Raw genomic sequence first — 144,179 nt, 5'->3', positions numbered from 1 at the left:
AATGCTGCTGAATTGGAGCTGGCTCAGTAACCCCTCAGAGAGATGTGCTCTGTACTGGGTGAGCAGCACAGCTCACCTGGAGCCAGGTGTGTGCCTGGGCAGGTGCAGTCTCCTGCTCTGCAGAGTGCAGCTTGTCGGGGGATGCTGAGGAGGAGAGACCCTCAGCAGGTGATGTCCAATGGGAAAGCCTGGGGAGATGCTGGCTTTGCAGGGGTGTCAGAGACCTGCTACCGCCTCCCTCATGCACCTGGAACTCTGATGGACTCTGCAGAAAAGGCCACAGCAGCTCCAAGGAGATGAGGTTTGTGAGGTGTCACAGCCTGAGCTGGAGGGATCATCCAAGCAGAAGAGGACAAGAGCTGGCAAGAGCAGCACCGATAATCCTGACTGCTTCATGATTTCCTTCACTGTCTGATTTGCTCAGTCTGCCCCAATTATGTGATCATGAGATCTGCTGATTGAAACTCCCTAGAAAAATCTCATGTTATCTAATGCAAAACCTTTGTGGTTAATGTAAAATAATTTCACCAATTCTGTGGCAGGTGGGTTCTCTAGTGTTGCCACTACTTCCAAATGCAGTAATTGTTCTTTTAAATTAAGAAAGTACAAAAAAACCATCCCAAAAACCAAAACAAAAACCTTTAAACAACAATGAAAGTTCTGCTTTTGTTTATCAAGAAAAGAGTTTAATTTTTAAAGATCACTCTGTTATAAATTATTAGAAGCAAATTCAAAATAAAAATAATTTATTTAGCAAATTTCCAAAACCAAATTAAAAAGCCACAATAAAATTGGACAACATTGATCGAATGCTGGGTGACAGTAACAACGGTACCGTCCAACCTCAACCACACACCACTGGGTCTCAGTGTACGGTTTTTAGACAGTTTATTTATCCTGAGGCTAAGTCCATTTAAAGTCCAAATATTCATGTATTTCTTTATTTCTAAGTGAGGTCTTGAAAGGGGTCCCCATAAGTATGAAAAGACGATTCAGGAGTCTTCCCGGATCTCGTCTTTGGGGTGCTGATTTGATCATCCTCCGGATCCCCTATCAAGATTGATATCAGATGTCGAGGAGCTGTGAAGTAGAGGCCCATCCTTGATGAATGGGCCATCTCCAGTCCGGCTATGTCATTTCTGTTGCAAATGTTGTGGTTTCACAGCTTGCACCACAGGTCTTGGAATCTCAGAGATGCCCTGGAGTAGCTTTTTAATAGACCAAATCTTTGATACATGAATTTATACATTACATTTAACACAACTCTATATTATTAACTTACTTTCAGAAGGGATGGTTGGATGAGCAGACAATTAAAACAAGGAGAAACTCAGAAGGAAAAGTTCATCAGTATATTAGAGAGACAATGGGGGAAAGTAAAACTGTTTTAAGTACCATTTGAAGGAAACCATTTGGGAAAAAAATAGGAATTATTAGGTTTTGAATCAGTTGATTTTGTTATCTAAAAATATTTCCTAGATTAACACTGTTACATACTTATGCATCAGGTAATGTCTAAGGTTCTTTAGTAGCAGAGTGAAATATTGGTTTAGATAAAGGCTCTTCAAATCAGCAGGGAACTCCAGACCTAGCAGAGTCTGTGGTGTATACTGAGACTGGGCTCAGGCCCTGAGACACTTCAGCAGAGGCATCTGAACTGTGCCTGTTTTCCTGTCCTGTCCTGCTCGGGGGTAGCTCAGTCCTGCTGAACTCAGTGAGAGGCATTGCTGCTGTTGCTTTCCATGCAGAATGTGCCCCACTCCCCAGTCCTTGGGCTCCAGCTTCTCTTTGGCTTCCCTTCATTGGCCTTGTCCTTTTCATCATCAGGAAAGTGAAACTTTTTCTTCATTGCTCTAAACACGTGTGATGGCCCTCGGTGGCATGGGGACCTGTGACCCTGTCCTCTGCCAGGAGACAAGCTCAGAAAAGGAGTGTGACAACATGCAGTGCTGAGAAACCCCTGGGACATGAGAGCATTCATTCTGCCCCTCCAGCTGTTGAATTGAGGTGAGACATACCAAACATATCTAGGGAAAAAAATTAGGCCTACGAGTACTTGAAAGTAATTTTCCATATATGGTATTTAAGACTCTTAAATTTCAAATCATTTATAATGACCTTTGAAGGGAACCCTGTAAGTTGTCTTCTAATTCTTGATGAGATAAAATAATTTATTACATCAATTTCTCTGATTTATGTAAAATGTGTTTCAAATTTGGGTTTTCCTTTAATATTTAAACTTCTCCTTGAGAGGAGCTGCAGAAGGTGACTGAGTGCCCCCAAACTGATGTGGTATGTCCTCAAAGCAGGGTGAGATCTGCTACTGGAGCTGGTCAGCAATAAAACCATTGTACAGCAGCAAACCCAGCTTATTTCAGGACCTGCTATTCAAAAGGCACAAACCAGGGCCTCACATCTCTGCTCACTCATGCCAGGGGAGAGTCTTAAAAACTGTGAATTGGAAATTTTTTGTTGTCAAGGACATGTCCCCAAAAATTGCTGAAAAAAGGCCAGAGCTGGAGTTACTCAGGATACATTGCATGGCAGGTCTTTTCCCTAAGAAATGAATTTATTTTAAATAGGCTTTCCACTGTACTTATATGTCATTTTTGCAGAGCCAAAGTCAGACAAAATCATGGTGATTTTTGTCTTGGTCTTACATCAAGGAGGAAACTGAGCTCCAGCATTTAGAGCAGCCATTCTCTGAGCTGGTAAAATGCATAACACTTTGTGTTCTTCATCCACCATGCTGAGGCTACGGAAAACTGAAAGATCCATCTTTGTTGGTCTTGGGCTGACCACTCAAGTTGCCCCTCTCTGGTTCAAGAAGACAGGAAAAGGATAATTTTCATCCAGAAGGGTCTGCATCCCAGGGAAAGCTAAGCCATGGTGTGGCACTGCTGCTGGAGCAGAGAGCCCTTATAACATCTGCAGTGATAAAAAAAAACAGAGCTCAGACAGGAGAGAGTTTGTTTAAGAGAGAATTATTTATTAGAAGACAGGAGGTTGTTACATACAGATTCTGTCCTGCAAAAGTGTCCTGGTCAAGGATATGTCAGGGAGACCTTTAAAGCCATTGAGCTGGCCCTGCTCTCCACATAGAGATACTCAAGACACAGCAGAGCTCTGCCAGGCCTGGCTACACTCTGGGGCTCAGCTGGGGAGAGCCTGGGTACCACAGCATCCCTGAGCTTGTCACACCACCTGCATCTGATGGGAAAGGTGCTGGGGACAGCAGGAGGGGCACTGCTCTTCCTGGGCTCACCTGGGGATAATTCCTCTGGCTGGCTCTGCGCTGCTCCATGCTGGCTCCACAGCAGCACACGGCCTGGGCCCAAGTGCCGCAGATGCTGCTCAGAGGAGATGGTGCGTTCTAGAGAGCTCGGCAGAGCGAGCAGAAACCCTGCAGCAGGAGCCAAATGCACCCCTCACCCCGGGGACTGTGGGAGAGCAGTCAGGAAAAGTCATCCTGCTCTCAGCCTTCAGCGGAGGCAAACAGCCCCAGCTGCTGCCCCTTCACCAAAGTGGGAGCACGGAACATTCACCCTTCCCTCTCCCTACCTGTTACACAAGCTGCCGGCACCTCGATCACAGCGACTGTGAGCAGCTGAGCCTCGGGCAGGCACAGGGGCTCGGGGGTACCTGTGAGCATCGGGCATGGCATTGTGCCCTCCTGCACCCCATCCTGCCCCGTGGCTCTGGGGGTTCAGAAATGGAAGGTAAGGTTTCTTTTCACTAATACATTATATATTTTAAACCAAGATTTTTCATCAGCAAGTTCTGCCCCCTTTGCTGCAAGGGCAACATCCCCTTACATCTCTCTGAGGGTGCTAAATCCCCAAAACAGCCACATTGCTGCTGACTCTGGCAAAAACATCTGCATCTTTGGTGCCTGATTGGGCGATGTGTGCCTGGTGTCACACCTGGGTTGTGCCGGGGGCCTGAGATGTGAGGGAACCTGCAGCTGCCTTTGACAAGGAGCCATCAGCCTGGCCAGGAGCAATCTGAGGGCTGAGCCCTTGGTAGCCACTGGGCTGGGCTGGGCTGGAATCACAGCGGGATGGCACCACCAGGGCACAATCCCCAGTCCTGCCATGGAGGGATGCAGCCCCAGTCATGTTTGTCTCTGCAGGTGAACACGATGCCAGGAGCAATGACCACATGGAGCAGCAGCGTAAGGTGGTGAGACTGCTCCCCCACCCCACGTACAATGCCTCCATCAATGAGTACCACAACGACATTGCCCTCCTGGAGCTGGACTAGCCCCTCACCTTCAACAGCTACGTCACCCCCATCTGCCCGGGCAGCCACGAGTTCACCAATGCTCTGCTGAAGCAAGGCATCAGCACAGCAGCTGGGGCAAGTAGCTCTTCCACGGCTGCAAGGCCACCACCCTCCAGGTCCTTAAGGTGCCCTTTGTTGACCAGCCCACCTGCCTCAAGAGCACCTCCACCACCATCCTGAAGAACATGTTCTGTGCAGGCTTCCCATCCAAGGGCACGGACACCTGCAAAGGGGACAGTGGGGGGCCCTACATCACAGAGATTGAGGGCACCTGGTTTCTCACAGGCATCACCAGCTGGGGAGAGGAATGTGCCCTGCCAGGCAAATATGGCATCTACACCAGGGTCTCAAAGTACGTGAAGTGGATAAAGCAGACCACAAGGCTCCCCTGACCCCAGGGAGCACTGTGCCATGCTGGGGAGGCTGCACTGTGCCAGAGAATGGACTGGGGAGTTGGAGAGGGGCCACAGCAATCTCTGTGGTTTTGAGATACCATTGCATTTCAACAAATATTTCTAAATGAAACAATTTTTGCTCTTAGAAGGCAGAAGTTGAGAGAATGCAATGAAAATGTGGTAATAAGGAAATAAAAAGCTCTTTTAATGACTTATGGCTGCATTTCTGAATGCACTGTTGCTGCTGTGGTGGTGTAAGTCCCCAAATCCTGAATGCAGAGGTTGGTGGCTCAGCAGGGGAATGGTTTACACATATCCCAGGCCAATATGCCACCAGCACTGCCCACAGCTGGCACACACCAGTGTGGACAAGGGAAGCCCAGCAGGCAGTGGTGCCTCAGCAGCATCCCAGGAGCAGGAGCCCACGAGGGAGGTGAACACACACAGCAGTGCACCCACAATGCTCCCAAACAGATGTTTTCACATCAGTCAGGCTGAGGTACATCATGGGCAGCAGCCATGGCCCTTGTTATAAGTATTGGAGAATTAATTCGTGTTTTATAGAAATATATGGTATTAAATAATTTTAATTCCACCAAATAAAAGGATTTAAGAAACTGCAAGCCGCTGCCGGGAACAGGGGAAGCAGCGCATTTGCAACATAAAGAAGGGTGTCTCCACCAGGAGATGGGTCCTTTCCGAAGATGGGGTTGCCAATGACCCAGTGATCAACACCTGATGGAAATCTTATCTGCATCGGCCTGGGTGTGCATCCCAATGCAGAGTTCCCATAAATGCAATCAGATGTCCAGCCCTGCCTGGAAAGCTATTCATCGGACTGGCAGATGGAGAGAAAAGAAATATGAATATGGAACGACGACTGAGTGGACAAAAGGATGAGGCAACCTTCTTTCTGGCCGGAAAAACTGTATATAAGCCAGCCCTGCAAAAGTGGACTGTGAACAAGGGAGGATACAGCGTGCTGCCGATTCTAAGGTTCACCCGACATCAATTCCAGGCTCGATGCTGTCCATTGCTTGTGGCTTTTTCGAATTTCTATTTTGCAATATTTCTTAATAAAATGGCATATTGATGAAATTGGGCTGATTACTTATTACAGTCCTCAGCCCAGAGGTGGCTCCTGGCAGCACTGCCCAGTGCTGGAAGTAAAGGGAGGTGGGGACACTGTCCTGGTTTGGAATAAATTAGGGGAGAACCTCTAAAAGGAGTCCCCTAAAAACGAACCTCCACCACCCCTTCCCCCTCCCAGCCCTGGGTTCGGGAAGGAAAATGCCTTGGAGGAAAAGTGAAAAAAACTGTTTTATTGACAAATGAAAAAGAACACTCCCCAACACCAAGGGAAGGAAAACTACTTTCTGTGAGGGGAGGGTGCAGCGCTTCTTTCCGCGGGCCCCGGAAATTCTCTGACTTCTCAGGTCAGGTCAGGTCCGGAGCCGGTCCAAAATCTTTGGGGGGGGGGGGGGGAGGGGAAAAGAAAAGGAAGGAAATAAAAAAAAAAAAAGAAGCGGCGAAAGACAGTGGCAGGAGCAGGCAGCAGGCAGGCAGAGAGAGAGAGAAGCAGCAGCAAGCAGCAGCAGGCCAAGCGACCAGCCGAGCGAGAGAGCGAGAGAGAGAGAGCAAGTAGCAAAAGCAGCAGGCCCCGCCAAAGAGGGAGGGGGCAGCTGCCAGACACAACAATGTAGTCCAAGCTATGGGATAGGGGACAGCGTCAACCCAGAACATTCCACCCCTTATCCCATATCATGGACACACAATTAAAACTTTCATCTCACTTACTCAGACCTTTGACACTTACACATTTCCATCCATCTTACTTGCTCATACCTTTGACACTTATACGTTTCCTTCTGTTTTATGTCTAACTGATCTAACGCGCAGACCATGGTAGTAACATTCAGCACATATCAATCTTACCCCATATTCAGATCTCCCTGAGGTACACATCGTATTGTTCCATCTTTCTGCATTATCCACCAGGTACAACCCAGTCCTTGAGCAGAGAGAATTCCTCAGATGGGTTTGCCTGTACTAGAGGCAGGGTTGATCCATACTGTCTTTCCCAACAAACCTCTAACATGGGCCACTGGGACTTTATCTCCATCTACTATATGAAGGTGCTGGGACTGAGCAGGACCTGCTCGGTTGGTGGAACCTTGGGTGTTAACTAACCAGGTGGCTTTTGCTAAATGCTGCTCCCAGTTTTTTAAGGACTCTCCACCCAATGCTTTCAGGGTGGTTTTTAAGAGCCCGTTGTACCTCTCCACTTTACCCGCGGCTGGTGCATGGTAGGGGATATGATATACCCATTCAATACCATGTTCCCTAGCCCAGGTTTTAATAAGATTATTTTTAAAATGAGTCCCCTTGTCTGACTCAATTCTCTCGGGAGTACTGTGCCTCCAAAGGACCTGCTTTTCAAGGCCCAGGATGGTGTTGTGGGCTGTAGCATGAGACACAGGGTAGGTTTCCAACCATCCCATAGTGGCTTCTACCATGGTCAGCACATGGCACTTGCCTTGGTGGGTTTCAGGCAGTGTGATGTAATCAATCTACCAGGCCTCCCCATACTTGTACTTAGACCACCACCCTCCATACCAGAGAGGCTTCATCCGCTGGGCTTGCTTAATGGCAGTGCACGTCTCACAGTCACTGATAACTTGAGAAATGCTGTCCATGGTTAAATCCACCCCTCGGTCTCATGCCCACTTATAGGTGGCATCTCTACCTTGGTGACCTGAGGAATCATGGGCCCATCGTGCTAGGAACAACTCTCCCTTATGCTCCCAGTCAAGATCTATCTTCAACTCCCCTATCTTTGCAGCTTGATCTACCCGCTGATTATTTTGCTGCTCCTCATTAGCTCTACTCTTGGGGACATGGGACATGGCGGATCTTCACAGGTAGGGTTTCTAACTGGGCAGCGATATCTTTCCACTCTTCAGCAGCCCAAATTGGTTTTCCTCTACGCCGCCAGTTTGCCTCTTTCCATTTCTTCAGCCATCCCCACAGAGCATTGGCTACCATCCAAGAATCAGTGTATAGATAGAGCCTTGGCCACTTCTCTCCCTTTGCAATATCTAGGGCCAGTTGAATGGCTTTGAGTTCAGCAAATTGACTGGATCCACCCTCTCCTTCAGCGACCCCTACGACCTGTCGTGTGGGGCTCCATACAGCTGCTTTCCACTTCTGACCCATCCCTATGACACGGCAGGAACCATCGGTGAATAAAGCGTAACATATTTCCTCTGCTGGCAACTGGTCGTATGGCGGAGCTTCCTCAACCCGGGTCACTGGTTCTTGTTCTTCATCTGCAACACTGAAACTTTCACCTTTGGGCCAGTTTGTAATTACTTCCAAAATTCCAGGGCGATTCAATTTCCCAACTTGAGCGCGTTGTACAATGAGGGCAATCCACTTGCTCCAGGTAGCACTGGTGGCGTGGTGGGTGGAGGGAACCTTTCCTCTAAACATCCACCCCAGCACCGGTAGTCGGAGTACCAGGAGGAGTTGCGCTTCTGTACCTATAACCTCTGAGGCAGCCCAGACCCCCTCATAGGCTGCTAAAATTTCCTTCTCTGTTGGAGTGTAGCTGGCTTCCGACCCTCGGTAACTTCAACTCCAGAATCCCAGTGGTCGGCCTCGAGTCTCCCCAGGCACCTTCTGCCAAAGGCTCCAGGACAGACCATGGCTCCTGGCTGCAGAACAGAGCACGTTCTTCACGTCCAGTCCCATCCTGACTGGGCCAAGGGCTACTGCGTGAGCAATCTCCTGTTTGATCTGGGTAAAGGCGTATTGCTGCTCAGGGCCCCACTGGAAAGTGTTTGTCTTGCGGGTTACCACATAGAAAGGGCTCACAATCTGGCTATACTCTGGAATATGCATTCTCCAAAAGCCTATGGCGCCTAGGAAAGCTTGTGTCTCCTTCTTGTTGGTTGGTGGAGACATTGCTGTGATCTTGTTGATGACATCAGTGGGAATCTGACGCCGTCCATCTTCCCACTTAATTCCCAGGAACTGAATTTCTCGAGCAGGTCCCTTAACTTTGCTGTTCTTGATAGCAAAACCAAAAACCAGCTTTCAGGAGAATCTGGATGATCTTCTCTCCTTTTTCAAGCACTTCAACTGCAGTGTTCCCCCACACAATGTCATCAATGTACTGCAGATGTTCTGGAGCCTCACCCTTTTCCAGTATGGTTTGAATCAGTCCATGGCAAACAGTAGGACTGTGCTTCCACCCCTGGGGCAGTCGATTCCAAGTGTACTGCACACCTCTCCAGGTGAAAGCAAACTGAGGCCTGCATTCTGCAACCAGAGGAATGGAGAAAAAGGCATTGGTGATGTCAATATTGGCATACCACCTTGCTGCCTTGGACTCCAGCTCATACTGGAGTTCCAGCATGTCCGGCACGGCAGCACTCAGCGGTGGAGTCACTTCATTCAATGCCCTGTACTCCACAGTCAACCTCCATTCTCCGTCCGACTTGCGCACAGGCCAGATGGGGCTGTTAAAGGGTGAGTGGGTTTTACAGACCACCTGTTGGCTCTCGAAGTCATGAATCATTTTGTGGATGGGAATCACTGCATCTCGAACTGTTCTATACTGCTGTCGATGCACTATAGAAGTGGCGACTGGCACCTGTTGATCTTCCACCTTCAACAATCCCACAGCAGATGGGTCATCTGATAGTCCAGACAGGGTGTTCAGTTGCTTAACATCCTCTGTTTCTACAGATGCTATTTCAAATGCCCATCTGAATCCCTTTGGGTCTTTGAAATACCCATTCCGAAGGAAATCTATGCCCAGAATACACGGGGCCTCTGGGCCGGTCACAATCAGGTGTCTCTGCCAGTCCTTTCCAGTCAGGCTCACCTCAACCTCCAACAAAGTCAACTCTTGTACTCCCCCTGTCACCCCGGCAATGGAAATTGGTTCTTCCCCGACATGTTCCAATGGCACCAAAGTACATTGTGATCCAGTGTCAACCAAAGCCTCATGTCTCTGTGGCGTCGATGTGCCAGGCCATCAAATCCACACAGTCCAAAACACACGATTCTCCCCAACCTCTACCTGGCTAGAGGCAGGGCCCCTCTAAGCCTGATTATCTTTCTTTCCTTGGACATATGTCCTAGAGGTTCCCTCCAGGGGATCAGACATATCATCATCGTCCCGGCTGCAGACAACTGGAGCTGCTCTCTGTTTAGTAGGACTTCCTCTTTGAATCCTACCTTCTTTCAATTTACGCACCCGTTGTGCCAGAGCAGCAGTGGGTTTTCCGTCCCACCTCCTCATGTCCTCCCCAGCTTCACGCAAGAAGACCCACAACTTGGTTCACGGAGTGCGCCTTCTCTCCCCAACAGAGGTACGCCCACGTTGAACACCAGGGTCTCTTATTTGAACGGCTGAAATTTGGAGGAAGTCCTCCCTAATCTCTTCCCTGAGTTTTTTGTGATTTTCCTCTAATTTATCTTCCAATTTCTGCAGTCGTGTTTCCACAGCTGCAATCCTGGCGTGAGTTGGGCCATGTACTGCATCAGCATATGCTCGAAGCTTCCTTGCCATATCGAGCACGATTTCATGTGTCTCCTCCCGCTTCATTATTGCTAGAGCAGAAGCGTATTCAGATGGTCCAAGTCGTATAAGTTTTAGCCACATCACGAGTGTACATGGTACCAAGTCTGGGTTCTTAGTGTTTAGGTCATCTGAGAAGATAATCTCCGCCACTGCCATTTCTCTCAAGCGTTGAATCCCTTGTTCTATGGTCTTCCACTGGGTCTGCTGCATGTAGAGATCGTCTGCACACAGGTATCTTTGTGCCACACTTCCCAGGACTCGTTCCCAGAGACTGCAAGGGGTAGCCTCCCTCATCATTCCTTGGTCAATAACTGGATCATGTGACAGGGAGCCCAAATGCCTTGCTTCAGTGCCATCCAGAATTGTAGCTTCGCCTGCAGCATCCCAAAGACGGACTAACCAACTAATTATAGATTCATCTGGTCATCGAGTGTAATCCTTTTTTAAACCTCGAAGGTTCTTCAGGGAAAAAGAATCAATAGTGGGTCCTGATCTTGTCCCAGCTGGTTGGACATTTGATCTTAGGCCAGTTGGTCCGGCTCCCAATCAGGTGTCAGTTGGTTCAGCTTCTGATTTTATGTCAGTTTGTCCAGCTTCTGATTGGGTGTCCTCGGGAGGCCTTGAGGGCCCTTCACCTTCATCATCATCATCCTCTACTGGTCAATCAGTCTTTCGTGCTCTCTTTGCCTCGGCGACTGCCAGTGTCTTAGACTCCCTGTCTGGTTTTGCTGTTGGCCTGGAGCCCGGGATATTAGCTGCAGCCTGAGTAACTGGGGTGGTAACTAGCTTATCTCCCTGTTCCCTTTCTTCTATCTGCTGTCCTTCAGTGTCTAGCAGAGTACGATAAACATATGCCAGGGCCCAGCTCACTGCAATAATTCTTTTCTCCTTAGTATTACCACGGCACTTCTCTTTCAAATACTTTGCCACCTCAGCTGGGTTCCGAATTTGTTCAGATGGGAAGTCCCAGACTATAGGATCAGAAAATTCCTTTAAAATTTGGCCTATATCTTCCCATTTCCCACTCTACTCAAGATTCCTCTTTGTGGGCTTTACCCCTAAATCAGGAGTCTCATTAGCCCTTTTGGAAATCTCAGCTTTCATTTTATATAAACTGCAGACAGTATAGAGAAAACTTACTAAATTAAATGCCAGAAAGATGGTCTCTTTAACACTCAGGGGAAACTGAACATTTTCTAATAGAGATGTAAAAAATTCAAAGGAGAAGAGGGAAGAGAGAGGCTGAGAAAACTCTCCCCCTGCTTCTCCCCTAACAAACTGAATGCACCACCATAACAACGAACTATACACTCCTGGAACAGATTTAAGCATCTTAACAGCCCTTCTATAAAGCATCACAAGCAAGCCCAGCCCAATGAATATTCTGGTTAGTGCCCCACCGCCCCAAAAACTACGTATTAGTAGCAATACCAGAGCTTTTTCTAAGTAAGGGAATAACCCTAGGTACCACAGAGGTATTAAGACCTCAAAAACCGCTGGGGAGTAGAAATATTGGCAGGCTTTCACCCCGAATGACATTATGAATCCAGAAAAAACCATCCCAATACACCCACAAAACAACTAGAACCAGCATTATTATTATTATTAAGGTTTTTCCACTTTCTCTGGCCTGTTTCCCGGCCAACGCACCAATAAATGTCCTGGTTTGGAATAAATTAGGGAAGAACCTCCAAAAGGAGTCCCCTAAACCAAAACCTCCACCACCCCTTCCCCCCCCAGCCCTGGGTTCGGGAAGGAAAATACCTTTGAGGAAAAGTGGAAAAACCAGTTTATTGACAAAAAATACACTCCCCAACACCAAATAGTGGGAAAACGGGTTACTGTGATGAGGAGGGTGCGATGCGTCTGTTGCAAGCCCCGGGACTTCTCCAACTTCTCAGGTCAGGTCAGGTCCGGAGCCGGTTCAAACCTTGGGAGAGGGGGTGGGGGGGGGCGGAAGAAGGAAGGAGGGAAGAGGAAAAAAAGAACCAAACAGAAGCAGCGGAGGGGAGGGGGGGGGAAAAACCAGCGGTAGGGGCAGCCGGAGAGCAAAGCAAAGCGAAGCGAAGCGAAGCCAAGCCAAAGGCAGCCAAGCTAGCAAAGAAAGAGCCGAAACAGGAAAGAAAGAAAGAAAAAAAAAACTGCACGCACCGCCCAAGAGGGAGGGGGCAGCTCCGAGACATAACAATGTATCCAAGATATGGGATGGATATATGGGATAGGAGGCAGGTCAACCCAGAACAGCCCTAAACCCCCACCCCCCTCCGAGCTTCAGCCATCCCTTTGTTTTGCTAAATAGTCTTAAGTATGCCATTTAATCTCCTTGGTAACTTATGGGGAAAAAAATCTTCAGAGTAAAAAGGAACAAAACCTAACCCCCAACACCTGCACACACACAAGGCACTGCTGTCACTTGGGGACCACCACTCCTGCCCATCACACAGATCTTTTATGGACCTCAAACTTGAGTTTGCTCTGCGTCTTGTTCTGGAGCAGGGCTTCCTTCTTACACTTATGGCTTAACACAGCTTTTATTTGGTGTATCTGACCATTGCTCTAAGCCACCCCTCATCTCCAGGTGCTTTCTTTCCTAAATACAAAGCACAGTGAGATGCTGCAGAACACGGCTGAAAGTAAAGTGATGCAGGTTTAAGCAAGGCATGAGCAGTAAACTAGAAAGAACACATACATTTTAATAAGTTATGAAGCACAGACCAATTTCACATAAATATGTACTCATGATTTTTTTTGTGTGTCTTGATCTGCCATGAGATATTGAAATATGGGGTTAGAAACTAGAGGATATTAAAACTCAAATATTAATTAAAGGATAGGCATTTAGATGGTGTGTAACAGCAGGGGGTAGAGTGCAGGTGTCTGATAAGGATAAAAGACAGGAAGGCAGGATTACCAAGGACACTGAAACTGGCAGGCGCCTCAAGCACCAAGGACTAGATAACCCTGGCTTCAAAGCTTGAAATATGACCAGAGGATTAGTGGGCATGCGCAAGACAGCAAGGTCAGAAGTTCATTTCCGAGGAAGACTATCCTTCTTCATCTCTGAGACCCCCAGGACGACCACCAGAGACACCTTCGCAGGAGTAAAGGACTGATAAGACAATTAACATACGAAGCAGAGAGAGGAGGAGCCAAGGAATGAATATGCATAGGTGTATTGTGAAATTTGATGCATATGTAACATTCTAGAGGATAAAAGAGAATGGAAGTGAGTGAGGGGCGCGGGTGCCTTTGGGGAACTACCCTGCATCCCGCCCAGCGCTGAATAAATTACATACCTACTTTAAAACTCACTTTGTCTCTGAGTTTTAGAGTTTTTCCACATATCAATATGTCAGGAATGTTCAAAATTGTGCAAAGAACAGCCATTTTAGAGTGAAAATGTAAATTTTGTGAAAATCATGCTATTTCCTAAAGGAAATCATTAATTTGTTTTCTGTGTTTGTAATAGTATCAACCTTAGATTCTATAAATGTAATTTTCTTCTCTTAATTATTCTCATTATGTCCTATAATCAAGGTGGTTTAAAAGTCTGGAAATTTTGAGCTGAGAATATAAACTCATTTCAGTTGTTATTTTAGCAACAAATACCAACATGATGTTGGTATGGAGTCTACACTTAGATGAATATGGGTAAAATTCACAGCAAAAGCTCCACTAGACATGTCTTTTGATTTTTCAGACATTAAACAAATTCCTGGCTACTCTTCACATAGAATGGTTTGGGTTGGAAGAGACCATAAGGATCATGAAGTTTCCAGTCCCTCTCCTATGGGCAGAGACACATTCCACTGTCCCAGGGTGCTACAAGCCCGGTCCAACCTGGCCTTGGACACTCCAGGGATCCAGGGGCAGCCACAGCTGCTCTGGGCACCCTTTGCCAGGGCCTCCCCACCCTCACAGGGAAGAATTTCTTCCTAATATCTAATCGAAATCTACCCTTTTTTAGTGGGAAGCCATTATCTGTGTCCTGTCCCTCCATCACTTGTCCCCAGTCCCTCCCCAGCTCTCCTGGAGCCCCTTTAGTCCCTGGAATAGCTCTGAGCTCTCCCTGGAGCCCTCTCCTCTCCAGACTGAACAGCCCCAGCTCTCCCAGCCTGGCTCCAGAGCAGAGGGGCTGAGCCCTCTTAGCCTCCTCTGGACATGCTCCAGTGGATCCATGTCCTCCTCTTGGGGACAGCAGCAGAGTGGGACAGTGTCACCCCCGAGCCAAGGTGCATAGGCAGCCTCTGAACACACACAACAGCTCTGCACAGCCAGCTCTGTACTGGTAACTTGAGCAGGAAATCCTCCTGACTGAACCAAAATCCAATGTCAGTGAAGGTGCACTGGAAAAACCCCATAGGACGGAGAACCATCACCAAGTGCAGATTCCCTGGGAAGAATGCCTGCAAGAAAACATAGATGACACTCACCCTGGGCACGTGGCAGGTCCAACAACCGCTTTCAATGCACTGAAAAGAGGGGGAATCATTCAATTTTAGGGTTTTTTTTTCCTCATTGCTCCTGATAGCCTTTTCTTATTTTTAAAACAGGAGGTTTAGAGATGTAGGACGTAACTGCAGCAGGATTGTGCAGCTCCACTTCCCTTTGGAGCAGGCAGGAGTTCAGCCATGCCCCTTGGAGGCACACTTATTATAAACTTTAATAATATAGATACTGTTCATCATTATAACTTAGGGAGTGAAATTACCACTTAGCAGGGAACAGAGGGCTAGAACACAGAGAGGAATGACAGATTGAGGAAGCAAAATTTACTGCCAAACTTGCTAATCATCCCATAACTGCATCAAGCACACTTGTCCTTTGTAATTATCAGGCAACATTTAATTTATGGCAAGAATTTGGAATTTCCTGTCTAGACTGCTGGAGCCTTTTTTCAAGCATATGGTTGGCAGGTGCATTTTTAAACAGATCTTTGGAAAGGATTATTGAGAATGAAAAATAATTTTTATGAAAGTAGGAATTGCATCATTAAATTATGGATAAGCACTTGATGCAAAAACTTGAGTTAATTAAGACATCATTTACTCTGAGATCTTGCCAGGCCAGGTTACATTTCTCTCCTCCTTATATTATCCTCCTCCATGAAACATGATAATAAACCTCTGTAACAAGGGTGAGAATAATGAACATATTTAGGTACTTTGCACTGCAAGGCACTTCATGTGTGCTTTCAAAACAAAGATCACTCCCACAAACATGCATTAGTGTTGTTTAAAACAGGCCTGATTTACACTTGAGATCTGGCATCCATGAACTGCACTGTCACTCATTTGCTGTTTTCTTGGCTGGGAAGGGGCAGGTTGTGGCTTCCACTGCCCACAACTTCCCTTAGAAATGGACAGTGACTTTTAGGATCATATAAGCCATATAAATGCAATATATTGATCTGATGTTATTTTAAGTACAAGCTGTTGCCTCAAGTTTGCCTGCTTTTCACTGTTGGCATTTTGTTCTCACGCAGCTTCAAGTAAACTATGTATGTTTTTAGAATTGTTTAAATTCTTCTCCTCTGGGAGGAGAAAGATGATTGATGGTGATGTTCACCAATGAGGTCGAAGAGGTGGCTATCTGTGTAGCCAATCTTGGCCTGTCTGTAAAATTGTATAAATTTTGGAGTCAGAAAAATAAAGTAGAAGCTTTCCTGCTTGACCTCCTGGTGGCCTGCCTCGTCCTTTCGTGCTCCTAACAGCAGCCGCAAGTGTGACCCTCCGTCACAAGTGGTGACCCCTCCGTGGAAAAGGAATTCAGCCTTCTGTGTGTCTGAGGTCACAACAAGCAGAAAAAATAAGATTGTGAATGAAATTACAAACTCATACCCTTTGGAAGTCAACAAGAGTGGTGTCAGGGACAGACTTGGCATTGGAAACAACAGCAAACCATTAAATAACAGGAGACATTGGTGCTGGCTCCAAGCCCCAGGTGCTGTGCTCCTGCTCCAGCACCTGGGCAGCACATAATGCCTCCTCTGTGAACTTTAGGCTCCTACCTTGACCCTCTCTTGAAAAATGCATCAGGTATATCTTTGAGAACAATCAGTCAGAAATTCATCCTCCCTCAGTCTGATATCATTATTCCCCTTCATCCCGTCCCCTGTAATCCTGTTTGGCACTTGGAGTTTTGGCCTCTTACTCCTTCAAGTCCTTTATAACAGGCACCCTTTGGGTGCAGAGGTAACTCCCTGGAGGAAGAGTCTGGGTCTCCAAACCCTGTTCTCCCATGGGAAAACCTGCAGGCTTTGAATGTCTGCTCGTATGAGCCCTTGGGTAGGAAAGCCACAGCTCCAGGAAGAGGGAGCAGCAGGCAGGAGACAAGCACAGCTTCCTGCCCAAACTGCACAGGGAGGAAGTGTGAGATGCCTGTCTGAGAGCAGGGGTGCCCCTGGACACCTCTGGGTGCAGGATGCCAACATGTTCCACTCAACACACACAAAGAGACCATAGCACTCACATCCTTCCACCACAGGGACAACCTTATGGCCATACACACGCAATCCCTTTTGCTCTTTGATATTTAACCTCAAAATAGTTGAGTTTCCAGAGCAGATGATTTGATTTCCATTCAGCTTAGAAAGCATTTGGGGATTTTTCAGCTGATCTTATACACATAGGATCAAGGTCAGCACTTATGAGTAGCTACAAAACAAGAAATACAGCTTTGCAAATGATATCTAATGTATTCCAAGCATGGGGAAAAAATGAACAAGACAAGAAATAAGCTTGTAGATAGACACCAACAAGCCATGTCCTGTGCCCTCTTAGAGACTTAAGGAAAAGGATGAAATATTAGAAAAAACCTACATAGACCAGTAAATTTTCAACATAACATTCCTGTAGGGACTGTATCTTTTTTAATCATTGTAACAATTTTAGTTTTTCTCAGGGCTGAAGTGTAGAAAAGTTTCCTGAAAACTGAACTCTAATGATACTGAAGGTACTGCTGCAAAAAAGTCTTTCCCACAATATATTAAAGAAAGAAAGCAAAGACAAAAGGATCTTTAATCTTTCCCTATGCTTTATCTTCTAATTTGTAAGACTAAACAGAATCCTGTGCACTTGATAAACCTGGGGTTATGTAACAAAACACCTAAAAGAATCCTCTAAAGCCTTTGTGCTCTGCAGCACACCAGGAAAGACACAAAACTACCAACACAATTCCACTAAATCAAGCAGTTGGCAACATTTCACTACTGTTAACTGTCTCACTGACCACAGCCCATGTTCACAACCTCCCTCCCCTTCTGAGGACACAGACATGGATACCTTAAGGCCAGTTCAGCAACTTTTTAAATGCGCATTTAACTATAACCACACAGAGAGCCCCGATTTAATCAATACAGATGAACTGGGCTAATAAAGCACGAGAAAGGACATGCACTGAAAGCAGCACAGTTACTGCCTCATTGCTGAGTATCTTATTCTGACACATTTAGTGTTATTTTAACATTTCTCCCGATTTTAGGAACTCAGTTTTCAGAGACTATTCTTCCTTGCAGTTCACTGGGGCATCCATGAGGTTGGTAATCAATAAACAATTAAAAAAAAAAATAGTATCTGCCGGTAAGTTTCTTTCTGAGCACTGCAGACTAAGGGCAGGAGTCCTTATACAGGTGCTGAACTTAATGACTTTCTGCTGCCCCTTTAAGGAAAAGTCATGCAACAAAATGCCAGGTACTGCTAATTTGAGCCTTTAACTTCCCTCAGAGCTAGAATGAAACTCCCAAGTGCTCTGCTACCTTTATTTCAGCCGGCTGCATGATTAACGTCCCCAAAGATGCTGTCAGTATCACTGGGGCACAGATCTGTCCAGGGCCCCCTCCCTGCCAGCGGCTTTCCCTCCCTGGAGGAGCAATGTCAAAGCCGTTCCTGCGGGTGGAGGGAGCCGGGAGCAGCACTGCGGGGCAGCGGTACCCAGTGATACCTGGCGGTACCCACCGCCCTGCCGCTCCCGCACGGAGGATGCAGCTAACCCCCCTCCCCAGCGCCGCTCGGCCCCGAGCGCTGCGGGCACTGTTCCCGCCCTCCCTCGGGCCGGAGGGGTGCCGGTGGCCCCGTCCCCGTGCGCTGCAGCACGGCGGCCCGGAGCCTTACCGCACCCCGAGCGGGCCGCCCGCCCCGCCGCGGGCTCGCCTCCGCCATGGCCCCGCGCCGCCAGGGATGCGATGGGATGACATGGGATGCGATGGATGGGGATGCTGCGGATACTGCGGATGGCAGGCGGCGCTGCCCCAGCTCGCCCCGCTGCCAGGGGCCGAGCAGGCAGCGGCTCGGGCAGGCAGGTAACCCTGCCGGCACCCGGCTCGCAGCCCCGCTCTCCTCCCCAGCGCCGGCTTTGCTTTTAAGGTGGAATGCAAAAAATCATTCGGCAGACGCTCTTTCCTGCGAGGACTGGGCTCTCAGCTCAGAGCTTTCACCCTTCCCTTTCCCCCGTGCCGTTATCTCCAAGGTGCCTTTTCAAGCTATTCAATGTTCTGGGGGCAAACTAAGGAAAGATGCTCCAGCCAAAACCCGAGGCTTGCCCTGGCATCACTTCCCAGCAGTAGCCTGGTTTGCCCAGGCAATTAGAGACATACATAAAGAGTTAAAAATCTGTACAGTGTGATAGAAAAATTTTCAAGATCAGATGCACAACTGCAGAGCTGCAATTGCATATACATATGCTGGGAAAAATAGGACACGCTCTGTATTTTGAATTCAGCTTCATGTCACTCCTTTACTCTAAAACTGAACAAAGATCAGAAAAAGATTTTTTTTTTTATTGCATCAGGGTTTATGATGTGTGATTGGGAAAAAAAAAAAATCACGATTTAAATTTTTGTCCTTACACCTTCTGGACACAGACACAGCCATTTAGGACCAGACTGTTTTTAAGGCAATAAGATTTAGTGGACACCGGTTTCCTGCTTCTCATCCCTCTTTTGCATAGAGCATCTCCCATTCTTTGTGTGGACAGCCCTGATACTGCAGGCAAAGTCACCTCTCCACATGGACACAGGGCACAAAAAACAGGGTGTATGCTCAAATAATTAAAATTTCTTATTAAACACAAAATGAATGACACTTTTGTAGAAGCTACAAATTAAGACAGGATTTTTTCCCATTTGCAACTTCCAGACTATGCAAAGCAAGTACATCATCCTTAAAGGATGCTCTTGGTATTAGCACCTGTTCAAATGCTGGCAGCAGAACTGAATTTTGATTATCACTTTAAAGAACTACTTTCTAAATGCTGGTTCTTCTCTAGTGGTATGGTAACCACACTTGCAAGTTCAATTTCTAACATTCAGAAAAATCAGAACCAAAAATACTTTTAGTGGGATCTCATTCACACTGCAAAAAGGGAACCCTCCCTGCCTCCTACAGGATGCTGACCAGCAAAATGCCAGCAAAACCAGGTATTTTTAACACAAAGTTCAGCTGTACAAGTATTAACAATTTAAAATACCATAAGATCTAACTTTATCAGAACCAGGTAAGCATTTTTTGTTTCAGTGCATACCCTTTACTTCATCCTTTCTCAGATGGACTGATGTCTTTAACCATTCAATGATTATGAGCAGAAACAAATACAATAATAACACCTCCATAATATTTCCATTGACCTACCCACATGGCATGGTGTGGTTAGTAAAGGATTTATCTGTTAGCTCCTACCTCCCATAAACATGACTTTTCTACAGCTGCATGCTCTGCTGTAAATCCAAGCTCTGATTCCAAGACACAATGCAATGCACAACTGCAAAACCTCACTCGTGAGCTATGTTCAGACCAGATATCCGCTAATGCTGTGTAGCACATGAATGTGTGTGATCATTTAAAACACATGAATGCATCCATACACTTTTAAAACAGATTTTTCCACCCATGCCCACATACAAATGCTTGTGAAGCCTATTTAAAGAACCTAAAATTTTCAGTCACCAACAATTAGGTAAAATAAACTAATAACCGGTCTCAAGAAAGAACATGTATGAAGCCAAATTTTCCACCCATCAAAAGCATAGAACATGGCACAAAACACATTTGAACCATGGCAAAATAGTATAAAACCCAGCAAATGGATCAAACAAGCAAATTAATACACAAACAGCTCATTTACGCACTCAGATTAATTACAGGGCCATAAAGCAAACTACTGCCTAGGGAGAAAGCAGGAGCATCATTGCTCCTGGTTTGCGAGATACATAAAGGCATGGTGACTTAGTACACTAAAAGCAATTAACATTAAAGACGACTTACTGCTATTTTTTGGAGAATTGTTTTGACTGATGTCCATGTGTCCAGTCTTCTATCCAGGATTAGGATAAATTTAGTGTCAGACTCATGTCGACTGCAAGATAAGAAAATATCAATAACCAGATAATGTTCCAAGGAAAGTGACTCTGTTCCCCAAAAAACCCCAAATCCAAGAATTCAGAATGCAATCCACATTTTAGTATTTCTACAGTTACTGAAATTCCCTTTGAAAAAATTTTCCTGAACACCCAAACTCTTTTGAGTGATGCTTAGCAACAGGACAAGGGGCAACAGGCACAAACTGAAACACAGGGGATTCCATCTGAATATGAGGAAAAATGTCTTTCTCCTGAGGGTGACAGCACACTGGAACAGGCTGTGAAGAGAGATTGTGAAATCTCCTTCTCTGGATATTTTAAAAACCCACCTGGGGCTTTTAATATCTCCAAATATTCCAGCACAACCTGCTCCAGGTGAAGCTGCTCTGGCTAGTGGGGTTGGACTAGATGATCTTTAAGATCCCTTCCAACCCAAGCCATTCCCTATGATCTCCACAGCTCCCTTCCCAGCCCAATCTTTCTGTGATTCTGTGACTGTGGTAGCCCAGGGTTAAGCATCACCTGTGAATTGTGAGCAAGGTGGTGACAGCAGATTGCTGGAGACCAGATTGCTCTTGAAACCCAAACTGGTCTTGAGAAGGAGCCTGCAGAGCCAGAGGAGCTGTGCCCCTGCCCAGCAGCCTCCTCCAGCTGATGGCCCAAGACCCCCCTGCCTTCACTGCCCAGCTCTTCCTGCCAAGCTCACGTTACAGCAGCCAAGCAATGACTCCTGGCTTGTTTTGGCAGGAGACAGCAGAGGTGACACCAAGGCAAGGCAGGGCAGTGCCAACCTGGCACAGGGGAAGGGGAGCTGGTGCTCCAATAGGCTGTGGTGGCTCCCCCATCACGTCCTGCCAGGGAGGCAGTGCTTGCTGGAAGGCGTTTTCCAGCACACTCCACTTGACTTGGCAAGCACAGGCTCCTGACATCCCTTTTAACACCCAAATCCTTTGAGTTGCTTTGAAATGCCCAGTCTGACCAAGCCAGCCAGCTGTACCAGGGGTGCCTGGTCTGGCAGGGGCCCCAACGCCTGGCTGCCCTGTCTGTAATTCAAATATTCCTCCCCAGGCTGGCGGGGAACAGCCCAGCCAGGCTCCAGCTGTGACAGCACACACTCCAGGCAGCTGAGTTACAAACTGCACTCATGTTTGCACACAGCTATGGGCAGGCCAGCTTGTAATCAAGTCCTCCAACATGAGTGTATTTACAGGATACTTAGGTAATATTTGAAATATTTATTTTGTGGATGCTGAAACAGGATAGCCATGTCCCACACCACCCTATCCAGGTGCCTCAGTGCTGGGGAGAGGCTCCCGGGATGCGTGCTGGCTCCCCAGAGGGGGGTCAGGTGTCTGCACTGAGCACAGCCTTGTGCAAGCAGCTTCTTGTCAACATCATTTCCACTGATTCCTGTGTTTGGCAAGGCAAACACATGGTGGATTACTCAGAAGTATCACATGGCAGACAATACTTGGCAACTCACTATGGAAAAAAAAAAGCCAAGACACTTAAAGCCAGTGCAGGAGCTTTCATTCAGTGCACATCTTGCTACTCTGGTCTGTGACAGCTACAACTCTGACAAATATATTTAAGAGGAATTAGCAGTTGTGCTCAGAGGGATAAAACAAAATTCCCTTTGACTCATAACAATAACTAACTGAAGATATGTAGAGGCACACAACTCCCGAGCTATCCTTGGACAGATCTCATGGAGCTGTAACATCACACTCAAAGTGCAAAGGTTTCATTTGAATTTATTCAATGGCCTTGAAGTGTAGAAGAAAAGAGCAGAGTAAATGAATATCAAATTTTACATATGGATCATACACAGAACTTCTACATGTAATAAAGTCTGAAGTTGTGAGCATGGTGAGCGTGACTTTTCAGCCAAAACCTTTATTTGCTTAGAATAGTTTAGGCAACGTGTGACAATTCTGCAAGTTTCTGTTAGCTCTGTTCACCTCCATCATGATCCAGGTGGGTGGGAGTAGGCAAAAAAATCCTTTGGTTTGAGGCAAAAATAATACCTTTGGTTTTCCAGCACACTCTAAAATTTCAAAAGGTATGTCTCTATTAGCTATAAGAAACAATTCCCCAACTCCCCATGGTATTACCCAAGCGTCTGCAATTGAAAAAAAAAAAAAAATCCTGTTTACACTGAACTGCTGTAATCATAATAAAACATTGAAGAAAACCTCCAGAATCCAAGTAATTTAGAAAAGGCAGCCAGACTGTAGTGCAGTGCCAGTTGAGAAAAGCTGAAGTATGCCATTAACTCAGGACAAGGTTATGCTCAGAGAGCAGCCTCCGAGCATGCTAATTTACTTTTATCAGTTCCTTTACAGAAACAAAGAGGAAAGGTCCCTGCAGTCTGACAGCCTTGACACCTACTGTGGGAAATTTGTCATTTATTCTAGGGCCAGTGGAGAAAGGCTGTGACTATTTGCAACCCAGACCTTGAAGGTTTATCAGATTCCCAGGCCCATAATGTACATTTTAAACTGATAATAAAAATCAATCAATGCTTTCTACCAAGGCTCTGAGGGCTGTTTGCATTCAGCAGCAGAAAGATGGAGACAAATAACCAGGGCAAGGATTATTTCTCTCTGGGTGTTTCCGGTCACTTTTTTTTTCCTTATCCTTAACTTTGTATGTGTTGCAGGATGCACCAGACTAAAAATAAAGACCTGGGATGTTTTGCAGGACTTGAAATTGGATCCTGGAGCCTGCAGTTGTGAGATTTAGCACAGGACTGAAAGACTCCTTGTGGCTGGTGGGATCAGAGCACGCTGTCACAACCTGCCCAATATTGAAATTCAGAGGTATTTATAGCCACCAGCACCCCCCACTGTGCCACTACTCTGTGTTATCAGTCACAGCTCTAAACCACTCTGTACCTCACCTCTCAGCCTAAATGAATCAGGCAAAGCTTGTCTAAATACCAAAAAAGCTGGAGAGTCAAAGAATAGAACAGAAGAGAATAGGATATGGTATTTCAGTAGGAAGGGACCCACAGTGATAATCTGTCCAAATGTCTGACCATTTCAGGTTGACCAAAAGTTGGAAGATGTTGTTAAGGGCATTATCCAAATACCCCCTAAACACTGACAGCTTGGAGAATCAATGACATCTCTAGGGAAAGTGTTACAGTGTTTGACACCCCTTCAGCAAATAAATGCTTCTTAATGTCTGTCTTAAACCTGCCCTGGCACAGCTTTGAACCATTCCCACATGTCCTATCCTTGGATCCCAGGGAGAAGAGCTCAGCATCTTGCTCTGCACATCTCCTCAGGAAGCTGCAGAGAGCAATGGGATCCCCCCTCAGCCTCTTCCTCTCCACTCCAGACAAGCCCAGAGACCTCAACTGCTCCTCACAGCACATTCCTTCAAGCCCTTTCACCAGACTTGCTCCCTCTGGACACATTCAAGGACCTCCACATCCTTTTTAAATCTGGCATCCAGAACTGCACACAGTATTGAAGGTAATACCACACCAATGCTACACACAGAGGGATTTTTTTTACTTTACAAATTTTACTTTTATAGTAATTAAGTCAGTTTTTTGTAATAACAGTCTTACAGATACCATAACTGACTTCAATTGATTTTTATTTTTTTCTTTAAGCTTCTACTGGAATTCTGGCTTAACTTGGGAGAGATAAATTCTTTCAGCCTAGAGAAAAGATCTGTATTTGCTGTAAAGACCACTGTCACAGTCCTCAATACAAGCCAGGATAAAGTGCTGCTTTATCACTCCTTGGGTCTCTTCTGCAAACACCGGGATCTGCCACACTTCCCTGTGCCTCTGCTTCAAGTACACCACTGCAGGTGCTGCTCAGCACAGCCAGCCTGAAGGCAGGATAGGCAGCATTTTGAGTTGGATGTGCATGGAATAGAAAGTGAGCACCTACTACTTATTTTCCCTTCCAGCTCATGCACACAAGTACTTTCTGCAGCTGCCTCCTGCCTGCAGCACAGTTCTCATGAATACCAAAAATTAACTTGCCTACAGGACTCACCTTCCTCCTGGCTCTGCTATTAGTGCAGTCACCTTGAGGACTCAGGAGTAGCTTTCAGCATCCAACTCATTCATCTAACAATTATTTCCAGGAGAAAAATTCCTCATGAAATTTGGCTTCCCAAAATACTTCAAACCATTCAACTTCCCCAAATACTACAAACTTGACACCCATGAGGTTTTTTCAGACTGGTATAGGTAGGACACTGCAGTTCCTTTGCACGGGAAAGGCATGGGGTGTGTGTTTTTGATCTGCCCCTGCACATCCACAGGTAAGGAGATGTTGGTGCACCCACACCTAACCCTGATATGTGAGGAAATAAAATACCTCTGGCAGGTAAATACTGACCTCTTTTAGGGACTTTCTGGGCCAAAGTCTGAGCTCTAATCCCACGATGTGATGCTGCTGAGGCATGTGTACACAGGAGCACCAGAGCTGACACAGACCTGCCAACCTCACCTTGGTGATGCTTTGCCTGGAGCCTTTCAGCTCCAAAGCGTTGGGGAGCACGTTTTTGAGGTGATCAGACATTGGGGCAGGCTGTTATGCTGGCAGGAGGAGCAGAGCAGGATGATGAAAGTGGTTTTACTAAAAACATGCTGAACGTGTTTGAATCACCAGCAAGCTCACAGCTCTCAGTTTCTTGATTGAGCTGTCCCTATTACAGGGACAGCAAGGCTGCTCATCATGCTAATGCCAGGGTGTTTACAGTCAGATGGAATAAGAAGCCTTGGAGGAACCAGACAGAGCTGGAAAGTGCAGATGCACAGACCAGGGCTGCCTGCACAGGATGGAGAAACCTCTCTGGCCAACACTTGGCAGGGTCCTGATCCTGCTGGGCCAGTGCTCTGTGGCCCAGGAGCTCTTGAAACCTCAGAGTCCATCAAAAAGAGGACAGAATAACTAGAGGCTCCTTTTTTTTTAACAGAGGCACCTAAACACTCCACATTTCTTCCAAAGCAGAGGCTAATGGAAAGCTCCCATCTAGCTGCTGCCAGCCTGCTCTTCCTGCAGGAAGAAATTTGCCAAAACAGGCATTATTCAAGAAAATTAAGCATTCCAGGTAACTGTCACCAGGCTCAGCAGCAAGAACTAGGATGGCCATTAATCTAAATATACAGCCGTGTATGAGACACAGGCAGACTGTCAGCAGCTTAACCCTGACACACAGGCAGGTAATGGGAGCTGCTGCTCTCTGCTGAGCCATCACCTGTCACAGGGACCCCAAACACTTTGTCCCTGTAATTAGTCTCTTCCTCTGGTTTCATTTCTCTTTTTCCACAGTAATGACTATTTGTACATGTCAAAATATTATTTTGCAGTGGCACGGCATATTTAAGCAGTGACACATGCCAAAGCTTGAGGAAAGCTTGTTGTTAATTAGAAACTTAATCAACTAAATGTGTGATACATTCCAGCTGACAGGTCACAGGGATGATGTCCACTTCTTACTCTGCAGTTCCTGGCACATAAAATACCTCACCTGGACACTGTAAGGGCTTGCATCCCTTGGTCGTGCTCTGAGAGCTGAAGAAGCCCCTCACCCCCCCACATGGCTGTACCCTGAAGATCCCTGCCTAACCCAGGCAGGTCCCACACCTCTGCCCATCACAGACAAGAGCTAACAGGGAGACTCATATTTTGGGACTGATGTCAGGTACGTTAAGACTTTAGACACATTCTCCTCAAGCACCTCGTTGAAGCCAGCATTGTCAGGGAGGGTGATAATCCAAGCCCTGTCCTTTCCTCTTCCATCTGGAAAAAAGACAAGGATGCTTCCCTGGCCATGCTTCTGAGGAGGGCCAGCAGCAAAGCCCTGGTGCACCAGTCAGGTCAGAACACACACTGCTATTGGCAGAGGGGTTCTTCACATCTCCAGAATAGCAAAACAAACCCAAATCTGCCTCAGAGTCCAAGCACAACACACAAGTGCAGGTGCTAGAAACAAATGTATTAAGTACCAGGTATTTTCTTTATTTTCTGAGTGCACTTTACAGAGGACAGCAAAAGAAATCAGAAATACAAGGGCAAATAAACACACTGGTCTGGAACCTACAGAAACACATTTCACAGCAAAGTGCTTGTTAATGCATTGAGTGCTGGGAGGTAAGAATATTTTACAGTGTGGCACAAGACAGAAACCTAATCCGCTCTGCCAAACTGCCTCCATGTTTTATTAACAACATTTCTAGTGCCACTGGATACTACCTGATGGGCAATAGCCCATGTGGAGTATCACTGACAAATAGCAAAGAAGTTTGTCTCAAGTATTTAATTACCACAAGGAGAGAGAGACCCTGAAGATGTTCTTGTACTCACCAGACAGAAAAGCAAACTCTTTCATCAGATCATCACTGATGTCCTTTGCACATATGGGTATTGCAGTTTCTGGAGAAAGGGAAAAGCAGCAATCAAAATAAAGCACAAATCCAAAGCAAACACATTTATCATTGTGTTAATCCAAAAGCAGAACTTGACCCAAGTGCAGCTTCCTTAAACTATACATGAAATTATGTAATAAAGGATATATGAATCTTAGGGATGTTATTTCTAATGTTTCTCATTACTCTAACAGGGTGAAAGCCACAAGTCAGCAACAAATGTATTCCACTAAATGTACCAAGGGAGCACTGCCCCTTAGCTTGAGTGCCCTCCTCTCAACAGGCCATTTTCAATGTAAATTTTTATATTTTGGAGTTAGTAATTCTATTCCCTGTTTTACAAAGTCTCCCAGTGCTTCCCAGCCTTGGCAATGCAATAGGCTGAGGTTTCTCCTGGGAACTGCAGTGTCCAAGGCTGCTGCACCAGGAACAAGGCTGGGCTTTCAGACTGTTACAGTCTTTAATTTTGAACAAATAAGCTTCTGAAATCATGTTTTCACCTGGCATGGGGCAACAGACATTGGAGAGGCTGTTGTTCTTATGTTCAGTTGCTAGATTTCTTCCTAATCAAATAATGGGAGAGGCTGTTTCAATACCATATTTAGCACCTTGATCATTTCAGTGGCAATGAAGCGCATTAGAACAACACAGACAACTTTACCCTTCCCTGGGAGAAGGAAACAAAGACCAGACTGACTAAACACAAGAGGAGCTTAAAGCTGGTAGACATTTTTCTGGATTATCTACTGTTGACAGAGGCTCTAAATAATAGGAGGCCAGACAGAGAGCAAAATGACACGTCGAACCAATGTGGTTAGCACGATGTTCTCCGTTTATTCTCTCTCAGATGGCGAGTTATATAGATTCTTAGTATAGTTTACAATGACAGGCCATACAAAGAATGCAAACAAACACTATTTATCTTATTCTTAAGGTGGCTGGACTGTTCATGCCACAACACTACACCTAGAAACCCACTATTCTTTGGGTATACCTTAGCATGAATTTTCACCTGCGCCATAGAGGCCCACAGGCCTTGTAGGCCAAAGGGCTCAGTCTGGAGTTGCTCAGCCCTCAATCCAAATATAAATCATGTCCTCGCTCTATAAGAAACTCTGCAACAACTCCCCCTTTTTCTTTTTGAGCAATCCAGACTGAGTCAAAGGCATGATTAACCATTTTTTGCATACACTGTAAAAAACAAGGCACAAAAACTAAAATAACTAAAATACTATAATAACAATAAAAAGTATAATACCAAAACTGACCAAATCTTTGATCCAACCAGCAAAACCCCATGAACTGAGCCATCCATCAAAAGGAGTTTAACAATAACACATATAAAGTTGAATGATTGTTAACTATCAAAATACTGTCCTACCGTCCCAGATTCTGCAACAGCTGAAAGACTCCCTTCCAGTGAAGACCTGGGCAACCCCCTCAGGCAAGGCTCCCAAGTTCACCTCAAAAGTCTGTTTAGCTGTTACATTTATAAGGTCAAATTGTCAAGCTAAAGCAACTTGTATCTGGTTTTTGGTGCAGAAAACATCTGGGCTTGTTGGCCAAACATCCGTCCAGGTAGAGTCAGGGCCTGGCCAGGGCCCCAGCTCTAAGCTGGAATGATGTCCCTTTATACATTTTTAAAACAAAGCTCTTAACAATAGTAATAACAAAATGCTTAAGCAGTTAAGGAACATAAAGAAGGATCCTAAGATGACACGTGTCTTTTAGATAATAATCTCAAACTTAACTTAACTTACTTACTTCTTATCTTAAAACAAAACACAAAAACCCTACAAAATAACTTACAACCTGTAACAACCCTAAATATAAAAATGTTCTTCCCTTCCATTCACAAACAAGTGACACTTCTTAGTGTTTCATCACTGCTGTTTCTTTTGAAGTCTTCTTATATCTAAGAAAAAATCCAACTAAACTCTGTAAATTACATTAACATATTTCAACAAAACTTAAATTTAAAACCTTCATACAATAAATCTTTAAATTAATAAAATATAAATCTATCATTACTTAAACTTTATAAATCTTAAATTCAATTTATATTAATCTTATAACTATAATTATATAAACTATTTTTCTGTATTCTGTAAAGTCAATCTTTATCAGTTTCTGAGTTGTCATAGGGTGCTCCAGGTAAGTCACTGTTGTCAACATCATCATCACTGCTATCTGGTATCTTGAAACAAGCTTCAGTGGCATGGGTGTCAAGGTTACATTTATGACATCACACAGTCTTTTGACAGGCTTGTTTAAAATGGCCTGTTTTGCCACATCAGAAACAAATGTCGCCAACTTGTTTGTTGTTACATAAAGTTTTGTTGTTGTGGCTGGGGTTATTGATTTTGCCACCTGTCAAAGCAGCTGCAATGATGTGTCCCTGTTGCTGCATGGCATCCTGCACAGCTGCTGTGAATGCTGCAGTTTGGCTATTTTGTTCCGACCTGGTCGCAACAATTAACATCTCATCCACTGGACTGCCTTGAGGAAGTGTGGCCAGGATAGTTCTCTGTAGAGGAATGGTTATCTAAGAAGGGTCATATAAACACTCTGCAGCAGGATAACTTCAAGATACACAACCAACCCTTATGTTTATAGCAGCCTTATCTTTACTGCAGCCCTCTTCCTTAAAGACAGAGGCCTGGTGTCTCTGGGCTCCCAGGGAGGTAACCTCTGGCTACTGTCAAAGGTGTAGCAGAAGCCATAGGAATGCAGAGCTGGGTGTTACTTTCTCACCCCTTCACTGACCAATGCTATGCTTGCTTTTAGTTTTATGCACGAGCTTATTAGGTGTGCTATATATTCTGTAAACGCTTCTAATAAACTGAGTTTTGTCATTAAACCGTATCGGTTCATGACAATTCTCCTGCAACCGCGACAGTTCTTGTGTGTGAATTAGCATTCTCAAAAGCAAGAGAACGAAACAGGTGTTCCTGTACCTCTAGTGACACATCTGGTGTATCTTTCAAAGCAGCTGACAGTCTGTCAATAAATTGTCCATAAGGCTCTGTGGCTCCCTGCTTTATTGTAGAATAGGGTGCTGGCTTCTTCTTGTCAGGAACCAAAAGCAAGGCTTTGTGGGCCAGTGACTGAGACAGCTGGTGAATCTCGATAGGATAGGTCAACTGGACATTTGTTGTGGCGTAAGATCCTTGTCCTGTGCGCATATCTGGCTGGATCCCATATAACGGATCCCCCACTGTTTGATGACTGTTGGCTTCCTCAATTGCCAAATACCTCCATTTTCGCTCAAATATGAGAAACTGCGATGGAGATAACAAGGAAGCAATGCTAGTAGAATCAGCAGGACACAGTACATCTACAGTAAATATACATTGAATTATGTTTCTGGCTGCTTCTGATCTGATTCCATAAGTCGTGACTGTTTGCTTTGCTGACTGAAGCACTTTCCATTCGTGAGGTTCCCAACTGGCATTCCCATTATTAACGATGACAGGACAGGCTATGGAACTGGCAACTTCCCAATCTCCATCTAACACGGCATTTTTAAGAACTGAAGTCCAGTGTCTCTCAATTGGATTTTTTGGCATTGCTGGTAACGACACCTGCTGTGCTGAAGGGAAGAATTGTGAAAAACAAGATTCACTTTTTGGTAGATTTTAAGAAATAGGTTTTAATAAAAAGATAAGACAATTAGGAGATAAGGAAAAAAGTGAAGTACGGCCGGCTGGGTGACTTGGCATTTAGCCAAGTCCACAAATTGCTATTTCACAGGCTTTCTTTAAATACCCTTTCTGTTGTATCAGTCTGTTGAATATTCATATTTTTCCATAAACTAGTTTCCATATTCCAGGGACTGTTTTGCATGGCCCCTCCTTGGGTCCGCCTTTTTAGAGCATGCGCGTTTCTTGGCTGTGTCTTCATTATCGCCTCCAGATTGGGCCTCGGTCCATGCTTTCTTCAGATGGGAGATGCTGATAGCTGGTGTATCAATAGCAGAGTCTTCTATACATGTTCACTGGATGTTATCCCAGCCAAACAGACAGTTCAAGCACACCACATCACTACTACCACTATGCTCCATCCTCTCCACTAACAGCAGAAAATAAAAACCTACATCCTTACCACAAAGCCATCAATCATATAGCACACATCCTGCAAAAAGCCAACTCCACAATAGGCATTTATAACAAATTCCTCCCTCTTTGTTTTTAATAATAATTTGGCTTGAGCCATTCTCTTTGTTTACTAGCCTCCATTATTCGTTCATTTTTTTCTCAGATGAATTTTGCTTCTTCAAAGGGGTCTTTTACATTATTTTGTTTCTTTAACACCATGATCTTTTGTGCTGCTCCAGATGTAGTCAATTTTGGTTCCACAGGCATTGTTATCACTTGCATGCCTTGAACTACGTTTGTGATCAGCCGGATAAAGCAGGGGATTAAACAAGGAAGAAATATAAGTCCAGCAGTAGCACATAAGAGAAAAAAATCCTAGTTTTTTCCACCATTCTATGCCCAGTAAGTTATCCCACCAACTGCCTTTTAACATTGATTCCCACTTTTGGACTTGTACATGAGCTATTTTTCTGTTATCATTGACTATATCCAGAAGAGCATCTCCATTGTCATCTATTTTTAAACAACAATCAGACATTAAATTTTCCACACACACCCCCTTCTTCAGCCAGTAAATAATCTAAAGCTAACCTGTTCTGATATACTGCAGCCCTAGTCTGGCGTTGTTGACTTGATATTAATTCCAACGCCTGACCAGTTTTGTTTGTTATTATTTCTACAACAGCCTGGAGTCTTATGATGCGGTTCAGCAGATAAATTGGGGTCCGATATCCCCAACTCCCATCTTGTGCCCAGGTGGCTGGCCCATATGTTTCCATTATGCGTTCAGGGGGCCATTCATCATTTCCCCATTTTTGGAATCCTCCAATCACATCCCTCTTTGTTGCAGAATATCTGAAAATGAGGTGTAAGCAATTTCAGACTGGGCCCTTGGCCTGCAGAATCTGTGGGCCTCTGTGACACAGTGAAAATTAAGTTGTGGCACAGAAAAAATTTCACCCCTCTCTCTTAAGGTATTCCGGGTTCTAACAGGTGTTCATATGTAGTTTTATAGTGTTCATACGGAAGCCTCCTTAAGGCAGCAGATGTGTACATTTTTTAAGTGCCTTGTAATGTCAATAAAGTCACAAGAGAATAAATATGAAGAGACAAACAATAAACGTCAGTGTGACATGAACACAGCCTCGGTGTGAAAGTTGTGACTCAGGCCGACCTCTCAAAAGGGTCCCCAACTTTATCTGGCGCCCGAACAGGGACCCTTTTTTGCTTTAGTTACCGTAACCCTCCCCCTGAACGTAGGTGGGTACGGTCCGCTGGCCGAAAGAAGGGGCTCAGGGGGGCTCCCCTGATTTGCGGTATCGGGGAGCCGACCCAGACGTGGGTCTTGTGGAATCACTATCTCGCGCTGGCCACGGAGCATTCCACAGGATTCATCGCGGATCGTTGGATGAATCTCGCGCCGTCCCCAGAACGTTGGACGGTTTAGCGGTCTCCTGGACGCAGGAGTGCTGGCTTCGGAACCGCGTTCGGCTCAGTTCGACCGAGGAAGCGAGCAAGACAGAAAGCACGAGGGGTCAGGAACGGTGTGCGCGTAGTGATCCGTGAGGCTACAGCGACATACCCTGGTGGAAGGTAAGACTGCATTCGCTGCGGAACAAAGGAACTGCGGGAAAAAACATGGATGGAGAAATGCAGGCAGCGACGCGACTTCTTGCCAATATTATATCTAAGAGAGGAGAAACATTAAAAGAGGCGGATTTAAAGCGTCTCACCCTATGGGCCAGGAGGAGAAGGAAGCTGAACAAGCCATCGCTTGTTTTTAGCGAGACAGAGTGGCGAGAGATAGGACAATTGCTTTGGAATTCCGCGATTGGGGGTGGTGTTATAAACGGGCCAGGAGACCTGCTCCTTTGAAAAGCCTTTATTAGTCAGCTCTTTCAAGGGGGAACTCGAAGAGTCGCCTGTGCCGCCGCTGCTCCTGTCGCCGTTCTCGCTCCTGTCGCCGCTGAGGATTAGGTGTCAGGCGAATCTGCTGCTCTCGCCGCAGCAGAGTCGGGAGTTCCGGCCTCGCGCGAATCCCCAGGAACTCAACTGGGCTCGTGTGGTCTAGGGGCGTCACTTCTTCCCAGTCTCTTTGTGGTTATGGCGAGGCGGCAGAAGCAGAATTCAGTCCTTAGGTAGCTGAGGGTCTTCTCGGTGTTGTAGTGTCTCCCTTTTATCTGGATTTTGTGCTGGGTCCCGGCTTTTGGGTCCGCTTGCCGGCAACTGCACTTCGGTTTGGAGCGCTGCACCATGGAAGTCCTTGGATTTTCCTATTAGGCGGGGCCGGCAGTTCGAGGAGCTGGTGGGGAATGGGGACAGCCTAGCCCGACGGAAGGGGAAGGGAACCCGGGTTTTTAGAGGGGGTATACAACTTGGAATAAGGTTTTGAGGGTACAAATTTTGGTACAAACAGCATAACTTTCTTAACAGACAGGTTACAACAGGCATAACATTTTAAACAGCATAACTTTGTTAACAAATGACAGACTGTGTCAAAAAAGGGAATTTCTTACATTTCATTCATTTCAGTCCCCCCTCTATTTCTTTGATCGGGCCTTTGCCCGCATCAATTGGCAGTTTTTGATTTATGGGAATATCTTTTATTTAGTTTTTTTTAGTTTGAGGTTCTAACTAAAGTAAAACTATTCTCTTATAGGGCACTTTTCAGTTCGGCGCTGCTTAAATGTTGCAGCATTTTATGCAATCTAATACTGCTTTATATCAAAACGTGGGATTTACATGACTGTGAACTCTTATAAGGGACTGCAGGTTCTCCCCGTCATAGATGGGATGGTGTGTAGTTCTCCCAAGAGTCCAGTATGAACCATTGTCTCGATCTCACCTGGTCTTGCCTCTTGGGTTGGGGAAGGTATTTAATTTGCCTTATGGAGTTCCTTTCAGTGTATTCCCACTTCTTTTTCAGTTTTTGATTAGCCCTTCTGTGGTGTGCCCTATAAGAGATCTGTAATGATATTATCACAACTTTTTTTTAAAACAGCTTAACACTTCATGATATTTTAGAACAACTTACAGAGAACATTTTTAAATGACAGCTTTTGATAACAACTTGGAAAGATTTTGAACAATGGGTTTTTTGTTGGTTTTTTTTTGTTTTGTTTTGTTTTGTTTTGTTTCTAATTGGGCTTTGGTTGTCTTTTGAAGGTTATTTTAAGTGTGTCTGGGTCTCTAATGGTGGTCTATTTGGAGGGAGTCTTTGCTGGGGTATCAGAGTCACTGGGAAGTGGCAATGGTCTTTTTATTCAGGATAGTTGTGTATGGTGAAGCCCCTATGTCTGACCTTGGTCGAACTCAGATTTTCAAGAGTGCTAGGGGCAGACATTTTAGCCAATTCATTCCAGTTTTTGTTATTAATTTAGTTAATACATTTTTGGAGGTTTTATTCATTCTCTCAACTCTTCTTGAGCTTTGAGGATGTCAGGGTGTATGTAACTGCCATTTCATTTTTAAGGCTTTAACAACATTATGCAGGATTTGTGCTACAAAGTGGAGGCCTCTGTCTGAAACGATGTTATTTACTAGTCCATACCGGGGGATGATGTGTTCTAGTAGTATCTTTATTATTACTTGTGCTGTTTCCCTTTTTGTAAAGAAGGCTTCCACCCAATGCGTTAAGTGATCAACTATAACCAAAAGAGGCTTATGTCCCTGTACTGGAGGCATTTCTGTGAAGTTTGTTTGTATATTTTGAAAGGGTCTTAATGCTATTTGTCTTCCCCCTGGTGTGGGCTTTCTCATTACTTTTTGATTTATTTTTTGACAAATTAGGCATCTTTCAGTAACTGCTCTAGTCAGGTTATAGATTCCAACACATAGGTGTTCTCTCAGAAAATCATTACACAACTTTTGGGTGCCCCAGTGAGTTAAGTTGTGTATTTTTGCCAGCATTTTTCAAGCTATTGCCTTATTTAGGAATTTCTTTCTATCTGGGGTCAGCCATTCCCCTTGCTTCCTTTGGTGTAAACCTAGCTTTTTTTTTTTTTTTTGTAATTCATTTTTATTATACATTGGTTTATTAATTTTGTCAGCTGGTATATCATTCAAGGTAAGAATTTTTATTGGTTCTCCCAGCTTTTGAGCTGCTAGTTTGGCTGCTTGATCAGCTACTTGCTTGCCCCTTCCTTCAAATGTGTCTCCTTTTTCATATTCTTTGACATGTACAATTGCTATTTCTTGGGGCTTCGTAAGAGATTCTAATATTAATTTAATTAATTCTTTATGTATCAGATCTTTCCCTTTTGAATTTAGGTAGCTTCTTTTTTCCCAGATCTTTCCAAATGTGTGTACTATTTTAAATACATATTGCGAGTTTGTGTAGATTGCACCTCAGTCTTGTTCTAATAAATCAAATCTCCTTTCGAGAGCATAGACTTCACAACACTGGGCAGACCAGTTTGGGGGTAGTTTTTCTTTTTCTGTAACTTTTAAATTGTTTCTTTTTCTACCTTTGACTATTGCATAGCCTGATATCCTTTTTCCTTCAGTCAGCCTAGATGATCCATCAATAAATAGCACCCTCCCATATGGTAGAGGTATATCTTCAAGATCCTCTCTTGCTTTTGTTTGTAAATCTATGATTTCTATGCAATTGTGCTCTAAGTTTGGTGTGGGTTCCTCTGAGAGGGACTGGGCAGGATTTAGACTTTTTGATGTAGTTAGCTCAAAATCACTGGTGCCGGTTAAAATCACTTCATATTTTAAAATTCTAGAGTCAGTCAGCCATTGTTGAGCTTTTTGGCTCAACACTGTCCTGAGATCATGGGGTGTGTGTGCAATGATTTTTCTTGCAGTGTCAGCTTTTGTGCTTCCTTTACAAGAACAGCTGTGGCTGCTACAGCCTGGAGGCAAGCCGGCCACCTTCTTGCAACTGGATCCAGAAGTTTGGAAAGATATGCGACAGGCTTTTTGTGTCCTCCCCATTCTTGGGTTAATACCCCATAACCTATTCTCCCTTCGGAGTTAATGAATAGGTTAAACTTTTTCTTAAGGTCTGGGAGACTCCGGACAGGGGCTGAAGACAATTTTGTCTTTAGGTCTTTCAACTGTTCTTCATCTCTATCTGTCCATTTCACAGGTTCAGGTTGGACTAATTTCTCATATAGAAATTTAATACTTTGGGAATATTTTTTTTCCCACAGCTTGCAATAACCAAATAGTCTTAATAATTTTCTTGTATCTTTCTTTGTGGTTGGAGCTGGGACTGAGAGCATACCTGAGATTCTCTCAGGGCTTAATTTCTTATACCCTTCCCCAATGAGGTGTCCGAAGCAGGTGACCCACGATTCTACAAACTGCAGTCTGTTCTTTGACACTTTGAGGCCTTTTTCCTCTAGAAAATTCAGTAGATTAATACTGGTTCCTTTCACTTCATATCCCGCTTTTTCCCCGACATTAGGAGGTCATCTACATACTGCAGGATTTGCACACCGTTTTTAGGGATAAACTGTCTCAGTAACTCTTCTAGGGCTTGCCCGAAGAGGTTTGGGCTTTCAGTGGACCCCCGAGGAAGACGAGTCCATTTCAGTTGCTGCCCTCTCTTACTTTCAGGGCACTCCCACTCAAAAGCAAACCAATCTCGGCCCCTCTCTGCCAAAGGACAGGTCCAAAAAGCATCCCTTAGATTTATTACAGTAAACCAGGACTGCTCTCCAGGAATCCTGCTCAGGAGCGGGTAGGGGTTTTGTACCACCGGGTGCCTGGTAATTGTCTTTTTGTTCACTTCTCTTAGGTTTTGCATTGCCTTTTTTAGAGTCAGAATAGGAGTGTTGTGGGGTGACATACAAGGTTTTAATATTCCTTCTGTGAGTAGATGGGTTATAATTGGGGTTAGTCCTTTTTTCCCTTCTAGAGAAATAGGATATTGCCTGACCCTTATAGGAGGTGTCTTTTCTTGTATTTTTATTTCTATAGGTGGGATATCTAAATATCCATATTTTTTCTCCTCAGCCCAGACCTCTGGCCTGACTTCCCCTAAGTCTTTAACAGTCAGTCTCATGATTTGTAGCATCATTCTTCCTTCTCTAGGAAGAATCCTTACTCTTAACTGAACTTGCAGGTCCTTTCCTAGCAGGTTACTGTCTACTTTGGGTAGATATATTGAATTAGTGACACATCTTTTGGAATTTTCTTTAATTTCTACATTTTTTATAACTGAAGCCTTGAAAGGCTCCCCTTCTGCTCCTAGGACTTCACAAGTCTTTCTTCTAATCGCAATTCCAACTGGAAGTCGGTTAATACATGATTTATCTGCACCAGTATTCACTAAAAACTCAAACTCTTCATGTTGGGGACCTACTTCAATTTCAAAATTTACTATGGGCCCTTCTTGATGTTTCATGGGGTCTCAACGCATAGAGCCCATGACACCCCCAATCCTCTTTGACCTCTTTCCTCAATAATTTTTCTAATGCCTCTTGTTCCCTCATGACAGTCTCATCAAATTACATTTTTTTGCAATGTTTCTTAAAGTGTCCTATTTCTCTACAATAATAACAGGCTCGGGTCTCTCCTGGTCTCTGAAGAGTACCCCAAGGTGGTGGGTTCCTTCCTCTTACCTTTCCTGGTAAAGATTTTGTGTTTCCTTCACCCTTAGTATCCTTTCTGAGATCTTTTACACTTTCCCTGGCCACGGCTACCATAATCCTGGTTTTTGCCTTTTTTTTTTCTCTTCTTCTCTCCTAAGGTATACTCTTAGGGCTTCCCTTAATAATTCATTTATTTCTCGGTCTTGCCAGTCCTCCATCTTTTCAAGTTTTCTTCTGATATCTGGCCAGGATTTTGTGACAAACTGTAATTTTAATAATATCTGTCCCTCTGGGCTATCTGGATCCAAATTAGAATATTGCTGGAAATTCCGTCTGAGCCTGCTCAGCCAGGCTGCTGGGGTTTCATCTTTCTCTTGGGTCCTGTCAAAAGCTAATTTGGTGTTGCTACTTCGAGGAACTGATTCTTTAATACCTCTTATCATTAGGTTTCTATAATCTTCTATATTTCTCCTCTCTTCTCCTCTGTTTGGGTCCCACCCTGGGTCAGCTATTGGCAAATTCTGGTCACCGGGAGGGCCCATTCGGTTTTCTCTTTCCCAGATGCGCATTCCTGCTGCCCTAACCAGCCGAACCTCGCCTGGATTGAATAGTATATTTAAGATGGAGTTTAGTTCTCCCCATGTATAAATATTTGGGCCCAAAAACTGGTCAATCTGGTTGGCAATTCTCACTGGGTTTTCAACTAGATTCCCCAGCTCTTTCTTAAAACTTCTGACTTCTGACACTGTTAAAGGTGTATTGACAAATCCTATTCCTCCAACTGCCCCACCCAATGGGACCTCCCTTAGGGGAAAGAGTTTGGTTTTTGACCTGGTGTTACTGTAAGGTCTTTCTGGGTTTTTTATTGCCTGACAAGACCTAGCTCCCAGCTGTGAGGGGGTGCAGGGATTGTGGATGGTGAAGGAGAGGAGGTTAGAGCAGTGTTAGGGAATGCCCGAGGGTAAGAGGGGTTATAAATTGGAGGGGGAGAAGCTGGGGAAGGAACAGGGATTACAGTTTGGGAAGGTATGATTTTTAGGTGAGGTTGGAGGATTACTTCGGGATAAACTGTAGGAGGAGGCAAATGTTCTAAGGGGTCCCAATTATGGCTAGCTTCTTTTTGGTTCTCCTGCTTTTCATTCCTTTGTTTCCCTTGCTGTAACTTACATATTTTTGTTGTTTTATTTTTTACTACTTGTTTTTGCCAACAGATAGCATAGAGTATCTGTTCAATACTTGAATCTCCTCGAGATTTCAAGTATTGAGTTAATTGTGAACACATCCAGAGGTCTCTAGTTCCACACCATGGCCATTTTGCAGGTAAATTTAGGTTAGGCCAAGCTTCTATGCAATAATGGATCATCTTGATTCTGTCTAAGCTTTTAGTGGCCTCATCAACCTCCCATAGTTCTAACATTTGTCCTAGTGGACTGTCTGGTGGAATATTTCTTATCTTTTTCTCTCTTTTCTCCTCAACTGGCTCCACTCTACTTATGTATGCCCCCATTTTCACTGGGTTTCAAATAAAAACTACGGTGCTCTTACTCTGACAGAAACTTTATTTCAGGGCAACAAAGCAAAATTATCTGACTTTGTTTTAATTAAACTTTTTTAAGGTGCCCCTACACACACACAAGTTTAAAGGTGGGCAACTCAAATTTTAACTCTCACTCACTCTTTGAACACTCGTAAGTAGCCCCAGGGACCCTCTCTTAGGGTTTGGGCACTACCCCTGCCAGTGCTCGGAATGCCCCACAGGTAGCCTGGTGACCCTCCCTTAGGGCCTCAGCCACTACCCCTTAGCCAGCACTCCTTTTCTCTCCTGTACGTCAGGCAAATCCTCGTAAGTGGCCGGTCAACCAGGGCCCAGGGTTCCAGCCACCACCTACTGCCAGGATTTGGACATACAGCGTGCAATGTACTCACTCACCCTACCTAAAAGTCCCTCGCACTCTGGGACTCCCCTAACTCTTACTCCTCTGCACCCGGACAGCGTACCTCTTCTCTGGGTACCCCCGAACAATGCAGACTCTTTTATCCCAGCACCCCGACAGCTACCCCAGCCAGTCTCCAAAGCACCCCGAAAGCAGCTTATCTTTGCTACCCCAGCCGGTACTCAGACGCTCTGGGTCATAGCCTCAGCCAGTGCTCTCTTTCTCTCCCCACACCCCGGTAGTTACCCCAGCCAGTGCCAACTCACAAGCCCTGTAAGTAGCCTGGGCAACCCGCCCTTAGGGTTCCAGCCGCTACCCAAGCCAGCGCTAGTCTCCTGTGACTCCCAGCTATAACCTCAGTCAGTGTGGTGCATGCTTCCTACTGCTCGAGCCCTTTCGCACGCTTGAAATTGGCCCAAGCCTTTTCTGTCACCCACTTCTTTGACGTGCCACTCACTGTCTCCTCCGCACGTCCAGAGGGGGGCGCCTATGCCCCTGGAGACGCCTCAGTCTCTCTCAGTTCACTCACTTCCTGCTTTGGGGGGTCCGAGCTGCCGGCCCCCCCCCATTCACTCCACATTCGCTCGTCTCCACTCCCGCCACCGGTTGTTCTTACCGATGCTCCTCAGTGGCGTCCCACGAGGCTGGCGAGCGTCGTCCTCTGGTCCGGGATGTCCAGCTGTCCAGGAGGTCCGAGGTCGGGCTGCGCCTTCCCGTCCTGATCCTCTTCTGGGCGTGGCTTAGATCCCGGCGAGCCCCCAAATTGTTATAAACGGGCCAGGACACCTGCTCCTTTGAAAAGCCTTTATTAGTCAGCTCTTTCAAGGGGGAACTCGAGGGGTCGCCTGCGCCGCCGCTGCTCCTGTCGCCGCTCTCACTCCTGTCGCCGCTGAGGATCAGGTGTCAGGCGAGTCTGCTGCTCTCCCCGCAGCAGAGTCGGGAGTTCCTACCTCGCGAGAACCCCCAGGAACTCAACTGGGCTCATGTGGTCTAGGGGCGTCACTTCTTCCCAGTCTCTTTGTGGTTATGGTGAGGCGGCAGAAGCAGAATTCGGTCTCTAGGTAGCTGAGGGTCTTCTCGGTGTTGTAGTGTCTCCCTTTTATCTGGATTTTGTGCTGGGTCCCGGCTTTTGGGTCCGCTTGCCGGCAACTGCACTTCGGTTTGGAGCGCTGCACCATGGAAGTCCTTGGATTTTCCTATTAGGCGGGGCCGGCAGTTCGAGGAGCCGGCGGGGAATGGGGACAGCCTAGCCCGACGGAAGGGGAAGGGAACCCGGGGTTTTAGAGGGGGTATACAACTTGGAATAAGGTTTTGAGGGTACAAATTTTGGTACAAACAGCATAACTTTCTTAACAGACAGGTTACAACTGGCATAACATTTTAAACAGCATAACTTTCTTAACAAATGACAGACTGTGTCAAAAATGGGAATTTCTTACATTTCATTCATTTCAAGAACCAAAACAGAGCAGTAAGGAAAACACTTCACAAATGGAAATCAGGCACATGGACCTACATTTTTCTCAGCCAGTTCCTAAATGTCAGCTGAAACCCTGGGTTCACCTATTCCAGAAAGTTAAATCAATTTATTCACTTAATTCACAGGACTCACTTTCTTAATTAAACATTTGTTCTGAGGGATATGAGATGAGAGCACATAGGCCAGCTATGTGCAGCAGCTGATACCAGCAATTGCTAATACACTGCTGGAAAAATAAAAATGTATGAGAAGCAAGTAGTGTTTTAGGCCAATGGTGCTCCACATCAGACAACCAAGCGTGGCCTTGCTGGCACCTACCCCCCAGTGAAAATACTGATTGTCCCCCAAGTACTGCCCTGGAAAAGCCCACACAATCAACTACCCCCTAGGATTATCCAAGGAGATGAGATAGACAACAAATATATATCAATCAGAACAACATACCAAAGTTTATTGATTACTTCAAACAAAAGTTTCCATAATGAAAAAAAGAGCAAGTTGCATTCATAAAAGGTAACATTCACATTCAATTTCCTTGATATAAAGCAACATAAATGTATAAAATTGCATTTAAGTGAAAAAAATGTAAGGTTGCAGTCCTTTTTCTTTGCAAGAAGCTGAAAATATATCTGCTCATTACCTGTATATAATTTACATTTTCTATACACTACATGGTTTTTAAAAAAAAAATCATAGCTGGAAAATTGGATAAATGGTGCAGTATTAGGAATTTTTTTTTAAGTGTGCGTATACAAATTCAATTTGAAGCTTTTACGCAATTCCAAGTAATTTATAATATTCTCATAACCATTAGGATTAGTTTTTGAAAAGTTGCTATGACTACATCAAGCTTTACTGTTATCACAAAAGAGTTTTAGAGGGAATCTTAATTACTTTCCTTATCTTTCAGTGTCACTAGTCAGTGATAAAACTTCAACAAATTATTATGAGAAAACACCAGCCTTTTTTCCTTCAAGTTTCTCCACCAAAAAGCCTGTACTGACATTTTACTGTACCTAATGATAACTGTGAGTGCGGTGACATCAAGTAACATAAGCATCCCACACAGCATTGTTGTCCCACTACTGCCTCTCCAATCCTACTGCCTTACACCTTACAGCCCCCACCAGCCTTCTTCTCTCTAACCTCAAAAGGAGTCTCCTGTTTCCCCTGATTTCACAAGTCACCCACAGTAATAGGAATTTTGTTTCTACCATTTCTGAGTGATGAGGATCAGCTCTTCTGCAGGACCAGGGCAGCCTGGCTGTCCTGGCATGCAGCACTACACCAGAGCACTATCTGAAGATCCAAGCCCAAGAAAAATTGCATTTTCCCAAAAGAGCTGCTATTCAAGACATCCCACATGAATTCCACCCCACCTGTCAGCACGCACACTCTGGGTTTGAGTATATAGCTATTGCAATGGCTTGTTCCAGCTAGAGTCAGGACACTTGGAAACACCAAGAGAAAGATTTGGTTCTTAGAATATCATGGTCAAGACAGCCACGCACTCAGAGTGCTTCATTAAAAACCTCAGGGGGCTTCAAGGATCAGCACGTTGTTATCTAGAAGTCTTTCATACCTTTTCTATGTAGCAATCCTATGGGCAGCTCCACACAGCTCTGGCTCTTTCTCTCCTTCTCTTCCTTCTGCAGTTCCAGCTCACTGCTTCCAATCCCTAGCACGGCCACCTAACCCTGTCTGTCTCTCATACAGTGACTTACCTTACCTGTCTTGCACACAACCTCCTCTATTTCCTCCTCACAGCACAGCCAGCAAACTCTAACTCACTCACTCTTTTATCACACCCAGCTGTGAGGGCAAGGCTGTTCCCACTCTGGTAATTAACACAGCTGCAATATAGCAGAGGCAAGATTGCCTTTAGCACTATCTCTGTCTTCCCACATGAGAAGGCTCTGTCTTGAGACAGGCAGCAGAGATTATCCTGTTTACGTGACTATTTGAACAGTTCACACACACTTCAAGTTTCACTGTTCCCACTGATATCATCAGTGGAATTCCAGGGGAACAGACTTTGACCCTTGGAGTAGAGCATGGCACAAAACAAATTGAGAAGCAAGGTGTCAGGCTTGGGACCATTCAGGCTCAGAATGGTTTTGAATCACAGGAATTAGGCATTTTAGCGCCCATTTTTTAAAGGTCATGTAAACACAAGTCAGCAACCGTATATTTAAGGAGAATGGTTAGATTTGGCATATAGAGCATATCTTCATTGTATTCATCGTATACTTGATCTGTAGGCACCACATTTCAGCAAGAAAAGTTGAGAATGGGACAAGGTCTGCAAGTCGAATTCTAGATCTGTGAAATGAGCTAGGAAAACGGAAAAAAAAGAAGAAAATGAAAGCTTTGCCCATGGGACACATGCTGCCAGTGCAGCTTCTGACTTGCATGCAGCAAGGAGTTGAGCCGCACTTGCTGACACAGCGCAGACACTTGTGTTTAGGCCAGTGCAGAGTGTATAATACAGTGGTCCTGTCCATCTGTCCCCTCCCATGCTGGGTGACGGCAGAGCAGCCACAGGGACTGTGCACTCCCCTCTCCCACTCGGGTAAGGCCCATCCAAAGTCCTCATGATGCACAAGAGAATTTGTCAGCAGCTGATCCACACCAGTTGAAGACAAACTACAGGGATGGCAGCCAGAGAGCAAGACTTGATTCTTCCAAAAATAGTCTGCGGTTCAACAAAATTTGGTGAGGGGAACGTTCTGTCTAGTCCCAAATTGTTTTGTTGTATGTACATGACACAAAGCCTGAGTGAGCGGGAGCCAAACCCAGCAGCAGCACAGAGCTTGCTGCTTCTGAAATAAGCCTCGAAGCTTCTCACAGTAGTTCCTCCGGGGGACATCAGCATGAGAGAGGGACTGTCACACAAACCAGCAGCACATAGGCTGCTGTCACTGCTTATGACTTCACACAACAAAAAAAAGCTGCTCTTTCCACATATGAAGTATCAGAAAAAAAAAATATATTGAGAGTCAGGCATCTCACCTTTGCTGAGCAGAACCTAAAGAGGAAAGTTCCTGTGACCATGGCACAGGTAGATTTAAAAAGAACATGCCAATTTAAAAAGCAAATAAAATGTAAAATGAAATCAGGTTCATTTATTCAATTTTAAACTGCCTTTTTCTTAGTGCAAATAACTCAAGATGCAGTTTTATACACCTGCAGGTTCACAGGCACAGCCCATGTCCCTGGGATCAGCTGAGGACTACACTGTCCCTCAGGCCTTGAAAGTGTTGGAGCAACTGCACAGTGGTTGTGGCAGGATGCTCTGGCACTTCCCAGCACTGTAGGTCTTCACATGGACACCACTGCTGTGGACAGACCACAGACTGTTTCCAGCTACACCTGGAGGAGGGAGCAGCAAAGATTTCTCCTGAATTTTCAGCTGATCCTGCCGTGTGCATCTGGGAACCCACGGCTGGGAGGGGGCAGCTGCCAGCCAAGAGGGGCTCCAGGGCTGCATCCACCTTCTGTGTGAGGGAAGCAGTCTCTTCCCAGTGCCTTCAGGGGGCTGGAGGGGAATGTTACTGGGTTGAAGTCTGTGCTACTTCTTTGGTCAGGCAGAGCAGGAGCTTTCAGCAGCTCTGCTGCTCTCAGACAGATCTGCAGCTGGCAGAGGAAGCCCCCGTGTGAAATGGGGCTGGCACTGCACTCTTGCACTTCGATCCATGCTGTTTTGGGTGAATTCCTAAAGATGCTTTCTCAGCCTCCAATGATGTAGGATTTGGCAGAATTGGTTTTTCTGGGAGGGCAGGGAAGCCACAAGATCAAAGACTAACAGGTACCATGGGGCCAGTGCCCTGGCTGCTCTGTCAGCATGGCTGCTTACAGTCCTTGGTACTATCAAAGGTCACTGCCAGGTTAAAACCATGGGTTTCCTACAGCATAACAATCAATATGCAGTGTTTGTGTGGAGCACTTTAAGGTATCCTGAGAGGATATCTTTCTGCCAAATTAGTAACAGCATCTTCAGCCTTCACAGAACCATTCTCTATATGTTTGTATGACACTAATACAGGCAGATCAAAGGGGCCGGCCTGCAAAAATCAGAAGGAAAACAAACATGTATTGCAACTGTTACATTCCCAAACTCATAAAGCTTTTCCTGGGTTATTTTTTTAAAAAAATATTATATAGGAGAAGAAGAATGATTAGCCCATGATAAAAGTGCCAAATATCATTCACAACCAAGTAATCAGATGATAAATCCATTTTCACAATTTGCAAGATGCTGCATGAAGTCTAAAAGTGGCATCTGCCCCACTGTTCCCTGTGGCTCCTGTTCTGTGCTGGTCCAGCCACCTCTCACACCAGTCTGCACCAGTATATGGTGGTGGAGAGCACCACTTAATGTCAGTGGGGAAGGACTGGCTGCACAGGCCAGGTGCCAGCTGCACTGGAGGCCTGGCAAGCCTGGCTGTTGGCCCTGCCATGCCCATAAACCTGATTTCTTTAGCAGCAGGTGTGGGCACAAAGCTGCAAGAGGTTCATAGATAATCTGCAGGTTTATGCTTGCAGCAGACACCCCACATAACAACTCCCCTAAAAGCAGAATTGTTAATTCAATCAGGCACTTTTACTCTGCTGTTGACTTACAACAAAGTTTAAAATCAAGTGTCAACTCATATGAGGATGCTCTGGGTGTGTGTACAGACATACAGACACCAAGACATGCCTCTGTCCCATGTGCTGACATACACATGTGTTTAGTTTCCATCTATGCAGATGAATTAAAACATACTTATTTCTATCTGACAGAACAGCATGCACCCTAGAGAAAGGGATTTTGGTACAATTCAGATGCAATTCTGGAATCATTTTAACAACTGAGATTTCCATCCTTCACTGTAAATGTATCAGCATTAGCTTTTATAACCAGTATTAGCACAATTCAGACTGCACTCTCAAATTAAATTTTCTGCTAATATTAGACTGAAATAACTGCTAGATTGAAAGATTTGTTTACATATTGCCAAATATTTGAAAGGATCTGTACAGATGCAGGATTCTGAAGAAGTTGGATAGTATAACATCCCCAAATTAAAATGCATCCCGAGCATTGCATCTCCATTCCACAAGGACAGGTGCCCCACACCAATAGCCAAGAGTATTACATGAACCATGGTTTAATTGAATTGGAGGGGGTTACGTTTGGTTAATCAATGCCTTTAAAACCATCCCAATTCCTCCAGACAGGGTACCTGTTACAACACATTAGACTCATCTGAGAATGTTCTTAAAAGAAGAGGTCTGACAGAAGGTCTGGGCGACAATGAATCAGGTGCCTTCTCACTGCTCTGCAACAGCGAGGCAAAGAGACTTATAGCACACGTGACCCTCAGCCTGCCTGGGTCAAACAATGCAAGACACAGAACCCCTTTTACAGCTAAGTAATTTCATAAAGGATGGAGCAACACATGGTGACTAACACTGGCTGGGTTTTGCAGTGCCAGGGGCATGGGAGGTATTCAGAAACTGGCCCTGCTTCTCAAAATGTTTGGAGATTTATGCTGCAGGTGCTTTTGAAGGAGGAGGAAGACATCCCTGCTCTCCACACAACTGGAATTTTTAGAAGAGCAAGTAATGGTGGAGATCTGCAGTGAATCCAAACACTAGGGACATGTAATCGAGGTGCTTTGCTGTGGGTGACCCCACCAGTCCCATGGTCAGCAAGTCCAAGACTATCCCTTGATGTGAAGGTTGTGGGCTGTGGCTTAATCGCTCACACAAAGAACAACGGCAGCATTGATAAGTGGGATGGACTGGGCAAGGTGGGCACTGGGGAAGCTCCTCCTAGGTCAGACAAGCCTGAGCCATTTGACAAGTCATCCAGAGGACAATCAACATCAATTCCACCTTGTCCCACTCCTATCTGGTCCACTAACACAAAACTACAGCAAGGAAGGAGAGTGTAACCAGCTTTGTCTTTATCCACCTCACTTGGGCATCCTGAGCATGACCAGCTCACCCACCTGAGGTGCAACACGAGACCCAAGGGGAAGAGACAGACAAAATACTTAAGTGAAAGATTTAAATTAAAACAAAAGATGGGGAAAAGCAAGGTTCTGCTGTGTGAGCAAATCTAAATGTGGGTTTTCAGGAGTTAGGCATTAGAAGGAAGAAAAAAGCAGTTGAGCAAGCAACACATTGTGACTCAGAAAGGAAATCACCTTATTCACTCCAAGAAAAGCTGTGATTACTGGAAGTTTGAGAAAGCATGAAGATAGTGGATGTTCCTGAGGAAGGAAGGTGCTTCGTTACCTAGTTTACAACAGCACAAAAGAGAGAAAATTGCAGTACAAGAAAGAGAAAGGCAGAAACCAAGGAAAATACAAATGTACCTTGCAGTTAAGAAACCAAACAGAACCAAAACAAAATAAAAACAACCACCACATTTCCACACAGAAAATTTAATAAAGGCTGAGCAGAGCTGATGTGCTGTGTTATAGGAAACTAGGGGTGAAACCCTGTCCCATTGGGATCAAAGGGAAATGCCCAACAACCTGGCCTCAAGTCCATCCTAGCCTTCCAGAAGGGACCCTTGGCCACCAAGCTGTGGTGCAGTATGCCAGATGGTGGATGGGGTCCGCCGCTTGGGACCCAGAGAGCCACAGCCACCCCAAAGGATGTCTCGCTAGAAACAGCTCCTTGGGGGGTCAGGGCGCTCCTCAGCTGGACAGAGGGGCTTCTCAGCATCGGGCAGAGCAGTGATTTTTCAGCTCAGTGATTTCAGCTTTCAGTGATTTCAGCTCAGTGCTCTTAGCTCATGCCCTTGTGAGTTAGCCCCTCTTTTAGCCGGCCATGGTGAGAGAGAGAGAGGTCTCGTATGGAATTTCCGCAGGTGGTACTTTATTGAGAGGGTACCAGCGAAAGGGATCCAGGGACGAGGAACCTCTGCTGGCCAGAGGAAACTCAGGGGTTTTATGGGACACCAGGGTGGGAGGAAAAGGGTACAGAACCAATCAATTGTAACAGATCTACATAAAATCCCGAGGGGGCTTGTGGGTCTCCAGCCAGGTCACCGTAGCTAGGAGGTTTGCCTTTGTCTTAGGTGCTCAGGGTGAAGTTGCGAAATTCTTCCTTGACTCCTCAGCTTGGCTCCCTCCAGGGCAGAGCAGCCGGGGCTCTGCCCACCTCCACAGTGCAGGCCCTCATAAAATGTTCCTAATTTTGTTTTTCACTTAATGCTTCCCTTGGGACACTGATCTTTATATTTTAATATTAAGATCAGGATTCTCAATAAGGGTTTTGATTTGAAATCATTTACCTGGTCTTAGATGCCTTTACAAATCAGGCAGCTGACTTTGGTGTCTGATGGCTGACAGATATCCAGAGCTGGTATCTCCTTCAGGCACTTACAATAAAGCTCTTACTCAAAATGTACATTTAAATATGGCTCAGCCTGTGTTTAGTTTGGGATGCACATCTGAAGAGATTTTTCTAGTTGACACTCGCTTTGCTAAGTGATTTCTCAAGAGCCTTTGTTAAATGAATATAAAGCACTCTTGAATGTAAGTATTGCAAGAGGGGATGGATCTTTGGTCAGCAGCTGAAGGCAAAAATGGGTCACTTCCTAGGTGAGTTGAGCTGGGCCTCGGAAATGCCCAGGTCACCCTTCTAGGGCACTGTCCCCAAACTGTCCTATGTCTGCAGCTGAGAGCAACTCACTCCCAGCCTATTCAACAGGGGTGTCCAGCTAGAAACTATTAAATCATACTCAAGTGGAAGAAGTTACATGTATCCTCACAAAATACAACCACAGCTCTCTTACCATCACTATGGTTTTAAGCTTTAATGATGCCCCATCCCTGGAAGTGTTCAAGGCCAGGTAGGATGGTGACCTGAGCAACCTGATCTAGTGAATGGTATCCCTGCCCATGGCAGGGGGCTGGAACTGGATGATCTTTAAGGAGCCTTCCAACCCAAACCATTCTGTGATTCTATCAATGACCAGGGGGTGGGAGTTATCCCACCCCATGTCCCTTCAGCTGTGCCCTGCTGCAGCCCAGGGACATGCAAACCCCAGGGCAAGAGGCCAGGGCTGGCTGGCAATTCCCACATGCTGGCCCAGGGCAGGACTTGCTGATGCTGCAGGGGAAGAGAGCAGCTGCAGGAGGGGGAGCATGGCTGGGAGGAGCAGGGGCTGCCCCTCTGGGATGTTCAGCCCCTCTGGGCAAGCAGAGACAAGGGGCAGGGGGCTCAGCACAGCGAGCTGTGGGCCTGGCAGTGCTGGCCTTCACCACTTGCAGGAGCAATGGAGAAAACTTCTAATAGGTTTCCACTTCTAAAGGGAACCCTCCTCCTCAGCAGTGAAGGAAAGCTGTTAAGAAACCTGACAACTTCCAGGGAGAGTGAAGATCATGGTCTGAGCCTTTGATTATTTATGGAGAATGGGCAAATGTGACCTGCCCCTGTTCCTACTGCACCAGCACCTGAGGACGTACCCAGGGGGAACATCCTGCTTATGTTTTTTGACGTAAAAACAAGAAGTTTTTTTCAGGACAAGATAAGGTGTGTTTGGTGATCAGTTCAGGCTGGACAAGGCAGATGCACTTCTCTAAGAGACACCACATTCCCATCCAGGGAAGGCAACTAGGGAAAGGCACAGGTTGACTCGCTCCCTGCTACAGATCTAGGCAGTATTTTTAGAACAACTTCTTGACATTTTTGGCATGTGAAAGAGCAAGACAAGACTCTAAAAAGCCTCCCTTGAGATGTGAGTGGTACGTGGTATTGTTAGAGATTCATCTAGTGCCTAAGGGTAAGAAAGGTCTTCCTAAAAATACAATGTGACACATCATCTTGTTCCTTACCTGATGATTTTTCTCTTTTATATTTTTTAAAACTATTAGAAGAATTTCTGGGAAAAGGCTGATAAAGATCAGAAGAATTATTGCCAGCCATGTGGAAACAGAAGTCAGCATATTAGCAAATACAAAATACATTCTTTGCTGCTTCAAGAAAGGCCTGAAAAGAAAGAATACAAATAAATTCTGGTTAACATGGGTTTTCCAAGAAGATCAGAATCAAAGGAAATTTCAGGCAAAGCTATTAGCAGTTATGCCTCTCTTTCAGACAGAGATGGATACAGCAGAGAAACACACTGTCCATCCTTCTCCCAATCCATCTCCTGCCTCCAGCTGCACTGTTCCTGGAAAATTGTCATGATCCATTTTGCATCTTCCACATCTGTTTCTTTTCAGGGTGGGAAAGGGTTTGAATTTGGCCACCACCACTGAAAGATAAATTATTCACCTCATCAAAAACCAAGTCATTTTATTTCAACTTCAGGCTTTTCTATAGTTTCTGGTTTGGTTTTGATAGTGGAAATCCAGAGTCTCTCAATCACAACAGGTTATTTTGCCCCTTCCCTTTCCTTGATGAGGGAGAACAACCATCGGCTGCTCATCAAAAACACCTCATCAGTAAATGATGACAAGGATCCCAAAGCAGTTTTTGCTTACTGTTAGATCAAAAATATTGAGCTATGCAAGTTAAACAGTAGAAAGAGTTTCCAGTAGAAAACTCACACATTTATCATAGAGATGTGGCTAGACTGCAGATCTGGATCTGTTGGCCAGCAAAAGTTAACTGAAAAGCTAAAGCTTGTGACCCCCATACAAGATATTCAAATCTGTTCCACATCCTTATTAGCAAATTGCTGGATCAGGGATCCAGCCAATAGCCCATGGCACCAGCCCATGGAAAAGCAAAGGTGTAAAACAGAAATGGTTTCTACTGTGAATGTCAACTGAACATTTACTGCAGCACAGGAAATACAAAACTGGCAATGTTTGCAATCTACTAATGCTCACCTGCTTTGGCAACACACTAAACTCAAAGTCCTGGGTGCACTCAAATCAATGAGAATTTCTTCTACTCAGATCCATGATTTCAACAGCAGGACCTGGCTTTCTCCTGTTAATTTTTCCCTCTGTCCCAGAGGACCAGGTCCTCTTACTCTGCATCTGCCTCATCTCTTCCTTCCTTCTGTTTCACTGGGGTTCTTTCCACCACAAATTCTTTCTGTCTCTCTCATCCACATGCACAAACAGATCCTAAAAGGTTTACTCTAGAACCTCCCAATGAAGACAAGAGCCTCAGCACCAGAAATGACCCCGTGGGCAGAAAAGCAAACACTCCCTGCCAAAGCTGAGCACCTGGATGATACCCAGGGTGTTCTCTCTTTCAGGCTCTTCCCTCTGGTGGGCTGAGACCTCCTCAAACACATCTCATCACACACCAGCTCTTTTCCAGCATTGGCTTTTGGTGGGTGTTGGATGGAGGCATCCCATCCTCACTCAGCAGAGAAAGGAGCAGGGTTGCACACACCTCGCCACCTGCAAATCTCAGGATATCCCTCATGAGGGGATGCTGCATTGCCAAAGCCAGCACTGGGCATTCCCCTAAGAAAGCACAGTGGGAAGAAGAAAAGATACTTGCCAAATGACTCCTCCCCAAAAGAATGAGAAAAACACATAGAAAGCAAGGGAGCCCCAAATCACAAAGTGATTCATCCACGTCCAGAATCGAGTATCTAATGCTAGCTGTGGGAATAAAAAGAGAGACAAAACAGGCTTTAGATGCAGAGTGTATTAAATTGTATATATATGAAATTTCAGACTGGTTTCACATTAAGGCTGAAGGTTCTCCAAACAGCTACCTCTGTGCATATGGGCACCAGGAAAAACATTTTCAATGTCCACAGTCCAGCACACAGCACAATGTTAGCAGGGAAACAGTGACATTCTAATTGAAACTGACACTTTTAAATGGAATAAATTTGATGCAATCCCTGATGCTACAGGAAAGAAACGTCTAAAGGTTACAGGGACTGTAATTGCCTCTTGTCACCACCTGCTGTCCTGAACCAAACACAAAAGACCTTTTGTAAGATCTTACACAAACAGTTTGTTCTGGAAAGCTCCATGAAACAAAATAATTTGCTATTGTTATTTGACACGTGCTTTTGCGATCACTCTGGCACTCAGCCTTGTCTGAAACAAGGTGGACAAACCCAAATTCTCTATTGCTCCTCTTGCTGGAACTGAACATCAAGAGGTGAAAGTGTGGGGAAAAGTCAACCATAACCAACCGGTGTCCTCAAAAGAGGGAAAAAAATGAAAAATAATTTAAACAAAACAAACACATAAAGATCACAGACTACACAAAGGAAAGTAAGCAGGTTCTGCCTCGATGGAAGAAGAGAAGATTTAAGTGTGCTGGAAAATACTCATAGACACTTAATCTTCAGCACATTCACTAGAGAATTTTACAGTGCATACACGAGCCTTAGAAAAGGCCTGCAATGAGGGACTGAAAAAGGCAGGGAGATGCTAACCTTGAGAGTGACGGTGAACACCAGCACGGTGAAAACAATCGTCCCAAAAGTCCAGTTCCCAAACACCTGCAAAACACACAGCACTGCCACAGGCATCTCTAACCTTCTCTGGAGAGGCACAAAAATGCCAACGGGGATGGGGTGCAAGCAGGAAGCAGAGGGAGGGTGGGAGGGAGCCACTGCTATGGGACATGGATGCTCAGACAGGCTCCAGGCACACGCACAACTCACCGCCCGCTACGCCACCCTGAGCCATGCAGTGCCACACAGATGGGTGACCAGAGCTGGGACGGTGACAGGGACAACCTCCTACTAACAGCAATGTCAATCAAGGACACAAGTCATTGCACCACCTGCATTTCAGGATTTCTTGGCAATTTACTCATTTTCTGCTTTCTTGCCACACTCATCATCATCTCTTTGCAGTCCCCTCTGCAGAGTGCACCAGTGGGTACTGTTCCATCTGGTTTGGTTTGTGGATAGTAGTGACTACGCACACAAAGAAAAGCAGATACTGCATATAAATCCAAATGATGGCAATCAATGGGAGAGATGCTTACCAAAGGCTGTCAAGATCTGAATGCATACATTAAAACAGAAAGTGAAATGTAAAAGTTTTCAAAAAATGCAAAAAATTTAAAGTCAATAGGAGTGAAAAACGAGTCAATCAAACATACATGGATATTATGAACAATTGCTGGTAGCAGTTCTTACAGGCATAAGTGTTTACAGAACAGGACATAACCACAGATCTTATTGTAGTGCCACATAGACTTGACCTCTGAAGGTATTCACAAAACATATCAGTGCTTCATGTTTCATTCAAATACAACCAGAATGGCTATAGATACAGAAGAGCACTGATTTGACAATACAGGGGCTTGACTACATCTAGCTGGGGCCATAAATGCTGGCATTGATACAATGTATGAATATACATACATAAATTTCATCAGCTTTCCTCCAAGTGTTAGCCACTAAAAAAAGCTTAGGTATTTTCAAGGGTCACAAGTGATGGTGTAAAGAAGCTTCCCATCAGCCAAGATCTAATAACAGGCTGCACATTCCCTTGGGGAAAAGGGTCCTGAAACAGCTCAGGCCACCACGTGTGGCAGCTGCCCTGCACTAACACTTTGCTCTGTACTCAAATTAACCAGCAAAATAAGAAAAAATAATAAAGGAAAGAAAAAAAAAAAAAAAACAAAAAAACTCCTTTTTTGCAAGTTAACCCCAGGAGCTCCCACATCTCGCTCATGCGGCAATGCAAGTGCTCATCCCCACAGCAGAGGCATGAGCAAGCAGGCAGCAGGGACAACATCTTGCTGCCTCCAGCAGCTGGGGACTTCTGCTGGCTCCAAAACAGGAGCAAAAGGCCAGCACCAGCCTTCAAAGGGAGAGTGGAGGCTGAAATCACACCTCCAAGCAGGCACAGAACACAAGCAGCCCTGCACCATGTCTGCACTAACGAGCACCATCTCATCAAGTTGGGCTAATTCAGCTGCTCATCACTAGCCAAGCATATGCCAAATTTCAGGCTGTCACTGGTGGGAAGGACAGACACTGGTCCTGCCCTGGGCCAATGCCTGGAATCACATAGAAGAGGGGATGAGCACTGTGCAAAGCTCACTGGGTTGGAACAGAGCGGTGTGTAGTCATTTTACCTAGTGAGTGTAACCAGCTCTGCCCTGTTTCCATGACGATCTGGAAAATGTTTTATTTCAAACATTTGCTGTAGAATCACACCATAAGCAAGGCTACACTGTTGGACAGGACTGGAGACACACTGCACAGATTAAGCGCGCAAATATTCCCTGCCAGGCATACGTGAGAGGCAGTGCACAAAAAAAACACTCAATCTCCTTTCTTTTGGTGCCGTTACCTTTCCGTTATCTTCCAACGATGAACTTTGAAAAAGAAAATAAACCCCAAAGAAAAACACAAGTCCTTCAAAGGTGCCCAGAAAGGTCCAGTACAGGAACGGCCTCCACTGCAGCATTGCATTATCTGACACCTTCCTGCCAAGAGATGGAGTGACAAGACCATCATCACCACGTTTAGGATTCACTGCAAAGCTCCTCTCAGGCAGGGGATTGGTGGGCTTTGGAGCAAGCCCTTGCAGGAGGAGGCAAGGGGAGAAACCACAAAAATACCTGCCAGGACATAAAGAACACTTCTCATAGAAAGCTGCTGATCATGAGAAATCACAAGAGGTTCAGCATATGAGTTGCTTTATCCTTCTCCAGGTAACTTGGATGAAAAAAGCACAAAGTGACCAGAGGCAACGCTGTCCTGAACCTCTCCTGCAGCCCCTGCGCTGCCCATGGTATCTGACATTATCTGCTAAATTTTAAAAGCAGGGTAAGGCTAAAGAGCAGCTGTATGGGATGCATGAAATCCATGGTGTGCTTTCCTCTTTTTATGGAATGCACAAATCCTTTTTTGAGAAAAGCTCTGCAAGTCCTGTTCCCTGAAGTGGTGTTTTTCTGCACAGGCTGAAAATAACCTCCTGAATTGTATGGTGGATGTTTTTATCACAGGGGTTGTAGCAGGAGGCTCTTGGCTGAATACAGGATGAGATCTGGCATGGAGGCAGCAGCAGCAAATGGATGGGCTATGAGCAAAGCTCTGCAGGGACCACACACAGGGTGTGGGGAGTGGAGGGTGGCTATCAGGGCAGGAGGGAGTTCCCTGCATCATTTTTTTTTCAGATTACTTTCTTTGAAGTCCCCATCTTTTTTGCATTATTCTCAACTCCTAAAGCAATAATACATCCATTTCCAGCAAGCTGCACTTTGCAAACCTGTGTGGTGCTGGGCTCCTATAACTGCAGTTTCTGAAATGAGACCCTATTGAAACCTACACACAACGATGCCGTGACCATGTTTTAACATATCACAATTTGGGTCTGAGAAAAAAAGCAAGGATAAACCAGACTGGAAGTGTGAAGTATTGCAAGGAGAGAAAATACAAGCAGCTTCTTCCCTGCGAGCTCTGTTTTGCATTCCCATTTCTGTCCTGCAGCGCTCATGGTAAACAGACTTTTTCCAGACTCAGGATCTGCACTGCAGCAGCTCAGCACTTCCTCCAGCAGCAGCGCAGCGGGTGCTCCACATCCAGCAACACATGCAGTCATGAATATTCAAACTAAGGCTGTTTCCCCTCAACAGACAGATCCCAGAGATCAGAGCCCACCAGGGGAAGGCACAGGGGCCTGCTGTTATTGCTCTCTGTCGCACAATATTGAATTACCAAGCTATTTAAAAATACAGATGGTGGCATTTTACCATAGAGTGAAGGAATATAGAGCTCTAATCAATCATGGCTCTGAGTGTTTACTTCAAAATCACCTAAGCCCCTTCCCAGCCTTACAGCTCTTGTTGCATTCACTGCTTTTTTTCTATACCTAAGACAACTTTCACACAATATTTTAGGCACCTGATAATTCCTTTTGCTGTCTCTGCACAGAGATCACTCTTGGCTTGAGCACAGCTGTGCCACAAGCAGCTCCTCCACTGCTGAGGAGCATCACACCACAGCAACAGGGCTGGCACAGGCCACTGGCCACAGCAGCCCTGACCTGGCTTTTTCCACAGGCTGAGCTGACTGCCAGGCTGGGGAATTAGCAACAGGCATGCACAGAGAGGGGTTTCCTCCAAAAAACTTCTTTCTCAGCCTTGCTGAAGGGCTGCCCCAAGCATGTGTGTGGGCAGGGCTGGGAGAAAGATGGAAAGCATCTCTGTTTCTGTGCAAGATTGGAGCCTCTCCCTGCCACAACCAAGGAGAGAAAATGACAAGCAAAGAAGAGAGAGACAGTCTCAGCTGTCCTTTCCCTGGGCAACTGTCATGTGTTGAAACAGTATCTCTCTGTTAGGACCTTAGAATTCTCTGGAAAGGACAGGGACCTATGGGGGGGCAGGTTTTGGATTGGCATGCAGTTTTGACCACTCAGAAAACAGAAGGTGAATCTTGGTAATGCCCATATAAAAGCTGAAGCTGGATTTGAGACTTCCTCTTTCTCCCACCCCCCCCCCACCCCACCCCCCCCCCCCAGCCATCAGGTAACACATGAGCTGGCTGAGGAGAGACCGGCTTAGGCCCCAGCTGCCCCCAGGGCGGCCCAGCCGGGCCTCCGGGAGCCACTGCCCGCAGAGGAGGCAGGGCCAGCTGCGGGATCAGGGCTGGCCGTGGCAGGACCGTGCCTCGGGCCCCCATGGCTGCCGGCACCCCTGGCCCAGGGGGAGGATGGGATCTCTCCCCCCACTCTACGCTGGGCCTTACAGAGCAGCTGTGAGTAGTTCACGCCTTCAGATAGAGGGGTGGAAGAGAAAACACCCCCCCAGCCCCCACCAGCATGGCTCTGAAACATTTGCAGCTGCCGCGGCAGAGATCACCTGACCACAGCAGGCCTGGGCAAGCTTTAACTCTTTCCTGACACAGATTGAGACTTTAACCCTTCTTGGAGATGAGAGAAAAGGCCAAATTGGAGACATGTAAAGGGACAATATGGAGATGTCAAAGTCAGTAAAGGAAGAGTGACCTTTAAGTGGTAGAGATGATTAGTTGCCTTGGTTCTAGGCTGAAAATTTCCTATGGATTTTGGTAACAGGATAATCTTTTAAATCGTGGACAATATAAATTGGGGAGATGATTTGTGGATTTGAGCAAAGGTATCTGTGATGAACTGAGCGAACATTTTTTGTGCCCCCATGAGAGGTTGAACAGAGAGAGGTGAGAAGCAGCCCTCTACCAGTAAAGAAGTGAGAAGACCATCTCTGTTCCCTGAGTTGAAAAAGATCCTTTGTTTTTTGAAACAGCTCATTTCTAAAAGGTACCACCCCAATTTGTGAATCTACGGCCCATAGGTAGTCACAGGAAAGGCTACATGATATGGGAAGTTGCACAAATGCAGATTCTCCTGGGCAGGCTGCTTTTGTGTGAATTAGAAGCCACAAGCAGACTGTTTCTCCTGTAGAAAGTTGCCAAACAACAGGAGAGACTTCTCTTTCTCTAAGACTGAATGAAAGACTCTTTTATAAGTGATACTGACCTGGAGTTCTGAGTTTTGCCTCTTTATAGTGTTGGTAGAAAATGAACAGTTTGTAGCGGGAGAAAGGGCTGGTTTTAGAAATTAATTTGTGTTGTTTTCTTTCTTTTCTTATTTTCTTCTCTTAGTGTATGTTAATAAAATCTATTTGTTTTTTTACTTCTAAGTTGAGCCTGCTTTTGCCTTTTTCTCCCAAAATCCTATCTCCCAGTTAGCAAACAAATTTGCCAAATGTAAAACCACCACGGCAACATGGCAGAAAACTGAGTGTGTGGATCAATGAGCAGAGCTCCCTGGGTTCTGATAAGGGGACCTGGCCTGTGGAGGGGAAGCCTGGGGGAGCATATCCATTTAGACAAGCTGAGAAACCACCTGCCTGAGCTGGGCTTCAGAAACACTGATTTTTCTGAAAACAAATGGATCTTTTTTCCTCCTGAAAGCTGCATCTCCCCTCCCTGCATTACATGCTCCATCACGTGCTTGGCTCCCACTGCCTGGCTCAAAGGTAATGCGAATGAATGATCTGGCCACACTCACAGCTTGATTTTTCTTTTGGATGAGTTCCACCTACAGTTTTCTCTTTCACAGAGATACAGCAGTGCCATTTGCTAGACCAGATATTGTCAGAGAGCATAAACAAGTAGCAACAGGCAGTAAACACAAGGCTGCTCAGCTTGAATGCAGGAACAGCTGAGCCAGGAGAGACAGAAATGGCTTTTTCTGCACTTCATGGTGATCCCATCCCTGACAAAGGACAGGGACACCTGCTTATGCTCCTGCACCAAGAAAACTCGAACCATGGCTAACAGAGTTGTGCAGAGGTTTACCCAGCCCAGGACTACTCACATGTAGAGCTGAGGGTCCAAGGTCAGCATGTCGATGCTGATGTGCTGCTCCAGGAGGCTGTAAGCCAGGATAGGCAGCGATGTGAAGCAGATGTTGTACATGGTCAGATAAGCAGCATCATACAGTGGCTTAGAAGAGGAACAAAGGGTTAAATGAGACAGACAGAAAAAGGCGTCTCCACAAAGAAATGAAACCATAAATTTCCAGCCGGTCTCTTTGTCACACAGTACAGCTACATTGGATGGGAGCTGTGCTCCATGCAACGCAAGGGGGAACAAGGCACCCACAGGCTGCGTGCCCAGGAACCTGCTTCCACTGACAGAAGTTTTGTAACTGGCTGGTCTCATTTCCAGCTTATCCTCCAGAAAAACATGACTGAACAGCCCTTATCACAGCTTTCCTCTTGCTGCTCTTTTTCTGCCGTTTCTATTAATTTGATGCCTCCTGTGGCTCTCTAAAGACTAGACTGTTCTAGAAGAACTATAGCTTCTTTTTTTTACAAAAAGAGAAAGGCAAGTGTTTCTGCCAAAACAAGCAGAGAATTATCTCTCACCATTTACTCTTTCTGTTATTTTTGAGCCCAAATAGACATAAAAGCCCCTTAAGTTGATGCAAAAGCCAAAGCTCTTGTCTCCAATCACATGAACCCACTCACCACATGGATCTGCCTCTCGGATGCTTACTTGGACTAAGCAAAGCTCTAATAACACTCATTGTGTGGTTTTTTTTTTTAAAGATGCCATAAAAGAATGAACCGTTCTTCCTTCTGAGTGACATTTTTAATGCAGTGAAATGCAGCAGAGCAGACAAGATCAGGAAACCTTTCAAAACTTGTTCTCGTAAGAGAAGCAGAAGTAGCAAAATCAGGTGCTGACAAACCAGCTAAACCCTTCTCTCATTACTTCAGGAAGGTATCCACCTGTGTTTATGGCTGGTGGATGGGAAAGGAAAGAAAGCATATTGCTTTCTTTTCAGTTATGGTCTCAAAATATTATGTTCCCGATATGGTGTTGAGCAACAAGGTCAGCTCCTACTGTCCTTTAGAGCAAGGTGGTGAAGGGACAGGATGCCAAAAGCCAAGTCTCTGCTAGGAAGCCTCATTATGCCACTTGCTTTTTATCTTGCCTTTATAGACAAATTACTGGAAGTTACCTGCTGTGAGAATCCACAAAAGAACTGGTATAAAAACTGTGGTAAAATGAAGCAAAGGTTCTAGGAAAACAAAAGATAAATGGTCAGCAGGGAAGCACTTGACTTCTCAGTCTAAATCCAAGTAGTTTTTCCTGTTATCAGACATTAGTGTCTGACATTACAACATCAGACAAGGTAGGGCACTTGTTCAATCAAGCACAAAACCAATCCAGTGAGCGGTTAGTATCCGCAGGAGACACTAGAAGAATGTTCACATTCCCCTGGAAGCACTGTTTTCAATGGACAAGCACATGGCAGACACAGCCTGTCCCAGGGAAGGAAAACAGAACTACAGGATATCCCACACATTTTCTTCCTGTTTACTATTTTATTCTATTGCCAAAAAAATGCATAGGATAAACAAAGAAATCAGCTGCACACTGCCCCTTACCTTATAGAAGAAATACTGTACAAGGTGTGCTATTCTCACATAATATAAATGCCCATGTGCTAGTAGCAGTTTTCTTAAATGTTTAAACTTTGGCACAGCATAGTCGCTGTTTCTGGAGGCCTGGCGTCCTTCTTTGCCTTTTATCCCTGGAGACAGAAGCATGGCAAGGGGTTAATCCCAAAGGGGCTGGAATCTGGATGCTGCCCACTGGGTTTGCTCACATCACTCAGTGTCTCAAGCTATGAAAAGGCTGAGATTCCCTCCTGAGTGTCCCAGAAGAGCAAACATGAATACCTTCTGTGTGGTTTTGGCTCCACAACACTCAGACCTGCCACTGGAGTTTTTAAGCTATATTTAGGCTGCTCTGTGATTTCCTGTATAAGAGTGTGGTGAAGGGTGTCTAGGCAAACCTGATGAAAGATAGGAAATTGGTTTCCCATGGGCTGGTCTGCATCTCACGCAGCTCAGTTACTCCCCTGCAGCTGCTCAGTCTCCTGAGACATCCCCACAGAGCTGTTTTTGTTCACAAAAGCCACATCCAAATTAACTGCACTGATTCCCTTCATTAGAGGGCACCACAGCATTTCCAACAGCCCCAAATGAAGAACATGTCCTTTCTCTTTCACTGACCCTTCTTCAGCAGTATTACAGGAGTCTCCCATATTTCAGACACCAATCTGCAGGCAGGAGGAGTTTCCAGCCTGCTGTCAGTCATATGGACAGTGCAGACACAACATTCCTGGACCTCAGCCCCAGCAAACACATGTGGGTCCCTGTGCTGAGCTGCTGCAACCAGTTAGCACTGAAGGCTGACACTTTCACTGCACTGCCATTGCAGCAAGTGCCACTAATCATCCATCTCTTTGCTGCTTGTGTCCCTTTTTTTTCCTGAGCCCCAAGCAATCCTTACCACCACTATTTGGTCACAGAGTTTTTGAACATGATCTGCAGTGTATCACTGACAGAGAGAATGGTACTAGCACAGGTGAGGAGTATATGATGATCTCATCTCTCTCTCTTTTACAGTGGAGATGGTAAAACATTGGTACAGGTTGCCCAGAGAGACTGTGGATGCCCCATTCCTGGGAACATTCAAGGTCAGGTTAAACAGGGCTCTGAGGAGCTTGATGGTGCTGAAGATCTCCCTGCTCATTACAGGGGTTGGACCCTTTAAAGGCACCTTCCAACCCAAACTATTCTATGATCTCAAGCATTAATCTGGAGTTAAACTCTGCCTGCAAAGAAAGCAAGAGCAGACTTCCCACATTTTTCCAGTGGGATTGGTTTAGCCATGTGCAATCAGAAACACCAACTGCACCTCAGTAGTGAACCCTAGCCAGAGCAGACAGGTTTGGGCTGTGAGATAGGTGTTTCAGGGACTCTTACCTATTCCAACATGTGCTTCCAAAATCATACTGACATCATTTGCACCATCCCCTACGGAAAGGGTTATCGGGCTTCCTTTTGTGTTCTTCACCATTCGTACAATCTAGAAGATTTAAAAAAAGGACAGCAGCAGAACCCAAAAATCAGTTAAAAAGCCTCCAGAGACCTTCTCACTGCTCTCCCCAGGAGAAGCAATCAGGCTTTTACAGCAGCAATATAACACCTGGAGAGTTCAGGTTAATAAAAGCCCTTGTTACTTGCTTTGCAGTCACAACCAGAGCAAAAGCCCAATCCAATTGTGCACAGCTAAAGGACAATATTTCATAACAAACCCCAGCAGCAACATCCTGGTCTTCCCTTCTGCTAGACCCTGTTTCCCCAAAGGCAGGTTCTCTCACGCCTCTCAGGGTGCAGAAACACATCACTTATCAGGCTGGGACATCATCTGCTGGAGTGAGGAAGTCACGGACTCCACTTGACAAATTTGGAAAGGAAAAAAAAAAAAGCAAACTGGGAGGTTTTGTTTATTTCTAATTGGCCTAGGTTTACGGGTTCCAGCCAGCATATTAAACAAAGGGTTTGCATTCAGATTTGAAAGAATGGTGTGCTTTCATTGTGCTCTGAAGCTTAGATGAGGCTTACACATAGCCTGGAGAAGTCCTGCTTGATTAGGATGATCAGGTCAAGTCCCAGCTGATGAAGTCAGTGTTCATCACATCAGCCAGTGACATGCTTCAGGCATTGAGAGTTAAATACCTGTGCTTTCTGCAGCGGAGCCATCCGGCAGCAAAGAACTGCAGTGCACTTCAGGCAGATCTGTAGGAATATGCTTTTGTAATTGCTAAAGCCAGAGTCCTGAGAAGGGTTGAGTATCAGTGACAGCGTTGAGCCATCGATGATCAGTCCATATTCTTGACTCAACGTCCAGCTTCTGGGGCACAACAAGGAACATGTTTGAAACTTAATCAGACTAAGAAGTCAACCTAGCTGCTTGTATCATCTTAGTGAAAAAAAACTGGGTTTGGGTTAATTTTCTTCCTGTCCATTTTTTGGGGCTTAGCAATTTTAAAAAGCTTAGACTTAACATGTACCCTTCACTAAGGGAACAGTGCAATTAAGTTCAAAGCCAACTAATACCAGAGATGATGAGCAAAGCAAAGGAACCAGTCGCAGTGTCTGCAAGTAACCAGTCCCCAGGGCCACAGCATGGTCCTAATTTAATACCAAATTTGCATCTGAAATGCACACAGCTGGGTCCTCTGGCTCACTTACCTCTTCAGGCCTCCTCGGTGTTTAGGAACATCCTGAATCAGCTTTTTGTGGTACTCCAGCAGCAGCTCATGGAGCCGATCCTCCTTCCTTTCACTCTCGCCCACCGTTCTCGCCGTCAGCTCCAGCAGCTCAGTGCTGGTCTGGAAGAGCCTGCAGGCATAGCAGGTGGATTTGGCAGTTTCCATCTTGTCTCCTGTGAGCACCCAAACTTTCATGCCAGCTGCGTGCAGGGCCTCAATGGTCTCTGCCAGCTGCTCCTGCAGCCTGCAAGCAGAAGCAAAGCATCACTTTGCAGGTTGGCCCATACCTCATCCATATAACCTTGATTCTGATTCTGCAGGTAGAAAACACCAGCTCAAGAGAAGCTAATTTACTTTTCCCATGCTGGAGAGACCACTGCCCCAGAAATAAGGATTACAAGTCAGCAATACCAAATTTTTATTTGCAGGCAAAAAGAAATCACTGCTTTATACTCTTGACTCTTAGGCCTCACAGTAAGAATTTAATTTACACTTCCAGTTACTATAACTGAATGTGGAATTGAATTTGTTTTGATGCGCAAATTAATACTGTGTGCTTAATTCACTCTCTAGAAGTGCAAGTATTTCTGTAGCTTCATTAATAAATTCCAATTCCTGCTACACCAGCCAATTTAAGCAACTAGAGCAGTGTGAAATGGGTTGTGCCATGGCGTAATTAATTGCCCTGGACACTGCCAGCATCTGCCTGGCTGTTCAGTTCCACCACAGCAAGTCCAGGCCACAAGGCCACATCAGAGAAACCATAGGCACAACAGGGCTGGTGGTGGAGTCACCTCTTTACCTGTCTTCTACAGCAGTAGCCCCAATCAGGTGCATGTTTGCTTCTGTGTCATCAAAAACCTTGGCCATCTTCTCCTCTCTGTCCTGCAGAGCCATCTTGGCTTCATTGAGCTGTCTGTCAATTTTGTCATACTCCATTTCAGTTAGTTCTTTGAAGGCCACACACAGCGTTCGGTAGCCATCCTGGCAGTGTGAGGGAAAAAAAATAAAGTGGACAAACGCCCTAAATCCAGGTTTTTTACAACTCCTCACTTTAGGGTTGGTGCTTTTGTCTACCATCAGTGCTTCTGGTAGTACTGACCCTGAGGGCAAGAATAATTTGTTGGCTTGTGACAAAACAGCAATTTTCTGTGTTTATACAGTAACTTCTTCCCACCAGAGTAATTATGGTTCTGCTTATTATGTGCAGAAAGAAACTAAGAGAAGGACCAGGGCTGAGAGCATGCAGCCAGCAGGGAGAGCAGGGACTAGGTGCCACCACAACTGGGACCAGGCTGCTGTTATTACTTCTATTTTTAACTTGCCTGGAAGATGCCTGGACACAACTGTGATGGAGACAATATAAGTATATCAAATAAAGGTGGAAGCCAATCAGAGAAGGAAAGAAGCCTGACATCAAAACAATGTGAAGTGACACTCACATTTTCAATACTTCCCTCCAAAGCAAGGTCACATCCCTATTTTTGGAATAAGGCTTTCCTGGCCCCAGGAGCCAGCCAAATTTCATCTATGTGCTCACCATAGCATTGCGGTCCACATGGACTTTTGTTTGTTGGATTTCTTCTTGCTGCACCCTTGGGAAAATAGAGGAGTCTGCTCCTTTACAGAAGAGAAGCAAGTTTCCTAAAAGCAAATTATAAATAGTTTATAGCACTCACAAGCTGCAGAAAGACTTAACAACATCAGTAGCAACTAAGTGATGCAGAGGGAAGAAATCTAGGAGGACTGAAGAGGGAACTGCTAGAAACCAGACTGCCTACAAAAAATGGCCTTTGACCAGCCTGTGAAAAACCTTTGGCTGACCTGGCTGAGACTTTGGGTGTCCCTACCTGCCTCTGAGCAAGTTTTCTGCAACAGGCTGGACATTATCTGTAAGCTTTGGCAACCTTTCCAGGGAGGGCAAAACCAGCATCTCAAACCTTACAAGACTGACACTTGAGAAGGATGATGACCTCTGGATTTTTGACTGTTATTCCCATGAAACTCCATCCCACCCAGGGGACATTCTCACATGTCTTCCCTGTACTTGTTCCGGCCTGGAACAAGGCAGGCAGGGAGCTCTCCATGGCCTCCCCTGATTTGCTGTTGCTCCCAAATAGCTGCTATGAAGGAAAATTAACTCTATGGCAACCAGACTCGGTACAGAATTTAGTTAGAACAGCCTAGAAAACCTAACAGCTCAGCTTCTCTGGGTGACAGAAATAAGGAGGATGTGTTTTATAGCTCTGCACACAGGTATGAGAGGCCACAAAAGCACTTTGCCTGTACCTGTGGTGGTTCTCACAATGACACTCATACGGCGCCGGACAGGATCAAAGTTCAACACATGGAGAAGTTGGTACCTTTAGAAAAAGAGAAATTAGCTTTGACTCAGTAAAGAAAAAATAGAAAAATAACTATTTGAGACAGAAAATCACTAACAATGAACTGCAGAAATCAATGCACCCTACAAGTGGCATCAGCCACCTGGGAATGAATTTTACAGCTACTGCATAAGAAAATGGAGGAAAAACCCCAAATTCCAGTAGTTCTGTGGTGCTCTGAGAATGGGACTAAGGGGGTGCGTACCCAGCAGTGCACCAAGCCCCCAGGCTGGGCAGGGGCTCAGCAGGGAATGAGGCACCACATGCCAAAAGCAGTAACACTGAGTCTCCCATTTAAATAAGGAGTTTCTTCATGAGGGAAGTAAGAAGTGAAACTTGCTTGTGAAGGCAAGTGTTGGGGAAGTGCTGGGATTAGGTCAGTGACTCACAGATGTCCACCAAGCTGTGAGCACAGGGTAAAATCTAACTATTTTCAGCTTGGGGGGGGAATAAAGGTTACAGGGAATGGAGCTGTATCATGAGTTTAGGCTCACAGTGTCCTGCTGTGAGCCCCAGCCATGGCCCATAAGGTCAGCAGCCACCTTGTGAATCCCAGGAGCCACCTGCACAACCCTGTACAGATGAAGGATACACACAAAGGACTGCAGGCTCTTGAGGGACCTGAATTTAGACATCAGTAAACCACCCGTGGATTTTTGCAAGTGAGTTTTTCACCTACACCTTGATGTGCTGTGCTTTGTAAACGGGACAGTTTTGGGGCAGGTCAGCATGGTCTGACAGCCCTCAAGGAACAGCTTTGACCTTGCCAGGTTGACCAAACTCAATTAAGCTGGGTGGAAGTGGTGCAGAAGAGCAGCCCTGTTCCTCAGCAGCCCCAGCAGCACTTACATCTCAGTTTCATTCTTTTGGTTTCGAATTTTCATGAAATCATTTTCAAGTCCTAGAAAAGTGAAACCATACCTGTCAATAAACAAAAGGACAAAACAACATTGAAAACACCCATTGGCACATATTATACATAACAATGTTCTCGTTTCACCTTCTGCACTGCAGAACAGAGCTCAGTGAGCCTGAGCTAAAGAGCATGGCTGGATGTTTGTTTGCTCCATGCAGAGCCTGCTATGATGTCCTGGCACTGGTCCCATTCCCTGGAGAGCCTGGGCACTGGAGCACATAGACACAGAGAGCCTCTGGACATGGTCCACTGGGTCTCTGGCAGCTTTACAAGCCATGAGCAAGTATACACAGCTGCAGCAGCCTCCATCTAAAACCTAGGGGCTGGCAAGAGCATAGAATCACTGAATGGTTTGGGCTGGAAAGATACCTGGTCCCAAACCCCTGCCATGGGCAGGGACACCTTTCACTAGACCAGGCTGGTCAAGGCCCCACCCAGCCTGCCCTTGAGCATCTCTGGCAAGATTCAAATGTGGGGCTGACAAAAGTAACCATCCTATTATTTTGCCACTGCATGACAAGGAAAGAATTTCACTGCAATATGCACATGGTAACTGGTTTCTGTTTCGAGGGGATTAAAGCACAAGGCCATGTGGCCTCCATCAAAGCAGCCTCTGCCACATCTGGGCACGGCAGCACCTTGGGGCTGCTCATAGCAAATGCAAACCATAGCCTCCCAGGGAGCTGCTCAGGGAAGATCCGTTACAGATCATCCCTTTAACAGAGAGCTCATTTAAACCCATAGGCTCACAGGACTGCAGGTCAGGTTCAGCAATGGTATTACAACATGCTTCCCAGAGAGACTGTGGAAAGGGATCCATCATCTTCAGATCACCCTCACCTCCCTCCTTCCCACCAGAGAGAGGGAATTAAAAAGTCAACATCTTCACATTCTTACTTTTCTGCGCCTTTCACCAAAGCAATTTCATCTGGGGAAGAGGAGATATAGGTGTATTTGCGTTGTGTGTGTGCCATCAGCCCATCCACTTGTTCTGCTTCCTTGATCTGAACCGTGTGACACAGGCAGAGGGCTCTCAGGAACAGTTCCTCGCGGCTCTGGGCAGGAGGGAGGGAGGGCGTTACTAGCTGAATGCCACACCTGGCCAGGAGCTGGCCACAAAACCCTTATAGCCATCAGCATGCACATTTCTTACCTTTTCAGCTTTGCCATAGTACTTGAGGGGTCCATCAGTCTGGGAGAAGCCATCCACCTCTGAAATGCAGTCCTTGTACTTGTGCCCGTCTATGCAGCACTCGATGAACTCCATGCTGTTCTCCGTCAGTGTCCCAGTTTTGTCTGTGAACACGTACTCCACCTGCAAGCACCAGGCAGCTGCCACAAGGGCTGGGGAAGGAGCCTCCAGAAACAGAGACTGGGGCATTTTAGTGTATCTGTGGCAGTGCTAGAGAGTACTTGGCTATCCTAACCTGACTCTGCAAAACAGACGCAGGTGCCCCACCACATCACTGTGTAGTTCTGCTACTTTGCTCCTTTGTTTTTCAGCCTGTTACAAAGGTGGCAAGAGGCAGCTTCTGAAGACTTAAAATTTGTCTCCAGGCTCTTTACTTTCCCCTATTTCACTTTCTTGGGTCCTTTGCTACACCCCTAGTGCTTATAGAACTGCTGCTGCAGGTCTCCTGCCTCCTTTGGGGGATTTTCATCTTGGAGCTATATTTCAATTAGCTAATTACTATATTTTTATTATTGTTTTTAAAGTAAAATCAAAAGCAGGTGGCACTACACATGCCCTGCACTCGTCTCTCAAGGTGCAGATCAGAAAGAGAAGCCTGAGCTGTATAGGTACCCCAGCAAGGCGGCAGCAGCACAGCTGCACGTGCTCTGCACACCCAGGGAGATGACTGGGCAGATATTTTCATTAATCCTCAAAGAGACAGAGGATTTTTAATTTTTAATTGAAGCAGTGAAAGCAAAGCACCCTGATACGCAGAGCACTGTGCCTGATATTCCCCAATATGGAAAGAACTGGTGTGACCCAATTCCTGCTCTTTCACGCACTATTTATAACCTTATCTGCTTTGCAGAGTGAGTGGAATCACTTTCAATGGAAAGTGCTACCAAAGAAGGTGAAGCTTGGCCTGAGGGGACTGCGAGGGATTGCCACAACAAGGGCTCCTTGCAGGGAGGGCACTTTCATCCACATTTTCATCCAGACATGCAAACACAGCACATTCTGACCTGCCCGAGCTCTTCATTCAGGTCCGAGGTGTTCACCAATGCCCCCTCTTGTATTTCTTCGTCATACATCTCCTTGTCCCAGGAGATGAAGAAGGAGCCCAAGAACTTCTGCATCTCTACTGTAACGTACATGGAGACAGGGATAATAAAATTGAAGAGGACCATAAATGACAGGAAGTCTGTGAACATCCGCAAGACCTGCAAAGGAAAGAGGAGAAGATGCAGCCTGTGGCTGTCAGGACACAGGGGCAGTTTACAGCAACACCTCAGGGATTCCAGACAGCTTCTCAGAAAAGGTTAAATAGGAAAAAACAACATGATAATGAATACAGCTGAGATACAGGGATAAATCGCATTTTCCTTTGGCACAGAAAATCCCACTGTCTTCTGCAACTCTACCAGGTACACGAGTACATCTCACTGCTTCATAGTGACCAAAATAATGTTTCATAAGCATATTCCTCTTAAGAATATACTGCTATAGGCTCATCCTGACCCCAAGAAACCAGAAAAAAGGAGCAGGTGGCTTTAGACCAGTCAAGCTGTGGCAAGGGTACAAGTGGTGCAGTGACATCCCTGTATGTCTTCCTCAATAACCCATCAAATGAAGATCTCTACACAGACTCAACTCTCTCAGGCTTGACTGCCTATGTCTTGGCAAGTTTAACAAACTGGTTGACATGGCTTCAATTTAAGTTTACCTTTTCAAAGCTGAAAGATAGTTCGAGTTCAGATAAGGATCCAAGTTAAATCAGCTGCATTTCTACATTATATAGTATTTACTTATGGTTTTCCCTGCTCCACACAAATATCACTGTGGACAAGCATGAGAGCACAAAAGAAACACAAAGAGCAGGAGAGACCAAAGGAAACAACAGCACATTCTGTGAGCAAACATGACTCCCAGGGCTGGCAGCAGGCACTATCAGATTAAACTAAACAGCCAGAAAAAGTAAAGCTGGAGGAGGTGCTGAAATACAAATCCACTTACCTTGAACGTCTCTCTCTCTTTTTTAGTCTTTTCATTGTACCAAGGCTCATCATTAAATGGATTACTCTGCCAGACATATTTCAGAGTTGTGCATACAGTGGCCTTGCCCAATAAGATGCACAAATACACTATCAAGAAAGCGTTGATAGATCTGAAAAACAGGTTTCTCTTCTAAATTCTTGCAGTTATTTTTATAGAGAAAAACATGTAAATAGGCAGGAACAAGATTTCCTTACTTTTAAGAAGGGAATTACAGAACAAGTGCTTTTGACACTGCTGATATTCAGGGTCAGGTTCATATATTTTAATATTTCTTAATTTTGTTTTTAAATTAAAAAAGCTACTAAATGTTGCTGCTTATTGCAAGATATGCTTTATCAAATACCCAGATTTTTCTATGCGATCAGAGAGCATCTGAAACAAAAGGCAGAGGATTAGGGGATTATTTCTGTACAAGTCATCCATTAAAAACAAACCCAAACCCAAGAGGGTTTACCGATTTTTTTTCTGAACATAAATACTCACTTTTCTACTGCAGACCGTTTCTGAGATTTCCCTTGGTAGTTCAGAGCCATTTTTGTTTCCATTCCAGTATAGACTGCAACTCCTGCAGGGTATTAAAGCAGGGCTCATAAGGGACTGGCAACCCCAGAGGGACCCGGCTGGTATTTGGCCATCAGGGACATCGGTGTTTACATCAAACTCCAATCCCAGCTGAAGGAAGAGGCATTACCCAAGGACTGTTCACCTACAGAAACCTCTGAGGCTGTTAAGTAATGTCACTGCTGTATCCCAAAACATGAACAGAAGCCCATGGATCACATACAGTCAGGAAAAGCATCAGTCTCCCATCACAGCCGTCACCCTCCATCACCAGGGTCTGAGACTGTGCTCCCAGCAAAGGCTCTGGGGACAACTCCTTGCTCATCGTGTCTCAGGCAAAAAGAAAAGCTTGCTCTGGTGTATTAACACAACTGGGCAGCCCTGCAGATAGAATCAGTGTCTCCTAATTTCACCCTGGCCACTTTGCAACCAGCTTTGCACGAAAACTGCAGCTGTACAGCCCAGGTAGACAGGCTGTAGAGAAGTATGTTCCCTCTCCAGAATTAGCAGTGAACATCTACATTTGTCATTACTTATCAGAACTATTTAAATAAACAAATAAAAATAACTTCACCATAAATCTTCTTGGTATTCTTGAGGGTAGCACCTTTCAACAACAGGTTTTCAGGACCCAAAGACCTAAACATAAATGAAATGATAACATTACATCACTCAAAGAACATTCAAACTACTTTATAAATTAGAATAAGAAATAGGATATAAAGATAAACAAAGGTTCCTTATGTCTGATTACATGATTTGTATGTTAAATTGGGGCCTTGTTTGAATTTGTTTTTCTCTTTATATAATTACATTTCCATTTCATCTTACAAATACTATCCCCAATGCACAAAGTTCCACTCTTATTGGGGAATTTTCAGTAAGGCTTTTGAGGAATAACTGCAAAATGTTCAGATCCAGTATGTTCCAGTACTTAAAAAAAAAAAAAAAAACAACAACAAAAAACCAAAACAAAACAAAACAAAAAAAAAAAAACAAACCCACAAAAAAAACAGTGTTAAAATCATCAGAAGCCTGTCCATTCCAGTCCAGTCAATCAATGGCACCATCAAAGCTGACAGCCCCATTTGTGTTTTTATTTCTCTTTGAAACCCCCAGTGACCCTCTGTTGCTTCCAGGGTATGAATAGACCCACCAGAGAACAAAATCCATCCAACATGCTCTGGTGAAAGCCAACTCTTTTGGATGGCTTATGAACATTATTTGCTCATTTTTCCCATGAAACACTCTGGTTGATGTTTGAGTTTTTGCTTACCTTTGAATTACAATATTTTGTCATTGCCTGGTAAATTTGTGCCTCATCAGCAGGGCAGGACATTACCAGGTGGTCCTGCACTGCTTCCCCAAAAGGGGCTCAAATAAATCACAGGATGGCAGAAAGGAGGCCTCCTTTTAGAATGAAATCTTTGGAATGGTTAAAGAAAAAAATAATATTCCCAAATGATGGCAGGACAAGCTCAGATCCTTGAAATTCTCTGTAGATGCCCAACCCCTCTGAGGAGGGCCAACAGACAGCTGCAAGACCAACCTGGCTACGGGCTCTTGGTTACTCCTGTAGATGATAACTCGTCCAACAAATCTGTGATAAAAATATTAGAAACTTGTATTACAAACACATTATAGATACCACAAACATATCAAAGAAAAGTCATTGAAAGGAAATAGAAGCAAATACAGAAACAAGTGAATTGGAGAGTTTAATGTTTCAGAGGGGTGGCTGTGCTCAGGACAGGGAGAAGCCACACACTCCCCATGCTCAGGGGTGCCTGTGTGCTTACACACCCCAGGACATCCCCATTACAGACTGCAACATACCCCAGAAAACCTCCCTCAAAGGATTTAACCACATAGACCACTTACTCCTGGAAGTCATTCAGCCCAATGCATTTTAATGGGAAGGTAGAGTGGCCTAAAAATAGGTACATTGGTCCTAAAAATAGGACCATTACTGCTTCTGAGCTGACAAAACCCAGCTCATTATACCACAAAAAGTGTTGCACAAGGAAAGCTCTTCTGCAGACACTGAGCTTTGAAGACTTTGCCATCCTCATACAGAGGAGGTCCAGTAGCTTATCACTGCTTTGAGATACCTTTTGGTTTCTGATGGCCTTTTGGAAAGATGGCCTTTGCTTTGCTGAACTACAGATACCCCAAGTGATGGTGCTGAGGTGTCTGCAGGGGAATGACAGCAGGCAGCTGCAGGGCAGGACAGGCAGGGGAGGATGCAGGAGGGACACTCACTTGTAGAGGTCAGGCTGCGGCTGTTCACACTCAATTGTGGCTGTGAGGGCATCAATGGCTTCATCAGTGCAGAGCACAGTGGTGTCCCGCACCGCGTAGTGAGTCTGGGCACAGGAGCACAGGCAGTGTCACCGCAAGCCCCAGCAACAATCCCACCCCCAAGTTTTATACCCCATCACTTAAAATGCCACTGTGCACAAGCCTGTCAGCACCAGCAGCTCTCCCAAGCCCTTGCCACACTCCCACAAAGCAGCTGAAGCATCTCTCAGTGAAAGAATGAAGTCACTAACGCTTAAGAGAAACCACAGTAGCAAGCAGCTGCTGGGTGTCTCTCAGTAACACATGCACCAAAAGCAGAGCATTCTTGGTTTTTCCCTGGGGACTTGCCCTAGTTGGGGTGGAGGGGAGGCTGCAGGTGGCCCTGTGAAGAAGAGGCTCTTGGGGATCACCTGCCCTGGATCCTGAGGGTAACTAGACACCAGCTCCAGCACCAGGGATCAGGCAGAGCACTGGCAGACTCCAAGCTATTTTTAGCACTGCTGCAAAAAGGTTCATCTCTCATAATTAACTGAAAAGCCCACAAAGGATCTGCTCGCTGCCTTTCAGGCTCTATTTATAGGAGCTACTCAGAGCTCCAAGTCACGGCGGGCTGCAGGGCAGGCTGCCTCAATCCATCTTCATAAACAAATTCATTAAAACGCTTCCTCTGCTCCTGACAAGTGCGTCCCCTTCCCTGCACATCCCAGGAGGCATCGCCACGTTACACACACCATCATCATGGCATTAGAAATCCCCACCTTCCTGCTGCTTTGCTAACCTGCCTGGCTTTTCCAACTGAAAATGCTCGAGCACATGTGGATCTCCGGTCTAGATCATAGCTTTTGTAAAGCACAAGTCAAAATTGTTCCTGCAGCGCCCGGTACCAAACCCAGCCCTTGTGTGGGGTTTTGCAATGCTCTCATCAGCAGAGACACTGTGCAATTACTGAGTGATACTTCAAAGCTGCCTAAAGTTAGGGCCCCTTTGAGAGGTCGGACCCAGCTACGACACGTCCACACTGATGCAGTGATGAATGCCGTACCGACGTTTATTGTTTGTGCATTCATATTTATCCTCTTACAACTTTATTGACATTACAAGGCACACAAAGAATGTACACATTTGCCACCTTAAGGTGGCTACTGTATTAGCACTATACATCTACATGTCAACACCCGTTAGTACCCGAAATACTTTAAGAAAGAGAGGTGAATTTTTGCTGCGCCACAACCTGAATTTCCACTGCGCCACAAAGGCCCACAGGTCCCGCAGACCCAAGGAGCCCACAGGCCCCACAGGCCAAAGGGCCCAGTCTGGAATTCCTCACACCTCATTCCAAATACAAATCATGCCCTCCATCTCTTAGAAACTCCGCTACAATTCCCCCTTTTTTCTTTTTGAGCAATCCAGACTGAATCAGAGGCACGACTCAGCAATTTTTGCATACAGCATAGCAGGCAAGGCACACACACTAAAACAACTACAATTGCAATACCACACATAATACTAAAATGAACCAAGTCTTTGACCCAACCAGTCAAACTCCATGAATTGAACCATTGGTCAAAAGGGGTGTTGACAACCATAAACTTCTTTAGATTGTTCCTCAGTTGCGTGAGTTGTTTATAGATGGACTGTGAATGGTAACTTAAATATTATCTATAACTTAACTTAGCTTATCTTAACGTAACTTATCTTAATGTAACTTAACTTATGTAATTGGTATAACTTATTTAACTTACTTAACTGGTATAACTTGGCCAAGTTATAATTTATACTATATACTTATGACTATTTAACTTAACTCTATGTAACTTGATTCTATAACTGTATTTATATAACTACTTTGTAACTGTTACACATTATAAAATTAACTCTTATCAGCACCGGAGGTGTCACAGAGCACGTCGGGCAAATGGTGGTCGTCAACGTTGTTGACACTATTTCGTGGTATTTCTGGCTGGGGACATGCACGGGTGAATCGACTCGGTACCCAAACAGATCCAGATCCTTTCCTGATCAACTCAGCGAAAGCCTCTGATCTGTTCATGACCCGACTTTTTGGCTGGACAGGCAAAAACAAGCACTCAAGGATGATTGGCGTCTCCCCCTTTTCTTTTTGCCATTGAAAAACAATGGCAAACGGGCAGTTAAAGGTATTAGACAGGAAAAGTGACAAAGGTAATTGTTCCAAACGACGAGCACTCCAGCCATGCTGTAATTTCTCTGAAATTCGACATAAAGCCTCACAAATTGCGACAAAGTTCTGTCATATGATTGTCCATATTATATTTTTGGCACCACACAGCCTTTTGACCAGATTCACCACATTTGTAACAAGTGATGTTGCTTGGATGCGGCAATTCATCATCGTGGTCAGAACACTCGCTCTCCCCCCCGGATCCACCTGACAAGGCAGCTGCAATGATGTGACCTTGCCTTTCCACAGCATCGTGGACAGCTGTTGCAAGTGCTGCAATCTGACTATTTTGCTCTGCTCGTGTTGCAACCACTAACATTTCATCCACTGGATTGCCTTGTGGAAGAGTGGCTAAAATGGTCCTCGTATGTGCATTGGCATTCTCAAAGGCTAGAGAGCGAAGCAAATGTTCTTGTACCTCTGGTGTCATATCTGGTGCATCCTTCAGAGCAGCCGACAATCTATCAACGAATTGTCCATATGGCTCTGCGGCACCCTGCTTTATTGTAGAATAGGGTGCTGGTTTTTTCTTATCTGGAACTAAAAGCAATGCCTTGTGGGCTAGCGATTGAGACAGTTGATGAACCTCCAGCGGAAAGGTGAGCTGAACATTAGTTGTTGCATAGGGTCCGTTACCTGTTAACATGTCAGGCTGGATACCATATAAAGGATCTCCCTCAGTTTGGTGTCGGTTAGCTTCTTCAATCGCTAACCGTCTCCATTCTCGTTCAAAAATAAGAAATTGTGATGGAGTTAACAACAGTGAGGCAATGCTGGTAGAATCTGCAGGACAAAGCACATCTGCTGTAAAGATGTATTGAATGATGTTTCTGGTTGCTTCTGATCTGATACCATAGTTTGTAACTGTTTGTTTCGCTGACTGCAGAACCTTCCACTCATGAGGCTCCCAGGTAGCGCTTCCATTATTGATGATAAATGGACAAGACAAGGCACTTGCAGTTTCCCAGTCCCCATCCGACATAGCATTCTTCCGAACTGCAGCCCAACGTCTCTCAATGGGATTGCTTGACATGGCTGGCAGTGATACCTGCTGGGTCAACGGGAGAACTGCCGGTGCAGGAGGTGCTGTTGGCATGACTGAAGGAGGATTGTCTTCCTTCTGTGACTGTGACTGTGTTCGTTTTTCCAACAAGTCTTGTCGAGTGGACAGTTCAGTAAGCTTAGCTATTATTTGTTGCAAGTCCTTTGCACGCTGCGAAGTTACCTGAGATCGCTGCTTGCCACGCAAATTGTTATTAAGTCCGTCACTGTCAGAATCAAACTCTGGGTCATGGGGAAGAGGGCAATCTGCGGCAGCTGCGGAGGTTTGTGTCTGAGTTGTTGTGACTCTGGCCGCTGTTGTCAGGGGAGACGGAGCCACCCCACCTTCCACAAGCCCCGCCGCTTCCCGAGTTCCGGGGGAGGGAAGGGGCTGTGATGCTGCGCTGCTGTCTCCGCCTTGCGCTCTGCCCCCTTGCATCATGCCTGTGGCCAGCTCCCTCTCGTCACCGACTCTGCCTGCCGTCTCATCTTTCACCACGCCCTCAGAATCTGGCGGGCGTGCTCCTTCCTGACCAGGGTTGGATTGCGCCGGAGCGGATGGAGGAAGATCCAGTCCCTGGACATGTTGGATCACGTCTTGCAACGTGGGGCTCACGGCAGCCCATGCTCCTTTCATGGGGCAGGTGTTATAAATACCAAATTATCTCGCCAGCCTAGAGGGTTTTCGCGTTTCATTATTTTCGATCCCCGTACCGATCTTGGAGGGCTTCTGATCCTCTGCGTTTTCAGTCCTCTCATCCTCCAGAGCCTGAATTGCGGCTTCTGCAGCTTTTCTTTCAGCCGCAAGCATTTGTAAGGTAACCAAAGTCTTTTTCCACACTATTCCTAATTCCTGAGTGACCTTTCCTTCTTTTCCGCCACCGATCGAACAGTCCCATAACATTTCTCCTATCTCTCGCCACGCCGTCTCACTAAAAACAAGCGACGGCTTGTTCAGCTTTCCTCGCTTCCTGGCCCATAGGGCCAACTGTTCTAAGTCCGCTTCTTTTAATTTTTCTCCTCTCTTAGAAATAATATTGACAAGAAGTCGTGTAGCTGCCGGCATTTCTCGATCCATGTTTTTTGGGTTGGTTTTTTTTTTTTCCCCACTGTCTCTTTGTTCCGCAGCATACGCAGCTTACCTGCCACTAGGGTGCGTCAGGGCAGCCTCATAGGTCGCTACTCCGAACACACCTTTCGACCTCTCGTGCTTTCTGCCTTCGCTTACTTCCCCGGCCGAACTGAGCCGACTCTGTTCTGAAGCAAGCTCTCCTGTGTCCAGGAGACCGCAATTCGTCCACTTCCTGGGGACGAAGCGTGATTCATCCATGATGAATCCCGTGAAACGCTCCGCGACCAGCGCGGGTTGGCAATTCTACGTGGCCCACGTCTGAGCTGACTCCCTGAAACTGCTTCCCGGCGGGCTGCTTCTGCGGTTAGGGGTAGGCAGCAAAACAAAGCAGGGAGTCCTGCTGAGCCCCTTCTTTCGGCTAGCGGACCGTACCCACCCGCATTCGGGGGGCACGGTAACCAAAGCAAGGGTCCCTAGTTCAAGCGCCACTTAAAGTTAGGGTCTCTTTGAGAGGTCGGACCAAGCTACGACACGTCCACACTGATGCAGTGATGAATGCCGTACCGACGTTTATTGTTTGTGCATTCATATTTATCCTCTTACAACTTTATTGACATTACAAGGCACACAAAGAATGTACACATTTGCCACCTTAAGGTGGCTACTGTATTAGCACCATACATCGACATGTGAACACCCGTTAGTACCCGAAATACCTTAAGAAAGAGAGGTGAATTTTTGCTGCGCCACAACCTGAATTTCCACTGCGCCACAAAGGCCCACAGGTCCCGCAGACCCAAGGAGCCCACAGGCCCCACAGGCCAAAGGGCCCAGTCTGGAATTCCTCACACCTCATTCCAAACACAAATCATGCCCTCCATCTCTTAGAAACTCCGCTACAGCCTCCTCCCAATCAATTCCATGATCTTTACATCCTCCAGTGCATTTAGAAAACACGTTCTTTTAGCTAATGTATGGCCAAAGATTTGTGCTTCAAAGACAGTCCTGACAAAATCTCTTTTACAGTTCTATTCCAGTTTCACTTAATCAGGCACCTCTCCCGTACCTCAACCTGACATGCCCCAATTACCAGAAAAAGCCCCACCAGGAAGGCAGCAGATACCCCTGCAGATGAGGTCTGGTGATTACCCAAGCATGTTTCCCTCATCCCCCTTTTGCAGCAAACCCTAGTTACTAATGTTAGATCTACTTCCCCAAACAGAGCTGGCTTTTCTATTCCCTCTTCCCCTTCAAACTCATCTTCACCTTGTCATGAAACAGGAGACAGCTCCCAGTCACCTACAGGAATCCACAAACCAAGAAAAAAACACCACAGTGCTTGATATAGAAACTCAGCATCGCATCTCCAGACTCACAAGTTAATAAGAGCCAAGACTCTGCAAAAGTAATGTGAGCTGATGCATATAATACACCTGACACAAATAAGCAATAGCCTTTTAACATGGTCAGCTATTTTTAGCCTCAAGTCACTTCAAGGCTCCAACTCCACCGCACTAGTGGAACCAGCACTGTGCCACCAGCTCCCACACAGGTTATCCAGCACCAATTAACAGCCACCCATAGAGAAGAGCCACAAATCCCAGATAAACATATCAGATCCACAGTGGTATTCCCACTGACTTCAGAGTATGCTGGAATGAATGAATCATGTCATTTAAAGTATCTTCCAGTCCTACTACTGCAGCTGCTAGTATCTGGATAAATATTTCTCAAACTCAAGTGCAACCAAATGTGCATGTCTTCTGACATATATATATAAGTTCTTTGTTGTTGCTTCTTTCCCTAGGTTAGAAAAGGGGAGATAGAGAAAGAAAGAAAATAAACTGAAGATATTCATCCTGAGTAAGACTAGTATTAAGTTTCACTACTTGCTTCAGGGAAAGGGAGAGAAAATCCCAGAAGCAATGCTTTTCTCACACTGGTGAAAAATTCCCCAAATCAATCTAGACGTGCTGCCTCAAAGAAGTCCCTCATCTCACTGGAAATGCTTGGTTAAGTAAGTGTTGGCAGTTCTGGAAAGGAGCTGGAGAGCTGCAGGCACTGCTCCCCTGACGCACCAGAGCTCACGGTGTGGCTGGGGCAGGGAAGCACTAACAGGCTGCCTGGGCTGGGCAGTGCAGTTGTATTGATAAATGCCAATCCAATTTGGGGCAGAGCCAGCAGAAATGGCCCTTGAAGACAAAACAGAGTACAAACAATCCCCCAGGTCTTCACTGTTGATGCACTGGAAGCAGACAAGAGGCAGGAGCTGTTAAAGAGCCATGCAGCCACAGGGGTGGGCTCCATAGCAGCACCCTCCAGTTGAGCACAGCCCCCACCCTGCAAGCAGTGCCACCCCCAAGTACCCAAGCACCAGCTCCCACACACTGCCCCACCCAACCGCCTCACCTTGAAATTGGACTCGCCATCAAGGCTCGCTGTAGTGACATAACAGGTCCCATCAGTGCTGCTGGAGGCCAAAAATATCAAGTCACAGGGGAAGGTCTCATCTGCTTTCACTTCTACTATGTCTCCAACCTAGGAGAAAGGAAATATCTGCATGAAAAGTCCTCTCAGTTGTTATTAGATGATTATGATTTAGCTTCTCTCAAAGCTTAAAAGAAATCACCTTGGCTAAAAGGTAAACTGGGGTCCAAGAGGTGCACAGATCCCTGAACATCATTCCAACAGTGATGGGGCACCTGATCCATCACCTGATGGGGCGATCCAGCCCCACACTGACTCAGAGCACTCACGTGGCAATGTTAGTATTTATTTCTCTGCTAAATCTTGATGGAGCAAGAGACTGTACTTGCCTGAAGTGCAGTGCGATAAATTAACGCCGAAGCTAAGTGTACTTTCCTGGTGTCCTTGGGAGAGTTGGAAATATCAGAGGACTGCCTGTCCTGGAGAAGTGCAAAATGCTGACAGATCTGCCACTTGTCAGCCCCGCTACAGCTTTTGTGAAACAGCTTTTCAAAAGCAATCAAAGGCAGCTTCACTCCTTAACTGGGAACAGCTCTGGGAGCATCTCATCTGAAAGTGAGCACGCTGGGACAGCTCTAACCCAGTACACCCCTCCTCCCCTGCCCTTATCCCCTCAGCACACAGCTCTTGTGTTCCCATCAGCCTCAGGGAGAACCACATGCAAGTTCTCAGTTAACAGTTACCTTGATTTTTTCACTCTCTTTCCGCACTTGCTTTGCATTTTCGACAACAAAGACGTTGATTTTGTTCACTTCGTTGTCAGCTCTGTGCCTCAACCAGTCCTCGTACCCCTAAGGCACAGACACAAGGCTACACAAACTTGTAACAAAGTGAGTAAACTACTGAAAAAGGAGGAGTGAGGATGAGAGGGACACATAAAAACAATGAATAAGGCAACCGCCCTCGGACCTCCTTCAGGCCTGATAAAACATCAACCAGAGTGACTCAGACTGAATCAATTTATTTTAAAAACTTCATATGCATATTTGACAGATTCAGAACAGATCAAAATAACACAAAAATAATCTATATGTGGGGCATGCAACAAGCAGCTAAACTACTGTAACACATTTCTATTATGCTCAGCTGTCCTTGGTTGTAGTTTAGGATGTATTCTATCACCATCTTCAGTTAATGGCCCATCAATGCCTTGTGCATGACTCATAGATAACTCCCTCTGGGAGTTATCTCTCTTTAATGGGCCATCAAGGACCTCCTATATGACTCATCACCCCATTGTGAGATGCTCCGCCCAGGGGGAGGAGCTAAGCATTCTCACCTGGATATAAGCTGAGATTTGGGACAGTACAGGCAGCCCTTACCTACTGGATTTCCAGAGGACCAGAGCTACCAGACCTTTCTATGACATCACTGCTTTAGGAAGACCGCCTCACCTGGACTGCTTCCAGCTTCCATCACCCTGATCAGGTTGTATTCTGTCTCTGTCAGTGTTTTGTTTTTTTTTTTTTTTTTTTTTTTTTTTTTTTTTTTTTTTGTGTGTGTTTTTTTATTGCATTTATTTTATTTTTTTATATTTTTTCCTTTTCTTCTCATTAAATTGTATTTCTGACTTGGAGCCTCTCACTCGGTTTGTTTTCAAACCACAACATCAGCTTTGGTATGAACAGACTGATAATATGAATAATACACTCAGCAGCCTGCAACTCTTTCCTATGGTAACGCAGGATGACACTCTTCCTCTTCATTCTTGACTGGAAGAATAAAACTGAGATTTGAAGCAGATTTTATTCTAGCTCTCCCTTTCCAGCCCCTGTAGAAGAAACATCTTTTTTTTATTATTCAATCAGGAAATTTTAAATGGCATGTGTGCCTGTGATGGGAGGCAAAAGGTCTTTTAACACTTCAAGAAGATGAGGACTGCATGTTTTCAGGACTAGCTGAGTGGCTGAACAGAATCTGTCCTTTCCACCTACCAACATGGGAGAGAAGTGTGGGCTGTATTTGGAGCACGTCTGCAAGGACTCAGAGAGTGTTTCTAGGAGGAAAAACATTCAAGTAACACCAGACCTACAGCAGAAAACTTTACTGACCCTCATGGCCTGCTTTCAACAGCACAGGGATGCTTTACATTGCCAGAACAGGGGACACCAACACCCACACTCAAAATGCACCACCCTCCTTAAAAGCACCAGTGCCTCCCTCACCCTCTAAGAAGGGTGCACCAAACCTACCAGCACATGTTGGTGGCTTCTGAGTACATTTAAATACATGTTTCTCTGTCTGTCTCAAAGAGCATCTTCTCCTCCCCACACTGACACCTGTACCTGTTTGATAGCTGTGACAGTGATGACAAAGAAGAGCGGGAGACCACTGGTCACTGGGCTGGTCGGTGTGTCTACTATTACCTGCAGAGAGAAAAATGTATTGCTGAGCCCTGGGTTTTAGGCAGCAGAAGAACCCAAATCTTTGGTTAATGGGGGAGAAAGGGTGCTTATCCCACTGAGGGCAGGCCAGAGCCCAGCAGAGGAGAAAGGGAAGGAAGGGCTGGTTATGAAAGGGAGGGCAGTACCAGTCACCTTGAATCACTGACATTGGGAGGCTAAAAACAACATCCATCAGCCCAAATTACCTACGAAATATACTGCAGAACAGAACATGAATATTTAAGTAAAACAGAAATCCAGGCTTTGTCTTTAAGGTCTCAAATTTGGAGCTCAGAACATGATGTAGGCACCATGGCTGCACAGGGCCCCTGGGGCAGAGAGCTGGATCCTTCCTGAGCTCACTCCAGTGCTTGAGCCAGCACCAGGGTAAAGACCAAGCCCCTTGATCACTAATTAAACCTTCAGGCTGTGGGAAACCACTGTTCCTTCTGACTGTACCGGGACTTGTCCCAAAGGGTAAGAATGGCAGGACAGGTTCATAAGTGGGAAGGAGCACTTTCCACCTTCCAAACCAATACACCAAAACCTGGTCATTTTTCCTGCTGTTCCTGGAGAGAATGGGATCATGAGAGGCAGATGATGAGGGCTCTGATGAAAGGGATGGGGAAACTCAGCAGAAAGACTTTGTGTCCCCACATAGGAACTTTGTCTCTTGTTTGTACTTCCCCAGCACACTCACAAACAGCAGCATCTGGATATTTATTGTTTCAGGCTGCCTGTAAAAAGCTGTGTTAAGGACAGGACTCCTCTTATCAGCTACATGGACATTTTTGACTAAGAAATGCTGTACACTGCAATATTACCCTGCACTACTGAGCCCAGAGAGAAAAGCCAGAAGATTCTGAAGTGGAAGAGGTACACTACAAGAAGCAGACAGACAAATGGCAGATGAGTTAGGTAGCAAGAGGGTAAGACATGATAAACACCAAAAATATTTCCAGGTACACAAAGCTCTGGTTCACTCAAATGGGTGTAAAATGTTTCCAAGCAGAAAGTCTGGTAGAAACCACACTTTGGAGGAACAGCCTTGCATGAGGATAGTGCCAAGTGTCACACAGACACTGCACACAGCACATGTGAGGGCCACTCACCGAGGCAGTATCATGAAGCTTAGGCCAGTAAGCCAAAAGTTATTGGGGGTTAGGTTTTGTTCCTTTTTACTCTAAAGAATTTTTTTCCCCATAAGTTACCAAGGAGACTAAATGTTGTACTTACGACTATCTAACAAAACAAAAGGATGGTAGAAGCTCGGAGGAGGGTGGGGTTTTGGGGCAGATAAAGGACAGAGCTTCAGGCAGCCTGGCACTCTGGTTTTCAGCATTCGGGGAGAAATCATGGCTGGGTTGGCACTCCTGCTGGAGGAGTTCACTGTCTCTGGAGGAGTCCAGTCTTAGGAAATCTGCCATCATCTGCTCGCCCTGGAATTCTGCGCTTCTCTGCCACCCTGCAAGAGCTGGGCCAGCCCTGCCCTGCCGTCGTGGTTCTATTGGCACTGCTCATCTTGCTACAGAGTGACCCTGCATCCCCCCCTGCCCTGCCAGGACACCCTGCCCCTGCCTACTGGCACATCCTGCCACTCCAGCTACCAGCCCGGCACTTTCCACTGTTTCCAGCTTGGTGCTCTGAGGATCCTACAAAGGCACTGAGACCAAACTGCCCTGGGTTTTTGTGAAGCAAATCCCTCGAAGTTCTTAGTACTGTTTTTGTTATCAATGCTGTAATTGTTTTGTTTGTTTGTTTGCTTTGTTATACATACTAGTAAAGAACTGCTATTTCTATTTCCAAAATCTTTTGCCTAAAAGCTTTTAACTGAAAAAATTATAATTAGAAAAAAGGTAGTGGTGGTGGTAGTTTACATTCTCCATTCCAAGGGAAGCTCCAGCTTTCCCTGGCAGATACCTGTCTTCCCAAACCAAGACAGTTATCTTGCAAAAATTGGACAGCAATTCTTGGGAATCCAAGAAGAACTTTGGCTTTCTGCTGAGAAGGGCAAAGTAGAGGACCTCCTCCTACCCAGCAGGAGAGATTCCTGCACTGGATGAGATGTAGTTGTATGTGTTTATGTATAAAAAAACAATACAACTTCTGTCCACATAGATACAAGATTACAGATATAGGAACACAATATCAGATGAGGTGCCTGGAATAATTCATATATGTATTTGGAGTTTGGACTCCCTGCAAAAACCCTGTGGCTGGACACTACTCTTCCCCTTTGTGGCTGGTGAAAAGCTAAGGGACACATGAACAACAAGCCAGGACAAAGGCAGACTCCTCTGAAACTATTTTGAACTGGTTTAAGACTTCAACAGCTTAACAGAAATTTAAATATAAGCATGAACATTTAAGCTATAGGTGGCATTTTTCAAGGTATAACCCTTGGTACTTAAAATGAATGGAGTGGCCCTGAGTGCCTTTTAAGGCAAGTGACATCTCCAGAATGACAAGCACCTGGGGGCAGCTCTATACAGCTACAGTGGATCAGTGCTGTCAAGCTGGGTTTTGCTCAGTTAGATTTGTTTGTTCTCTAAATTGACCATGAGGGCTGCTTCCTGATTTTAGAGGTGCTCACAAAATAAAGACAAGGAGGAACAGCCAGGCTCTTCTCTCACCTGCATACACCTGTGCCTAAAATGGGCAAGCAGCTAGGATGAAACCCAGTTTGTAACTACAATCAGGAATATTCCATGTTCTCCATGGCCAGAGGGTCAATAGATAAAATGTAATAGTACATCACTAAGTGGCCAGCTACACAAAAAGGACATCCTGACTCCAGGGTATCGCTTCAGTTCAAGGCAAATTACAAATTGGGTCTGACAAAATGGAGCAACGCCAGTGAAATGAAGAGACGGAGGCAAGCCAGCTGATGCCGGAGTAAATTTGCCTTTCATGTCACATTGCCAGGAGGAGCCACACACGGCCCTGCCTTGGGATCCCTGCTCCTGCAGCAACCAGAGTGACTGGAAACCAGAATCCTTTACTGTATGGACAAAACATTTCAGGCACTCATCGTTTAAACAGCAGCCTAGGAGGGAGTGATATCCAGGTCCTGAACCACCCAAACCCTGCAGCAGCCACACAAGGCTTTTTTATTTGCTGAGGTAGAGTTCTGGTGCCTATTTCCAGCCATAGAGCTGCTTGTGTGCTGAGCCCTAGTCCTGAGGATTCAAAAGGTGAGCAAAGGCACTGCAGTCATTCTCCCAAACTCCCTTTGCCCCAGCGCATTTTGACAGCTTGCATTTCTTGGATGACAGAACAGGAAATGAGTATTCCTCAGGATTTGCCCCTTCACTCAAGCCACAAAGCAGAGCAGGAAAAGTTTGTGCCTGTAATAAATTTGCTATTTTGCCCATGCAGAGCAACTTCCTGAAGCTTCACGTTTCCAAAACTCATCCTATGCATTTTCTGAATTTTACTGAATACATCCTATCTCTCCTGCTTGCCTTGAAACTCATGATATCTGAGACATAAAAATGTCGCGGTCGGCAGGAGAAATTGCCACGAATCAATACGATTTAATCAGCAAGACTCAGTTTATTAGAAGCATTTACAGAATATATAGCACACCTAATAAGCTCATGCATAAAACTAAAATTAAGCATACCATTGGTTAAATGAAGACGCACAAATCTGACTCCCACCTCTGTATTCCTATGGCTTCTGCTACACATTTGATATTGTCCAGAAGCACCCTCAAGAACCCCAGAGACACAATGTCTCTGTCTAAGGATAAGGGCTGCTAGCATCCTGTTGCTATCCAGCTACAGATTGTTTACATGACCCCTCTTAGATAGCCACTTCCCTACATATCCCCTGTTTTTCTGTTGGGCAAGCATAGCATGGTTTGGCATAGATTGGATGGCAATTTTCATAAGCATATTTTGCAAACATGACATTAAGAAAGGTAGTACAAGTAATATAAGGCAAATTATAAGCAAAGTTATTAACTCCATCTGTAATATTCCCTTCAGTTAACCGGTTATTCCTCATTGACCAAATTTTATTTTAAAAAATTCATTATTTTGTTTCAAAAGCTGTACATGTTGTTGTAGGTCCTGCAGCTTCCAGTGAATGGATTCCGATTGGGTTATCTATCAAAGGAATTGTAATAATAACATATATAAAGTTGGATAATTGTAAATTACTAAAATATTATCTCATTGTCCCAGCTTCTGCAACAGCTGAAAAACTCCTTTTTAGGGAGATGTTGGGGAAGATGAATCAGGGAAACCTTATAAATATAGTTCTTATAGGCTGTATGTAGATTCTATAGGATTTTGTGTCTTGTGTTGGTTAGTCACTGAAAATTAGAATATTCATCACAAAAGGAGATATAATGTATTGTAACAAAGACCTCGCTCTCTTAGCTCTCTTAACTCTCTTACCTCTTAACTCTTGCTCTTACCTCTCCTCTTAGCTCTTACCCTTGCTCTCTCCTGTTGTCTTCCCCCTGCCACCTTGCTCTCTTGCTCCCTTCTCTCTTAGCTCTCACCCTGCTGTTCTTTCTCCCTCTCTTTGGGACTTCCCTTCAGCCGAGGCTGGTGGCTGAAGGCAAGGCCTTTTTACCCACGACCCTTGCAATAAACCCACATGTTCTAGAATATACAGGTTGGCAGAATTCCTTGTCCCAGCTGTCCGCAGATTCGCCTACAGGGAGGGCTTAGGTAGCCTCCTCGAGTAAGGCTCTTCAAGTTTACCTCAAAAGTCTATTCAGCTGTCATATATATAAGGTCAAATTGTCAAGTCAAAGTGACTTGTATTTCGTTTTTGTTGTGCAGAAAACATCTGGATTTGCTGATGAAAACATCTCCTCTAGTTAAAGTCAAAGTGTGGCCAGGACTTTGGCTTTATCTTAGAGTGATATCTCTTAAAACATTTTTAAAACAAAGCTCTTAACAATAGCAACAACAAAATAATCAATCAACAAGTCATGTCTTTGAAATACCTATCTCAAACCTAACTTAACTTACTTATCTTACTTATCCTAACTTACTTTTTATCTTAAAACACAAAAACTTTCTAAATAACTATAAATCTATTATCACTTCAACTTTAAAAACCTTAATCTTAAGTTATACTTATCAAAGCCTAAACTTAAAATAAATTTTATTATTACTTAAACTTCATAAATCTTAAATGTAACTTATACTTAACAAGTCTTAAACCTAAAAACTTAAACCTTAAACCTAAAAGCCTTAAACCTAAAACAAACCACATAAAAATCATTCTTTAATACCAATAAAATACTAAAACACAATCTAACTTGGATTGAAGTACATCAAATCATTACAATTAAAAATTTACTTTTATTTCAACAAAAATAAATGATTACTGCATTTTCTTTTGTGTACTTTGCTTGTGATCATGGCACCTGCTCTGCAAACATTTAGTGGTTTTCACATTTCTCCCTCTCCTGCATGAGGAGTGGGGGCTCAACTCTTGTGCTGAAGCTGAAACTGAAGAGCTGCAATTCTTCCATTCTCCACTGATCGTGGTGGGGGAGGGAACACCATTCGCTGTCGCCTCTCACCACTGCCACTCTCCCCCGCTTTTGTTGCGGTGCTGTGCTGGGGGGGGGGGGGGGGGGGTCGCGCTGCCGCCTCCCTCGCCGCCGCCACTGCGGGAGGTGCAGCCGCCGCCTACCTCCCTCGCCGCCGCCTCCCCCCGTCCCGCGCTTCGTCGCATCCCGGTTGCCGGGAGAGGGGAGGGGGCCGCGCCACCTCGCTCTGTCGCCCTTGCTGCCAGCCCCCCTTGTCGCTCTCAGCTCTGCCTGACCTCTCGCGTTTCACCACGCCCTCAGGGTCTGGCAGCTGTGCCACTTCCTGATCGGTCAGTTCGTTTTCAGAGCTGGCGAGAGAACTTCCGGTCCTGAAGCCATGCGGTCTATTGTCTAGCAAAATGTGGCAGGCATTGTGCCTTTCTCAGGACAGGGGTTACCAACACTGAAAAACTTCGCAGTTTTGGAGGACTTTTGCATCTCTCTGCGTTATTCTTCGTCCCGTTAAAAGCCCAAATGGTGATTTCAGCAGTCTCGGCAGCCTTTGTTTTCGGCCGAGAAAGTCCCCAGGTAATTAAACTTTTTTCCCAAACCACACCGAACTCCCGAGCCATTTTTCTGTCTTTTCCGCCTCCAAATGATACAGTCCCACAGTATTTTTCCTATTTTCTCCACTCTGTCTCACTAAACATGAGCAATGGTCTGGCTAATTTTTTCTCCTTTGTTTTATTAGCCCACAGGGCAGTCATTGTCTTTAATTGTTTCATCTCTCTTAGAGAGAATATTTGAGATGAGCTACGTAGCTGCCTGAAACTTTCTATCCATATCTTTTCCCTTCTGTGTCTTTGTTTCACAAGTTCAGCTTACCGCAGCCATATTCTCCACTCAATGCAAACCTTCGCGGTTCCACTTTTCAAACGGGGCGGTCCCGCCTCCAAGCTCCAAACTCTCTGCTGTCCTTGTGTTGGCGCGCGGCTGCTGGACACGCCGGGCTGCTCGTAACTTATCACCAAACCCGCGCCACTCTCTTAGCTCATGGATCGTATGGGGATTCAGAAAGGACCCCTGTGCATCTCCGTAGGTTAGCAGCCCTGGGAGCTCCTTACGGAGATCTATGTCCTTAATCTGACGCTTTTCTAAAAAGCAAGAGAATAAATCATGTGCTGCTTGCCTCTCCATCCTTTTCGTCAGCGCTGTTGCAGCCTTCCAAGGTCTCCGGCAGCATGTAATGGCCGGACTCTCTGCTGAGGTCGTCCGGGGCGCGGCACCCTGGTGTTTTTCGCCGTCTTCGCTGCTAAAAGACCCGTCCCCCATGCGCCGACCAGCCGTGGTCTGTTCACCTTTATCTCGTTGAGGTCACCATTATGTCGCAGTCGGCGGGAGAAATGCCACGAATCGATACGATTTAATCAGCAAGACTCAGTTTATTAGAAGCGTTTACAGAATATATAGCACACCTAATAAGCTCATGCATAAAACTAAAATTAAGCATACCATTGGTTAAATGAAGACGCACAAATCTGACTCCCACCTCTGCATTCCTATGGCTTCTGCTACACATTTGATATTGTCCAGAAGCACCCTCAAGGACCCCAGAGACACAATGTCTCTGTCTAAGGATAAGGGCTGTTTGTAAAGATAAGGGCTGCTAGCATCCTGTTGCTATCCAGCTGCAGATTGTTTACATGACCCCTCTTAGATAGCCAGTTCCCTACATAAAAATATCACATCACTTGGGGAAATATAGAGTTACAAAACAGAAGTAGTAAAGGTAACAAAAAAAAAATCTTCATTGTGTAGCATCAAGTGTATTTTCAGTGGCTGAATGATCTTAACAGTTAGTATTAAGATGTTTTTTCAGTGTTTCAGCAGTCATTCAAACCCCATCTCAGACAGGCCCAGATATTTTAATTATTTTTATGCCTTAAATGGTGTGGCAGAATTATAACACAGCTTCCAACTCAAAAATTTCCAAAATTCTTATAAGCACAGTTTTAAAGCTCAATTCTTGTTCGAGCTGTGTTTAACATCAGTGCCTAAATAAAACTTGCTCTTAGCATCAAAGCTCTTACCTGCACGAGGAAGATGATGAGGAAGTAGAAGTTGGCAATTCTTCTAAACTGCTCAAAAAGGTTCTTTGGGAGGAAATTCCAGACGGTGTACTGTGGGGAGAGAGGGGGACTCACAAACAGACCAAGGCATGTGGCTGACAGGGACTAGAGGTACAGAATGGGAATGACTGGCACCCAAGAAGGAAGGAGCTCTCCTGCAATGCAGCAAGGGAAGCACAGCAAGGTGGCTGAGCAGCCTGGAGGGCTCCAGGCAGAGATCCAGGTCCCAGAGTTAAGCTCAGGAGCACAATGCAGCTGGATGCTGAGATACCACCAAATCCTTGCTTTGGCTTCCAGCTCCAGCTCTCTGCGGGAACACTGAACAGTTGGAAGTGTCCCATAGTGAGACAACTTCTAAAAAGGCATTTGTAGACACATGATTTCATTACAATATAACCCACAGTGGATATATTTTTTCCAAATTGCCACAACCATCTTAGAGCTACTTTTGTGGTAGGAAAAAAAAAAAAAAAAAAAAAAAAGAGTGCCATGCTGCCCATACAAACTCAGTATTAGGTTATGCTTCATTATAATTTTAAGAAGGCTGCCAAATCAACTACTCTGGAAAGCATGTGGAATTTAAGAACAACATGGAAAATAATGGGTCTAATAGTCTAATATCTATGTTTCAGTCTGTCTGGAATAAAAAAAAAAAAAAAGCAGTCAAGTCTCAAGACCAATGTCCATTTAATTATAAAAGAGACTGGTCAGGTCCCAGGCCTAGCAAATATAAAAGGAAAAAAGAGCAAGGACATAACATTCAAAAATAAATCAAGGAAGAACTAAAATTAGTGCTAAAGCAAACCATTTGTCAGGGAGGGAACTGAGGCAGCAGAAGGTGTCCTCACTGAAGGCCCCTCCTGCAAGCCAGGGAAACGTCAATGGAAATGCTACACAAGTTAAACATGGACAGACTGAAAACTTTTCCCAAAACTAAACCCAGACATACAAAAACAGATAAGATCCAAGATGTATAAAGAAAGAAAGGAGAGGGAAAAACCCCTTTGCAGCTCAAGTACAGCAAAACTGAAGCCTAAGAGTATGCTGAGCATCACAAATCCGAAGCACTGGGATACGTATCTAGCTGTGTTGACAATATAGAATGCCACTTGTTTGATATTTTACTCGAATTGGCTTCAAATCTTTTGAAATAGCTTCATGAATGTCATGGAAAAAAGTTAAGCAGAAGGCAGATGGGTGTCATCACAGTTTTCCACCATAAACAAAAGCTGCATTAATACCATATGTATGTTTCCCCTCCTTTCATCCAAAGGGATAAACAGAGCATGGTTATTTTTGTCTTATGTCAAGAAAGAAAAATCCCACATAACAAAAAAAAGAGGGAATCATATTTTTATGTCCCTTTATAAAATAATGCCACTCTCCCTTTTGCAAATTTGAGTTGCTGTTATCTCATGCTGTATTATACACCGAATGTGTCTTTTCTTCCCAAAGGGGATGCCAGAAGACTTTATAAAACACACCAAAAAAAAAACCCCAACCCCACAAAATCAATGTGTCCATGTGCTTTGCTCTCATCCAGCCTACAAGAACTTGCCCACACCCCCACTGGCATTGATAGGATGACAAAAACCCACTAAGAGAGAGACTGGAACTGTATGTAAGGGCTGTACCAGCCTGCTCCACTTGCAGAGGCACCTTTGCATTCATCCTTGAGGAATTCCGACCCTCTCAGTTTCCAAATCCACCACCAAACAGAAGCAGGGTGAGTACACAAGCAGAAATCATGCAGATGATGCCCCTGGACGGGCAGGGGGAGCTCACCTTGGAGGACACAATCCTGTTGTCGCAGAACTTCTGTGCCACGTACGCCTCCTCAGTGTCTGACAAGGGGCGGTGCCCGACCACTACGGTGCGTGTCCCCACCCGCTTCTCCTCCCCAGCACACTGTCAGGGCAGCCAGGAAAAGGAAAAAACCAGCTTTTAGCTCAAAAAACCTCAAATATTTGTATTAATAGCTCCCAGCTTCTCAGTACACCATGCTGTTTGTTAGAAATAAGGCAGATGGAACTCAAAATTTCACCTCTCTGCCCCAGCCAAAGCACAGAGAATGAAGAACACATAAGGTGATTTAACAAAACCAAGGATGTGCTGAGCCTGAAACACAGCTTTGCTCAGCCATCAGCTCCCAGGACCACAGATGACCCTACACCCCACCAGGACAGGTCACTGCACTCCTGCCTTATGTAGGACAGGTGCTGCCTGTGTCTGCAGTTTGGGAAGACAGGTATCTGCCAGGGAAAGCTGGAGCTTCCCTTGGAATGAAGAATGTAAACCACCACCCCTCCCTTTTTCCAATTATAAATTTGCAGTTAGAGGCTTTTAGGCAAAAGATTTGGGAATAGAAATAGCAGTTCTTTACTAGTATGTATAACAAAGTAAACAAAAACAACAACTACAGCATTAATTACAAAAACAGTACCAAGAACCTTGAGGGATTTGCTTCACAAAAACCCAAGGCAGTTTGGTCTCGGTGCCTTTGTAGGATCCTCAGAGCACCAAGCTGGAAACAGTGGAAAAGTCCTGGGCTGGTAGCTGGGATGGCAGGATGTCCCAGCAGGGCAGGGTGTCCCGGCAGGGCAGGGGGATGCGGAGTCACACTGTAGCAAGAGGAGCAATGCTGACAAAAATGTGACGGTGGGGCAGGGCTGGCCCAGCTCTTGCAGGTTGGCAGAGAAGCTCAGAATTCCAGGGCAAGCAGATGATGGTAGATTTCCCAGGACTGGACCCCTCCAGCGACAGTGAACTCTTCTAGGAGCAAGCAGCAACCCAGCTGTTCTCGCTCCCTGAACGCCGCAAAACAGTGTGCCAAGCTGCATCAAGCTCTGTCCTTTACCTGCCCTAAAACTTGCATTATATCTCTCCCTCTGAGCTTTGGCCACCTCTTTGTTTTGGTTAAGTACTCTTAAGTATCCAACACTTAGTTTCCTTGGTAACTTATGGGGAAAAAATTCTTTAGCGTAAAAAAGGAACAAACCTAACCCTCTCAACACCATGCCAGATTATTTTTCCTTCTTGAAGGAGTATATGTCTTTATCAAGCACTTCAAGTCATTAGGAACATAATTTAGCACCTATACATCTCTTCCTAGTCCTGACCTAGAGACTCCTTCAGCTCTGGGTTTATTCATTGCATGGAGGACAATGGCAACTGAACTCTCCCTTATGCTCACTCTTCTGTCCAAGCCTCAAGCCCATGCAAAATGTCTCACTACCACTGGTACACGTAGATTTAGCACTCAGCTCAAAAAATCCAAAAGGGTCTGCTTCTACTATTTAAAAATCTCAGTGAAAATCACAAACAATCAAGCAGACAGTTTCACATCACAAACTCCTCAAGATGACAAACAGGGTGCTGGGAAACCAGCTGGGTTTGCTGGGGATTTAATTTAAAGCAGAATGAGATGTCACAAGTGAATGTCAGCCTCATGTCATGGGGGCTTGTAACAGCCCTGCTGCTCTGCAGCAGGATGAGCAGAATTGCAGCAGAATAACCTCAGCAGGGAAGCAGGGTTGCTCTGCAAGATGACAGCAGCCCTTGCACAAAGCCCCGAGGACACCTGTGATCAGCAACACGAGGTTCTAGCAGAGACCCAGCCACGCCACAGCCCTTCCAGGCTACCCTCAGGAGGTGACAGCACCCTGCAAACCACAGACAGATCCTCCCGATCCAAAGAAGAGGATGTTAACACACAGTAAACAAAGTATCTGAATGCATCAAAAGTAGCAGAACTCATCTATTTCAATGTAACTCTTCTATTTCAATGTAACTCTTCAACATCGAATTTCCAACATCTTGTGTGGGCGAATCCCTGGATGGCTGGGACAAGGAATTCTGCCAACCTGTATATTCTGGAACACGTGGTTTTATTGCAAGGGTCGTGGGTAAAAGGGCCTTGCCTTCAGCCACCAGCCTCGACTGAAGGGAAGTCCCAAAGAGAGAGGGAGAAAGAACATCAGGGTGAGAGCTAAGAGAGAAGGGAGCGAGAGAGCAAGGTGGCAGGGGGAAGAGAACAAGAGAGAGCAAGAGTAGGGGGAAGAGGAAGAGCAAGAGAGAGAGGTCCTTGTTACAATACATTATATCTCCTTTTGTGTACAATATTCTAATTTACAGTGACGAACCAATACAAGACACAAAATCCTATAGAATCTACATACAGTCTATAAGAACTACTATATTACCATACTGTGTTATATTTTAAACTCTAAAAACTACTCTTTAGACTTCTCTGTTTTGCTACATTGACCTTTGGATCCCTTAGCCAGCAGAAAGGTATTGTTCAATCAAAAGAGATTGTACTTCAGCTAGCTAGACCATTGTTTTCAGCTTATATAGTAACTAAGACTCAATATCCTACAACTCAAAGTAAGCTTTCATTTCTATTTTGCTTATAAGTTTCATATTTTCAGAATCTTTTGCTAAGCAATCATATTTATAAGGCTTCCCTGATTCATCTTCCCCAACATTCTTGTAACTTCTTTTAAAACCTTTCCCAACTTGGGACAAAGTTGAGGCCAGGCAGGTCCATGCAGCACGTTAGAAGCTCTTAGTGGTTGAGGCAGCACTATGAGCTCCATCAGCCTCCAGCTCTGGCCTGCCCAGCACACTCAAGTTTCTCAGTGGACCAGGAAACTATTTTTAAAAACAACAGAATTGTGCAATAGTTTAAAAATCAACATTGCATTCTGTCCAGGTTCCCCTTTTCATATAACAAAGTGTCATTGCCACAAATGCTCACAGCCAAGGGAGAAGACCTGGCTGGCACCAGGAAGCATTTTGTGATGCTGAACTTAAAATTACACAGTGAATTTAAAATGCCCACTAAGAGCAAATGGGGGAAGATGGGTGAGGAGGAAAGAGTGGTGTTAGACCAGGGTAAGATTTCCTTAAGAGTTCAGGCTTTGAATTTTAAAACATGAATAGGGAAGACATTTGTCACAGTCTATGGTTTGAGTGCATTAGCAGGCAGCAGGGCTGCTACAACACCAGCAGATACTCTTCATACTCCACTTAGTCATGCTAATCCTCAACCCTACAGCTTGCTTGCTTTGAAACCCCACCAGAGCAGGTGTCAAAAATGCCAAATCCCTGTCCCGTGTCAGCTGCCCAGCACGGGCTCAGCCTGCTGCAGATGGATGTTTCTGGAGAGCCCTGGATCTGGCTCAGCATCCCCTTGTCCAAAGGACTCATCACAGGCAGCTTGTCAAGGTGCAAACTAACCCCAGCTAGAGAAAAGGTGCTCTGAAGAAAAACATGCTAAGACAGAAGGCCTGGGACTAACTGCTGCTTGAAGAAAGTATCAAAACCAAAAAATTAAGCAGTTAAAACCGGTGGACCTGGAGCAGCAACAACTGAATGGATCCTGTTACACCAGGAGCAGGATCTGCCCAAAGGAAGTGGCAGCACTTCCCTTCCTCTATTTCCCAACCATGTCTGCAGCACCTTTAATTAAAGAAGTGTTTTTACACCATGCCTATACCTGGGGAGGTGTGCTGACCACTCTCGCTACAACCATCCTCACACCTCCAGTGGCTGATGCTCAGAGCAGGAGGATTCTCATGCCCTACACGATGTCCCTGCACCTCCTGACAGAGCCAGAAGCAGCCACCAGCACCCCCAGCAGTGACCACCTCCACCAGCTCCCAATCGTGGGCAGGGCTGGCACACACTCCCAACTAGGGAATGGCACCATCCTTCCAGCCACACCACTGCGGCAGCAGCAAACAGCACCTCATCCAAACTACAAACTAGACCCCAAACAGTTCCCTGATCTATCTGCTGCATTATGGAGGTGCCAGCCATGGTCTCACCAACCTTGTGCCCCAGGAGCAAGAGGCAGAGCCATGCATCCACGCCACAGTAGTACCAGGCACCTGAGACAGATGTCCCCACATCTGGTCCCTGTCATGCCCCTGGTCCAGGCTCTGAAGCCAGGTATGCCTGGTGAGCATCCCTCCAGCACAAAGAGGAAGTGACAGCTTCCCCTGCCTGTGCCACTGGAAGAAGCAGGGTGAGGGTTTGCCACTCACAGACATTGGCACTGAAACCACAAAGTTCTGCTTAAAGCACTCCTGGAAAAGTATACACAAGGATTTCCTGACTATCCACAGAAAGCATGGTGTATGTGAAGCCTCAGAGCAGAGGAGAACCCAAACCCAGGTGTGGTGTGTTGGCTGACCAAGCCACACTGAGTTATCAGCATCAGCCCTCCTAGGAGGGCTTTCATCCCCCAATCCCTTCAGTTATTTATCTGCAGCATCACCTACACAGATGAGTGTAATGCCATAGTAACAGTGACACTATAACTCCACGGTGCATCCCAGCCCTCCCTCTATGGTCTAAACAAGCTCCCACCACTCATGGCATTTCATTTCCCATTCCCTCAACCACCCCACAGTGTCACACCTTCCCACAGCCACATCAGAAGCTGGAAGGCTTCACACATCTCTCTCTTCTGCACCCCTCAGAAAGTGAGCGCACACCAGACGCCTGCAGCGGGAGGTGTTGGCTGAGCTCAGCAATTAAAAGCTCTCACTTTGACAAGCCCAGCCCGGGCCCCCGCCAGGTCATTAATAGATTGCTACATCTTAATAACGGCTCTCAAAGGAGACTTAGAGACAGATTTAGGGAATAACTACCAGGGTTTGGGGAAAATTATAAAATATGCAGATTGCAGATTAGCAGGGAGAGGATTTAGACAACATTTTCCGACTGCCTTTCATGAAAAATTTTGATTCTGATGGAAAAAAAAAAAAAAAAAAAAAAAAAAAAAAAAAAAAAAAAAAAAAAAAAAAAAAAAAAAAAAAAAAAAAAAGCTTGGATGCAATTCCAGCAGCTGCCTCATTGCCTGGTGGGGTTCTACACAGTCCACAGTGCTGAAGTGAGCTGGTGCAGGCAAAAGCCAGAGTTTCTCCTGCTGTTTAGAGCCAAGCCTGCCAAAAGGATTATTCAAGAAAATAAACAACTGCATTCCCCTCATAGCCACTTTCTCACCTCCCTGGGCTGGAGGCATGGTGTTTGTGTGAGCACTGGAAGAATCAGAGCTATCTGCAGGGATTAGCAGGGTCATACTGGGCACGGTGTGGGGACAGTGCCAGGGAAGTCACACTGCATTCTCCCACTGACCCTGGAGGATCTGGGGATGCCAGTAGGTGACCACAGACCCATCTGCTGTACCCTGTCCCTGCAACCCAGAAGAGCTCCCAGCAGCTGGGAGACATATAGCAGCAGCACCAGGGGGACACTGCAGACACCATGAACTGAGAGGAAGGAGGAATTTTTGAGCAGAGCCACTATCCTGTCTGCATCACCTGAGGACTGACCCCAAAAATGTCTCTCCTGCAGTGTTTTAAGCTTCAGTTCAGAGATCCTGTTCCACTCCCCCAGTGCCTGACCAAGCCCATCAGCAAGTCAATCTTTCAGCAGGGCATCCAACCAGATTTTTCCTGAAGGAGCCCAGCTGGAAGACAACAGCCAGAGTCAGACACAAATCATAAGAGATAAAGATGAGGCAAGTGAGGCTGTTCTGCCAGGAGCATTCCTCAAGCTGGCAACTGGCTGCCCGTCCTGGCTTTGCCCATGCTTGGCAGGGAAAAGGGCTGCCGCTACAGCACCACCCTTCTTGTGCCAGGGAGAAACTCACACATTAATGTGTTCTGGCAAATGCTTTGATGTAACTAAACCTTCCCATACTTGTGCCTTTTATAAAGCCCATGTACTGCCAGAAGCAGCAGTTCTGAAATCACGGCATCAGATTAGGGGGGATAATGGCTATTTTCTTACATTGCCCAACCTTAAAAAGCCCAACTACGTGCCCGTGGAAGGTCACCTGAGGCTTGGTATTTCACTATAAATTTTTCTTTGAGGAGATAAGAACGGATATGATTTGTAGGCATCAGGCCAGGAGTAAAAATGCCCAAGGATACAATTAATAACCCAATATATTGATGACTTGAAGCTGTTGGAGCATGTCCTGGGTTGTAGTTTAGGATGTATTCTATCACCATCTTCAGTTAATGGCCCATCAACGCCTTGTGCATGACTCATAGATAACTCCCTCTGGGAGTTATCTCTCTTTAATGGGCCGTCAAGGACCTCCTGTATGACTCAGCATCCCATTGTGAGATGCTCTGCCCACGGGGAGGAGCCAAGTATTGTCACCTGGATATAAGCTGGGATTTGGGACTGTAGAAGCAGCCCTCACCCACTGGATTCCCAGAGGACTGGAGCTACCAGACCTTTCTACAAGATCACTGCTTCAGGAAGACCACCTCGTCTAGACTGCTTCCATCACCCTGATCAGGTTGTATTCTGATTCTGTCAGTGGTATTATTTTTTTGTATTGTTGCATTTATTTTATTTTATTCTATTTTTCCTTTTCTTCTCATTAAATTGTATTTCTGACTTAGAGTCTCTCACTTGGTTTGTCTTCAAACCACAACAGAGCATTACATAGAGATGGCAGAATTACATTTGCAGCCCACAGCAGTCCACAAATTCTCTGCTTGAGTTTGGGCAACTGTCCCTTCATGCTTCTTTCCCCTTCTCCATCTGTGCCCTTCTCCATCTGTGCCCTTCTCCCACAGAAATGTCCCTCCCCAGCACAACCGCTCTTGCCTGCAGTGGAGAGAGGCTCCTCTTCAACATCCCTCCCCACTTTCTGAGAATCCAACACATCACCATGCACAGCACCCAGATAAAACTGGATAAAAGTTGCAAATCTGGGTAAAAATTAGCAAGCCTGGGTAAAAATTAATGGAGTTAGACTGAGTTCAACAGGAGAGGCGAACCTATGTTCTACAGTCATCGCTGACAAGGAGCTACTTCAAGAGGACTATTTCTATGGCAGCTGCAGAGTGTTTAATTATATACCCCATATGAAAAGCAAGTGTCTGTGCTACCTTCTGGCCATGTTTCCAGAAAAAAAACAGCAGCAGAAGAAAAACTAAAAAACCACCACCATTTTATTTACTATAGCTCCAGAAAGTACCAAAATCAGAACTAACTAGTAAAAAACCCTCTCCTTTCATGTTTGCTGAAGATAACTTTAAGCCACAAAGTAAACACAAATAACTCATAGAAAACAGATCTAATAAAAACCAGATGCATTAAAAAAATCATCTACTAAACCCAGAGATTATACAGTACAAGTACAAAGCTCAAACATTTGAATGAAATCACAGCTTATATTAAATATATGCAAAAGAAAAGATTAAATCACATTACTTGGCTTCGATCTCATGAATAGTTTAAAGTCTAATTGCTCCTGTATTGTTCCATTTATCCTAAATATAGTAGAGAATGTGACCTGATTTACAAAAAAAGCTTGCAAAAATAACAGCACCTCCCAAAACAGCCTGTTCTAGCTCCTGTTTCATTTAGCCTCAGAAGAACAAATGAAAACATGTCCACAATTTTAAAAAGCCTCCATAAATTTACCGTAACCTCCTCAAAACATCCATCAGCCTCAGGAAGTTGCTCAGCACATCAATCTCATTGCTGATATACTTGTAATTGAGATTTCCTCTTGCCAATTTTCCTATGACTCTTTGTCCTCAATCATTTCTATGAGGGTACAAGCGATGCTTGGAGAATATCCTTAATAATTCAGCAGCTCACACTGTGCTTACTCACAACAGCCACATATTTAGACAGATCTCCTAATTTAGAGAGAGAACTCCATTGATCAGGATCAACCCCACCACTCTCCCTGTGCCTGCAGGAAAGGGTCAATAACATGCACAGACCTTGGAAAAAACAAACAACCAACACTGTCTGAAATACTGAGAGCTCATAGGTCCAAGAGGAAAGGCTGAAGGCGCACACTGCCCAATCTCATTTCCCACTGGACTGGACTTTGCTGCTCATTCCTAAGCAGGATGGGAAGGCTGGCACCTTGGTAAAACATAAGGTTGAAATTTAAACCAGTATCCCTTCTCCTGTGCTGAGGCTGAAGTTCCCACTGGTATTTCAGCCAGGGACAAAACATGACCACTAAGGAGTGACTGCTGGGTTAAGTCAGCTCCAGCCAAGGTGGGGGGGCAGGGGCAACCATGAGAGCTCCCAGACCTAAAGAAAAGGCAAGAGCAAAAGAGGAGTCATGGGGAAAGGGCCAGTACCTGGGGGATTTTACACCACAGCCAGCACATGATGGGGCTCAACACCCAGACCTCATCCCTGGGGATAATAAAGCAACATATGATGAGCTCTAGCACAGCATCACTGAACCAGATCACACTATTCTTAATGCAAGTGGAAGTGCAGCAAAGCAAGGGGCAACAGCCAGAGCCCATCCCCACATCCCCTCTGTCCCCAAGACCTGCTGCCTCATCATATGGTCTTACAGGGAGATCACCTTCACCAAGTACAGCAAGCTGGGAAACAGCAGAGCCTAACCAGACTGCATTTCCTAGGAAAGCTGACTTAGCCAACAAAGCCACTGATAAAAACAGAGACATGGCTGGGTGGAGAGAACAGGCGAAAAGGCAACTTGAAAGATTTCATAAGGGGGGAGAGAGGAAATACAAGAGGTTTTTTTCCCTAGGTAATAAATTTAAAGGAGGGCCCAGCCCTATCCTGGACTTGAGGAGCGCTGTGGACAGGGGTGATAGCTGAAAAGACCTTTTTTGGCAAGGATTTTGTTTTTCCTTCTGGAGGCAGTCTACCCTTAAACCAGGCAGTAGTGCATCTTCCCAGCAAACATTCCACAACAGCCGCATTCACAGCTTCTGTTCAGCAACACTTTGTACAAAGTCAGGTTCACGAGTGATGCAGAAAGACAAACCCAGGCGGGATCAATTGGGGCAGCATTACTTCAGTACTGCTGTTTTGTGCAAAATCTGTTACTTCTGCTCAAAAACAACCACCAACCTTCGGAAGTTTTCAGCATCACAATTCTTTTTTTCCCTGCCCTGTTGGCAGCCAGGGTTATGAAACCATTGCTCATCTTGAAATACAGGCAACAGATCTTTATTTTTGGCAGTCCAAAAGAAAAGTTCGAGCAGCATGCCGCCAGCATATAAAATTCAGGCTCATAGGAACACTTCAGGCTCGAGAACAGAAAAAGGACTTTGAATAAGAGCCAAATGTTTTGCAGAGGTCACAAAGCAAATACAACGAGGTCTTCCTGTCTTCATAACTCTTCCTCCCTCCTCTCTCTGTCTCAAGCTGTGCACATATGTCTGTTCATCAGCATCTATTTTAGCAGGGCAGCAAGCTCTCCAGAGCAGTGATTTGGCCTGGCAAAAATTAAAATAAGAGTAAAATGGAAAAAAACTCCCAGTTTGCAATTGTTAGTGCTTGCATCACCTAGCAGAGCTACAATTTGTTGGTTTTCCTGTTGTTTTCTGGTCCTCTGGAAGCCTGAGCTCTTCAGTTATGAAAACAAAAACCCCTAAATGCTAATTATGCATCCAAGCTCAGCCAGACTGTTACTCTAACCTCTGCCACCTACAAATATTTTGCACCTTTTTAAGTTTTCCCAGCATTTCAGAGCCAGGCTTCCAGCCGACTGGCGAGAAGCCCATTTCCCAAAGCAGTTTTTCCTTTTCCCTGGGAAGCAAGCCCACCTGGCTGTACACACTCCAGGGGCAGAGGCTGCAGACTGCCCTGCCAGGGTGTACCTCACCACAGCACCCCAAAAGCCAGGGCCGACAGCCCTGGGGGCTGCCCAGACCCATCCCCCAGATGAAGCTTGCCTCCAGGGAAGCTGTCCTATCTCCCAAACAACAAACAGAAACCATGTGGTAAATGTAATGGATAAATTCGTGTATCAAAGATTTGGTCTATTAAAAAGCTACTCCAGGGCATCTCCGAGATTCCAAGACCTGTGGTGCAAGCTGTGAAACCAAAACATTTGCAACAGAAATGACATGGCCGGACTGGAGATGGCCCATTCATCAAGGATGGGCCTCCACTTCACAGCTGCTCGACATTTGATATCAATCTTGATAGGGGATCCCAAGGATGATCAAATCAGCACCCCAAAGATGAGATCCGGGAAGACTATCAACGTCTTTTCATACTTACAGGAACCTCTGACAAGACCTCGCTTGGAAATAAAGAGATACAAGAATATTTGGACTTTCAATGAACTTAGCCTCAGGGCAAATAAACTGTATAAAAACCGTGCACTGAGACCCAGTGTGTGTGGTTGAGGTTGGATGGTACCATTGTTATTGTCACTCTGCCCACCCAGCATTTGATCGATGTTGTCCAATTTTATTGTGGCTTTTTAATTTGGTTTTGGAAATTTGCTAAATAAACTCTGTTATTTTGAATTGCCTTCTAATAATTTATAACAACCAGGAGGGAGGGGAGGGCAGGTCCAGCCTGCAGGGACTCCCGGAGTCCTGCACCAGCACCCTGGGGTGCCCTCAATCCCCACAATGGGTACCCGAGGTCCCAGCACCTCAACTCCAAAGCCATAAAAGATGTGGTTTTCTAACTCTGCCCCTTGCTGTACTACAGACATGTATCCACAGAAGCAGCAGGAGATAAAATGGAAAAGAGGTAGAAATCACCTACTTCACCCCTTGCTCCACAGCCAAAATCAGGTCCCCATGACCCAGACCGCACTGGGCATATTTTCATCTCTGGGTACTACAATGACCAACAGATTCATCCTTGGGGCTTGCAGGCACAGCCATACCAGGATACTGGATCAGTGAAATCCACCCAGTCAGGAGAGAAATCATCACCATGTGGCCTAGAACTATTTATCTTCAGGAAATCCTTTGGCTCCTGTTCCATCCAGGCTGGGGAAGGCAGCAGAGCAGAGCCTGAGTGAGTCCCACACAAAGCACTGCCCAGCACAGCAGCCAGGAAAGCTGCAAAGACAGGGAAAGGGAACTGAGGTTTCACTGACCCTGGGACCTCAGGCTTGGAGCTTGGGGGTTTCACTGTGGTGTATCCCAGCACCATCAGCTGCAGAGCGAGCCTGTCCTGTGCTGGAGAGCAGGCAAGCATCCCTGGAGATGACTCAGCCATCTCCATCCTATCAGTCTCTTTCCCTAGCCAGGCACCAAGACACAGGCATTCCTGCTCTCACAGTTACTGTGATATATTTTGTGGGATTAATTCGTGTTTTATGGAAAAATGTGATATAAAATAATTTCGCATGAAGGAAATAAAGATGTTCTGGAAACTGCCACCTCTGCCGGGAACAGGGGAAGCAACCCATTTGCAACAGAAAGAAGGGTGGCTCCACAAGGAGATGTGTCTCCTCTGAAGATGGGATTGCCAACAACCCAGTGATCAACACCTGATGAACATCTTATCTACATCAGCCTGGGTGTGCATCCCAATGCCTGGTTCCCTAAATGCAATCAAGTGTCCAGCCCTGCCCGGAAAAACTATTCATCAGACAGCAGACCGGAAGAAAAGAAATATGAATATGCAACAACGACCAGGTGGACAAAAGGATGAGGTAACCTTCTTTCTAGTCGGAAAAACTGTATAAAAACCGGTCTTGCAGAAGCAAACTTTGTGAACAGTGGTATTTGATGCGATAGAGGCTGGATCTAAGATTCACCCAGTACCAATCCCGGGCTCGGTGCTGACCTTTGTTTGTGGCTTTTTCGGATTTTATTGGGCAATATTTCTCAATAAAATTGTTTATTGATGAAATTGGCTGATTACTTATAACAGTTACCAACACAAGCCCCCTCACCCAAGGTTTCCTCTCCCTGCCTGACTGCTTCCCACCCTGCAGTTACTGCAATGGTACATGTCAAGTGGGAAGTCCCACTTCCATCCATTCAACTGCCCTGGGAGAAACCATCCCATGGAAATTATGTGCTCCACAATATTAATTTGGTTGGTACGAGGACAACAGCTCTCTGGGCATCGCAACTAATTTTACTGCACTCCCTCCCGGAGCAAAAAATACAAGAAAAGGTGAACTGTAAGGAAGGAGGAAAACCCAAAAAGAATAAAAACCCTCCACAACTTAGACTGAACAGAAGTGGCATGCAAAACACCACCCAAAGCAAACAGAAAAAAAATTATTAATACTGCATTTCAAGACTGGCTTTGCAGCCTCCCCGAGTGCAGTTTGAGTCCCTACAGATTGCAGCTGCTTGGCTTTGTATGAATGCTGGAGAGGAATTACACAGAAATCATAATAAAAGATGGAAGCGCTGCTCACAAAAGTGGATTTTTTCCCCCTGCATTTAATTTCCTGGTAGTGAGATTTTTTTTTTTTTTCTCCTCTTAAGCCAATTGAGACTCCAGCAAAAGAGCATAGTGTTGCTGCAGTCAAGCAGTATTTAATTTCTATTACTGCTGAAGAGATCTTGGATGACAGTACCAAAGAAGTGCTTCAAATTGTCTGGTCTTGCCTCTTGCACATCTTACTAAGCTTTTCTAGGTTCTTTATGAAATGAATGAAATGTAAGAAATTCCCATTTTTGACACAGTCTGTCATTTGTTAACAAAGTTATGCTGTTTAAAATGTTATGCCAGTTGTAACCTGTCTGTTAAGAAAGTTATGCTGTTTGTACCAAAATTTGTACCCTCAAAACCTTATTCCAAGTTGTATACCCCCTCTAAAACCCTGAGTTCCCTTCCCCTTCCGTCGGGCTAGACTGTCACCATTCCCCGCCGGCTCCTCGAACTGCCGGCCCCGCCTAATAGGAAAATCCAAGGACTTCCATGGTGCACCGCTCCAAACCGAAGTGCAGTTGCCGGCAAGCGGACCCAAAAGCCGCGACCCGGCACAAAATCCAGATAAAAGAGAGACACTACAACACCGAGAAGACCCTCAGCTACCTAGAGACCGAATTCTGCTTCTGCCGCCTCGCCATGACCACAAAGAGACTGGGAAGAAGTGACGCCCCTAGACCACACGAGCCCAGTTGAGTTCCTGGGGATTCCCGCAAGACAGGAACTCCCGACTCTGCTGCAGGGAGAGCAGCAGATTCGCCTGACACCTGATCCTCAGCGGTGACAGGAGCGAGAACAGCGACAGGAGCAGCGACGGCGCAGGCGACCCCTCGAGTTCCCCCTTGAAAGAGTTGACTAATAAAGGCTTTTCAAAGGAGCAGGTCTCCTGGCCCATTTATAACAATTTGGGGACCCGTCCGGGATCTAAGCCACGCCCAGAAGAGGACCTGGACAGGAAGGCGCAGCCCGACCTCGGACCTCCTGGACAGCTGGACATCCCGGACCAGAGGACGACGCTCGCCAGCCTCGTGGGACGCTACTGAGGAGCATCGGTAAGAACAACCGGTGGCAGGAGTGGAGACAAGCGAGTGTGGAGTGAATGAGAGGGGGGCCAGCAGCTCGGACCCCCCCAAGTGATTTTGGACTGCTGAGTACCGCGTTTCCGCACCCCCGTGAGGGGGCCGGCCGGGAAAAGCAGGAAGCGAGTGAACTGAGAGTGACTGAGGCGTCTCCATGGGCATAGGCGCCCCCCTCCGGACGAGCGGAGGAATTTAGAGAGTGAGTGGCACATCAAAGAAGTGGGTGGCAGAAAAGGCTTGGGCCAATTTCAAGCGTGCGAAAGGGCTCGAGCAGTGTGAGGCACGCACCGCACTGGCTGAGGTTATAACCCGGAGTGTCACAGGAGACTAGCGCTGGCTGGGGTAGCGGCTGGAACCCTAAGGGCGGGTTGCCCAGGCTACTTTCAGGGCTTGTGAGTTGGCACTGGCTGGGGTAACTACCGGGGTGTGGGGAGAGAAAGAGAGCACTGGCTGAGGCTACAGCCCAAAGTGTCTGAGTACCGGCTGGGGTAGCAAGGATAGGCTGCTTTCGGGGTGCTTTGGAGACTGGCTGGGGTAGCTGTCGGGGTGCTGGGATAAAAGAGTCTGCATTGGTCAGGGGTATCTTGGGTACGCTTTCCAGGTTCGAGGGTGTCGTATTGTTCGGGGGTACCCAGGGAAGAGGTACACTGTCCAGGTACGGAGAGGTAGAACTGGTCGGGGGTGCCCAGGGAAGAGGCACGCTGTCCGGGTGCAGGGGAGTGGAAGTTAGGGGAGTCCCAAAGTGCGAGGGACTTTTAGGTAGGGTGAGTGAGTACGTCGCATGCTGATGTCCCAATCCTGGCAGTAGGTGGTGGCTGGAACCCTGGGCCCTGGTTGACCGGCCACTTACGGGGATTTGCCTGACGTACAGGGGAGAAAAGGAGTGCTGGCTAAGGGGTAGTAGCTGAGGCCCTAAGGGCGGGTCACCAGGCTACCTGTGGAGCATTCCGAGCACTGGCAGGGGTAGTGCCCAAACCCTAAAAAAAAAAAAAAAGGATCCCTGGGGCTACATACGAGTGTTCAAAGTGTGAGTGAGAGTTAAAATTTGGGTTGCCCGCCTTTAAACTTGTGTGTGTGTAGGGGCATCTTAAAAAAGTTTAATTAAAACAAAGTCAGATAATTTTGCTTTGTGTTGCCCTGAAGTAAAATTTCTGTCAGAGTAGGAACAGTGTAGTTTTTATTTGAGACCCAGTGAAAATGGGGGCGTACATAAGTAGAGTGGAGCCAGTTGAAGAGAAAAGAGAGAAAAAGATAAGAAATATTCCACCAGACAGTCCACTAGGACAAAGGTTAAAACTATGGGAGGTTGATGAGGCCACTAAAAGCTTAGACAGAATCAAGATGATCCATTATTGCATAGAGGCTTGGCCTAACCTAAATTTACCTGCAAAATGGCCATGGTGTGGAATTAGCGACCCCTGGATGTGTTCACAATTAACTCAATACTTGAAATCTCGAGGAGATTCAAGTATTGAACAGATAAGATACTCTATGCTATCTGTTGGCAAAAACAAGTAGTCAAAAATAAAACAACAAAAAAATGTAAGTTACAGCAAGGGAAACAAAGGAATGAAAAGCAGGAGAACCAAGAAGAAGCTAGCCATAATTGGGACCCCTTAAAACATTTGCCTCCTCCTACAGTTTATCCCGAAGTAATCCTCCAACCTCACCTAAAAATCATACCTTCCCAAACTGTAATCCCTGTTCCTTCCCCAGCTTACCCCCCTCCAATTTACAGTAACACCAGGTCAAAAACCAAACTCTTTCCCCTAAGGGAGGTCCCAATGGGTGGGGCAGTTGGAGGAATAGGGTTTGTCAATACACCTTTAACAGTGTCAGAAGTCAGAAGTTTTAAGAAAGAGCTGGGGAATCTAGTTGAAAACCCAGTGAGAATTGCCAACCAGACTGACCAGATTTTGGGCCCAAATATTTATACATGGGGAGAACTAAACTCCATCTTAAATATACTATTCAATCCAGACGAGGTTCGGCTGGTTAGGGCAGCAGGGATGCGCATCTGGGAAACAAAAAACCAAATGGGCCCCCCCCAGTGACCAGAAGTTGCCAATAGCTGACCCAGGGTGGGACCCAAACAGAAGAGAAGGGAGAAGAAATATGGAAGATTATAGAAACCTAATGATAAGAGGTATTAAAGAATCAGTTCCCCGGAGTAGCAACACCAAATTAGCTTTTGACAGGACCCACGAGAAAGATGAAACCCCAGCAGCCTGGCTGAGCAGGCTCAGACGGAATTTCCAGCAATATTCTAATTTGAATCCAGATAGCCCAGAGGGACAGATATTATTAAAATTACAGTTTGTCACAAAATCCTGGCCAGATATCAGAAGAAAACTTGAAAAGATAGAGGACTGGCAAGACCGAGAAATAAATGAATTATTAAAGGAAGCCCTAAAAGTATACCTTAGGAGAGAAGAAGAAAAAGCAAAGGCAAAAACCAGAATTATGGTAGCCGTGGCCAGGGAAAGTGTAAAGGATCTCAGAAAGGATACTAAGAGTGAAGGAAACACAAAATCTTTACCAGGAAAGGTAAGAGAAAAGAACCGACCACCTTGGGGTACTCTTTAAAGACCAGGAGAAACCCGAGCCGGTTATTGTTGTGGAGAAATAGGACACTTTAAGAAACATTGAAAAAAATGTCATTTGATAAGACTGTCATGAGGGAGCAGGAGGCATTAGAAATTATTGAGGGAGGAGGTCAAGAAGGATTGGGGGTGTCATGGGCTCTATGCCTTAGGGGACCCCACGAAACATCAAGAAGGGCCCATAGTAAATTTTGAAGTAGGTCCCCAACATGAAGAGTTTGAATTTTTAGTGGATACTGGTGCAGATAAATCATGTATTAACCGACTTCCAGTTGAAATTGCAATTAGAAGAAAGTCTTGTGAAGTCCTAGGAGCAGAAGGGGAGCCTTTCAGGGCTTCACTTATAGAAAAGATAAAAATTAAATGAAATTCCAAAAGATGTGTCACTAATTCAATATATCTACCCAAAGTAGACAGTAACCTGCTGGGAAGGGACCTGCAAGTTCAGTTAGGAGTAAGGATTCTTCCTAGAGAAGGAAGAATGGTGGTACAAATGATGAGGCGGACTGTTGAAAACTTGGGGGAAGTCAAGCCAGAGGTCTGGGCTGAGGAGGGAAAATATGGATATTTCGATATCCCACCTATAGAAATAAAAATGCAAGAAAAGACACCTCCTATAAGGGTCAGGCAATATCCTATTTCTCTCGAAAAAAAAAAAAAAAAGGACTAACTCCAATTATAACCCATCTACTCACAAAAGGAATATTAGAACCTTGTATGTCACCCCACAACACTCCTATTCTGGCTGTAAAAAAAGCAGAAAATAAGTTTAAAGTAGTACAAAACCTAAGAGAAGTGAACAAAAAGACAATTACCAAGCAGCCGGTAGTACAAAACCCCTACCCGCTCCTGAGCAGGATTCCTAGAGAGCAGTCCTGGTTTACTGTAATAAATCTAAGGGATGCTTTTTGGGCCTGTCCTTTGGCAGAGAGGGGCCGAGATTGGTTTGCTTTTGAGTGGGAGTGCCCTGAAAGTAAGAGAGGGCAGCAACTAAGATGGACTCGTCTTCCTCGGGGGTCCACTGAAAGCCCAAACCTCTTCGGGCAAGCCCTAGAAGAGTTACTGAGACAGTTTATCCCTAAAAATAATGTGCAAATCCTGCAGTATGTAGATGACCTCCTAATGTCGGGGAAAGAGCGAGATGAAGTAAAGGAAACCAGTATTAATCTCCTAAATTTTCTAGGGGAAAAAGGCCTCAAAGTGTCAAAGAAAAAACTGCAGTTTGTAGAATCGTGGGTCACCTGCTTCGGACACCTCATTGGGGAAGGGTATAAGAAATTAAGCCCTGAGAGAATCTCAGGTATGCTCTCAGTCCCAGCTCCAACCACAAAGACAGATACAAGAAAATTATTAAGACTATTTGGTTATTGCAAGCTGTGGGAAAAAAAATATTCCCAAAGTATTAAATTTCTATATGAGAAATTAGTCCAACCTGAACCTGTGAAATGGACAGATAGAGATGAAGAATAGTTGAAAGACCTAAAGACAAAATTGTCTTCAGCCCCTGTCCGGAGTCTCCCAGACCTTAAGAAAAAGTTTGACCTATTCATTAACTCCGAAGGGAGAATAGCTTATGGAGTATTAACCCAAGAATGGGGAGGACACAAAAAGCCTGTCGCATATCTTTTCAAACTTCTGGATCCAGTTGCAAGAGGGTGGTCGGCTTGCCTCCAGGCTGTAGCAGCCACAGCTGTTCTTGTAGAAGAAGCACAAAAGCTGACACTGCAAAGAAAAATCATTGCACACACCTCCCATGATCTCAGGGCAGTGCTGAGCCAAAAAGCTCAACAATGGCTGACTGACTCTAGAATTTTAAAATATGAAGTGATTTTAACCGGCACCAGTGATTTAGAGCTAACTACATCAAAAAGTCTAAATCCTGCCCAGTCCCTCTCAGGGGAACCCACACCAAACTTAGAGCACAATTGCATAGAAATCATAGATTTACAAACAAAAGTAAGGGAAGATCTTGAAGATATACCTCTACCATATGGGAGGGTGCTATTTATTGATAGATAATCTAGGCTGACTGAAGGAAAAAAGATATCAGGCTATGCAATAGTCGAAGGTACAAAAAGAAACATTTTAAAACTTACAAAAAAAGAAAAACTGCCCCCAAACTGGTCTGCCCAGTATTGTGAAGTCTATGCCCTCAAAAGGGGATTAGATTCATTAGAACAAGACCGAGGTGCAATCTACACAAACTTGCAATATGTATTTAAAATAGTACACACATTTGGAAAGATCTGGGAAGAAAGAAGCTACCTAAATTCAAAAGGGAAAGATCTGATACATAAAGAATTCATTAAATTAGTATTAGAATCTCTTATGAAGCCCCAAGAAATAGCAATTGTACATGTCAAGGGATATGAAAAAAAGAGACATATTTGAAAGAAGGGGCAAGCAAGTAGCTGATCAAGCAGCCAAACTAGCAGCTCAAAAGCTGGGAGAACCAATAAAAATTCTTCCCTTGAATAATATACCAGCTGACAAAATTAATAAACCAATGTATGATAAAAATGAATTACAAAAAATAAAAAAGTTAGGTTTACACCAAAAGAAGCAAGGGGAATGGCTGACCCCAGATGGAAAGAAATTCCTAAATAAGGCAATAGCTCGAAAAATTCTGGCAGAAATACACAACTTAACTCACTAGGGCACCCAAGAGTTGTGTGATGATTTTCTGAAGGAACACCTATGTGTTAGAATCTATAACCTGGCTAGAGCAGTTACTGAAAGATACCTAATTTGTCAAAAAGTAAATCAAAAAGTAATAAGAAAGCCCACACCAGGGGGAAGACAAATAGCATTAAAACCCTTTCAAAATATACAAACAGACTTCACAAAAATGCCTCCAGTACAGAGACATAAGCAGCTTTTAGTTATAGTTGATCACTTAACGCATTGGGTGGAAGCCTTCCTTACAAAAAGGGAAACAGCACAAGTGGTAATAAAGATACTACTAGAACACATCATCCCCCGGTATGGACTAGTAAATAACATCGTTTCAGACAGAGGCCCCCACTTTGTAGCACAAGTCCTGCATGATATTGTTAAAGCCTTAGAAATGAAATGGCAGTTACATACACCCTGGCATCCTCAAAGCTCAAGAAGAATTGAAAGAATAAATAAAACCTTCAAAAATGTATTAACTAAATTAATAACAAAAACTGGAATGAATTGGCTAAAATGTTTGCCCCTAGCACTCTTGAAAATCTGAGTTCGACGAAGGTCAGACATAGGGGCTTCACCATACACAACTATCCCGAATAAAAAGACCATTGCCACTTCCCAGTGACTCTGATACCCCAGCAAAGACTCCCTCCAAATAGACCACCATTAGAGACCCAGACACACTTAAAATAACCTTCAAGAGACAACCAAAGCCCAATTAGAAACAAAAAAAAAAAAAAAAAAAAAAAACAAACAAAAAAAAAAAACAAAAAACCCATTGTTCAAAATCTTTCCAAGTTGTTATCAAAAGCTGTCATTTAAAAATGTTCTCTGTAAGTTGTTCTAAGTTATCATGAAGTGTTAAGCTGTTTTAAAAAGTTGTGATAATATCATTACAGATCTCTCATAGGGCACACCACAGAAGGGCTAATCAAAAACTGAAAAAGAAGTGGGAATACACTGAAAGGAACTCCATAAGGCCAGCTAAATACCTTCCCCAACCCAAGAGGCAAGACCAGGTGAGATCGAAACAATGGTTCATACTGGACTCTTGGAAGGACTAAACATAGTCCTATTGAGCAAACACATCCAAAGAGCATGCTCTAAGAGCTATTGTCCCACTTCCCCAACCCAAGAGGCAAGACCAGGTGAGATCGAGACAATGGTTCATACTGGACTCTTGGGAGGACTAATCATAGTCCTATTAATAAACATACACACCATCCCATCTATGACAGAGAGAACCTGCAGTCCCTTATAAGAGTTCACACTCATGTGAATCCCACGTGTTTTGATATAAAATGCTGCAACATTTAAGCAGCGCCTAACTGAAAAGTGCCCTATAAGAGAATAGTTTTACTTTAATTAGAACCTCAAACTGAAGAACTAAATAAAAGATATTCCCATGAATCAAAAACTGCCAATTGATGCGGGCAAAGGCCCGATCAAAGAAATAGAGGGGGGACTGAAATGAATGAAATGTAAGAAATTCCCATTTTTGACACAGTCTGTCATTTGTTAACAAAGTTATGCTGTTTAAAATGTTATGCCTGTTGTAACCTGTCTGTTAAGAAAGTTATGCTGTTTGTACCAAAATTTGTACCCTCAAAACCTTATTCCAAGTTGTATACCCCCTCTAAAACCCTGAGTTCCCTTCTCCTTCCGTCGGGCTAGACTGTCACCATTCCCCGCCGGCTCCTCGAACTGCCGGCCCCGCCTAATAGGAAAATCCAAGGACTTCCATGGTGCACCGCTCCAAAACCAAAGTGCAGTTGCCGGCAAACAGACCCAAAAGCCGGGACCCAGCACAAAATCCAGATAAAAGGGAGACACTACAACACCGAGAAGACCCTCAGCTACCTAGAGACCGAATTCTGCTTCTGCCGCCTCGCCATGACCACAAAGAGACTGGGAAGAAGTGACGCCCCTAGACCACATGAGCCCAGTTGAGTTCCTGGGGATTCCCGCGAGGCCGGAACTCCCGACTCTGCTGCGGGGAGAGCAGCAGATTCGCCTGACACCTGATCCTCAGTGGCGACAGGAGCAAGAACAGCGACAGGAGCAGCGACGGCGCAGGCGACCCCTCGAATTCCCCCTTGAAAGAGCTGACTAATAAAGGATTTTCAAAGGAGCAGGTCTCCTAGCCCATTTATAACACTTTACAGCACAAGAAACAAAGGATCCCGCTGGTTTGCAAATCAGTGCATTTGCCACAATACTGCAAACAAATTACATCGACCAAGTGAGCAATGTCTCTGTTTTCCACTTCAGTCATCTCACGGAATCTTGTTAAGGTATACAGCACACTTAAGACATGCCAGATGAAAAGATTCTTTGAAAACACACAGCAAGAAATTACCAAGGCCTCCATAAGCAAGGCTGGAGTCCTTTCACCTATAGATCCTGAAAATTCAGCTGAAAACAGGAGCAAAAAGCCTGCAGCAAAGCATTACTCAGCAAAGGCCATAATGGAGGAATCTTGTTCAAGATGGGGGGGAAAAAAAAGAAAAGCCTGATTTGAGAGCAAAATACCCAGCTAGAACAGCCTTGCAGGGGCTTACCCCTCCTGTTACAGGAGGAAAACAAAAAGCTCTTTACAAACAACTGGATCATGTACTAAGCTTTCATTACTGAGGGCAGGACAAATGTCTCTGAAGCACTATCAATTAGGCTGGATGGCCAGAGGAGATATGCTTTTAGACTGAATGGGCTTCAGCTGGAATTCCATCCAGAAAAACATGACCGAGGTTTGGGGAAAAAAAACACTAGAGTCAGAAGCATGCAACAGGTGCCCACAGGAGTGGACAAACTGCAAATCACATGCAGAAGGGGCTGCATAAGGAGCTAAACATTTTAGAGAGTATTGGTTCTGGTCAGCATCTGTGGCAGTGAACATCCCTATGAGAGCATGAAAAATGATGGAGGGGAGGAGCAGCAAAACCTAGGACAGCTTCCCTCCCATCAGGGAGCCTCAGCTCCTCTCCCCACCCCACTGTCCCACGTGCAGCTCAGTATCCAAATGCACTTTGCAACCATCAGAGTGGTGCCCTGTGTCAATCACTGCCCAGCAGCTCCCTAGGTTTTGGCCAAGCCTGAGAAAGAGCCCATAAGCAAAAATAAATATATATATTTAATACATCTCTATATATTGCTTATATGCATATTTAATGTGCATATATTGCATGCATGTATATTTAATGCATATATATATATATATATATATATATAAAGTCATTGCAGCCTCTGGGCAAAACAAGCTTTTCCTGACCCAGCAGCCGTGCTGCTGCCAAGCAGGAGTCAGGTGAGGGCAGGAGGCAGAGGAGACCTTTTAAACCAGGTAAGTTTCACTGTTTCCCCAGGCTACAAGTTAGTAAATCAAGCTTTAAACCAGTTTGCCACTCACTGCCATCCCCCGCAGTGCACAGGCAGCAGCAGCAGCATCGCTCTCCTCCCACAGGAGGGTTAAGGCACTCCATGGAACAGCTCCATGCTCAAGTCTTGGAGTCAACTTTATTGCAAAAAAGAAAAATAGTGACTGCCCAGATCAATTGTTAGCCAATCCAGGCAAACCTAGTGAACAAGTCACTGGTGGTGTGTTGGATAATTGAAGGCAGTGCAGCAAACTGCAGTGTGATGGTTACACCCAGAGCAGCAGGGGCTGCAGGTTGGTCGTGAAGCCAGCCTATGGAAAGTGTGCAGGGAGCCTCAGGGGAGCAAAACCACACAAGATTACTGTACAATTATTTCAATAGTAATAACAGAAATGGCTTACAATCATCAGCAATGTGAGTAGCAGTGTCCTAGTTACCTATCTGCAATGGCAGGACACCCCTCTGACCGGCACAGTGTCCCTAATGGCAGAACAGGCTCTGGGCAGAGCCCATTTCACTGTGTCCTTCATGCTGTGCCTACTGCTAACAGCAAAACAGCAGTGTGAGGCTCCTGAGTGACAGCAGGTGATCACCAAACACCCACTGTCCAGCACCCCTAGCTGCTGGGGACCAGCCCTGCCTGCAGCCTGTCTGCATGGTCCCCACAAGTTAGAGAAAGCTGCAAATCCCCCCAGGCAAACAAGGGAAAACACTAAAAAAAAAACCACCACTGAACCTCAATATTGCTTGGTGATTGAAGTAGAAAAAAAAAAATCTTGTCTACTTGCAAGAGGGAGCTGGCAGGGCAGAGCTGCAGATGTGTGCCAGGCTCTCCTGGCTGCCACAGCATCACCTGTGGGGCCCCAAGCCAGGCCTGGACACAGGTGTGCTGGCTGGGGAGAGCACAGGCAGGTGAAGTGCACAACACCCTGTGTATAGCACTGGCAAAACCTGCTTGGGAAAAACCAGTCCATCCTTCCCAGACCTCAGAAAGCACAGAAATATTTCCAAACTGAGCAGCAAGAAGCAGATTCCAGTCTAGATTCAGAGGTAAGGCATTTTCCAATATAACCTTGGGATAGCCTGTCCTGGCACAGGGTGCTAGCTGCTGCCCTCTTCCCTCAGCAGGGGACACATTTGGGCAGAAAGCCACTGGAGTGACCACCCGAGCCATGCAGGAAAGCCTCCCCGCTGCCCTTCGGCCTCAGCTGCCTCCCACACACAATAAATACAGGAAACTCCCCTGAAAAACCCCTGAGCAAACATTTTCAGGAAAAGACAAATGGGTTAATAGCACACTCGCTCACCCCATGTCCAAGCTGCTATGAAAATTTCCCCTTCCCAGGCACCCTGCTCAGTGGCTCCCTTACCCCTGCAATCCCAGCTCCTCTGGCAGGCACATCTTGCCCACAGAGATGTTCCCTCACTTGGCCAGTCCAGCATTTTCTCAGCAAAGATAGTGGGTTTAAATCTCCCAAGGGAACACAATCCCACAATGCAAGGAATTACACATCTGGAGTAAGAGATGCAAGCATGGTGCCATGGGAGGAAGATGCTCATAGAGACCAAACCTGCATTGCTAAAAACATGATCACTGGCAGACAACAACTAATTTGGGTGTGAAGGTTTCATCAGACTTACAGACACTGTGAATACTCTCCAATCAGCTTTGCTTTTAACTAACACTTAAAAAACTAAATCTCTCCACTAGAGACAGCTACAGCCAGAATCAGCAGTTTTAATCAGAAAGGAAACGCATAAACCAGAGGCAAGAGGATGAAAATAAAGGCAAAGCTGAAAAGCTTGTTATTAATAGATGTCCTGTTTGCTTTTACAAATTTTATTATTAAAAGGAAATTGCCATGTCTTCAGCTGCAGCTCAAATCAGCTCAGCTCCGAACCTTTCCCACATAGCCCAATCATCATTACTCTTTGCAAAATACTAACTGGGGACAAAAGTGGTATGGAGGGAAGAAGAAATTACAGCCAAGACTTGCTATTCTCCACAGAAAAGTTTCAGCATGCCACAGGTTTAATTAGAAGCATCACTTATCATTAATGTTTCCAGTCCTCCTGTCTTGGGTTGCAATATGTAACCAATAATGTGTATTCTGTTTTCCAGCTGTTGAAATCAGTTGCAGAGGTGTTTTTCTTTATCTCTTGTATAACCCATTCCTCATAACTCGGGGGGGAGGGGGGGGGGAGGTGGGGAGGAGGGGGCTTGTGCCTCTATTTAACAGGCCAGCTGTTAAAACCAGGTGGAGCAATGTTCCTTATCTCTTCCAGGACCCATCCTCCTCCGGGGGATATCTTCTGTTAATGGGCCATTAAGGCTCACCACACGACTGATAAAATTACATCACCCATTGTGAAATGCTCCACCCAGTGGGAGGAGCCAAGCATACCTACCTGGATAAAAGCTGCTAGTCAGAATGAGACATAACTTTAAAGAATTAAGGATTTTAGAGAACTTAAGATTTTAGTTAGAGATAAGCTTTGTTGGAATTAATTAAAGTTTGTTAAAAATTAAAGTTTGTGGTTAGTTAAGGGAAACCAGATTTGAGTTAACTTTCCCAGGCCTCAATAACTGATTGCTTGTCAACTTTATGTTTTGCTTAGCTGGATTTGTAATGAAGAACTGAGAACCTGATAAATAGATTTAGGAACACAAGACAATTACAGAAACTCCCCTATTCCAAAACCCATTGAAAGTCATGCACCTGGGGAAATGGGAGTCCTACCAGAGCTCATTTGTCACATTTGCATTGAAAAGGTAGAAAATTCAGAGCGATAAAGAGTCATTTTACTTCCTCATTTTAAGTCCCTTCCCCTTGAAAAAGACCACTGACCCATTTCAGAGGGCAAACTATGCATGCTTAATAGTTTTTTATTGCTAATTACCATACGAAGCAGGGAATGGGATGTACTGGGGCTATGAATATGCATTTGTGTTTTGGGTATTCAACATCTTTGTAAATAAAAGGACTCTGCGATTGCCTGTAAATTGTGTGTATTTGGGAGCTATCCCGCACGCTGCCCAGCGCTGTAATAAACATACACTTTCTAACTTCAAACTGTTAGAGAGTTTTTGTCCATCTCAGTTGGATATCGGTATTAGATCGGTATTCATATTTTTTAATAAATCAAGAGCACCAAGACAGCCTGTTTTCCACTGGATTCCCAGAGGAAGACTGGACCCATCTCACTACCACTGGACCCTTCTACAGGATCATCTCTACTCCAACAGAACCACATCTCTCACTCCAGAAGGACTTATTTGGACTGCTCCCAACACCCTGACCAACAAGGTGTCAGGTTGTATTTGGACTGTCAGTGTTTCTAGGATTTTTTTGTTGTTGTTGTTTGCTTGAGGTTTTTTTGTACTAGTACATTTGTATTTTTAATATTCCTAGTAAAGAACTGTTATTCCTATTCCCATATCTTTCCCTGAAAGCCCCTAATTGCAAAATTATAATAATTTGGAGGGAGAGGATTTACATTCTCCATTCCAAGGGAAGCTCCAGCTTTCCCTGGCAGACACGTCTTTCCAAACCTAGACACCTCCCTACAGTGATTTCCAACTTCCCCAACCTTTAACTGCACAGATGAACACTTCCACACAGCTGTTTATCCCTGGACAAGTTTTTTGTTTGATTTTTATTTATTTATAGCCAAATGGTTGAGCTATTTGTGGGAATAAAGCTACAGTTAGGAGACATTGAAGAGGAAATGGTTACAGGAATTTGAGAAACTCCTGTGTCCCCATTTTCCAGGGAAGGAGCACCAATAAGTGATTGGAACCTTAAGCTTTTTGCAGTTCCCTATTTGAGCCTCCCTCGACTTCTGTGTGGTCAAGCATGGGCTGCCCTGTGACTGCTACAGGGGAACTGGCCTGAGCACGTGGAATGCTGCTATCACGCTAAACACATCTTACAAAATAAAATTCCAGCAACTTTAATGAAAAATTCAAGTGGTTTCATTAAAATCCATACTCTTTGGAAGTGTTAGGATAGGGTTAATAATTTCGGTTACCAGAGAAGCCGGGAATAGAGTCTCCGCTTCACTGCAACCAGGTGTTGCTTTCATTGTTTTAACCAAATCAATTATAACTCTGCCTGGGTAATTGGGATGGGGGGAGAAGGAGAAGAGTGGTACGGCTTGTACGTAGAAATAAAGTAGGTCGGGTGAAACTGTACCTAATCATCATAAGATAGATGATCGAATTGTAATGATTTTTGGTAGCTGAACATAATTATTATTTCAAACTAGAATCGTAAAGAAGATATTTACAAAATTCATGCTTGGATGTATACAATAGAACAATGTAGGTTTAATGATTAACATAGAGTTATGTAATGGAGGGGTATAATATTGGGCCTTCTTGGACCCTTGTTGGAGTTGGATTTGGGTTTGTACCCCAGCTCCCAGAGCTCTTCAATAAAGCACCTCATAATCATTCTGATGGTTATGCGTTTTCCTCGCTAACAGAAGTGTGGGATTTTCCCAATCAGAACTGCTACCTGGTGTCACAAAGACACCCCAGCCCCAACCTTTGCTGCTTGCAGGTTTTTGTCACATCAATGAAAGCAAAACAATTCCTGCAGAAGCTGGCAGTCAGGTACAAGGTATCTGACATACAGCCTCACTCTCCAGATGTTAACATGGCTGGACTGGGGGGAAGAATTCTTACAGCTTCCAACTCCTACCTGTAATCATCTTTATTATTAGAATAGGAACTGCAATCACACACTAATGTTTGGTTCACACTCTATGGAAAAAAAAAAACACAAGTGTGAAAGAAAATCACAAGTGTGCTATGTCCAAAACCAGATTTTATTACACGCTTGCTGCATATCCTAAAGATGGGAGTGTAAATCAGCATCCTCCACTGCAGCCTTGGACACCTTCCACAAGCCATACTCCAGCATCCCCCCAGAGCTGGGCAAGGAGCAGCCCCACACTGCCCACTGCACCCCAGGGGCTCTCCCCATCTGCCTGTGCCCTTTCTCCTATTACCCAGTGCCAGTGGGGAATTTACTTCCCACCTAAAAAGTGACTTTGGGCCATTTTCAGCCATCTGAATAGTCTCAGTGGGGTACCTTCCTGCAGAGCTCCAGGCAGGACCTGCCCCACAGGGCCCCATAACCAAGCTGGGGGGTACCCCCAACTGCTGGCAGCTGCACAGGAGAGAGGGATGCAGAGAGGAGCAGCAAGAGAACACTGCAGCCTAGGACAAGGCACAGGCACAGAGTCATATGGGTCCAGCCCAGGGACAACCACTGCACACCCATCTAAGAGGCACCTTCTTCCCTCAACACCAAGCAGTGTTGAGAACCAGCAGTTCACAACAAGCCCAGCACTTGCCAAACACCAGGGATTTACCAAGGCACGAGCTGCAAAGAGGATCAGGCCCCAAGGTATTTAATTAAATTAGAATAACACACCTAAGGTCCTATTGTTGCACACTGCACAAACACTCAAACAGAATAACTTTGCTCCAAATTACAGAATGTTTGTTGTTTTCTTACTTATCCTAGGTTTTGAAAAGAAACAGGAGAGTACCAGAGCAAGGAACTGCACTGAATGCAGAGGCAGAAAACCCAGGACAGAGCACCACAACAGGCCAGCACCAGCCCAGGGGCTCAGCCAAGAGAAGGGAGAGCACCCAGAGCTGGTGCTGACTATCCCAGCCTTCCTGCACTGTGAGCAGGGCCACAGCTCCCAGGACTTACTTACAGACTGTCCTTAAATAAAAGTTAATTGGGAGAAAAACTGAAAACAATGAGGGCATCAGTAACTTCTCTTTCTGCATTTCTCACTTATTCCTTACACCAGCCCAAGTGGGCACTGGCAGAGCTGTGGCCCCGGGGTACAGCTGTCTGCATGCACCCGAAGAATACGGGGAGAGTAATACATGAGAAAAAGCATGCTGTCTTTGATGCACAACACAGGGACCAGCACTTCCCAGCGAGTCAGAAACTGGACAGTGCTCACCCCAGCCCTGTGAGGAACTCAGCAAAGCAGAGTGACCCCAATCCTCTCCTGGGCACTCACCCACTTCTCCACTCCACTCCCACATCAACCCCACAACAGCTGTACAAGCAGGAGGAGACTAAAAATAAGACTCCAGTGCTAGAATCTGTTTCCAAAAAAGAATTAAAGTTATATTTCAAGTTGACAGTATCTTTTAATAGTGGATTAACCATGGCAATTCAATCCCATCTTCCCGCAGTGATCCCTGCTCCACTCTTCCTTTGACAGGGATTATTTCAGTGGTGCAAATCAAAGTTCAGAATCCAATTTGTTTCTTCAGAGCATCAGTCTGTACCCCCAGGTAGCTAAGCAGACCCACATGTACCACTCTACCTTTCTTGCTCTTTTTACCATCCCATCTCATACCCTATCCAGTATAAGAGTTTAGAGGAGGGAAAAACAGAGCCACAGTCATGTTGATAGGGCAAGTCACGTCCATTGTGTCTAAGCTGTGAGTTACAACTGAAAACAGGATTTTTAATATCTGTTGGTATTTATGAGCCTCAGGCAGAGACCACACAGTGGAGATGTTACAATGTTTGTCTGAGTAGCCCTATGGGACCTTAATTGTCAGAAAATCTGCAGCCTTTAATAACTGCAGTGAATTTCTGCAATGCCACTGCCACAAGATGAGCATCCCTTGAAGCCCAGCACTACCCATCCAGGACTGAGGGCAAAACAGCACCTCGGGGATAGTTCCACAGGGACTGGCACAGGTTGCCCTCTCCTCCTACGGAGCAGGAGGGAGAGGACTGACCCAAGCCTATTGTGGCACTCTGCAGGGGTGGAGACAGGGCAGAGCTGCAGCAGCATGGCAGGAGCTGCCCTATCAGCCAAAGGCTGATATGGAGGGACCTGTGCCACTTGCATGAGCTTGATGACAAACAGCTTGTTGATGCTGAAATAGTGATTGCAAAGCCAGGAGGTGGAAACAATGTGTAAACCCCCACACCAACACTGCAGATGACCTGGCACTCTATCCTAGTCCCTGAACAGAGCTGTTCCTCCAGCCAGAAAACCACCTCTACCCTTCTAAATACATGCTGTAACAGCTCAGCCCTGCACAAAGCATTTAGAAATACCCGGGTTGTGCTCGGGATGTTTTTTCTCCACCTCAAAGGACATCACACCCCAGCAGCACTGAACATCCCCTCCCCATGCCGAGGGACTGAGAGAGGTGACACAGGGACTGTGTGGGACCCCCGGGCAGGGCAGGGACTGCTCCTCACGAGTGAGGAGGGTGCTGAATCCAGAACCCAGCCAGGCAGCTCCAGTTGCCCGCTTAGAGGAAGCAGCCACCTAAAGCTTTTAACTGAACTCAGTGGAGATGCCTCAAACCACAAACGCCTCTCGCCTTGACTCGGACAAAAACTCCTGCGAGGGTGGGTGGGGCAGGAAGCACTTAGTGCAGAGCTAAACTCAAAAGGCATCAAAGCCAACAATTCAGGGCACTGAGTTTTCATCTGATCTATCTGTCCCCAAGGCTGCAAAACAATTGTTGTTGCGGTAGGCGTGTTCTCCCTAGGGCTAACCCATAGCCTGCAACAGAAACACAGCCTACAAACGGGAAAATCAACCCAAAATCAAACCTTTATCCTCCAAGCTCTGCAGAGCTACCTCCATACAAAACGGAGATTTAGAGTCCCTTGGACTACATACAAGCCTGCAAAATCTGGCACAAATATCTCGCTCCAAACCAAAAGTGAATATGAGAGCGCATCTCCCGGCGGCTCCGGCCTTGCGGGCAGACCCCACTATCCCGCCAGGTAACCGGGTGGTGCCTCGGGAAGCGGCTCCGGAGCCTCTCAGGGTGTTTGGCCTGTGCTAACACCACACACCACCGTTTGAACTCCAGGAACTTTGCTAACTACGCACTGCGCAATCAATGACACTGCTGAATAATCAGCAGCGCCCGAAATGACGTTAAAACACTGGTTTTCTCACATTTGCTGTGGAAAATGAAAAAACGAGTAATTATAGAGCATAGGCCAAGCAATAAGGTCACGGTGAAATCTCCAAGCAGCTTATGTGGCAGCGGGAAGGGATTGGGATGGGTTTGGCGGCGCGGAGCGGTGGCGGGGACAGCAGTCCACATCCCACCCAGGGTAGGATGAGTCACGCGGTTTGGGGAGGAAAAAATCAAGGTTTGGGCTTTAGCAGCAAAAGCAACTTCTGGAGGGCTCGCAGGGTCGGACATAGCCGCCGGTACGGGGCCGGAGGCGGACCCCGCGAGGAGAGGAATGCGCTCCGCGCCGAGCCCCCGCGGGAAAACAACCCCAACACAAGGCAAAGACATAACAACAGCGAACTTTTCCCCGCTCGCCGCCCCGGCCCCGCACTCACCAGGCGGCTGAGGCTACGGCGGAGCATCGCAGCGGCGCTCGGCCCCGCCGCGCTCACCGCCGCACCGTCCGGCCCGGCCCGGCTCCTACTCGGGCTGCGAGCCGCACCGCCAGCTCCGCTCAGTTTCGCGCTCCATGCCGCCGGCGCTGCCCGGCCCGGCGCCGCTTTGTCCCGCTGCGCTGGGGGCGGTGCCGCCCCGGAGCAGCCTGGGAGCGCAGAGCCCCGCGCCACCGCCGGGGGGAGCCACTGCGCCCGGGCGGGGACAGGGGGACCGGGACAACCTAACCACCCTGCGCTTCGAAGCACTGCCAGACCCACTGCCATCCTCTCCCCACGCCTCCACGTGCAGGGTTTGTCCTTGCTGCAGGGCCCCCGGTGCTGTGCCACTGGCATAGTACGGTTTGTGGCGTAACGGACCCTAAAGACCATCGCATTACAACCGCTGTCCTGGTAGGGACACTGTCCGCTAGCCCTGTCCAACCTGGCCTTGGGCATCCACACCTTTTCTGGACAACCTGTGCCAAAACACTCTCAGGGAGAATTTCTTCTAAATATTGAATCCAAACCTGCCCTCTTTCAGTTTAAAGAGAGCTACCCCTTCTGTGACCTGCCCAAAGCGTCATTCCCCCTTGTCCATGCTCCATTAAAAGTCCCTGTCCAGCAATCCTGCATCCACCTTAGGCAGTGGAAGGGGCTCTAAAGTCTCCTCAGAGCCTTCTCTTCCATAATCTGAACACCCTCAGCTCTCTCAGCCTGTCACCACAGCAGAGATGCTCCAGCCCTTAGAGCATCTTCATGGCCTGCTCTGAACTTGCTCCAAAAGTTCCACATGGCACTGCAGGTGGGGATCTCAAGGGTGGAACGAGGGGCAGAACCCCCTCCCTCACCTGCTGGCAATGCAGCCCAGGGCAGGGTTGGCTTTCTGGACTGCAAGCACACAGTCCTGCTCCCTCTAGTGCAGAACCCAGTCACGGTCACCATGTTCAAGCAGCCAACATAAACACACCTTGGAGCATTTTTCCCGAGTCATGACTGACCACAGAAGCTATTTAGAGTCTGTAGTGGTTTGAAAGCAAAACCAGTGAGAAGCTCCAAGTCAGGAATACAATTTAATAGGGAAGGAAAAAAAGTATAATAAAACAAATGCAGTAACACAAAAGACCACTGACAGAGTCAGAATATAACCTGAGCAGGGTGATGGAAGCAGTCCAGGCGAGGTGGTCTTCCTGAAGCAGTGATCCCATAGAAAGGTCTGGTAGCTCTGGTCCTCTGGGAATCCAGTGAGTAAGGGCTGCCTGTACTGTCCCAAATCCCAGATTATATCCAGGTGAGAATGCTTGGCTCCTCCCCATGGGTGGAGCATCTCACAATGGGATTATATCTTTCTCTGAGTTATGCAGTGGGTCCTTGATGGCCCATTAGAGATAGCTCCTGGAGAGAGTTATCTATGAGTCATGCAGCAAGGCATTGATGGGACCATTAACAGAAGACAGCCCAGAGGGAGGGGACCTGGGAAAACACTGTCCCACCTGGTTTCAAAGGCTCATGAAGATGGTGATAGAATAAATACTTTGGGCACATCCTGTTAGCGTAGGAAACACATAATCACAGAATGATTATATGCGGTGCTTTACTGAAGAGAGCTCTGGAAGTCGGGGTACAAACCCAAATCCAACTCCCACAAGGACTCGAAAAGGATACACTTTTATATCCCTTTGTTATACAACTCTATGTAAATTATTAAACCCCCATTGTTCTATTGCATACAACCAAGCATGAATTTTTGGTAAATATCTTTTCTTGTGATTCTTGCTTAAGATGATAATCATATTGAATTACCAAACAATCATGACAATGAACAATCACATCGTTTATCATATTATAATCATGTAGATGCAGATTCACCTGATCTAGTGAAAGCACAACCTAATCTTAATTTTTGTGGCTTATGTGTTAAATACTGGCCACAAGATCACACTCACCCCCCTTTTCCCCTGATTTATTACTCAAGCAAAGTCATACTTGGTTTGGTTAAGACAAAAGCATGAGAATACCATCTTGGTTAGAGTAAGCTAACATTCTGTTCCCAAGCAGGTGCTGTCCCAAAATCATTTTAACCCTATACTATCAATCCTACACTGAAACCCAGGACAAGTCTCTGGGTACTTTTCCCCACCAGCAACTCTTCCTGCCATGTGTGGCTCAGCCAGCTGCCTGCCAGGCCAGCCTATTCCCAGGGCAGCTTGGCAGCCTCTTAGCCCAGAACTGCCCAGCACTCCCTGATGCCTCCAGCCTTCACTCAGGCTGAACACCCCCCCCCCCTTCCCCTGGGCTGGGACAGCACAAGAGGGGAAGCAAAACTCGCCTGAAATGCTTCCTCCAGGGAGCTTCTCCCTAGTCGATCAGGCACAGAACATGAGAAAATTAATGTAAACCACCAAAACTGAAAAATATGAGATGTAACCTAACAAAATCTACATGTTTTTGTTATGTTTTCAACATCATTATTGTCTAGTAATACACCAGCCTTTTCTGGAGCAATATCCTCTGCAACAGGGCAGGGAGTTTTCCTAGTGCTGTCCCTTGCTGACAGCTCCAAGCACCTCCAGGAGTGGGGCAGGCTCCTGGACCCCAGCACCCAGGTGCCACTGCCATTTCAGCAGCTTGCATTGCCCCCTTTTCAAAGTCACCTTCTTCCTTGGAAACTGAGCAAAACGCACCTTGTGGCAACACAACTGGGCCTAGAGAGTAACTAGCAGCTTCCAGAGACCTGAAAAACACACAGAGATTTTTCACTTTGCATTTTTTAAGTGAAATTAGCATCATATTGATTTTACTAAGGCTAAACCCAGTCACATTTGCTCTATATAAGCACCCACTGTCTGGCAGTTTTACACAGTGTGATATATCTAAGCCTGCCCCAGCACCAAAATAGAAGTCAGGTGTCAGACAGGCAGGAGCCTATGGGTTTTTTTAACCCCACTTCTTCCAAGGCAGCCAGCAGATGGATCAGTGAAGGCTCCCATGTCCCTTCGGAGCAAGGCAGCATTCCTCAGGGCACAGCCAGCACTCATCTGCATCCCAAGGGCAACCTTCCCACTATTCCCTGTGCAGCTTTTGTGTTATCTTTCCACACAAAAGCCTAACCACAACAGAAGAAACCAGAAAACAATGCCAGGCATTTTAAAATAATGAAAGGCAATTGTTAAATATTTTAATATAATGCCTAACCAGTTTGGCTGTAGAGTTCCCTCCCCCACAAAACAACAGAAAACTAAAGTTAGACCAACACTACCCTGCAGCTTTTGCCTTGCTTTTTGGGTACTTTTGTGATGTTTTTCTAGCCTGTTTGTGTTGGCTAGAAGAGGGAGCTGTTGTTCTCAGATATTTTTCCTGTTGCAGGGCTCTGTGTTAGGTGCTGAACAGACCAGCCATGCCCAGAGAACCACCAGCCTTTAGGGTTAGGCACCTGCATGTTTCCAAAGGCCAAGGCAATCTGGCTTACCTGGTACACAGAAAAATAGCTCTATTCTCCTCCTCAATATATTGCTACAGGTACAGTTGCCCCTCACCTTTCACCTGAATTAATTGATCAGGAGAGCTGGTTTCACCAGCAAAAGAGAGGATCTGTGCATCTGCACTTGTCCTTACAAATTCCTGTGCCATACAAATTGCAGCCCCTACCCAGTTTAGTTTGAAAGGCTGATGTTGTAATTCTTTTAAAATTTGCTGGGATTAGAAGCAAAATTCAAGATTTGGACTGTGATACAGAATTAAACATTAGATAATTAGCTTTAACGCACTGCCAACAGGGACAGAGACCCTTTCCCAGGGAGCTACCAGATGAAATAAGTCCAAGCACAGCTGGGAAGAGCTACAGGTGAGTGTCTGGTCTCCCAAACTCAGCCAGAGCAGAGCCATAGTGTCCTGCTGTGAACCAGATTGTTTAAATCCATCCATATCCTTACTTAACCCCAAAGAGCCAAAGGCAGGGTTTCACTGGAGAAATCAAGGCAACTGTCATCCCTCCGTTGCTGCTGACACAGTGGCCTTGGGACAACAAACCCCTGATCCCAGCAGAAACCAGCCCTAGAGAGGAAGCAAACAACCTTGACTGGGCTTTTTCACACTCTGGAACAGCCTGCACGATTCCACTGCTGATTTGGTAGCAATTATAAAAGTTCATGGGTCTTTACAAGGAAAATCTGTTTTTACTACACCTTTTAAAGCCACAAATAGGCAGTGCTGTGTGGAGGCTCAGGCAGTACCCAAAGGACTCCTGCACAGAGCTGGCAGGGACTCTGTCCCACACCCAGGCATGCTCTGCCCATGGAAAGGGACCACAAGGGGCAGGTCCCTCTCTGAGGGAGAATTTTGCACCATACAGCTTGGTTGGAGTCCACTGACACTTCAATTAGCACAGAAGATGACCTATCCAGTACATCAGCCAAGCTCTCAGACTGCAACGGAGCAACCCAAGGGATTGCCTTGAACACCTCACAGCTTGAGTAAAACCATTAAATCCTCTCACAAAGTAGTTTTCCTGTCCTTGTTTTGACTGTTCACTGCGATGGAGGTTTTCAAAGTTCAGTCCCTGGCCAGTACTACAGCAGGAGGCGGGAGCTGGGCTCCCCTCTGGCCTTGGGACACACACTAACCCTCATTGCATTGTGGGTTGTAATGTCTTTTTATTAACATTTATTTTTGCAGTGTTCTTTGCTTCTTCTGCCATCGTGTGGCAAATTGGAGGATGAAGAGCTGTCTCTAAAACAAGCAATAGGCTTTTCACGTCTTCCAAATATTGTATGGATTTTTATAATATCTGGCATGGTATAAAGTCAATGGAGATGTATTACTTCTCATCAAGGTCCTTCCTACCGCCTGACAGGTACCACAGGTTTGTCTTTAGAGTTGCTACAGCTTGAAATAGCTCTCATTAATCCAAGCATGTAGGTTGACAGCCAATTTATTGTGAGGGCATGACCTGCCCATTGACTTGCTGCTCCTGACACTGGGCAAGAGGATCCGGGGAAAAGGCACTGGCTGCTGAGTGCCACCCATTTCTGAGGCAATCCTGTCCCCCTGACAACCATTCCAGGGCCATCTCCATCTTGGAAGGTGAGTTCATGCTCAGGGCTGCTGCAGCCATAGCACTCTGAAGAGACAGATATATTTGGTACATGCTGTGACAATTCTATATACCTCAGACGCCAGCATATTTCCTGGTGCCCCAAGACAAACACATCTAAATAAATTTTTATTATATCCTTCTTCCTTCTGCCAGCAACAATGTCTCAAACAAGGCTCATTTAACCTAGGAAGGGAAAGTTTTCATAGTTTCTCATTTTCCAGCCCTTTGTCTTCTCCTTTCTTACAAAGTCTTAATAGCCTCTTTCATGACAATCAAAAGAAGCTTAGGGAGTTACTCGCAATGAATTCAGCCTTGTTTTTTCTAACATTTTTTTCAGCATAAATGACAGCAAATACTCCAGATCTCATTTTTAGTGTAACACAACAGAGGGCCTATGACAGAAAACAAAACCTCCAAAAGAAACTCTGTTCATGGTTACTCATTATTCAACACATTGAGAGCTGCCTGTTATTACATATATTGCAATATTTTAAATGACCTCTTGAAAGTTACCTGGACCCTGGTATGCTCATCTAAAAAAAGTTGAGTCACTTCCCAACACTCATTTTTTTCAACTGGGAAACTTCCACAAGAGCGTGCTGGCACCCAGCCCACCCAAGTTAGTCAGAGAGTAGAACCTGCAAGCAGGAGAAAGTGTACATAGCAACCAGCTTCTCAAGTTAAAAAAAACACCCACGCCAGGCTTTTATCAGCCCTAACACCCATTCCAAGGTTTAAAATCCACTTACCTTTTTTATACATGTTTATTTAAGTCTGTACATACTATAAGCAGCTTTCAGACAACAGCATAACATGGGAAAGAGCTCCACACCTTAGCAGTGCCTCCCAAGGCACAGCAAAGCCAAGGAGCAGGGGGTGCTCACCTTTCCCCCACAGTCACTGCTGTGATAGGGTAAGAAATCTATTTTAATTAATTTTTGTACCTTCATCGCAAAACAGGGAGGGAAGAACTCCATGTGAAAGCCTCCCATCAGTCCAAACCCCAGGCTCTGTACCCCAGGAGTCTCCTAGCCTTTCTCTGGCTGTTTATATGCCCCAGGACAGGTGATGGGATTTACAGATGAGTTGGTGGGGAATGAGAATCACCTGCAGGCACCTCACAGGATGTGTTCCATTCCATTTGCCATATGAAACACCCATTAACCTGGATCACTTGCAATTAATTCCCTTTACTGCCCTAAATCAGTGTTCAAATTCCAGTATCTGAGATGCTCTCAAAAACCACTTGCTGGCTCCTCCTTCTATAAATTTGGGTTAGTGAAGAACAAAGAGCTGCCATGTTTTTCACACATCACAAATCTCTGTCTCTCGTTTAAGTTATTTTCCTTTGTCAGGCCTGGTTGCTGATGGGTTTTGCCACCCCACAGTTCCCTCATGTACAGAGCACCCCAGTACCAGGCTCACCTTCCCTGTCCTGCCCCTCAGAGCATGTGGCATCCTCACTGCAGGTGCTAGGAAGGCTGATTCCCAAAGGGTGTCTCCATCAGAATCCTGGAAATTATTATGAAATCCACAATGGTTCCCACTCCCCTGGAAACACTAATGTATATAGGGAAAACACAGTTATTTTTTATTAATAAAACACAACAGTGGATGTGCAGCAGCAGAGATTCCTGTACATCTTAACAACAGCTTGGTGTGGGAAACCTCCTTCCCTGCCCCTGAGTGTGGGGCAATTCAAGGGCTCTGAGGAGATTTCAGAGTCAACATCACCCTCCCCATCCTCTTCTGGGAGTAGAGTGGAGCCAGGAGGGGCTCTAACATGAAGTGTAGTTGCTGGCTAAGCCCAGCCAGTGTGCAGAAAGCAAAATTTAATGATATTGGAGAAAGCACAGCAGAGCCATGGATGGAACCAGAGGGGCTGGCAGCCTCAGAACATGGACTCATCTTACAGGCTCTGCTCCAGGTCTTCCTGCTGCCTGGAAAGATTGGTGTCCTGTACACAGGAGGACTTGGCAGTGTTTTTAACACTGACCAAGCAGTGCTCTTCACAAAAGAGCAGTAGGCTCACTCTTCAACTTCCAGCCCACACATTTAAATTTTGGTAGTGATAACAGGCATCAGGAAACCAATTGTGCAGAGCAACATCAGTATGAGGAGGTGGGAGGTATATTCCCACAGGCACTTGCTGAAACATCTCCATCTCCTCCTGGCAGCATACAGTCATCAGCTTTGGCAAAGCTCCCTCCATCTCTCCCTCTCTCTATCCTTCAGGCTCAGAAGGACCCAGGCTGTGGAGACAGCTGCTGGTGACCATGGTGGCAGATGTGGGTCTCTGAGTGAGCAACATCAAGAGCTGCAGAAATGCAGAACTCATACACCACCTTATAACGATGCAGTCACAACCCAGGCTGAGGCACCACGACAGTGCTGGTGGGACCAGGCACAATATTTTGCCTACCTTGACGCTTCTGAGTCAGCTTCTCTGGAAACTGGAAAAGAAGGACACTAGATAATATCCAAGTGCTAAAATGCAAAGCAGGGTTGTGTCACACAGCTGATTCCTTGTAGAAAATGCTGTTGATACTACACACAGGAGATAGAAAATGTGTCTCTCCGGAGCAGTTGCTGAGGCACTGCTTCCTGCTTCTCAGCACATTTGGGGCTCCAGCACTTTCCAACAAACCCGAAAATCATGGGAGGGTACCACTCACCACCATCTCAGTTTTGGTCCCCACTTTATCCTCTGCCTCACAGCACCCACATCACAGGGAACTCCACCAGACAAGGGGTTACTGAAAGTGCTGTATTTACAGGGCAGTATTAAATTCTGCTGTTGTTATTTACAATTTATTTACAAATATTCCTTATAGTCACCAACAGTTTAATATAGCAGAGTCAGACAGAACTTTATGGGAGGCTGGCAAGGCAGAGTAGCCAGTTTCTCTTCTTTTCCCTTTTCAGCCCTGCCAAGGGAAGGGTTTTCGTGATTTGCCTTCCCCTGGAGCACAAAGGCAGTGCCTGTTAATCAGTAATCACGGGAACAGAGGTGACTAATGCACAGTTCAAGTTCTAACACTGTTTGTTGCAGGTGTCATGAGAACCACTCAGCTCCTGACTTCACATGAAGTGTTTCCAGGGCTCAGGGCTGCTTTCCCAGCCCATGCACCCTGCAGAGCTGAGCAGTATGAGCCCACTGGCACGGCTCGGTCCCGGGACAGCACAGCTCTGGCACACACGCTGTGTCACAGGCGGGATGTGCTGGGACGCGGATGTGCTGCTGCTTGTGTCTCAGAGCTGAGCTGAGCGCACATCAGGAACCACCTGGAGCAGCAGAGTGCCAGGCTGCCAGTGACATTGTCCCTCCTGGAAGGATGGCAGGATCAGGAGGAACGATCCTGGGGTAGGAGTCTCCAGCAGCCTCCGCCACCAGCTGCCATCGAACTTAAATTTTCACTGATGGGCTGCAGAATGCACAAACACGGGCATCACCTTCCTCCAGTGTGTGAAGAGCGTCCTGACAGCCCTGCCAGATGTGGCTGAGGGTTGGGCGGAGCTCCTCTGCAGACCACCTGGGACTGCCCTCCCACCTTCACCAGCAGGGAACGAGACTGTTCCAGGCAGTAGGCAGGGAGTGACTGACGGGCCAGGTCAGCCCCTGATCTGCGAAGACGGCTTTCCCAGGGCACAGGTCAATTCAAGAGACAAGCTTTCCCCCTGGGATGTTTGCTCGGATCTTCCTCTCCTCCACAGCCCAATCCGGGTTTAGACAGTTTTCCACAGAATACTAACGGGGCGGCAAGGGGCCGGCTGTTCCCTTTTCAGATGGATTTGCAGCCCGGCTGCCAGAGAGGCAACTTACAAAGGGACTTTTGGCCCGTCCCTGTGGATCCCTGGTTTTCAAGCCATGCAGGGAACAATGATGCTGTTTATGCCCCAGGACCCATTTCCCAGCTCTGCCAGCCATGGCCGAGCACCCCAGCAGCTCTGCACGAGAGTGGGTCCCACTGCCAACTGCAGTCTGGGTCCTCCAGGACCACACACGCCGTGCTCTGTGCCTCCCCTGCTCAGGGAGCTGCTTCTCTGCTCCTGCCTCATCCTCAGAGCCAGCATCACCCGCGGGTACAAATCTGGGAACAAGGGAAGCAGTCAGCCACTGCCCTGGGACCAGCTCCACGGTCCACCTTGCAACCTGTGCTGAGTGAGGGATGCAAGGACGCCCCAGGCTCTGAAATATGGGGTTAGAAACTAGAGGATATTAAAACTCAAATATTAATTAAAGGATAGGCATTTAGATGGTGTGTAACAGCAGGGGGTAGAGTGCAGGTGTCTGATAAGGATAAAAGACAGGAAGGCAGGATTACCAAGGACACTGAAACTGGCAGGCGCCTCAAGCACCAAGGACTAGATAACCCTGGCTTCAAAGCTTGAAATATGACCAGAGGATTAGTGGGCATGCATAAGACAGCAAGGTCAGAAGTTCATCTCCGAGGAAGACTATCCTTCTTCATCTCTGAGACCCCCAGGACGACCACCAGAGACACCTGCGCAGGCGTAAAGGACTGATAAGACAATTAACATACGAAGCGGAGAGAGGAGGAGTCAAGGAATGAATATGCATAGGTGTATTGCGAAATTTGATGCATATGTAACATTCTAGAGGATAAAAGAGAATGGAAGTGAGTGAGGGGCACGAGTGCCTTTGGGGAACTACCCTGCATCCCGCCCAGCGCTGAATAAATTACATACCTACTTTAAAACTCACTTTGTCTCTGAGTTTTAGAGTTTTTCCGCGTGTCATTTTGGCGACCCTGAAGGGACGTTCTCTGCCCAGCCGTAGGACCGGCCGGGGTGCAGACTTCCTAAGGCGCCCCCCGGGATTTTCCCTGGAAGGAACTCCGCTTCTCGAGTCGTTCACTGCGGGGGCAGACAACGACCTCCTAAACAGCGGAGAAATGGTATGTATTTCTTTAAAAAGGGGCCTCGTAAAGACTATTGGTAAGCCGCCCAGAGACGTCTGGGGCGCACAAAGTGAGTCTTGGTGGGTTTGGGCTTGCAAGCGATTGCTGGGTCAAACGTGTGACCAGCAGGAAAAACCGCTGACCGACGGAAAGGCAGCGGGGGGGATTCGTTGGCCGTGAGTTGGCCGCTAGCGATTCTGGTGGTGAATCGGGCGAATTCCTGGTTTATTGCCGCTATTTGGTTGAGTGTGCGAGTTTTCCTAAAAGTTCGGATGTGTTTTGTGTTTGGTTTTGTGAGTGCCTGAAAGTGTTTGTGAGCTAACTGTGGGTTTGAGGGTTGCGATGTGTTTTTGAGGTAATATTGCCATTGTTGAAAGGTGTAACTGCAGTCAATTACCGCTTATATATTCCTTCCCTAATGTGTGAATGAGGAAACTCTTTGCATTTTTACTTTTTGTATTTTCTATTACCGTGTATCTTTTGGGTTTGTTTAGTGTGGCTGGCTTGGAGCTCTGCTCTTAAGGGTGTTGGTTAAGTGTGTGTCTTGTGGAGAGCAAGTGGTGGTTTTTTCTTGAGTAGAAGATTTAATACTGGTGCTCATTGTGGCATACAGGGTGGTGAGGGCCATAAATCAGAGATTTTAGAGGACTTTTCTAAAGATCACAAGCAGTCCCGGAGGTTTGGAGTATAAAATAAAAGACTGGGAAGAGACTGTACAAAAGTGTGAGAAAGATTTGAGTGTAAACGGAACAAGAAAAAGAGATAATGGGATCAGGAGAGAGTAAGGGAATCCCTAAAGCAAGCCCTCTGGGCTGTATTCTAACTCACTGGAAGGAGATTGCAAGTTCAGGAGGTGCAGAATCTAAACGCACACTTGTAAAGTACTGCACACAGTGGTGGCCTTTGTATCGGCTAGAAAATGGGGCTAAATGGCCATCTACTGGGACTTTAGAATATAATGCTTTATTGGAGCTTATGCTTTTCCTCAGACGTGAAGGGAAGTGGTCTGAAGTTTCGTATGCAGAAATGTTTTTCTCCCTCCGAAATCATCCTGAATGGCAGAGGGGCTGTGGGATCAGAGCCCCCTCTGATCCCCTGGTATTAGCCCTTGAAAAGGAAAATAAAGCTAATAGAAAGCAGCCTAAACGATGCTGTAGTACCTGCTCAATAAACCAGCGTTGCACAAATCGTGACAAGGTTTACCAAGCAGAAGCACAAACACAGGAGTTACTAGCTTTATCTGGGCCACCCCCTGAGGAGCAAAGAGGACAAAGGGGAGCAGATTCAGCTCCCTTGGAAGGGAGACAAGCTGGGCCGTCTGCTCCTCCATGCACCTCTGACTCACAAACAATATTATATCCCCCATTGCCTGACAGTGATAGTGATAATGAAGAGTCTTCCACTATCACAAGCGGTCCCATAGCATCTCGGACCAGAAAACAAACAAGGGAAATTATACAAGCCCCTTTAAGGGCAGCAGTGGGACCCGGGAGAGAAACAGTGTTAGTTAAAGTCCCTTTCTCTACAATTGACTTAGAAGGCTGGGAAAAAGTTGCCAAGAATTATAGGACTGACCCAATAGGAACAGCTAAAAGGTTAAGATATATGATTAAGCAGCATAACCCGGACTGGTCTGACCTCCAGTTATTATTGGATGCACTAACAGAGACAGAAAAACAGCTAGTTTTGAAAACAGCAGGGGATTTAGCAGAAAACTTTTGTAGGACAACACAAGAGGATGTTAAGGATGTTTTTCCTCTCCAGGATCCGGGTTGGAATCCAAACAATGAAGGGCAATCAGTAAAAATAAGAAATTATCAAGAATGGGTAGCAAAGGGGATGGAACAAGACATCCCCAAAACTATAAATTGGTCAGCCTTGTATGTAATTAAGCAGACTCCCTCCGAAACCCCTTCTGAGTTTCTAGATCGCCTGAGAAATGTGATGCGCCGCCATACACCATTAGATCCTGAATCTGAGATAGGGATACAGCAGCTGGTAAATTTATTTCTAGGGCAATCTACAGGAGATATTAGGAGGAAACTTCAAAAGCTCCGGGGACCAGAGGGAAGAAATTTAGAGGCCTTGTTAGATAAAGCATGGAGGGTTTTCAGCAATCGAGAAGAAGGATATAAGCAAGGAATGAGAAAATTAATGGCAGTAGTAAAGGAGGAAGGGAAAGGGTGGCAGGGACAAGGACCACCTAGGCAAGGACCACTCCAGCTGAGCAGAGACCAGTGTGCAAACTGCAAAAGGATTGGACACTGGAAGAATGAATGTCCTGAACTAAGAAGAAATGGGAAGGGGAACCAGGGGAAGGAGGTGGTGGTCGCCCACACAAAAGATGACTGAAGGGGACCGGGGGACCTTACCCCAGGAGATCCACTGGTTATAAAAATGAAACTGGGGAAGGAGAGGAAGGAGGTGGAACTTATGGTGGACAGGGGGGCAACATTTTCAGTTTTAAATAAAGCCTTGGTGCCAGTGGGGAATGATTATGTTAGGGTGCGGGGAGCAACTGGCCAATCTAAAATAGCATATTTTTGCAAGCCACTCAAATACAAATACGGAAAACAGTGGGGTGTTCATAAATTTCTATACATGCCCAACTCCCCGGATTCACTCCTAGGGAGAGATTTATTGGAGAAATTAGAGGCAACCATTTCGTTTAAAAATGGGGAAGTTACTCTGGAGGTAAATGATCAAAAATACATAGAAGTATTGAGTTTAATACTAACAGCTACTGAGGCTAAAGAAGAAATTAGCGAGGAGATACTAAACCAAGTGTTTCCAGGGGTATGGGCCTCCAATGTACCAGGAAGGGCGAGGAATGCATTCCCAATACAAATTAAGCTCAAGGAAGAAAAAGAATCAGTCAGAATCAAGCAGTACCTCCTAAGAAAGGAAGACAGAAAAGGAATTATCCCGATAATTGAAAATTTCTTACAGCTAGGGTTGTTGAGGGAGTGTCAATCTGACTTTAACACTCCTATTCTGCCTGTCCGCAAACCTGATGGTACATACAGGGTTGTACAGGATTTACGGGCTGTTAACAAGATAACTGAGGATCTTTACCCTGTGGTGGCTAACCCATACACCTTGTTAACATGTCTAACACCAGAGCTAATTTGGTTTACCGTTTTAGATTTGAAGGATGCCTTCTTTTGCCTCCCTCTCCATGAAGCCAGCCAGAGAATTTTTGCATTTGAGTGGGAGAGTCCTAAAAGTAGACGCAAAACTCAGCTCACATGGACAGTTTTGCCTCAGGGATTCAAAAACAGCCCCACCCTGTTTGGAGAACAACTTGCAAAGGACCTGGAATCTTGGGAAGCTCCACCAGGAGAAGGGAAACTGTTGCAGTATGTGGACAACATCCTAATAGACACCCCCACAGAAGAAGGATGTGTGGCTTGGACGGTAAGCCTCTTAAACTTTTTGGGACTTCAGGGGTACAGAGTAACAAAGAAAAAGGCTCAAGTGGTAAAACAAAAGGTGATCTACCTGGGCTATGAAATCAGTGCTGGACAACGGACTTTGGGGAGAGAGCGCATAGAGTCAATATGCCAAACTCCGAGACCCCAGACAATAAAAGAACTGAGAACCTTCCTGGGCATGACAGGATGGTGCAGACTGTGGATTTACAACTATGGATTACTTGTGAAACCCCTGTATTCACTCATTGCAAATGGGAGTAGAGACCTCCACTGGACAAAAGAAACCACACAGGCCTTTGGTCAGCTGAAAAAGGCCCTCATGTCAGCTCCTGCATTAGGACTGCCAAATGTGAATAAACCATTCTTTCTTTTCTCTCATGAGAAACAGGGAATTGCCCTGGGAATACTGGCACAGGACCTGGACCCATACAGAAGGGCAGTTGCTTATCTCTCCAAGCAGCTGGATGCAGCAGCTAAAGGATGGCCGGGTTGCCTCAGGGCAGTGGCTGCAGTTGTGCTGAACATTCAGGAAGCCCGTAAGTTCACCCTGGGCCAGAAAATGACTGTGCTAGTGTCTCACACAGTGTCCTCACTGCTGGAAACAAAGGGAGGCCATTGGCTTTCCCCACAACGATTCCTGAAATACCAAGCTATCATGGTAGAACAAGACGATGTAAAAATAGTGGTAACTAACATTGTCAACCCAGCTTCTTTCCTTAGCGGGAACCAAGGAGAGCCAATTCATCATGATTGCCTGGAGACCATTGAAGCTACTTACTCCAGCTGCTCAGACCTGAAAGACACCCCTTTGGCTGATGCAGAAACCTGGTTCACCAATGGGAGCAACTACATCATGAATGGAAAACGACATGCTGGGTATGCAGTTACCACATCCAGAGACTTGATCGAATCAGGATCATTACCAGCAGGTACCTCTGCACAGAAGGCAAAAATAATTGCCCTAACTCGTGCATTAGAGCTATCAAAAGAAAAGAGGATAAACATTTACACAGATTCAAGATATGCATTTGGGGTAGTACATGCTCATGGAGCCATCTAGAAAGAAAGAGGACTGTTAAATTCACAAGGGAAGAACATTAAACATGCACAAGAAATAATACGGCTGCTAGAAGCAGTTCAACTGCCTGAAAAAGTGGCAATCATGCACATTAAGGCACATCAGAAAGTGAGCTCAGAATTGGAAGGGGGAAACGAGCTGGCGGACAAAGAGGCAAAAGAAGCAGCAAAAGGTGAGGTGACAGTAGAAGGAGCCCTGATTCCTGATGGCCAAATCTCCCTAGAAGGTAAGCCTGTGTACAATAAAAAGGACAGAATGCTAATTGAGGATCAAAAGGGAACATATAACCAGGAGGGATGGGCAGTTACAGCAGAAGGAAAACTGGTTATCCCCTCTCATTTACTATGGCCATTAGTAAGAGAAGAACATCAGAAAACACACTGGGGAATTGACGCTTTGTATAATTACTTGATTGGAAAGATCACTGCCAGTAACTTATATGCCACTATCACTCAAGTGGCCCGGCAGTGTGACCTTTGCCTCCAGACTAACCCTAAAAATACCCCTAAACCAAACCTGGGTCAAATTGGAAAAGGTCATGGACCTGGTCAGCAGTGGCAAATTGATTTTTCAGAATTACCAAGAAAAGGGGGGTATCGATATTTATTGGTATTAACAAATACCTTTTCAGGGTGGCCAGAAGTTTTCCCCACCAGGACTGCCAAAGCCCGGGAAGTAACCAAGGAGCTGCTGCAAGAAATAATACCACGCTTTGGAGTTCCAGCCACAATATCTTCAGATAGGGGACCACATTTCATTTCAAAAATAGTTCAACAGATCAGTCAGCATCTAGGCATAGACTGGGAACTTCACACACCATACTGTCCACAGTCAAGTAGCCAAGCTGAGAAAATGAACCATCTGATCAAGCAACAAATTGTGAAAATAGGGCAAGAGGCTAATTTGCCTTAGCCCCAGTTCCTCCCATTAGCATTGCTGCGAATTCGAACTAAGCCCAGAAGTAAAGAAAAGCTGAGCCCTTTTGAAATGCTTTATGGGAGACCATATGGTGTACAGAAAGGGATATCCACCCAAATTGGGGAAGAAAGGCTGACTGCTTATATGATAGCCTTAGGTAAACAACTCAGAAAAATTGAGAAACATGTGGCTGGAACTCGGAGCAGAGGGCTGGATGGGCCAGTGCATGACATACAGCCTGGGGATTATGTGTATGTTAAGTCTCTTACAGAAAAGACCTTGAAGCCACAGTGGGAAGGACCATTCCAAGTGCTTCTCACCACTTTCACTACAATTAAAATCCAAGAGCAGAATGCCTGGATTCACCACTCCCGAGTAAAGAAAGCTCCTCAAACTTCTTGGAAAGTAACACCAGGAGATAAAGGACTGAAACTAAAATTCACCCAAACAAAATAAGTGCATGGTGGGTGAGAATGTTTTGTAACCTAAGCTGCAAGAGCTTAATTGAGAAAATTTTCTTGTTTATAATCATAATTTCAATCCAAAAACTGGGAAATACCTCTAGCCAGAACGATGCTGAGTGGCCCGGGTCCCAAACTTTTACCTGGTACACTGGATCCATGGGAGAGTATTCTGATATAAAGGATCTAAACCTATCAACTGTGGTTATGCATGAAAACCGAGTATATAAAAGACAAGAGTGGCAGAAAAAACAAAAGTTGTGGTCACTCCAAGGGACTGTAGAAGAGGGAATCAAGGTTGGATGCCGGCTGATTAATGGAACCACTCATAAGAAAGCAATCCAAATTAGTGCTTCATCCACTCCCACAGACAAACACAAGGAGGTTTGTAGTCGTTCAAGTGAATTGGACTGTTGGTATAATTTCACCCTAGTACAGACTGTTGAAGTGGTCTGCCTTTGGACCCATGATAAAATTGGGCTCTCCTTCAAATTTAGAATAAATGCCCCAACTAAACCCATTACAGCCGACACTAGCACTCCAGCCCAAACCCAGATCACGTCACCCAGGTTTGGACCCAAAATTTATGAAATAGGCCCATATGTGATAAGGAACATGGGTCAGCAACAATTGTTGTCTAATCCGGAATGGTCTCTAAGCGTGTTGAACTATTGATGCAAACTAACATCTCTGAAGTCCAGCCAGCCTGCTCTTCCTTCCTAAAAACATCCTTTGAGGGCTGGACAACATGGTTGCAAAAACAAGCATACACCAGGGGTAGAATGCGAAGAGATCTGACCAGAATGTTAGGGACAGGACTAGGAGTTCTGAATGGAATCGATTCGGAAATATTAATGAACAAATTGGCCACTGCAACAAGTGATCTAACTAAATTAAAACAACCTTTACAATCATCTTTGTTGGCATTGGGAACTAGTCAGTGGCAGGTTTCAAAAGTGTTGCCAAGTTAGGAAGAAGCAGAGGACCAAGACCATAGATTAATCATAGATGCACTTGGTATGGCTCAGAATAATACGTCCTTAGCTTTTAGCTGTATACAAGCACAGTTGTGGTTGCAGTCAACAGCTGCCTGGGTTATAAGAGAAGGAAGCAAAGGAACCTTTCCAATTGAGATTCGAAAAGCTGTCTGGGACAATGCTACTGATTTTGAAAAGAAATTTCAGTCCTGGTGGACCCTGGTAAACTTCACCTATGATCCAACCATTAACACAGCTACTGCTTTTGTGCTCACCATCCGCAATGCAACAGTTTATGTTATTCACCCCATTATAGCATTAGGACTGAATCATGAGGGATCAGTGCTCTACCCTTCAGAACACAGAACATGAGCACGGAGAGTGGGTGAAAAATGGCAAACTGTGAATCTGGAATCTTGCATTTCCCGAGAACAACAAGAGTTCATTTGTAAGAATAACACAATCAATGCTCGAGATATATGTCTTGATACTGAATAGGGTGTTTGTCATTTTGAGGTTCATTCAAACACCAGTCAAAGAACTATACTTGTATATATTGGTCAGGGTTGTGTATGTTTAAGGACTGCCTGTGCTTTTATAGAAATAGACAAAAATAATATAACTTTGTTTAACAAGGATCATTCTAACCACTGTATTTGTAACTTCGTTAAGATTTTAGGGTGTGACTTCCTGTATTTAGCACCAGTTGTTTCCCACCAACTAGTCAAGTCTGACAATACAATATATCATAACTTATCACCCACACCTATTGGGATGAATCTCACTTTAATAAAACAATTAATTGATCATCAGGACCTTGCCAAAATTCTGAAAGGTATTCAGAAAACTGGAGAGCAAACTTTAATTACTGTCCATCATGACACAAGAGAAATAAATAAAGTTCTGCAAAGAGTGAAACAAAATGCAAGTTACAATAAGTGGGACTCACTCTTTGGATGGTCACCCACTGCGACTGGGATCCTAAATACAATGAGTCACCCCATTATTGTCTTATTAATATTGGTTAGTGTAAGTTTTGTCCTGTCTTTTGTAATGCTTATTTGGAAGTGGAAACTGTAACAACGAGTAATAATATTAACCTCTTTATCCCAAGTACATGGCAAGGCACTAAGAAATACATATCGTAAAGACTGGAATTCATATTGAGTAAAAGAATTTACTGCCTTATTGAAAAGGGGGGACTGAAATATGGGGTTAGAAACTAGAGGATATTAAAACTCAAATACTAATTAAAGGATAGGCATTCAGATGGTGTGTAACAGCAGGGGGTAGAGTGCAGGTGTCTGATAAGGATAAAAGACAGGAAGGCAGGATTACCAAGGACACTGAAACTGGCAGGCGCCTCAAGCACCAAGGACTAGATAACCCTGGCTTCAAAGCTTGAAATATGACCAGAGGATTAGTGGGCATGCGCAAGACAGCAAGGTCAGAAGTTCATCTCCGAGGAAGACTATCCTTCTTCATCTCTGAGACCCCCAGGACGACCACCAGAGACACCTGCACAGGCGTAAAGGACTGATAATACAATTAACATACGAAGCAGAGAGAGGGGGAGCCAAAGAATGAATATGCATAGGTGTATTGTGAAATTTGATGCATATGTAACATTCTAGAGGATAAAAGAGAATGGAAGTGAGTGAGGGGCGCGGGTGCCTTTGGGAAACTATCCTGCATCCCGCCCAGCGCTGAATAAATTACATACCTACTTTAAAACTCACTTTGTCTCTGAGTTTTAGAGTTTTTCCGCGTGTCAGCTCCAGCACAGTGAATGCATGTAGCCTCCCTGCATCCCACCTCACAGTAGAGGCAGATGCATCTGCCTCCACAGCAGCCCCCACCTTGCCCTGCAGCTTCACTTGCCTGTGCCCGTGTCCCGACACCAAGCACCCCATGGCCAAGTGTCCCTGCACAGCTCACGGCCTGCTGCCAGCAGGCCAGACTCGATGCTTTCAGCAAAATCTGTCCTGAGAAATACCAACCAAAGGTGCTTGAGACCTCCTCATGCTTCTGCTCCAGAGAAGGTTCCCGTGACTTGATTTTATTCTTGATTTTCTTATTTTTTTTCTTTTTCATACCCTGTGCTGTATGGAGAAATACAGACTTTCAGGAACCACATACCTGAGCAAGGGTGCCTTTGTCACCAAACCAGCTGATAGTGAGATATTAATTTTAAAGAATTAAGGACTTTAGTTAAAGAATTAGACGTGGACTTGCTGACGTAGACTTCCCTTTACATTTTGAAGAGCACGTAAACTCCCCTTTTACTAACTAGACATTGCTGAGGTAAACTTCCTTTTTTTTACATAAGCCGGATTTAAGGAACCGATAAATCAGGAGACCTGTCAACTTAATCAATAGACCCCAAGAACACAATGTGATCATAAATCAGATAGTCTTGAGAAAACAGGATCCAGGTGTCACCAACACTAAAAGGTTAAAAAGGCAAAGCGAGGAAGATGCATCTTACTTCATCATTTTGAGACCCCACCCCCTAAAAAGGACCACCGACTCATTTCAAAGAACAAACTACGCATGCTTAATTGTTTTTTGGCTAATTACCATACGAAGCGGGGAATGGGATGGACCAGAGTCATGAATATGCATTTGTGTTTTGGGTATTCAACACTTTTGTACATAAAAAGACCCTGTGATCATCTGTAAATTGCGCGTGTGTATTTGGGAGCTATCCCTCACGCTGCCCGGCGTCGTAATAAACATACACTTTCTAACTTCAAACTGTTAGAGAGTCTTTGTCCGTCATAGTTGGATATTGGTATTAGATCAATATCCATATTTTTTTAACAAATCAATAGGACTGCTGGTGTCAGGTTTGCAGTCCTCCACTGCTTCCGTGCATCATCCCCTATGGAGATGCTCAGATGTCTCTGTTCTTCCCCTCTGGATTCCCATGACCTGGCTCTGCACTCAGCTGATCTGCAAGAAAAGCTGATGGAGGTGGTGGGCACAAGTGGTCCAATATTTTGTCACGTTGCCAGGCCTGGCAACCTCCCTGTAAGGTGGCTCGGGGGATCCTGATGTGCTGGTGCCAGCAGAGCTGGCAGCCCCCCACAGTCCCCTGTTACCTGGGAGGGTGGTGGCCATTCCGATGGGTATGGGCTTCTCCTGCCCCACCTTGTTGGGGAGCAGCAGTCCCCCAGCAACCCCTGCACGGCTGTCACCCCCTACTCCCGGTCCCGCCGGCTCTTCGTCTGGGCTTGGCTGCCCCAAGCCCTTCTTCTTCACCTTCGTCTTCCTCTTCCTCCTCCTGGGGCTTTTAGTGCTCTCCTCCTGGGCAGGGAAAGGGGGATGAGGAGAGGGTGGCAGAGCCCCTCTTCCACTCCGTCCCATCCCGATGTCTCACTCACTCACCAAGGGCAGGAGGCGGCAGACGGGGCGCACCGCCCTGGGCTCCCCGTTCTTCCCCGCGCTCTCTCGAGCATCTTCCCCGGGGGGCTGCCGGTCCCTGTGGGAGAGAGCACAGCGGGGGTGAGGACGAGCCCTGCGGGGGTAGGATGGGGACAGGGACACGCACGCACCTGAGGGCGGGCGGTCACGGGAGGCCCTCGGGGCAGGCGGAGCCGAGGCCGGCGTCCGGCGGGGCAGGGGCGGCGGCGGCGGCGCGGAGGAGCTAGCGCAGCCCCTGCAGGGTGGCGCGGGCCGGGCCGGCGGGGGAGACCCGCTTGGCGACACAGGGCGCCTGAAGGCGGGTGGGGGATCAGCGAGGCAGCCCCGCGGCGATTGGGAGCGGGGAGCGAGGAGCGGAGCCAGCCCCGCACTCACGATGCGAGAGGGCGAACGGTTCTCATTGCCCAGCCGCTCCAGGCACAGCCGCTCGATCAGCTCACAGGACAGCAGCGCGGCCGCCGCGTCTTGCTCGTTGGCCAGCCTGGGGCACGGGAAGAGTGGCCGTCACCTCGGCCCCTGGTGCCTCGTTGTGCGACGGCGGGGGAGGTTGTGTGCTTTCTCCCCGTTTGGCTGCGATTAGGTGAAGCGTTGCCCCAGCCGTCACTTGGCACTGGAGCCCCCTCCTCGCCTTCTCTCCACGGATGCTCCCATCTCCCAAGCACTGCTGGGGTCCTCATGTCCCCGCACTCCACGACAGCTCCCTGGGCTCCACATCCCTGCAGCAGCCCAAAACCCCAGCAATAGGTTCCCATCCCACCCCTCACCCCCAACCTCACAGGTTGCATCCCAATCTTACAGCAAGAGGGGCTTCCTGGAGACATCAGGATGGCTCAGGGCCTCCTCCATCCGTGCCAGGTCAGCGGAGTCCAGGACGAAGAGGAGTCCGTATGCCTCACGGTAGTGGCTGCACCAGGCGCTGCGGGAGCGCTGGCCCCCAGGCAGCTCCACCAGCGTCACCTCGAACTTATCCACCCGCAGGCAGATCTGTCCAGGCTGCGCATCGGACAGCACCTCGCAGGCCAGAGCTGCGTGTGTGGAGAGAGCAGAGAGCTGGCACAGGAGCCCAGGAGCATCCCTGTGCCATGTGCCCCTCCTGCCCCAGCCACATCCCCACTTCCAGGGCTGCCTGGGACATGGCCAGTGCCCTGCACACTTTCCCAGAACAGTGGCTGTACTTCAGAAGTCTTGGTCCTTCGGTTTCAAAGGACCATAAAGTTGCTGCCTCCATGTGAGGCTGACTCTGGGTTCTACTGCTCCTCACCTCTCTCTATGTCCACGATGACGGAGTTTTTCCCTGCATTGTCCAGTCCCATGACAAGGAGCGCCACCTTCCTGGGGAGCAACAACAGCAGGTGAGCATCCCAGAAAAAGGCTGTGCTCTCTGGGGAGCAGTGACCACTGCTGGCCCCCGGGCAAAGAACCCTGCCCATGGCAGCTACATTTCAGCCTGGAGAGAGGCAGGATGGTGACACAGGTTCTGTCTGAGCTGAGGGCAAGTGCAGGGACAATCCTTGGTACATGGGAGAGGGTAAGGACAGGCACAAGTGCCTAGAGCCACCCCAACACCATGGGACAGCCACACCGCAGAGCCTTGAAGGTGCTTCCTATGGCAAGGATTTTCAGATCAGGTAGGATTACGCAATTGTATGCACAGGCCAGCATGATTCTTCCTTATATGCAGTCAATGATTACTCCTTCCTTGCACTAAGTTTTGAGCATACACAGGTAGGGAAAGGTAGCAAGGATGATTTTATGAGCTTCTGCCTGGACTCAGGTGTTTTTCCTGTTGCTAAACAATCCTGTCCACTCTCCAGCAACATGATCCACCAGAGCCACATAGAAATTTTCTCTGCCACTGACAAGCCACTACAGTTATTTGCAATAGCTTTTTCTTCCTTAAACATATAGACCAGGCTGCATGGCAGTGGAGGTGGCACAGCTCCACCTCCAGCATTACAGCAGGTAAGGTGTCCTCTCTGGAGGGAGAGGATCATCAACCTCCTTACAGTGCTGTCCCAGGGAATTAACCTGGATGTTCTCATACATGCAAGCAAGGCAGGTGTTTCAGCACATCCTCCCCAGCTTTCTTGAGGAGCTGCTGACTGCAGAGCTGGAATCCCAGTGGAACCATTCCTTGCATTTCATCCCTGCCCGGTATGCTTCCCTGCCTGCCAGCTGCTGCCTGCTGCAGGGGCAGTGAGGACACACGTGTGCCTTGCTCAGCAGTTTGGGGACAGTTCCTGCAAGGGGCACCTGTCTTTCCCTGTCACCATGCTGGTGCGCTGTGATGGAGGGTCACACGTGCGGCTGCTGTTAGGAGCACGAAAGGACAAGGCAGGCCAGCAGGAGGTCAAGCAGGAAAGGTCTACTTTATTTTTCTGACTCCATATATATACAATTTTACAGACAGGCCAAGATTGGCTACACAGGTAGCCACCTCTTCAACCTCGTTGGTGAACATCACCATCAATCATCATTCTCCTCCCAGAGGAGAAGAATGTAAACAAATCCAAAAACATACATAGTTTACTTGAAGCTGCGTGAGAACAAAATGCCAACAGTGAAAAGCAGGCAAACTTGAGGCAACATCTTACCCTTTTACCATTAAACAAACAAACAAAAAACAAAACAAAACAAAACAAAAAAAAAAAAAAAAAAAAAAAAAAAAAAAAAAAAGGAAAAAAGAAAATTAACAACATTCAATTTCTTGATGTGGAAGGGCCATCGGAGTGATCATCGACA

General features: G+C 45.8%; 1 protein-coding gene and 1 long non-coding RNA gene across 2 annotated transcripts; one reads left to right on the top strand and one right to left on the bottom strand.

Annotated features, from left to right (window-relative positions):
* Positions 1 to 44,354: 44,354 nt before the first annotated feature.
* LOC136374683 (phospholipid-transporting ATPase IG-like) lies at positions 44,355 to 121,117 on the bottom strand. Its single transcript, XM_066340084.1, has 29 exons — positions 121,091 to 121,117; positions 90,590 to 90,712; positions 88,766 to 88,855; positions 81,077 to 81,157; positions 79,475 to 79,582; positions 78,714 to 78,842; positions 71,953 to 72,056; positions 71,240 to 71,290; positions 70,265 to 70,329; positions 69,613 to 69,694; positions 69,088 to 69,238; positions 68,097 to 68,294; positions 67,054 to 67,215; positions 66,798 to 66,955; positions 65,834 to 65,905; positions 64,890 to 64,963; positions 64,141 to 64,244; positions 63,403 to 63,584; positions 62,581 to 62,844; positions 62,065 to 62,239; positions 61,309 to 61,411; positions 59,923 to 60,068; positions 59,493 to 59,552; positions 58,341 to 58,468; positions 54,330 to 54,465; positions 52,451 to 52,516; positions 51,553 to 51,656; positions 49,923 to 50,076; positions 44,355 to 45,146 (listed from the first exon to the last, which is right to left on the bottom strand). Exons 1-29 carry the CDS (start codon positions 121,115 to 121,117, stop codon positions 45,030 to 45,032), a joined length of 3,414 nt encoding a protein of 1,137 aa, XP_066196181.1. The 3' UTR covers positions 44,355 to 45,029.
* A 14,312-nt stretch (positions 121,118 to 135,429) lies between these two features.
* Positions 135,430 to 138,897, top strand: LOC136374692 (uncharacterized). Its single transcript, XR_010745960.1, has 2 exons — positions 135,430 to 136,372; positions 138,825 to 138,897. It is a non-coding gene; the product is annotated as an uncharacterized lncRNA (long non-coding RNA).
* Positions 138,898 to 144,179: the final 5,282 nt, after the last annotated feature.

Source organism: Sylvia atricapilla (assembly GCF_009819655.1).
Source record: "Sylvia atricapilla isolate bSylAtr1 chromosome W unlocalized genomic scaffold, bSylAtr1.pri scaffold_60_arrow_ctg1, whole genome shotgun sequence".
In the NCBI taxonomy this organism is placed as follows: Eukaryota; Metazoa; Chordata; class Aves; order Passeriformes; family Sylviidae; genus Sylvia; species Sylvia atricapilla.
This window is presented reverse-complemented; position numbering and strand designations above follow the sequence as displayed.

Bases quoted from the DNA above. Each gene is read 5' to 3' on its own strand.
- LOC136374683 (XM_066340084.1), bottom strand. From the start codon at position 121,117: ATGCTCCGCCGTAGCCTCAGCCGCCTG. The intron at 90,713-121,090 runs GTGAGTGCGGGG...CTGCCCTGACAG, and splicing joins GCCGTAGCCTCAGCCGCCTG to TGTGCTGGGGAGGAGAAGCG. The intron at 71,291-71,952 runs GTGAGTGTCCCT...TTTTTATCACAG, and splicing joins CCGCAGCCTGACCTCTACAA to ATTTGTTGGACGAGTTATCA.